This window comes from Gopherus evgoodei, chromosome 11 (assembly GCF_007399415.2).
Source record: "Gopherus evgoodei ecotype Sinaloan lineage chromosome 11, rGopEvg1_v1.p, whole genome shotgun sequence".
Taxonomy (NCBI): domain Eukaryota; kingdom Metazoa; phylum Chordata; order Testudines; family Testudinidae; genus Gopherus; species Gopherus evgoodei.
In genome coordinates, this window is record NC_044332.1 from 7,773,496 (window position 1) to 7,915,764 (window position 142,269).

Consider the following 142,269-nt stretch of genomic DNA (forward strand, 5'->3'; position numbering starts at 1 on the left):
ATGTATGTCACCGATCTGCTAGAGAGCTGGGCTTGGAAGGAGGATGGATTCTGTCCTCTTAGGTCTTGATTCAGCAAAGCACTTGAGTGGGTGCTTCAGACCCGCTGATGTCAATGGAACTGAGGTGCATCCTTCAGAGCCTGGCTGAATGCTGTCCTTGCCTGGGAGAAAGAGCATTCTGCAGGCCAGCTGCAGTCTCCTGCCCCCTGGAGGATGTCTTGCCCAGAAAGGCAGGAGGGATGTGGTGAGGTGATGAAAGAGAGATTGCTCAGCTTTGGCTCACAACATATGTGCCTATTCTCCGTGGGGAAGCCATCAAAACAGGGCTTTAAACAGGGCATACGCCTCATGCTGGCTCTGTGCAGAGCCAAACTTCATCCTGTGACACCCAATCCTGAGCCTTCCCCTCACTTCCTACGCCATGAAACCGCCATCAAAGCCAGCTGGAGTCCTGGCAGAGCTGTATTATTATTTTATTTTATTGGTGTGTGTTCTGAAGTAGTGCCTGGGAGCCCTAGCCCTGGACCAGGGCCCCACGGTGTACAAACAGAAAACCGCAGACCTGATGTTCTAAGTACAAGACAAAAGACATGATGCAAAGGACCAATAAGACATTATTGGTCAGCCTGATGGGCAGTGCTCCCACCCTCGTTGAGTTCTTCACAGGCACTGCAACAAAGGGGGAAGTGAGGTGACTTTGTGGCGGGAGCTGGGCGGACTTTTTCCACCAAAACATCGGGTTTCACCAAATTGTTCATATTAAAACACACACTGGAAAAGTCAAAACAGTTTCCACATTTCCCAAACGAAATGTTTTGACTTTTCCGTTCAAAATTTCCTTCAATTTTGTTTAATTTATTTTAATGTTAAAAGAACTGGTCAAAATCTAAACTTTTTTTTTTATTTTGGGTCAAACAAAATGTTTCATTGGGCCCAAAATGAACGGTTTGAGTCAGCGGAAATTTCAAAAGGTTGAGTTCTGGGTTCACCTGAAATGAATGGGGGTTTTCCAAGTGTTGTGAAGTGGAAAACTGCACAGCTGTATTTGTGGCTATTCGGGGAACACCTCCCAAGTATGAGGGGCAGCAAGGGGAAAGCACGAAGCTGCTTGTATGAAAACGTAGCCACTGGGCAATGGAGACTCAGGTCCCAGGCTGCTGGGAGGCAGGAGCCTGGAAAATGAAGACCAGCAGCTTATGTTTGACAGGACTGAGAAGCCGAGTTGGTGGGGGGAAAGGGGAGCAAAGGGCACTGAGTTAGGACTGCAGAGTTAGGATGCTGCCCTGGCTCCTTTCACTTCCACACAGACTGGAGATAAACTATTCAACTTTTTAAAAAAACGTTGCTTAAAATATTTGGCCTGTTTCTGTGCACAGTCTTGTGACTTCTGCAGAAGCCTTGGAAAACGGGGCCTCGAATTTCCAGCCAAAATTGACAACACTTGGCAGATCTGATTTCTGTTGAATCCTTCGAGCGGGAGATACCCCCGCATTCCGTTCCCGTGAACTCAGTCCTGGGGGTGGATAAAGCCATCCCTGAACAGATGAATGCCTTAACAAATGCCACACTATAGCAGACCTTAAGGTGGCCATCCTGCAGCAAAAAAACTTCAGGACCAGACTTCAAAGAGAAACTGCTGAGCTTCAGTTCATCTGCAAATTTGACACCATCAGCTCAGGATTGAACAAAGACTGTGAATGGTTTGCCAACTACAAAACCAGTTTCTCCTCCCTTGGTTTTCACACCTCAACTGCTAGAACAAGGCCTCATCCTCCCTGATTGAACTAACCTTGTTATCTCTAGCTTGCATGCATATATATACCTGCCCCTGGAAATTTCCACTACATGCATCTGAGGAAGTGGGTATTCACCCACGAAAGCTCATGCTCCAAAACGTCTGTTAGTCTATAAGGTGCCACAGGATTCTTTGCTGCTTTAACAAATGCTGTAGCTGCTAATGAAATGGTGTGTGCTTTGCTGTGGGCCTCTGGTGCTCCCTAAAGGAAGGGAGCTCCAAGAAGAATCTGTTGTTACATTGCATCCTTCACCCTCCTGTCTCAGGTCACTGGGAGAGGACCCAAGTGCAGAGACCAGTTCTGAGGAATAGGAAGCACACTAAGTCTGATCCGATTCCCACTGAAGTCAATGGGCGTCTTTCCATTAGCTTCAGGGGGCACTGGATCAGGCCAGCCAGCACTGGGTCAGCTATGCGCCTCTAATGGCAGTCAGCAGTAAATTCCTTAGCGGAGGCACATCACTACAAAACACCTTCAATACCCCTGACTTGCCTGTTTGCGCAGGGCACACCAACCTCGGCAGCCAACTGACTAAGGCTAAGCTGGAAATAGGGACAAATTGCCCCCCTCCCATGCAGAGGTCAGCAGCGGCCAAAGCAGCAAGAAGCAGCCTCCCCCCCGCCACCCCCAAGTCAGGCCTAGCAGGGGGCTGCATGTTAAATCAGTCACATGATGATTATAGCAGGACCTCACTAATTCACAACCCTGCTGGCAGAGCCCTTGTCCCTAAGCTTCTGTTTGCTAGAAGCTGGGAATGAGTGACGGGGGGCAGGGGGCGTCACTTGATGATCACCTGTTCTGTTCATTTCCTGTGGCATACCTGGCACTGGCCACTGTCGGCAGAAAGGATACTGGGCTGGATGGACCCTTGGTCTGAGCCAGTCTGGCCGTCCTTATGACCTAGCACGTTTTGGTAAACGAATGACAACACAGAAAGGTGAGGCTAATACCTCTCCAGATGTGCTTTTCCCTTTCCTGGCAATTATGGCTCTGCTCTGCTTAGCTGTGATACTGCATGATACCCAGTGCTTTCCCTCCTCTATCTCCCACTGCCTCCTCCTACCCATGTGGCCCCAAAAGCCGAACCCTGAACCAGGGGCAGGTTTGCCATTTGCTTAAAACATAAACCACGACTGAGGTGTTCTCAGAACCAAACACCGCCTCCTCCTGCCCCAAGGCGTCTCCTCTCGCCAGGCACTTCTCCCTGAGAGAGAATGATATTCCAGCACCACCAACGCCGTGGGCTGGCAGTGTCACTCGGACGCTTATGGCGCAAGGCTTGAGTAATTTAACCACACGTGGTCGGGACTTTTCCATTGGCTGCTCTCACAGTCTTCGTGAGCGAGATCCCCTAACAGGAACGTGCACCTCCCCCTTCCCTGCAACTTCTTACCAACTCCTCCTTTCCCACTCCCCGTTGCAGCCTTGTTTTCTCGCCTGCCTGCTGCCTCCCACTCCCCAGCTTGCTCTTCCTCCTGGCTCCCGGTCAAATGCCACAGCACCACACTCCCCCTCACTGTCGGTTTAGGATTTGGATTACAGTGGTGCCCAGCCCCCTCCAGCAAGCTCAGGGCCCCGTTGTGTGAGGTGCTGAGACAGAGATTCAGTGATTCACCCAAGGTCACACAGGGCAAAGACACAAATGGAACCTGGGTCCCCCTGAGCCCCACTCCAGTCTTACCCCAAGTGCATCCTTCCTCCTGGGGAGTCAGGGACTCTGACCTGTCCTCTGAGCTTTACAGAGCGCAGCACCCGGGCGCCTGGCCACAACGAGCTGGACACCCACACAGTCGCGTGCTGCCCTGCTCGCTGAGGCAGAGTTGTGAGCCGGTGATTGACATAAGTCTTTGTGGGGGCACCACTATGGGCTCACACCAGAACTGGCCCCTCTTGCCCGGGAAAGCCACCTTGCTTGGTCCTCATGGGAGGGTGTAGGCTGCGGTGGACACGCCGTGCCCCAGACCAGAAGCTGTCTGCAGGCAGGGCTGTAGCTGTGTGGCTGACATATCCCAAAGGAGAAGTGTATCCCTGGTATCGCAGGTATTCTGTAGCCATAGTGTAGCCCAGCCACGCCTCAACCCACCCCACCACCCTACAGGGGCTGGGAGTAGGATGCTAGTTCTCTGCTGGGCAAGGCAGCATTCTCCGGAGGCACATCCCCACCCACTTCCAGGCCCCTCTCGCCTGCCAGAGCCGTAAGAAGGCGCCATAGTGTAACTGAGAGTTGGGCCTGTTGTGTCTCAGCCAATTCGTTTGTAATGAAACAATGTAAATAGGTTTCTTTGTTCATTTCTCGTGTGTGTTCTTTCTTGCATGGCAGCAGCTGCTGCTGAGCTGCAGCGGGAGAGGGCGAGAGGGGTGCTGGAGGTGCGAGACCATTTGTTCATCCATGGGTGAATGATCATTCAACTTTTCACCTTCGAAGACCCTGTTGTCTGTTCATCATGTGCTAAAGACGAAAACCCAACAGCCACTGGTCTGCTGACGGCATCCTGCATTTCCATGAGTCAGGAGAAAATCTAACCTGTCGTTCTGTACCACCTACCCAGGGAAGCATTATGCAGTGTTAATAGCAATGGCTAGATTCCTGCCAAGAAGGTGCTGGAGATGGACTGGCCATGAGCTTCAGATGGAAATTGATTCCATCACCAGAGAAGCAACAAGATGGACACCTGAAGGCAAGTGAAAATGAGGCCACTCAAAAACAACATGGCTAATGGCTGTGGAGGCTGATCTGAAAAACCTGGGGAATTCTTGAAAGACTTGCCAGAAATGGACAGCAGTGGAGTAGCTGCCATTAATGCCAGAGACATAATGCATACTAACTAACTAAATAAAGGTGGGGCTTTCCAGGGACCCTCCAATACAGCTACAGGCAATGCACCTCCAGCATAGCTCTCAATGGGTCTTGTCTGCCTGGCGCTGCTGGGGCTTTGCGGCTTGAAGAGCAAGGGCTGTGTTCCGCTGAGGTGGAGTGCAGTCATCAGGCATAGCAGAGTCCTTTCTCACCCCAAGACCCAGAAAAGGCAGTTATGTGCTGGAGGTGAAGCCAACGTTTGCCCACACTGCAGTCCTCTCCCTAGCCCCAGAGGACAAGGCGGAGATATCTCTGTTATTTTTATTATTTAATGTTTTGCTGGCAGGATCAGAGCCCCTTTGTGCTACATGCTGTGCACGGACAGACAGAAGCAGCTTCTGCCTCCAAGAGCCCAGAGCTCACCTCTCAACAGGCATTGTCTCAGGAGAGCTTTCTCCTCTGAGCCGCCCAGCCTGACGTGCCATTGTGCCCGGCAGTGTCTTAGATCCTTTTCTCTGGGCCCAGGCTGGGCTCCGTTCCCAGCTGCCGGCCCTTTATCCTTCAGGATTCGGTGTCTGATCTGGTGTCTCTCACAAAGGTATTTGCACAGAGGTCCCAGCCTCGTATCGCATCTGACAAACCCCGCCAACATGGAGTGCCCACCTGCGTTCAGGATTGTAGTCTGTTCCTATTGGACAGCTCCACTTTCACACCCCGCAGCTGGAGACTGCCAGTCCCTGTTCTAAGTGTGTGTGTGTCGGGGGGGGGGAACATATACCTTTTGCTAATTAACTCCCTTGCTAATGCTGAGGGGCTCTGATAACAGGCATAACCTTGATCTCCACTGCCTATCTATCTTTGAGAGCTTGACCCACAGCTCAGTGATGTCAATGGAAAGACTCCCGCTGGCTTCACCAGACTTGGGATCAGCTCCTTCCCGTTGTATGATTCCCTTTTTCCAGTGCCATGTGAAATGTGCGTTCCACACACAACATGAATTAGTGCCCCAAGCATCCCGGTCACTCAGGAGCCGGCATGGGGAGAACGTTCCTTTAAGAAGCAGAACAGCAGGGCAGTGCACGGACTCTGACACAACCCTGGGATTAAAGTCAAGAAATGCGACTCAAATGGAAATTTCAGTCACTCATCCCTAGCACTTCCTTGCCAGCCCAGTGACCTCCCCGGGGAATGGACACAGGAAAGCCACACTCACTCCAGCTGGGAATGATTTATTCCCAGTTCAGAGCTCATAAGATCACTTGGTCACATCTACAAAGCAAGAGGAAAGTGTTGTTTTCTGCCTGACTCCTTTAAGCTGCAGCCCCCTCCTTTCCCAGACTGCTGAGTCTCTTTTGATGGCTAAAGCAACAATTAAAACCTTTCCTCTCTATTTATAAGCACTTAGTCACTGCGGCAGAGTGACTTTCTGGTTTGAGTTAACCAGTGTGTCCTGGGGGGATATTATTCATTCAATCAGCTACAGGCTAACAGCGGAGAGACTGTACGGGATCTGTAACCTTAGCCTGAGGCATTACTTCATGGGGCGTTGCTGCCTTCTGGTTCAGACAGTTAAAGGCAAATGTTTCACTAGAAATGAGGTAGAAAAAGGGAATTCAGATCTATTTTCTTAGGCGTGTGTATGCAGTGGGGGCGCTGGAGAGGGAGGGAATACAGAAATGTACGTGGGCTGGACCATAACTGAGACTGGCAGGGAGAAGGGAGTGGGCTTTTCTCCATAAAAAATACATATGTGAGTTGTTAAGATTGCATGGAAAGATCAGGATTTCCCCCCTCGTTCCTCTGGTGACAAGAAAACAAAACACAAGCAGCTGGGTCACTCGGCTCTAACTGTATTTCACCATGAGACGGCAAAGGCAGAGGAAAAAGTGATCCTGTGCACCCCACCGTCGAAACTGACGGTGCTAACCCTTGCACTGCCCTGGCCGAGGAAAGAGGAACTTCTCTGCGCTGTCCTATGGGAACTGCATTGCACTACCAACCCCGCGTGGAAGCCCAGGGTTAGTGGGACTCGAGTCAGCTGATCCGTGTGAGGGAACCCTGGGCTTGAGTGGTCACTTAGAAATTTTCTGACCTATGCTCAAACGTAGGACTCTGAGGTCCATACTGTAATGTTGCTGGGAATGGGATGATGCCCACACTGCTATTGGTACTCGACTTAGACCAAAGCTAGCTTGGAAGTGTCTACACTCGCTGCAGTCCCACCCTTGCCCTGCAGTGCAGTCACACTCAGGGTATGTCTACACAGCATCTAGACATCCGGGGCTGCCAGCCCCCTCGGGCTCGCGGGGCTCAGGCTGGCAGCTGTTTATCTGCTGTGCAGATGTCTGGGCTCGGGCTGGAGCCTGGGCTGTAGGACCCTGCAAGGTGGGAGGGTCCCCGAGCCCAGAAGTCTGTGCAGCAATGAACCAGCCCTGCAGCTGGAGTGGGCTGGCCCAGGCTGACGGCAGGTTTTCTTTGTTAGGTGGACAGACCCAGAGAAATCTGCCCCAGCCCAGCCAGCAGTGATGGGTGGGATGCAGGAATCGCGTGCCAAGGGTCTCTGGCCTGTGCAATGCAGGAGGTCAGTCTAGACAGTCACAGTGCTTCCTTCTGGCCTTGACATCAATGACTCCGTGAAGCCTGTAGTTACTGCAGAGGAAATTACATTGCTGGCCATGGGAAGAGAGTAACACGAGGCAGTGAGACCTTCCCACCGCTCGGCTGCGCTGAAGGGGAAGGAGTCTGCAGGGGACCCTGCACGCAGCCAGCCAAGGGCTCTTCAACCCCCAGGTGCAGGGCAAAGCCGGGGAGCTGTGCAGAACTTTGCGTTCCAACAGGAAATGGGCTGAACAGTGCCGCTGCGTGCGGCCGTGCACAGCTCGGAATTTGGGTTGAGCTCACTGAATAGCTTCAGCCACGTAAAAATTAGGAGAAAATTTTCAGAAAAGTTGAACTGGTTCATTCAGCCAGAAGGCAGCTTCAGTTCAACCCACAGGGCCAGCACTATTTGGGGCGGCACAATTTCAGGGGCGGCATTCCAGACATTTTTTTTTTGCTTCGACAGTTGCGCTCCCAGAGGTTATTTTTGTATTTTTGCTTAGGGCAGCAAAAACCTAGAGCCGGCCCTGTTAACCCAGCCCAGCCACTTTCTGAGCTTTGAGAGGCTGTGAGAACCTGCGGGCGGGGGGCTGGGCTAGCTTGGGAACTGGATGTGAGCAGGAGCTGGCAGCATGAGGGAAGGCTGAGCAGACAGCTCCCTAGGAGGAGCTGGCAGCAGAGAGCTGGGTAGGGCTGCAGCAGCAGGAGGAAGACAGGGCAGCCTGCAAGTGAGGCACATGGGAGCTGCAGCAGGACACAGGTGCCCATGTACCCCCTTCATGGCTGGGAGCTGCTGGCAGGCTCGGTGCTGTCACAGTTAGCGTGCCAGTGCCCAGGGGATCACGTCTTTCATTTCTGGTGTCCTAGTGAAAGAACGTTCTGTTCCTGGCTGGGCATGAGCAGTGAGGCTACCCTCTAAGCAGCCCCCATATCCCATTGCCCCCCTTGCTTTCCCTCCTGCACCCAATCATCTCTGCCCAGATCCAGGCCCCAGCTCCCCCCCCACACACACACACCCTTGCCCAGCCTGGTGCCCAGACCCACCCCACGCTCTGTCCTCCAGGCCACATGGTCAGAGCATAGAATATTAGGGTTGGAAGGGACCTCAGAAGCTCATCTAGTCCAAACTCCTGCTCAAAGCAGGACCAATCCTCAGACAGATTTTTACCCCAGTTCCCTAAATGGCCCCCTCACAACCCCAGGTTTAGCAGGTCAATGCTCAAACCACTGAGGTCTCCATCTGGCCCCAGGAACCTGTGGAGCGACTCCCAGGGTGCTGTAGGCTTTGCAGAAGCATGCAGGGTGCAGCACCAGCCAGCGGATATATGATCTCTCTCTGCCCATTTCCATGACAGCTCCATAACTTCATCCAATGCAGACCTGGTGCAGAAGGGAAGCTGGGCTATTATCCACAAACAGCCTGTGTCTGGGGTAAAAGAGCCTGAGTTCACAGACCAGGTCTGGGCAGCCCAGATAGCATGGTGGGTTGAAAAACCCTAAAGCCATGTTTAAATACAGTTCTAGCCATTTCCAAACAGTATGCTTTCATGTTAATAAATATTTTTATCTGTAAATACACTCAGGTGCTGAATACACGAAACACAACTGTAGGAGCGCATGGGATTTTCATGTTAAAGCCAAAGGAGCATACAAAGCCTCCGACTGCACTTGGAGGTTTGTGTTAACTTTCTAAACATCCTGGAGCTTTTGGCCGAGTGGCTGAACTCCCAGGGAACAGAGCCAAAGCGGGAGCTGGCATTGCGTGTTTGCGTGGCTGTTACAGAGACTGTCGGTGCTGTCACCGCCTACCAAAGATACAGGCATAATGGGGTCTCTGGCTCATCGATTCACAGCTTGCATTGCTGCTGTGAGCATATCACTGCTATTCCCAAAGAGGAAAGGAAAGTGTCTGGAAATGCCAATTTCAGGGGCGGCATTCCACTTCCCTAGTGGTGTAAATAGGCACAACAGACCTATGCCAGCCTCCATCAGAGGCCCAGGGCATAGATGAGAAAGGGAGGGGGGAGGTATGGCCACAGCATACTGCACTCCAGCTGTTCTGGGCTGCTTGTCAGCGACATAGGAAGCTGTGCAGGTGGCAGAGGTTAGAGTAGCCCTGGGGCTGCTCTAGCTTACAGTGAGAACTGTCTGGTTGCCTCCTGAATTTGAGAGGCTCAAGGTGGGGAACCAGAATCCAGGCCTATGTTTAAAGCTGCCATTTCTGAATGAGCTCCTCTGCTAGGTGACATTGTGGAGAATATCTTGTGTTACTAAAGGTGCTTTCTTTGCAGATAAGGAGTAACTGGGAATAGAGGTGAGCTACTGAGGGAGAAGGATGGGGAAGGAGTGATAGAAAGTTTTTGTTGAAATTATGCGACTACTCCCTGGCAAAGGCCCTGGGCCAGGCGCTGCTGACAGCTGCTCCTCATGACTGGATTAACTGATCTGTGCACTGGGTCAGCTCTGCTTTCCCCACAGTCCCCAATTTCACAGCCACACAGTGAAGGTGGGAACGCCAACCCTGTATCCCCATAATCCCCCCAACCAGGCAGGTGACTCCATGCGCTTCCCTGGCAGATGTGCCCTGAATCATTCTGCCAGAGAGGGGGAAATTTGTGCTCCCCCAAACTGGCAGGAGGCCTCGCCTTCATCTAGGGTCAGGAGCATCCAGGCAACCCCCCAGTGACTCTGCTCTGTTCCTGTGACCCTGGCCCAGGACCATTCCTCTGGGGCACACCCAGTAGGAACTTCCATACACGCTTGGCTGAGCTCTGTCTCCTCCCCAGTCCGTGCCCACAGAGCCCCCCCATCTGAAAGGGCTTCCACAGTGTCTAGTGGCTGGGGGAACCCACAGCAGGAACAGTGTATCTGGGGCCTTTCGCGGTTCCCTGATCCTGCGCAGCAGAATGTGGCCCTTGGGAGGTGGCATGGTCCGATGTGTAGGACACTAGACTGGACAACTGAAGACATCTGTTTTTAGTCTACCTGAGCTACTGGTTGACCATGAGCAATTCACTTCTCTTTGCCGTGTGCCTCATATACCTCTGCATCTGAGGAAGTGGGTATTCACCCACGAAAGCTCATGCTCCAAAACGTCTGTTAGTCTATAAGGTGCCACAGGATTCTTTGCTGCTTTTACAGATCCAGACTAATACGGCTACCCCTCTGATACTCATATACCTTGTGCGCACAATGCTATTCACCCTTGTGATGTGGTGTCCTCCCCAACCTGGGCTTGAAAGGCTTAAGGTGTCCATCAAGGCTAGTTAACTCCCCAGGCTGCACCTGGAAGAGGAGCCAAGGAGCAGAGGTTTGCAGCTCAGCTGGGCAGAGGAGAGCTGTGTAAAGCCCAGGGGCTGAGAGTAGAGGAGGCTGCAGGGAAGCAAGCTGCACTCACGCCTTGGGAGGAGGGAATTGGGAGGAAGCCAGGAAGGCAGGAAAGGGCTTAGGAGGGAAGCAGCAAGGTAGAGCAGTGTAGGTGTAAGCAGCGGATTGGTCCTGCTATTGTGGGAAACTTTCCCTGCTTCTGCACTACCCCGGTGAAATGGGCTAGTGAAAGGATTCGAGTCCTCGCTCCCGCTCCCTTTACCCGGAGGGCTCCCTGCCCTCGAGGGCTCCCCTTCCACTCTCCTGGGGGGCAGAGTCCTCATAACCCCAACAAGGCTGGGCCCGAGAGTCCTGGGGGGCTCAACCCCACAGTTTTGTCATGGTCTCTTATGCCAGGGTCCAGGGTGTCCCCACTTCGGGTGCTCTCTCTACACCCGATGCCTCCTAGGCCCACTGCAAAACCCCTTGTCTAGAGACATCTCCCTTTGCTAGGCCCTCTGCCCAGCGGCTCCCTCACTCTCTCAGCCACTCACCACGGCTGCAGTGTCACTTTTGGCACAGCAGGTTCTGCTCCCCCTCTCTGGGCCCACAGCTCCAGGCTGCAGCTTGGCCCTGGTTCCTAGTCTGTGCAGCTAGTCAGCAGTGCCCCAGCTCCAGCTCCCTGTCCTGGTTCCAGCTCCGCTCTGCTTCCTCTGACACTGCACTGCTGCTCTGCCCCCAGCCCAGCTCTGCCCCAGGCCAGCCCTGGCTCCTCCGGCCCTGCCCCCAGCCCAGCTCTGCCCTAGGCCAGCCCTGGCTTCTCCGGCCCTGCCCCCAGCCCAGCTCTGCCCTAGGCCAGCCCTGGCTTCTCCAGCCCTGCCCCCAGCCCAGCTCTGCCCCAGGCCAGCCCTGGCTCCTCCGGCCCAGCTTTGCCTTCTGGTCTGCTTCTCTGGCTCTGGTGGCTTCTGCTCTTCCCAAGTCCAGCTCTGGCCCATCTAGCACAGGCTGCTGCTTTCCCCTTAACTCTGCCCTGCTGCAGCTCAGCAGCTCCAGCTCACACAGAGGATGGGACCTCACACTCCTGATTCCCTCATTGGCCTGCCCACCCTGTCAATCAGGCTGATTGGGTTATTGGGCTCTCATAGACTCTAGGACTGGAAGGAACCTAGAGAGGTCATCGAGTCCAGTTCCCTGCCCTCATGGCAGGACCAAATACTCTCCCCATTGGTCCTGGCAACTGGCAGTCTCAGGAGACTGATTTCTCATTGGCCATTCCCCTTTCTTTTGGTACTGGGAGAGGGCTGACTAAAACACCCCAATCAGTGTCAGTGAGGGGCTAAGAGCCCCCCGACACAGGCAGTGGCTGGAGCCTGGGGGGCTCCTGAGCTGGAACCTGGAGGAGAGGGCAGGCCCATGTCCCCCTGCCAGCCCCTGGAGGATGGCATGCTCGGAGCTGTAACTGGAGGACTGCCATTGCATATGGAGAGATTTTGATACCCTCTGTGAAGGGGAAACACCTGTGGTGGCCGGTCTGGAGGACTACTTCTCAAAGAGGGAGCCCCTGGAGCAGCAAACAGCGAGAGGGTGATGGAAGAGACACTGCTGGAGGAATGCACACCCCCAGCCACAGCTGCTCACCCCCAGGACAAGCAGGAAGAGGCACCACGAGCAGCAAGTGGACCCTGTGACAGAGGAGCACCTGGGACCCTGCAGCTGAAAAGCGCTGTCAGGCCAAGGTTTGTTATTACTGTTTGTCACGTAGTTACCATGCGATGCTCTGGAACTGCTCCCCACCAAGCCAGTTAGGACTTTGGGGAGCCTTCTCTTCCTTGGAGCAGACTTGTTTAGGGCAAGAAGCTCACACGTTTTCACCTCCTGGGTCTCTTCTTGGAGCATTCAGCATCCTCTGCCCCTCCGTGCGCTTCCCACAGCGAGTCCACCCCAGCGGGGTCCTGGGGGGGGCCACAGGGTCCTGCACCCCCACTTTGCAGTCAGACGTGACTCTCAGCCAGCCAGTAAAACAGAGGTTTATTCGATGACAGGAACAGGGTCTAAAACAGAGCTTGTAGATACAGCGAACCGGACCCCTCGGCGGGGTCCATTCTGGGGGGCAGTGAGCCAGACTCCCAGGTCTGCCCTCCACCCTTGACCCCAGCCAGCTCCAGACTAACAACCCTCCCAGCCCCTCCTCTCTCCTCAGCCCCTTTCCCGGGCCAGGAGGTCACCTGATCCCTTTGTCTCCAACACCTTCAGCTGGCACCTTTGCAGAGGAGGGGCCCAGGCCATCAGTTGCTAGGAGACAGAGTGTCAGGCATTTAGGTGCACTGGCCCTTTGCTCTGCCACATACTTAAGAACTGCCATGGGGACACTGAGGCACCAACACAGTATTCAGAGAAAACATTAAGAACATTTCCAGTTCGTCACACTGTTGTAACAGTCGCTGTCAGTGTATGTGGACACTGATCCCTTCCTGCATGGTCTCAGGGGCAAACTAAATCTTGGGCAAGCCTGGAGCAAATGAAACCACCTGAATCCCTCAGCCTGAAGGGGAACCTGTCTCGGATACACAGGAGCTCTGCTACACCCCAGCTTTTAAACAGTCTCTTGGAGGAACCCCACTAGTGTGCCAGAGCCTCAAGGGGTCCCACTCTTCTTTCAGGGTAGGCCATGCAGTCTCACCGCTTCCTAGACCGAGCTTCTGGGCTCCAGCACGCCTGCTTCACACCATGAGCTGTGCCCGACGAGTCTCGCTGAGCTAGGCTCTGATAGAGACTTGTACGCTTGTCAGGCCCAATGCACCTCAGCCAGCATTTGCCTTGACACCAGTAGTTGCAGTCGCAGTGTTTTTAAAACCGAGCAGCATTTATTAGTCAGCCCTGGCAGTCCGTAGGTTAGCACAGAGGAAATAAAAGTTGACGCATAGTCCATTCTGGCCAATCCAGCACTATTCAGCAGCCAGGCTGTCATGACTCCATTTCATGCTCTGTCTCTCTCTGATCCCTCCCAGTCAGTCCCAGGTGAAAGCAGTCAACTTCCACACTGGACATGTCTCAATCCTTTGCTCTAGAGCTGGGGTCTCTGCTCAGCTTCCCTTCTAAGAGGTCGGGGGAACCTCCTTCCTCTTCATCCTTAGAATCCTAAAATCATAAAAGATCAGGGTTGGAAGACACCTCAGGAGGTCATCTAGCCCAACTCCCTAGGGTCCTTGCACTCTAGGTGTCAATGTTTTGTTTCATTTGGGCTTTTCCAGTGTCTCTTTGGGCTTCTGTGTTGATACGGGGTCATTTTCAGCAAGTTCTAGCCAGTTCCTTAATGACCTTTTCTACTGTGCCCAGACAGCAAGGCAATACCCATGCCGCATGTCTTGCACTGCCCCAAGACAATGCAGAGAGAAACTGAGGCATGCATAGAATTTATAAATATATTAGAGAAAATTCCCCAGAACGCATGAGGGGAGTTAGGAGAGGTGGTTGCAGTGTTTCCAGGTTGACCTGGAAACAACAGGGATTTCAGACAACTGCAAAAAAATATGAAAGCAAACTCCATTCTTAGGCATATAGGGTGGGGAGAATGATCTGATAATGTGAAGACTACATCTTTTGTTGGGTCTCTTAATATACATTTATCAAGCAAGGCTCTGCAACTGATCAGTGCATGCTATTGAAAATGCACCAATGCATGTTGAATTTCCCAGGAGATGGCTACTGAAGTAAGGTGCAGAGTAACCACAGTATGTGCAGTGGAACCACAGAAACCACGAGGTGCCTGGTCACCATCCCTGGGACAGACCTATATGAATTAAACAGGAAAGATGAATTTGTATTGCGGGGCTGCTGCTCAATTTTAAGAAAAAACTGAGCACTAACCCAACCTATTGAGTAACAACATAATAATGCTTCTTAAATCACATGTTACTTATCATGGGAATGCAGATGAACTACTAACAGCTCACAGCTGTGACTCCTTTGTGTCACGCTCATCCTATGCAGAGTCAAAGGTGTTAGCAGAAGAGTCAGCCCAATCAAATACCAAAGAGCAAGGAACTTGATTTAAAAAAAGTAAAAGCTGATTCAAAAGCTACATTAGATCATTATAGCGCCCCTCACAAAGCATTATTAACGTCTCCAGTTCAGGGACAGAGGGAGAAAGGGAGAAACCATGGAGCCAGCCTCTAACAGTCATGTTAGATTAACTGTTAGATTAATAATTAACAGTCACTTGAAGCAGCTCCTGTATCAGATGGCTAGCGTAATGCCGATTTTAAAAAAAGGCTCCAGAGACAATCCCAGCATTACAGGCCGGTAAGCCTAACTTCATTTCCAGGCAAATTGATTGAAAGTATAGTAAAAAAATCAGAATTATCAGACACATAGATGAAAACGATTTGCTGGGGAAGAGTCAGCAGAGCTTTTGTAAAGGGAAATCATGCCTCACCAACCTATGAGAATTCTCTGAGAGCTTCAATAAGCATGTGGACAAGGGGGATCCTGTGGATATAGTGTACTTAGATTTTCAAAAAGCCTTTGTCATGGTATAATTCCCCACTCTGAACCTTAGCGTCCAATGATGGGGTGCCAGCATGAATTCCTCTAAGCTCAATTACCAGCTTAGAACCTGTAGCGCTGCCACCAACCAGGAATTCCAGTGCCTGGTACACTCTGGTCCCCCACAAAACCTTGCCCGGGGACCCCCAAGACCCAGTCCCTCTGGATCTTAACACAAGGAAAGTAAACCCTTTCCCTCACCGTTGCCTCTCCCAGGCTTCCCCTCCCTGGGTTACCCTGGAAGATCACTGTGTGATTCAAACTCCTTGAATCTTTAAAGAGAGAGGAAAATTCACTTTCCCCCCTCCTTCTCTCTCCCGCTCCCAGACTCTCCCTGAGAGAGACACTAATCCTAACACAGAGAGAAATTAGCCTCTCTCTCCCCCTTCCCTCCTTTCTCCCCACCAATTCCCTGGTGGATCCAGACCCAGTCCCCTGGGGTCTCACCAGAATAAAAAAACAATCGGGTTCTTAAACAAGAAAAGCTTTTAATTAAAGAAAGAAAAAACAGTAAAAATTATCTTTGTAAATTTAAGATGGAATAGGTACAGGGTCTTTCAGTTATAGGCTCTGGGAATACCCTCCCAGCCTAAGTATACAAGTACAAAGTAAAATCCTTTCAGCAAAATACAGATGTGAACTCCTCCCAGCCAAATACACATTTGCAAATAAAGAAAACAAACATAAGCCTAACTCACCTTATCACCTAGTACTTACTATTTTGAATCTATAAGAACCTGTATCAGGGAGATTGGAGAGAAACCTGGTTGCATGTCTGGGCACTCTCAGAACCCAGAGAGAACAACAACCAAGCACTAACAGCACACACACAAACTTCCCTCCCTCAAGATTTGAAAGTATCCTTTCCTCTGATTGGTCCTCTGGTCAGGTGACAGCCAGGCTCACTGATCTTGTTAACCCTTTACAGGCAAAAGAGATATGAAGTACTTCTGTTCCATTAACTCTTAACTATCCGTTTATGACAGCCTTTGACAAGGTCCCTCACCAAGGCTCTTAAACAAAGTAAGCTGTCGTGGGATAACACAGAAGGTCCTCTTGTGGACTGGTACCTGCTTAAAAGATAGGAACCAAAGGGTAGGAATAAATGGTCAGTTTTCAGAATGGAGAGAGGTAAGTAGTGATGTCCCTCAGGGTCTGTACTGAGACCAGTGCTATTCAACATATTCATAAATGATCTGGAAAAAGGAAAACAGTCAGCTGGCAAGGTTTGCAGATGATACTAAACTATTCAAGATAGTTAAGTACAAAGCAGACTGCGAAGAGTTACAAAGAGATCTCACAAAATTGTTTGACTGGGCAACAAAATGGCAGAGGAAATTCAATGTTGATAAATGCAAATAATGCACATTGGAAAACATAATCCCAACTAAACATACAAAATGACGGAGTCTAAATTAGTTGTTACCACTCAAAGGAGAGATCTGGGAGTCATTGTGGGTAGTTCTCTGAAAACATCCAGTCAATGCGCAGAGGCAGCCAAAAACACTAACAGAATGTTGGGAATCATTAAGAAAGAGATAGATAAAATAGTAAATATTATAATGCTGCTATATAAATCCATGGTATGCCCTCTTCTTGAATATTGCGTGCAGATGTGGTCACCACATCTCAAGAAAAATATATTAGAAATGGAAAAGGTACAGGGAAGGGCAACAAAAATGATAAAGGGTTGGAACAACTTCCATAGGAGCAGAGATTGAAAAGGAGGGGACTGTTCAGCTTGGAAAAGAGGAGATTAAGGGGGGACATGATAGAGGTCTATAAAATCATGACTGGCATGGAGAAAGTAAATCAGGAAGTGTTATTTACTCCTTCACATAACACAAGAACCAGGGGTCACCCAATGAAATTAATAGCCAGCAGGTTTAAAAGAAACAAAAGGAAGTTCTTCTTCACACAATGCACAGTCAACCTGTGGAACTAGTTGCCAGGGGATGTTGTGAAGGCCAGAACTATAACTGGATTCAAAAAGAATGAGATAAATTCATGGAGGATAGGTCTGCCAATGGCTATTAGCCAAGATCGTCAGGGACGAGACCCCATGGTCTTGGTGTCCCTAAACATCTGTTTGCCAGAAGCTGGGAATTTGTGACAGGGGATGGATCGCTGGACAATTGCCCTGTTCTATTCATTCCCTTTGAAGCCCCTGGCATTGGTCAGTGTCAGTAGAGTACTGGGCTAAATGGACCATTGATCTGACCCAGTATGGATGTTGTATATTGTATTGTACGTATACATAAGAACGGGCATAGGTTCAGGAGCAGCCCAATGACCTTATGTATGTATGTGTGAGCCGCTCCTGCAATTATGTGTATGTATTGTATGTGTACTGTGACAGACCCAGACCAGTGGGGTACAGGAGTCTGGCAGAGGGCAAATATATTGGTCACTGGATGAGTAGTTTTCTGTTCCCTGAGTGACCAGAGCAGGGGCTGCACTAGAGTAATCAGGAACCTGCTAGAACCAATTAAGGCAGACAGGCTGATTAGAACACCTGCAGCCAATCAAGGCAGGCTAATCAGGGCATCTGGGTTTAAAAAGGAGCTCACTCCAGTCAGGTGAGGAGGAGCCAGAGGAGAGGAAGTGGGTGTGAGGAGCTGGGAGCAAGAGGCTGTGCTGCTGGAGGACTAAGGAGTACAAGCATTATCAGACACCAGGAGGAAGGTCCTGTGGTGAGGATAAAGAAGGTGTTTGGAGGAGGCCATGAGGAAGTAGCCCAGGGAGGTTTAGCTGTCATGCAGCTGTTACAAGAGGCACTATAGACAGCTGCAGTCCACAGGGCCCTGGGCTGGAACCCAGAGTAGAGGGCGGGCCTGGGTTCCCCCCAAACCTCCCAACTCCTGATCAGACACAGGAGGAGTTGATCCAGACTGTGGGGAAGATCACTGAGGTGAGCAAATCTGCCAATAAGTGCAGGACCCACCAAGGTAGAGGAGGAACTTTGTCACAACACCTACAATGCTGAGTACACACACAACCCCAGCTCCAAGTGTAGATGTAACCTAGATCTGTACAGCACTCAGCACAATAGGACCCTGATTTCAGATGGGGCCTCAGGTGCTTCTCTAGTGCTTAGTGTCAGAAGAGCTGGTTTCTTCTAGGCCCTGAAATTCCACAGGGTTTGGGTGGAAAGAATTCTGTTTGCCCATGGTGAGATCTCATTGTGAGCCAGGGGGCGAGGCTCAGGTTTAACGGAGTTGCTTGTAGCTGCCCAGGGTTTGTTGATTGGCTGGAACCATAAGCAGGGCCAGAGGCTACTTTTCATTGTGTCTGTACAGTGCCTGGTACAATGGGACTATGAGCTCTGTTGGGACCTGTACTGGAATAGAAAGAATAAAAAAGTAATACCATGTGAGTAGCCCCAGGGGACATCTTCCAGGGGAACATGGTCCAAACTCAAAATCTGATATACAAAGGGACCTCAGAAAGTCCAGAGAGATCTGGACAGAGCACACACTAAAATGCACAACAGTGGGGCACTGGAGAGCTGTAGTGAGCCACAGCTCGCTTGGAGGTGACCGCGCTGGCTGCGAGCTGCATCTCCCTGGCCCAGCACAGGGCACCCGTGGAAGGAATGCTGAGCACAGGGGACTGCCCAGGGATGCAGGAGAGAGGAGAGGGGAAGCACTTGCAGACTCATGCCTAGGTAAATGCAGAAGCTGTGTGTTTTGACTGTGTCTCTTTCCCCCTTCCTTTCTCTCGCCCGCCCTCCCGTGCCTTGGTTTGGTGTGACTAACTTTGGATGGCAAGGCCTTTGGGGCAGGGGAGGCTGGAATCCAAGAGACTGGTGACACAGGCAGGTGAGACCCCAGGATGATCCTGAGGCAGACTCCACCCTCACACCCCAGTGTGATGACATCATCATAAGCTGACATGGGTGTGTGCTGATGATGTGATACCTGGGGTCTGGCAACATCCCCAAGGGAGATGCAGCACATTATCATAAAGAGCAGGGGGCCTCCATGACATCACTTCTGGGCAAGGAGCGATGGGTGATACCACAGGCTCAGGGGTTCTGGCACTAGCCTGCGACTTGAGAGAATTCTGCCACAGACAGCTTGGGTGACCTTGGGCCAGCCCCTGGGTGCCTCAACTCCCGTTTTTGAAATGGGGAAATAGCCTTGCCCTCCTGCCTGGGGTTGTGTCAGGCCCAGTGCTTTAGACACTAGGAGGGGCTCAGATCTGGTGGCAATGGGGGCCATGTTGGAGGCCAGGTTTGGATATCAGTCCAAGGGGATGAATTTCTTACTGGTGTAGTCATTTGCAGTCACTCTCCATAAAGGGTGTAATATATCATGGTACTGTCTCTTTAAAATTAGCCATGCATAATCCCCAGGGGGTCTCACACCCTTAGGCTCTCACCTATGAGGTGGGCACATTCAAGGTCTGCATGCTCAGGGACTGCCAGGGCCTCTTGTCACGTGACTAGTGGAGTTCTGGTTTAGACTTTACAGCCCTGCCCTGACTCCAGAAGCAGATTGGCTGCAGCATCCTTCCAAAGATGACACTGCCAGCTGTCTGCTTGTGTCAGAAAGCAAGATGGGGGGCATGCCAATGCAAGTGTAGGCAGGGTATGAATGAGCTCTCCCCTGGCAGCTATCTGGGAGGGGGAGAGACTTCAGGAGCAAACTGTATTCACATGAACACACCTACTCTGCCTAGAAATCTAGCAGATTCATAGACTCTAGAACTGGAAGGGACCTCGAGAGGTCATTGAGTCCAGTCCCCTGCCATCATGGCAGGACCAAATACTGTCTAGACCATCCCTGATAGACATTTATCTAACCTACTCTTAAATAGCTCCAGAGATGGAGATTCCACAACCTCCCTAGGCAGTTTATTCTAGTGTTTAACCACCCTGACAGTTAGGAACTTTTTCCTAATGTCCAATCTAAACCTCCCTTGCTGCAATTTAGGCCCATTGCTTCTTATTCTATCCTTAGAGGCTAAGGTGAACAAGTTTTCTCCCTCCTCCTTATGACAACCTTTTAGATACCTGAAAACTGCTATCATGTCCCCTCTCAGTCTTCTCTTTTCCAAAACTAAACAAACCCAATTGTTTCAGCCTTCCTTCATAGGTCATGTTCTCATGACCTTTAATCATTCTTGTTGCTCTTCTCTGGACCCTCTCCAATTTCTCCACATCTTTCTTGAAATGCGGTGCCCAGAACTGGGCACAATACTCCAGTTGAGGCCTAACCAGCGCAGAACATAAGAACAGCCGTACCGGGTCAGACAAAAGATCCATCTAGCCTAGTATCTGTCTACCGACAGTGGCCAATGCCAGATGCCCCAGAGGGAGTGAAGCTAACAGGCAATGATGAAGTGATCTCTCTCCTGCCATCCATCTCCATCCTCTGATGAACTGAGGCTAGGGACACCATTCTTTACCTGTCCTGGCTAATAGCCATTTATGGATTTAGCCACCATGAATTTATCCAGTTCCCTTTTAAACATTGTTATAGTCCCAGCCTTCACAACCTCCTCAGGTAAGGAGTTCCACAAGTTGACTGTGCACTGTGTGAAGAAATTCCTTTTATTTGTTTTAAACCTGCTGCCTATTAATTTCATTTGGTGACCTTTAGTTCTTGTATTATGGGAATAAGTAAATAACTTTTCCTTATCCACTTTCTCTACATCACTCATGATTTTATATACCTCTATCATATCCCCCCTTAGTCTCCTCTTTTCCAAGCTGAAGAGGCGTAGCCTCTTTACTCTTTCCTCGTATGGGACCCTCTCCAAACCCCTAATCATTTTAATTGCCCTTTTCTGAACCTTTTCTAGTGCTAGAATGTCTTTTTTGAGGTGAAGAGACCACATTTGTACACAGTATTCAAGATGTGGATGTACCATGGATTTATATGAGGGCAATAAGATATTCTCTGTCTTATTCTCTATCCCCTTTTTAATGATTCCTAACATCCTGTTCTCTTTTTTGACCGCCTCTGCGCACTGCGTGGACATCTTCAGAGAACTATCCACGATGACGTCAAGATCTTTTTCCTGACTCGTTGTAGCTAAATTAGCCCCCATCATATTGTATGTATAGTTGGGGTTATTTTTTCCAATGTGCATTACTTTACATTTATCCACATTAAATTTCATTTGCCATTTTGTTGCCCAATCACTTAGTTTTGTGAGATCTTTTTGAAGTTCTTCACAATCTGCTTTGGTCTTAACTATCTTGAGTAGTTTAGTAACATCTGCAGACTTTGCCACCTCACTATTTACCCCTTTCTCCAGATCCTTTATGAATAAATTGAATAGGATTGGTCCTAGGACTAACCCTTGGGGAACACCGCTAGTTACCCCTCTCTATTCTGAGAATTTACCATTAATTCCTACCCTTTGTTCCCTGTCTTTTAACCAGTTCTCAATCCATGAAAGGACCTTCCCTTTTATCCCATGACAGCTTAATTTACATAAGAGCTTTTGGTGAGGGACCTTGTCAAAGGCTTTCTGTCCACTGGATCCCCCTTGTCCACATGTTTGTTGACCGCTTCAAAGAACTCTAATAGATTGGTAAGACACGATTTCCCTTTACAGAAACCATCTTGACTATTGCTCAACAGTTTATGTTTTTCTATGTGTCTGACAATTTTATTCTTAACTATTGTTTCGACTAATTTGCCTGGTACCAACGTTAGACTTACGGGTCTGTAATTGCCGGGATCACCTCTAGAGCCCTTTTAAAATATTGGTGTTACATTAGCTAACTTCCAGTCATTGGGTACTATCATAACCTAGTCCCAGATTTTGACCTTAGCGTCCAAAATATGGGGGTTAGCATGAAAACCTCCAAGCTTAGTTACCAGCTTGGACCTAGTAAAGCTGCCACCACCCAAAAAATTAGAGTGTTTTGGGGCACTCTGGTCCCCACAAAAACCTTCCCTGGGGACCCCAAGACCCAAATCCCTTGAGTCTCACAACAAAGGGAAATAAACCTTTTCCCTCCCCCCCTCCAGGTGTTCCTGGAGAGATACACAGAAGCAACCTCCGTGAATCTAAGCAGAGGGATTCCACCCTCCCCCGTTTCCAGCCGGGAAACACAAGCACTTCCCTCTTCACTCAGAGGGAATGCAAAGTCAGGCTAGTAAATCTAACACACACAGATTTCCCCCTGACTTCTTCCTCCCACCAATTCCCTGGTGAGCTGCAGACTCAATTCCCTAGAGTTCCCCACTAAAGAAAAACTCCAACAGGTCTTAAAAGAAAGCTTTATATAAAAAGAAAGAAAAATACATAAAAATGGTCTCTCTGTATTAAGGTGACAAATACAGGGTCAATTGCTTAAAAGAATATTGAATAAACAGCCTTATTCAAAAAGAATACAATTCAAAGCACTCCAGCAACTATAGACATGTAAATACAAAAAAAACCATATAAATCACTAGCTGATCCTTTGTTCTTACAACTGGGAAACAGAAGATTAGAAAGCAAGAAATAGAAATCCCCTCGTAGCCAAGAGAGCATATAGGCAGAAAAACAAGAACAAAGGACTCACACACAAACTTCCCTCCACCCAGAGTTGAAAAAATCCTGTTTCCTGATTGGTCCTCTGGTCAGGTGCTTCAGGTTACTTTTTTTTTTTCAGGTGAAAGAGACATTAACCCTTAGCTATCTGTTTATGACAGGTACCGAAGCCGATTTAAAGGACAGGTTACAAACCATAATTAATAGTTCTGCAGCTTCACATTTGACTTCTTTCAGAACTCTTGGGTGAATGCCACCTGGTCCCAGTGACTTGTTAACGTTGAGTTTATCAATTAATTCCCAAACCTCCTCTAGTGACACTTCAATCTGTGATAGTTCCTCAGATTTGTCACCTACAAAAGTCGGCTCAGGTTTGGGAATCTCCTTAACATCCTCAGCCGTGAAGACTGAAGCAAAGAATCCATTTAGTTTCTCCGCAATGACTTTATCGTCTTTAAGCGCTCCTTTTGTATTTTGATCGTCAAGGGGCCCCTCTGGTTGTTTAGCAGGCTTCCTGCTTCTGATGTAATTAAAAAACATTTTGTTATTACCTTTGGCATTTTTGGCTAGCCGTTCTTCAAACTCCTCTTTGGCTTTTCTTATTACACTCTTGCACTTTGGCAGTGTTTGTGCTCCTTTCTATTTGCCACACTAGGATTTGACTTCCACTTTTTAAAGGAAGTCTTTTTATCTCTCACTGCTTCTTTTACATAGTGGTTAAGCCACGGTGGCTCTTTTTTAGTCCTTTTACTGTATTTCTTAATTTGGGGTATACATTGAAGTTGGGCCTCTATTATGGTGTCTTCAAAAAGAGTAGAGCGGAAGAATGACTTCTCGTGTCTTGCTCACAACACACCTGTTAATAAATCCCAGAATCACGTTTGCTTTTTTTGCAACAGCATCACACTGTTGACTCATACTTAGCTGTTGCTCAAAGTAACCAACTTTGGTGGGTGTTGGGTTAAAAATCACTTTAGTACTGAATGCAGGGGTAGTGAAATGCTGTTATCAATGCTGTCTTTATTGTATGAATAAACGGGAGCACAATTGTGCTTAACCTGTCCCAAATGATGGGGTTACCCTCAGCTGAAAGGACCTAATTAAGCGAGGGGCTTGAATGCCAGACCCCTGTGAAAGTAAGAGGGGTGGGGACAGGCGTGCTAATCAAGAGATATGGATTCTCCCTAACAGCCCTTGGTCTGGTTTAGCTTATTTCTCTCCACTATTCAAAGATAGAGCTAAATAGATCTCCCCAGCCTAGACCTCCCCCACTGTAACTTGAGACCACTGCTTCCTGTTCTGTCATCTGCCACCACTGAGACCAGCTGAGCTCCATTCTCTTTGGAACCTCTGTTCAGGTAGTTGAAGGCTGCTATCAAATCTCCCCTCACTCTTCTCTTCTGCAGACTAAATAACCCCAGTTTCCTCAGCCTCTCCACGTAAGAAGAGGGTAGGTTTAGAAGATAAAATAAAAAAAGAGCAAGTAAAAAAGCACTTAGAAAAGTTAGATGCCTGCAAGTCACCAGGGCCTGATGAAATGCATCCTAGAATACTCAAGGAGTTAATAGAAGAGGTATCTGAGCCTCTAGCTATTATCTTTGGGAAATCATGGGAGACGGGGGAGATTCCAGAAGACTGGAAAGGGGCAAATATAGTGCCCATGTATAAAAAGGGAAATAAAAACAACCCAGGAAACTACAGACCAGTTAGTTTAACTTCTGTGCCAGGGAAGATAATGGAGCAGGTAATTAAAGAAATCATCGGCAAACACTTGGAAGGTGGTAAGGTGATAGGGAATAGCCAGCATGGATTTGTAAAGAACAAATCGTGTCAAACTAATCTGATAGCATTCTTCGATAGGATAACGAGCCTTGTGGATAAGGGAGAAGCGGTGGATGTGATATACCTAGACTTTAGTAAGGCATTTGATACGGTCTCGCATGATATTCTTATAGATAAACTAGTTAAGTACAATTTAGATGGGGCTACTATAAGGTGGCTGCATAACTGGCTGGATAACCGTACTCAGAGAGTAGTTGTTAATGGCTCCCAATCCTGCTGGAAAGGTATAACAAGTGGGGTTCCACAGGGGTCTGTTTTGGGACCGGTTCTGTTCAATATCTTCATCAACGATTTAGATGTTGGCATAGAAAGTACGCTTATTAAGTTTGCAGATGATACCAAATTGGGAGGGATTGCAACTGCTTTGGAGGACAGGGTCAAAATTCAAAATGATCTGGACAAATTGGATAAATGGTCTGAGGTAAACAGGATGAAGTTCAATAAAGATAAATGCAAAGTGCTCCACTTAGGAAGGAACAATCAGTTTCACACATACAGAATGGGAAGAGACTGTCTAGGAAGGAGTATGGCAGAGAGATCTAGGGGTCATAGTAGACCACAAGCTTAATATGAGTCAACAGTGTGATACTGTTGCAAAAAAAGCAAATGTGATTCTGGGATGCATTAACAGGTGTGTTGTAAACAAGACACGAGAAGTCATTCTTCCGCTTTACTCTGTGCTGGTCAGGCCTCAGCTGGAGTATTGTGTCCAGTTCTGGGCACCACATTTCAAGAAAGATGTGGAGAAATTGGAGAGGGTCCAGAGAAGAGCAACAAGAATGATTAAAGGTCTTGAGAACATGACCTATGAAGGAAGGCTGAAGGAATTGGGTTTGTGTAGTTTGGAAAAGAGAAGACTGAGAGGGGACATGATAGCAGTTTTCAGGTATCTAAAAGGGTGTCATCAGGAGGAGGAAGAAAACTTGTTCACCTTAGCCTCCAATGATAGAACAAGAAGCAATGGGCTTAAACTGCAGCAAGGGAGATTTAGGTTGGACATTAGGAAAAAGTTCCTAACTGTCAGGGTAGTTAAACACTGGAATAGATTGCCTAGGGAAGTTGTGGAATCTCCATCTCTGGAGATATTTAAGAGTAGGTTACATAAATGTCTATTAGGGATGGTCTAGACAATATTTGGTCCTGCCATGAGGGCAGGGGACTGGACTCGATGACCTCTCGAGGTCCCTTCCAGTCCTGGAGTCTATGAGTCTATGAGTAAGACATGTGCCCCAGCCCCCTAATCATTTTACTTGCCCTCTGCCGGACTCTCTCCAATTTGTCCACATCCTTTCTGTAGTGGGGACCAAAATTGGATGCAATACTCATGGTGTGGCTTCACCAGTGTCAAATAGAGGGGAATAATCACATCCCTCAATCTGCTGGCAATGCCCCTACTAATACAGCCCAATATACCATTGGCAACGAGGGCACACTGTTGACTCTTATCCAGTTTCTCATCCAATATAATCTCCAGGTCCTTTTCTGCAGAACTGCTCCTTAGCCAGTCAGTCCCCAGCCTGTAGTGGTGAATGGGATTCTTTTTTCGTAAGTGCAGGACTCTGCCCTTGTCCTTGCTGAACCTCATCAGATTTCTTTTGGCCCAATCCTCCAATTTGTCTAGGTCCCTCTGGACCCTATCCCAACCCTCCAGCATGTCTACCTCTTCCACCAGATTAGTGTCATCTGTGAACTTGGTGAGGGTGCAATCCATCCCATCGTCCAGATCATTAATAAAGTTATTGAACAAAACCGGCCCCAGGACCCACCCTTGGGGCACTCCACTTGATACCAGCTGCCAGTTAGACATTGAGCTGTTGATTGCTACCCGTTGAGCCTGACAATCTAACCAGCTTTCTATCCACCTTATAGTGCATTCATCTAATCCATATTTTTTTAACTTGCTGGGAAGAATACTGTGAGAGACCATATCAAAAACTTTGCTAAAGTCAAGATATATCACGTCCACTGCTTTCCCCATATCCACAGATCCAGTTATCTCATCATAGAAGGCAATCAGGTTGGTCAGGCATGACTTGCCCTTGGTGAATCCATGTTGACTGCTCCTGATCACCTTCCTCTTCAAGTGCTTCATAATGGATTCCTTGAGTACCTGCTCCATGATTTTGCAGGGAACTGAAGTGAGTCTGACCTGTCTGTAGTTCCCCGGGTTCTCTTTCTTCCCTTTTTTGTATGTGGGCACTATATTTGCCTTTTTCCAGTCATCCAGGACCTCCCCATATCACCACAAATTTTCAAATTTTCTGCACTGAGCAGAGTATTGCAACAAATGACACACTGGATTTATGATGAGGAGACAGCTGGCATCATTTTTGTCTTTATCTGGAATTTGTGTTTAGAAAATGGACCATGACTAATTCTAGCTATTTGGCTGATGGATTTTTAAGCAATTGTTTTCAATGGCCAATAGCTCTGCAATCACATCAGCCAACTCCCTCAGCACCCTTGGATGCATTAGATATGGACCTATGGACTTGTGCACGTCCAGCTTTTCTAAATAGTCCTTAACATGTTCTTTCACCACTGAGGGCTGCTCATCTCCTCCCCATACTGAGCTGCCCAGTGCAGCAGTCTGGGAGCTGACCTTGTTTGTGAAGACCGAGGCAAAAAAAGCATTGAGTACTTCAGCTTTTTCCACATCCTCTGTCACTAGGTTGCTTCTCCCATTCAGTAATGGGCCCACAGTTTCCCTGACCTCCTTCTTGTTGCTAACATACCTGTAGAAACCCTTCTTGTTACCCTTCACATCCCTTGCTAGCTATAACTCCAATTGTTCCTTGGCCTTTCTGATTACACCCCTGCATGCTGTAGCAATATTTTTATACTCCTCCCTAGTCATTTGTCCAAATTTCCACTTCTTGTAAGCTTCCTTTTTGTGTTTAAGCTCACCGAAGATTTCACTGTTAAGCCAAGCTGGCCACCTGCCATATTTGCTATTTTTTCTGCACTTTGGGATGGTTTGTTCCTGCGTCCTCAATAAGGTTTCTTTAAAATACTTGTGGTGGAACATCATTTCTGCCCAGCTTGCATCACTAAGAAACTGACCTGCAGAGGTCACAGCAGAGAGTACCTGATGGGAGCGGCGAGAACAACCATCCAAAGCAAGTGCTTAGATGGTGGAGCAAGCCAGGTGCCTTCTTTCCTGGGTTGGCACTGAACTCACACAGATGCACCTTTGAATCCTGGGTCCTCACTGATCAAGGACAGCCACTGTGAGTGGGGTCTGGTGAGGGAGCAGAGGGGGGCATGGTAAAGGAAGTTTTGGTTGTAGAACTTAAGACCTTGAGGTGGAAGGCACTGCCCCACGCACTCTGGGGTGAGTGTCCTGCTCAAAGTTTTAGATTTATGAATCCTGCTTGCGGTATTTTTCCTAATTAATGTCAGGTGATTTCCCTACTTTTATTAAAAGTTTCTTTGCTCCACTCAGACTCTGTGCCTGTGAGTGGGGAAGGACTGCCTCTCAGGCACTTGGGGTAGTGTGTAATTTTCCTAGGTTACTGGGTGAGGGTTGAAGCTCGTTCTGTGTTGTTTCAATGGAAAGGAACCCCTAGATAATGAACCCAAATCTGGTTGCTGTCGTCTCCACCTGGCAGAAAGGTTACACAAGGAGCCAGGCCCCACATGTCTGGATGCTCCATCTGAACCTTTCGGAACTCTACCAGCTGGATCACCCCTGACTCCTATCTCAGCACTGAACGTGGGTGAGGGAGGTGCAGTGGTCACTGTGCTCCACCGCTCTTGTAGAGGCTTCAGGGAGGCAGCTGCAGTTGGGCCCAGCGCAGCCCTTTGGCAGGTATTTCTCAGACTGTGAGCTCTTTGGGGCAGGAAGCATCTGTTTGAGCCATGCCTGGCACAACAGGGGCCTGGTCCCATATGGGGGTCTGGAAGCACCACCACAATAATGAGATTTCAGAACCTCAGAAGCAGTCTGTTTGGCTCAGGAGTTTATGTCCCTTCCATACGCAGTGCAGAGATAACAAAAAGGTTTTCTCTGCAACCTTTTTTTCATCCCTCTCTATCTTCCTGGTCCCAATTAATTTGCTTTTAAGATAATATTTAGAGAAAACAATCTATGTAAACTGAAAACTGCTCTGCTGCAGTCCAGACTGTACAAGTTTTGTTTGTGCTGCACAGCTGGAGTTTATACTGCAATGTTAATCTATCAGGGATATATTTTATGACCCAGGGAATTGGCACAAAGCAGGGTATTGCAACAAATGACACACTGGATTTACGATGATAAGACAGCTGGTATCATTTTTGTCTTTATCTGGAATTTCAATGTTTAGAAAATGGACCGTGACGAATTCTAGTTATTTGGCTGATGGATTTTTAAGCAATCAATTTGCAAACATCTAGAAGATAATAAGGTGATAAGTAATAGTCAGCATGGATTTGTCAAGAACAAATCATGTCAAACTAATCAGATAGCTTTCTTTGACAAGGTAACAAGCCTTGTGGATAGGGGGAATCGGTAGATGTGGTACATCTTGACGTTAGTAAAGCTTTTGATACTGTCTCACATGACATGCATCTGACGAAGTGGGTATTCACCCACGAAAGCTCATGCTCCAAAACGTCTGTTAGTCTATAAGGTGCCACAGGATTCTTTGCTGTCTCACATGACTCTCTCATAAACAAACTAGGGAAATGCAACCTAGACGGAGCTACTATAAGATGGGCGCAAAACTGGTTGGAAAACCATTCCTAGAGAGTAGTTATCAGTGGTTCACACTCATGCTGCAAAGGCATATCGAGTGGGGTCCCTCAGGGATCCGTTCTGGGTCCAGTTCTGTTTAATATCTTCAGTATCTTAGATAATGGCATAGAAAGCACACTTATAAAGTTTGTGGATGATACCAAGCTAGGAGGGGTTGCAAGTGCTTTGGAGGATAGGAATATAATTCAAAATGATCTGGACAAACTGGAGAAATGGTCTGAAGTAAATAGGATGAAATTCAATAAGACAAAAGGGAAAGTACTTCATTCAGTTCCACACACACTTTGCTGACTAGGCCTCACCTGGAGCATTGTGTCCAGTTCTGGGCATCACATTTCAGGAAAAATGTGGACAAATTGGAGAAAGGCCAGAGAAGAGCAACAAAAATAATTAAAGGTCTAGAAAACATGACCTATAAGGAAAGATTGAAAAAACTGGGTTTGTCTAGTTTGAAAAAGAGACAACTGAGAGGGGACGTGATAACAGTTTTCAAGTACATAAAAGGTTGTTACAAGAAGGAGGGAGAAAAATTGTTCTTCTTAACCTCTGAGGACAGGACAAGAAGCAATGGGCTTAAATTGCAGCAAGGGCAGTTTAGGTTGGACATTAGGAAAAAATTCCTAACTGTCAGGGTGGTTAGCCACTGGAATAAAATTGCCTAAGGAGTTTGATCCTGCTCTGACCCTTGGCCCTGACTGGTCTTGTGGGGATCCTGGCAGTTTGCCTGGACCACCCTGGCCCTGGTGAAGACATTACCCTGGGGGAACATGGAGGCAGTGGTCCATTTCCTACCCAGGATGCCCCAGGCAGTATTGGAGGTCCCTGAATGGGTTGACCGCTCCCAGGAGGAGCACCCCAGGCTCCAAGCCCAAGTATCGCAGCTCACAACAGAGAACCAAGTTCTGAATAGACAGTCCACCAAGCTCTGTGATGAAAATGTGGCACTGTGGGTCCAACTGGAAAAGCACGCCGCAGGTAACCAGCTGTTACAAGAGCAGGTAGCCCGGCTGCAGAATGCAAACACTGCACTACAGGCATGACCCAGTTCCCCTTCCAGAATGTTTTAATGTGGACTGCCACAAACTCAAGGTGTTTATTAACCAGTGCCGTCTCTGGTCCTACCCCCTGAGCAAGCAAAAGCAGGACTCATTATTAGCCTCCTGATGGTACGTGCATTGGACTGGACCTCACCCTATTTGAATGAGTGAGCCTCATGCTATTATAGACTTTAAGGTCAGAAGGGACCATTATGATCATCTAGTCTGACCTCCTGCACAATGCAGGCCACACAATCTCACCTATCCACTTCTATAACAAACCCCTAACCTATGTCTGAGTTATTGAAGTCCTTAGATTGTGGTTTGAAGACCTCAAGCTGCAGAGAATCCTCCAACAAGTCACTCATGCCCCATGCTGCAGAGGAAGGTGAAAAACCTCCAGGGCCTCTGCCAATCTGCCCTGGAGGAAGATTCCTTCCCGACCCCAAATATAGCGATCAGTTAAACCCTGAGCATGTGGACAAGACTCACCAGCCAGCACCCAGGAAAGAATTCTCTGTAGCAACTCAGATCCCATCCCATCTAACTTCCCATCACAGACTACTGGGTCTATTTACTGATGATCAAAGATCAATTGCCAAATTAATTGCCAAAATTAGGCTATCCCGTCATACCATCCCCTCCATAAATTTATCAAGCTTAGTCTTAAAGCCAGATATGTCTTTTGCCCCTACTACTCCTCTTGGAAGGCTGTTCCAGAACTTCACTCCTCTAATGGTTAGAAACCTATAGAACTGGCTTACCTTTCTGCAGGTGTTTTCCACCATATCTGAGGATCCTCACCATGCCTACTCAGCAGAGGTGGCCCTGTGCAAACTCTCACAGGGGCAGGGATTATGTAAAGAGATTATGGATGAGCTAGTTTATTTGGAGTCCCAGCCTAAATGCCTTTGTCAACCTTGTCATACACAATGACAGTGGCTCAGCAAATGGCATGAGGAAAGGAAGGGGTCCATATTAACATCAAGCCAGTTCCCCTTGGTACCGGTCTCCAACTGGTGCCCACTGCCATGTGACCTCTGAGGGAAAAAAAACCCATTGTTGATGCCACTGACTATGATTTCACTGTGGAGAATCTGGCTATACTCTTGTCAACTGCCCATCCTGAGCTCTAGCATGATGCAGTTTGGGAAATGACCACACCCAGACACGGTAGAGGTAGCTGGCCTGGGGGAGTCCTGAGATAATGTCCCCCTAATCCACACCAAGGCATGCCCCAGCATGCTCCCTGCATCTTAAAGTCCAGGTCTGCCTCTGTGTTCCAGGGGAGCCTTATCAAATTCCACCACAGTGGGCACTGGTGGATTACAGGACAGTGGACAACTTCATTGATGTCAATAAGGCCCAACCTCTGAATATTCCGGTTCAACTAAAAATGGGTCCCAATTTAGTGGAAACTATAGATTTCATTGGTGCCAGGAACACACAAGATACCACCTCTGGAAGTTGCCATGTGGGAGCATCAGGATGACTTTCAGTTGTGAGCAGATCATTCCTCTCACTTCCACATAATCTTTGTAATTTCATCACTGGTGGTTCACGATCTGCACATCCTTTGGCATGAGCACCAAGTTAGCTCTTTCTCCAAGTTCTGCCAGCAAATCTGTCTACATGCACCATCTGATGAGCCCCAGAAACAAGATGTGCACCACCAGGACCTGGCTGTGGGTCAGGTGGGAACACCATCTGTCATAAACAGATAGCTAAGGGTTAATGTCTCTTTCACTTGAAGCACCTGACCAGAGGACCAATCAGGAAACAGGATTTTTTTTCAACTCTGGGTGGAGGGAAGTTTGTGTCGGAGTCTTTGTCTGTCTGCCTGCTTTTCTCTCAGCTTTGAGAAGTGATTTCTGTTTTCTAATCTTCCGTTTCCAAGCTGTAAGGACAAAGAGATCAAATAGTGAGTTATATGATTTCTTTTCTTTGGTATTTACATGTCTATAGTTGCTGGAGTGCTGTGAATTGTATTCTTTTTGAATAAGGCTGTTTATTCATATTTCTTTTAAGCAATTGACCCTGTATTTGTCACCTTAATACAGAGAGACCATTTGTATGTATTTTCTTTCTTTTTATATAAAGCTTTCTTTTAAGACCTGTTGGAGTTTTCTTTAGTGGGGAACTTCAGGGAATTGGGTCTGCAGCTCACCAGGGAATTGGTGGGAGGAAGAAGTCAGGGGGAAGTCTGATTTTGCATTCCCTCTGGGTGAAGAGGAAAGTGCTTTTGTTTCCAGGATTGGAATTACAGAGGGTGGACTCCTTCTGCTTAGATTCACGGAGGTTGCTTCTGTGTATCTCTCCAGGAGCACCTGGAGGGGGGAAGGGAAAAAGGATTATTTCCCTTTGTTGTGAGACTCAAGGGATTTGGGTCTTGGGGTCCCCAGGGAAGGTTTTTCAGGGGGACCAGAGTGCCCCAAAACACTCTAATTTTTTGGGTGGTGGCAGCAAGTACCAGATCCAAGCTGGTAACTAAGCTTGGAGGTTTTCATGCTAACCCCCATATTTTGGACGCTAAGGTCCAAATCTGGGACTAAGGTTTGACACCATCAGAGTTGACTACAGCACTGCCCCACAAGTACAGTGACTATGGTGATGTCTTCAAGAAAAAGGATGCTGATACCTTACCTCCACACCAGGATTATGATTTCCCAGTCGAGTGCAATCAGATGCCAAGGTGCCATTTGGCTGTATCTGCACAATGTCAGAACCTGAGCTGGCTGCTCTGCATTCCTGTCTCCAGGATAATCTGGCCAAGGGCTTCATAGGGCCACCTACCTCTCCCGCCAGGGCCCCAGTTCTGCTGTTAAAAAGAAAGATGGAAGCCCTCAATCAGGTTACCATCAGGAATACATACCAACTTCCACTCATCCTGGAACTAGTGGACCATGTACAATTGGCTCATGTATTCACAAAACTTGACCTGTGCGGGGCCTACAACCTGGTTTGAATCTGAAGCAGGGATGAATGGAAGACAGCTTTTCAAATGTGTTATGGCAATTATGAATACCTGGTAATGCCATTTAGCCTCACAAATGCCACTGCAACATTCCAATACTTCATAAACAAGGCCTTCCATGACATCCAAAACCGATACATGGTAGTCTACCTAGCTGGTATCCTCATGTTTTCTGAGGGTTTCATGCTACACACTCAACACATCCAGTCTGGATGCATAGCTGGAAAAGTGCAGCATTGACCAGCACTCCATGGAGTTCCTGAGCTAAATCCTGTCTCCCGACGGTCTCCGAATGATCAAAGAAGATGGAGGCAGTATAGATCTGGGCATTCCCCTCCCCCCCAACATCAAGGAACAACAATACTTCCTGGAGTTCACTAACTGTTATAGGCACTTCATCTCTTGGTTTTCAAGCCAAATCACCTCATTGACAGCACATCTGCGCAAAAGCATCACTTTCACTTGGTATCCAGAGGCCCAACAAGCTTTCAATCAGCTCAAGATGCCCTTTACAAGAGCCCTGATCCTGGTCCACCCTGCCCTAGCATGACTCTTAATCACTGAGACAGATGCCTCCAGTGTGGCAGCTGGGACCATACTTGCTCAAAGACACAGCACCTTCACCCTTGCGCCTACTGTTCTTGGAAGCTCATTCTAGGTGAACAGAATTATGAAATTCTAGATAAGGAGCTTCGAGCCATCAAAGTGCCCTTCAGAGAGTGGCGCCGCTATCTGGAGGGTGCTTGGTACCCAGTATAGGTATACATGGATCCTCACATGTGGCCCCAATTCATATCTCAAAGTTTGTATTTTTCAGCAGCTTTTAACTCAATAGATTATTATAATATCATATATTTGTATTAAGGTAATATACAGATGTCCCAACTGACAGTCACTTCGAACGGGTGAATTAAGAGTTAGAACAGTACTTGTGCTACTTCACAAAGGCAATTGCTCAACTCTTCTACCCCAAACAGAGTTTGCTTAGAACAACACCGACTATGTCTCCACCAGGCAGAGTCTGTTCTGTGCCAGTTGTGGCTCCCACCCTCATCTCCATCTGGCCACACCTGTCTGCTCCACCAATCACGCAGTCGCCTACTGGTTGCAACAGATCCAGGAGATCCAAGAAGAACTCAAGACCCATGTGGACAAGGCCAAGGAAGACTACAAGTGGTATATGACCAACAGCACTGGGAAGGCCAGGCTTGCAGCATCGGGCAAAAAGGGTGGTTTTCAGCCCAAAACCTCCACACCAAATAGCCATGTTGTAAAATGGACCTTCCATACCTCAGCACGTGTTCTATCAGCCAAGTAATCAGCTGAGTGACCATGAAACTTGAGTTACCCAGATCCCTCAAAATACACCCAATGTTTCATGTATCCTTGCTAAGCCTATATTGACAACAGCTTTTCTCACTTGGCTCACCCACCCCCCTCTTTGGTACAGGTCCAAGGACATGATGAGTATGAGGTCCAGGAGAGACTGGAATAAAAAATCAATCACAGTTTCCTATGGTACCTCAGAGACTGGGAGAACAATGTCCTAGAAAGGGGATCCTAGGAGCCCATGTCCTAACTTCATGGTAGGCTTCTGTGTAGGTAGGGTAATGTAAGGGCCAGCAGGCCTAGAACCTGGGCCTGCAGAGCTGTCAGGTAGTAGACATGTCCATGCTGCCAACCTGCAGTAGCTGTAAACCACTTGCGCTCCACTGCCTATGACCTGCTGTGGACACAGACCATAGGAAGTCCTACCTCAAGGGGTCTGACAGGAAGCAGCCTCATGTCTCCTGATTGGCTCCTGCCCTATATAAACCCAAGGAGTGTTCCAGGTAGTGTTCAAACATCAGTACAGCTCTCCTATAGCTGCCTTGACCTTTCCTGCTCCTTGGCGCCAGGCTTCGACTTTGGCTTGATTTGGACTTTGCCTCCTAAGCTGGAGCCTGAAACCTGACTTGACCTCTGATAAGAATGGCCATACTGGGTCAGACTGAAGGTCCATCTAACCCAGTATCCTGTCTTCCCACAGTGGCCAATGCCAGGTGCTTCAGAGGGGATGAACAGAACAAGTAATCATCAAGTGATCCATCCCCTGTCACCCTTTCTCAGCTTCGGCAAACAGAGGCTAGGGACACCATCCCTGCCCAACCTGGTTAATAGCCATTGATCGACCTATCCTCCATGAACTTATCTAGTTCTTTTTTTACCCCTGTTATACTTTTGGCAGTCACAACATCCTCTGGCAAAGAGTTTCACAGGTTGACTGTGCGTTGGTATTGATCCTTGGTATTGACCCTGGCCTGGAACCTGACTATGAACTTCTCTGCCATTCCCAGCCTCAGGTTTGACCCTGTTCTAATCCTTAGTCCTAACTATCATTGCTAGGATCCTGATGACATGCCCCAAGAATAGAATTTGGCCTACATTGTACATGCGTGGACTGAGTATATTTTTCATGATATGTAACGAGTCAGTTACCAGATGGGAAGGGAGTCATCAAAATCTATCTTAGAGTTGGTTGAAAGATTCATTCATTTGAAATGTTTTGTCTTAAACTTTCAATTTTTGCTGGAAAAATTTGAAACAGTTTTTACTTTGATGCAATTTTCAAAAACTGAAAACTTTGAAAATTTTGGATGTTTATGTTTTCTTCTTTCTGTTTTCCACCACTGAACGCCATAGAATGAATTATATCTTGGGGTTTGCTTGTTTTCTCTTCTTCTTTCCCCCCTTTTTCTATTCTGTAATTTCTCAAGATTTCTACAGTTTTGGAAAAGCTAGAGTAGCACCTTTATATTCTACATTCACATTCCTTGTTGTTTGTTGTTTGCTTGTTTTGTTTATTTTATTATTATTTCAAGCATACTTAGTTTCATACCATATATGTTTCACAAAAGGAAACTGCCCATTTATGACTGTACCCTAAGTCCTGCCTCCAGGGTTCTCCAAGTTTTCCACTCTGCAGAGCATTCTGGGAAAGAAAGACCTTCTCATGAGCCAGCAGTCCACCTCACTGCTTGGTTCTCAAATATTCCATTCCATGGACCACACGAAGGGCTCTGTGACCTTTGGTAGTCCCTATATCTCAGTTTGAAAACCACATAAGTATATGGAAAATAATTGGAAAATTACATGCAGGGGCTTTTTTTCCATGTGGGGCTTTTCCATGTACAGTACTGCAGAGTAAATGACTCATCAGTAAATCAGGACTGCTAGACTGTTGAACTGAAATGCATGGGGCACACAGGGCCGGTGCAAGGAGGTTTCACACCCTAGGCGAAACTTCCACCTTGCACCCTACTCCCCTCACTCCCCCACCCTGAGGCATCCCCCCTTGGCAGCTCCTCCCCCCGCCCTGAGGCAGCCCCCTTGTGGCAGCTTCCCACCCCCCACCCTCCGCCCTGAGGCACCCCTCCCCCTGCCCCAGCTCACCCCTGCTCTGCACACGAGCACCCCGAGCACGCCTCGCTGCTTCACTTCTCCCGCCTCCCAGGCTTGCGGCGCCAATCAGCTCGGGGAGGAGGTAGGGCAGGGGTGCCCTGGGGTGGGCAGTTCCCCTGCATTCCCCCCTCCCTTACTTGCTGCTGGCGGCCCTCCCCGCTCTCCTCTGCCCCAGCTCCCTCCGCCTAAATGCCAGCGGCGACCAGAGCGGCTGAAGATCTGGCTGCCGCAGTCGCTGCCAAAGAAAATGGCGCCTCTCAAATGCTAGTGCCCTAGGCGACTGCCTAGGTCGCCTAAATGGTTACACTGGCCCTGGGGGCACACTGGGCATGGAGCAGTTATAATAGCAGGGAAGCAGCAAAAATCAGATTAGGAAAACAAATAGTAACATGGGTATTCATTAAAATGATGGGTCTGGCTTGTACTTGGAACCCAACAGGGCTCACAGCCTGTGAGAGCTATGCACATGCTACAAACCCAGCACCACGACTGGCAGGTCCCTCCGAGAGGCCAAGGGCTGAATGGGTTTGGAGAGTGACCTGCTCCCCCACCCCTAGATTGAGAGGTCAGTTCATGGCAGTGTCCAAGGGCAGGGAAGACATAGGATGATGTGGGGACACTGGTGCTGCCATTCACCCTATTGTGTTTGTCTTCGCATTAGTGACATTAATGGGGGTTGGATCGGGATATTTTCCTGGCCAGGAGGTTGCCAGGGTCCCTGAGTAAGAGGTGAATATTTGTGAAGGCTGTGGGAAGCTGAAGTCTGAGACCTTCTTGTTTTGAAATGTGCCAGTCCATGTTATGCATTCTCCTCAAGATAGGTTACAAATGGGGGGAAGAGGAGTAACATGAGTGAGTGGTGAAAATCCATGTGGCAGGCACAGGGAGAGCTCCTGTGCTTGGAAAAACATGATTTCCTCTTCCGTTTTGTTTAAAATAATCTCCTAACAGCAACATTACAGCATCCCCTCACCCCACTCCAGACACCCCCAGGGAAAGGAGTGATTGGAGGGTGATTCCCACTCCCCAGCCTAGCCTAGTGGGGCTTCGATGGATCCGCACTGACACCCTGTGGATACTTGGAGTAAGGACATCTTTGGTCTCTGTCACAGACAGAGCTGAAGGAGGAGAATTATAAAGTAGGCAGTTTCTTTTTTGCCAGAGAACAGAGGCTCTCAGCTGGAGAAGCCTCTGCCACTCCCAACTGATCCCTTCTCTTCATCAAAAATAGACACCAAAAACTTCAAGAAAAGAAATCCAACCCTTCCAACCAAAGATGCAGAAGCCCTATTGACAAAAAGATTCCAAGACTTTTCTCTTCTTTTCCTGATTTGACTTTCTGGAGGAAACTTCGATCTTGTTTTCAGGTAGGCAAAGACTCTTTCTTCACCATTTGATATCTCCATAAACCTTCCTGCTTCTTTTGAAGCTGCTGCAGATGTGAACAGCGAAACTAACTTTTTTATCTTCAGGCTGTGTTTGTGCTGCTGTTTGTGAACTCTTGATCAAGTTGATACAGTAGAATTTCTAGGCATGTTGCTTTTAGAGACTAGACACAGTAAACGCTTACATCTCTGAGCTGCTCCATAGTTCAGAGATTTACATGTGTGGATATTCTGGGCAACAAACTCTTGGGATTAGATAAATTTGTTAATGAGGCCACTTTCTGAAGGAAACCTTTTTGGGAGAGATTCTGCAGCTTCTGCTCTTCACAAGACCCAAGGAAAGTTCATATACAAGGGACTGAACTCAAGTTTCAGGCATTATGGCCAAGGGGCTAGTCAGTCACTATACAACTTGTTGGGCCAAATTAATCCCTAGTGTAACTCTATTGAAGCCAGTGGCTTTACCTGAGGGACAGACTTGGCCCGCTGAAGCAGTACCAGAATGTTGATGCTGCTACAAAGCCTGAATTATTAGACCCAAGGGCGTCTCTTTGACTTTCAGTGACACAGGAATACAAAATGCTCTTTGCTCCTCACAGAAATCGGGTGTTTTGGTCTGTTGAATTTCACAAGCAAGTCGATTTTCTGCGAAGAGGTGACTGGCAGGATTAGAACAGGGCTCGGTGTTATTGCTAGGGTACACGTAACTTGCTTTGTTCGGGCTGGTGGGTTTACGGCGTATACTCTGATTTCATGCACACTGCTTTAGCTGTGCACAGTGAAATGTGCATGTGGCTGGTTCACTAGTACTGCAATTCCAGCGGTTCGCTGATGGGTGTGGTTAACATGGCAGTATAAGCCATCCCCTGGAAGAGGTGCTGTTTCTGCACAAGTGAAAAGGGCACCCAGACTGAGATTGTTCCTCCCTCACAAAAGGACATTCCCAGGCCTCTGGCTGCCTCCTTCCCATGCTGTCTGTGCTGTTTGAAGTCCTGTGGTGTTTGATAGACGAGGTAGAGCTGGGTGCCAGGCAATGGAGGGGAGTGCTTTACAGTGGGTGATCTGCCTGGGAACCAACAACTGAGCACTAAGGGAAAGATCTAAGCAGATTGTTTGACACACACTGAAATTACTGGCACCTGCACTCAGTGAGCCCAGCCTGCGTGTGCGCGAGGGCAGGAGGAAGGCATTTGCCTGGGCATTTGTTGCAGACGAGGGCACAGATTTCTCCTACTTTTATCTTACTTGATTTTCAGAAGAAACCCTAGTGCCTTGGACAGAGCTAGAACAGAGGGTGCCTATGTAACTGCAGACCACAGGTTGTGCCCCGAGATCACATATTCCAGTGCACATATCCTGCTTCTCCACAGCCTCAACACAACCCATAGCCACTGCCATGAAAACCATGGGCCTGGATGGTTCTTCAAGCAGGAATACGGCATGTGAAATGTTATTGTAGATTCGCCATCAGTGAGATGATGCACGTGGGAATAGTTATCTTCCTGTGAGCAAAACCCATTTGGTGGCATTAACTCAGCTGCTTCCATACAATGTTAGCCCAGACACTGGGGCTGGGACTGGTTTGCTAGGGGCACCTCTGGCAAGTGAGATGCTCAGGCCTCTCTCAGGGATGTCAAGTAGATCTTCAGTGTAGGAGGCACACAAGATAGGGATTCTCACCTGCTGATGCTCTCAGCTCTCACAGTTGGGTGAGTGGAGCAGAGTGGTATGGGGGACCCTGGCTATGCAGGGAGGTTCTGTGGCACTGAGCTGGCCCTTCTGGCATGCTAGGGGATCTGCCAGCTGTCTCCACTCTCAAGGATGGGACAGAAGGTCTGTCATGCCTGCTAGCTGGTGTCCTGCTGATCTGTGAGCAGAGGGAATCTGTATCCCTCATTGTGAAATTACTGCCACATTTCACAGGACTCCACACTCCACCAGCCAACGTCTCCCCACTGTTATAGGGAAGGGCAGTGGGGACAAATGGTTGAATGATGTGATTGTGTGCAACAAGACTTGTTGGGGATCATCTCAAATGGTGGGTGGAGCTGCTCTCTTGCTATGAGGAGTTCAGGGGAGGGAGAGATGTCTTTCCATTCTGCCTACAAGTGCAGACCCGGCAGTCTCCTGCACGGCCACTGTCCTTGCCAGGCCACTGCTTGGCCATTAGGGCATGCTGCAAACAAACAGGGCAACCTAGGACAGGTGTGGATGGGTGAGCTCCTGGGCTTGCATGCAGCACTGCACAGTGCCTTGCGTCTGCACGTGCCCCCTCAAGTCTCCATCGATTCCTTGAGGTGAGGCCTGAACCACACGCAGGGAGAGGATCACTGCACAGTCTGGGGCCTTCTGCATCCACTCCATGGGCATGAAGCCAGGGCTGGTGAGTCCCAGGGCTGCTCCTCCTGTCTCTATTACCGGCAGGGATGTCTCACCTCTGACTCCCAGACTTTGGAGGAGGAGAGGTTGGGGGAAGCTTTGAGAGGGTCCCCTCATGGACTCTGCCAAATCACTCCCTCAGTGCCTGCAGGCCCGTGTGATCAGTGGGGGCCACTCCTCATCAGGCCAGACTGTCTGGGCGCCCTATGTGAGCCAGAGTAGGTAATACAGCCCAGGTGATATGACCTTCCCTGGGCACCTCTCTGCGGGGCTGCCTGGGGAAGGTCAGTGTGTGTCCCTCACCCCGCTCACCCACGCCTCCCCAACCTGCTCACTGCCACCACGTGGGTCCTGGACTCAGCAGAGAACCCTCCATGGTATCCAGGGGGACGGCAGGGGACAGCACCCAGCCAGTGACCTGTGGTCCTGTTGGCATGTGGGCCTGGTGAACATGCTGCCCCCAGGGAAGGCTGGGGGAAGCAGATGTAATGGTACCACCTGAGGTGGGGCAGGAGTGCACTGAGGTGAGCTGGAGAGGTGGGGGGTGGGGCTGAGATGGAGTGAGGACCCCGGCTGCTTTAACTGCTGCTCAGGCAGCGACTCTGATGGGAGCATGACTGTCCCAGGGGAAATCTCTGGTTACAAATGGCAGGGGAGTTGTCCTGGGGCTCTTGTGGGGCACTGCTGTGCCGTATGTGTCACAGGAGTGTGTGTGCACAGAGGAGAGAAGGCTCTGGGTACACGCCTGCAGCTCCAAGTCAGCACTACTCTTCTAGTAGCATCATTCATCCTGGTGCAGAAGAGGCCATGGCTGGTGGAGCTTCTCCACCCCACGCTGCTAGTGCACCCCAGTCCTCTGCTGGAAGGCTGAGAGGCAATCTCTTGCCGTGCCCATCCACTCCTTGGCTTCTCCAGTAGGGGCAGCAAATTGCCACGTGGGATGATGCCTGTCTTTGCTGTTGTGAGCCCCTGTCTACTGTGAGCTGGACTCAGGATCCTTCTCACTGCACACAGGTCACATGGAGGTGGTCCCTGGCCAGCTGGCAGGGCCAGGGATAATCAGCTAATTCCTGAGCCAGCCTATGCTCCAATGACTGGCCCCAGACTGCACAGCAACATCGCTCTCCATGGCGCTTCCCTGCAAACGAAACAAATGGGTGCTGATTTCGCTTTGCGAGCACATCTGAAGTATTTCTTTAATAGGCAGATGCCCTTTGAATGCTGGCTACAGTCCTGGGGCTCAGGATGGGGCCCAAAGGGCTGAGGGGTAATACTGGAGGATTTGGGGGTCCCAGAATGCTTGGCACTGCTCTCATCCGAGCCCCTCAAGCACTCTGCAGACATGGCCATGTTTTCTCAGCACCCTGCTGACAGGTAGGGTGCTATGGGCATGGTATCCCGATTTCCGGGGGAGGAAACAAAGGCAGAGCGGTTAAGTGACTGGCACGAGGCCAGACAATGGCTGTGGTGCTGATCTCACATCCCTGTAAGTCAGAAATGGCCTTGTTGGACCCAGTGGCATGACACTGGTGGAACCAGCATGACCCTAGTGAGTCAGTGCAGTCAGGACAGCCTGAATCTCGCGTTGCTGCGCTGGCCACTAGACCCCTTCCCTTGGAGCAACATGGGCTGGGGAAGCAACCACCCATCTGGCATGAGGTAAAAGCTGCTTAAAGACAACTTCCAGCTGCACTCCAAGAAGAGGGGTATTTAAAATAACTTAGCTGGATTAGTTAGACCTGAAACCTGACTGCAAGTCCCAAGGTACAGCCACTCTGTACTGAATGAGGGTGGAGCCACACTCCCGACTGCACAGCGAGCACTTTGCTTGGTGGGTCGCAACTAGCATTGCCCTGGATGCTGTGTGCTGTGAATTGCAGGTTCCAGGCCCCAAAGGGAGCACTGTGATCATCCAGTCTGCCCTCTTGCATAACGCGGGCCAGGTGACGAGGGCACTATTAGAGAAGCATCTGCTCCTGATTTTTAAAATGTCCAGTCAGAAGACTCCAGCCCGACTCTTGGTAAGTTGTTCCAGTGGCTAATTCCCCTGACTGACCCCTGGGTTTGGTTTGTTCTCCTGCAGGAAGCTGAATGTGAAGTGAGGTGGCTAAGATGTCCCAACCAGCCTTTTTTGCTGTTCTTCTTTGCATGACGCTGGTTCCCCTCCAGGCTCAGTATGATGAGATCGAGTTCACAGCCTTCAGTCCTCGTTCAGCTGCCTGCCCAGGTACCAACAGGTTAACTCGTCTCTCTGCCTCTGTCCTCTGTATTCAGCATTAACACTGAAAACTCCCCTGGGTTCAGTTCTAAAGGCTGCTCAGAGGGGCCCCTCCATGGCATGCCAGAGCTCACTGCTCCTTTGCATTGGCTGCACAGTACCAAGCCCCGAGGAGCTTCCTTGCCCAGTGGGTGGGGCAGGGCACACATGCAGCTCCCATTCCTGAGGGATGAGCTGGGGTGCGGATGTCTGGGCATGAGGATCTCAGTCTAGGGGAGGCAGGATATCACTGTAGATAGCACAGTGGACCCAGTTTGTGTGTACATTGTGTGTTACCATTCCTTATCCTCCCTGCACCTCCCTCCCAAACCCATTCTAAGAAGTCAGTGTAGACAAAGCCCAGTGTAGACAAAGCTGGGTGATTGGGCAACAAAATGGCAGATGAAATTCAATGTTAAGTTCAAAGTAATGCACATTGGAAAACATAATCCCAACTATACGTATAAAAATGGGTCTAAATTAGCTGTTAAGGGCATAAGAACAGCCATATTGGGACAGACCAAAGGTCCATCTAGCCCAGTATCCTGTCTTCTGACAGTGGCCAATGCCAGGTGGCCCAGAGGGAATGAACAGAACAGGGAATCATCAAGTGATCCATCCCCTGCCGCCCATTCCCAGCTTCTGGCAAACAGAGACTAGGGACACCGTCCCTGCCCATCCTGTGTTACGAGAAGGAGTAAATAACATTTCCTTATTTACTTTCTCCACATTAGGCGTGATTGTATGGACCTCTGTCATATCCCCCTTTAGTCATGTCTTTTACAAGCTGAAAAGTCCTGGTCTTATTAATCTCTCCTCATACAGAAGCCGTTCCATATCTCTAATCATTTTTGTTGCCCTTTTTTAAACCTTTTCCAAGTCCAATATATCTTTTTTGAGAAGGGGTTACCACATCTGCATGCAGTATTCAAGATGTGGGCATATCATGGATGTATCTAGAGGCAATATGAGATTTTCTGTCTGATTATCTACCCCTTTCTTCATGATTCCCAACATTCTGTTCACTTTTCTGACTGCCACTGCACATTGAGAGGATGTTTTCAGAGAACTGTCCACAATCATAGGCGCCGACTCCATGGGAGCACCCGCGGGGAAAAATTGGTGTGTGTTCTGCACCCACCAGCAGGTCCTCACTCCGCCCCACCTCACCTCCTCCTCCACCTCCTCCCCTGAACACACCATCCCCGCTTCTCCTCCCAGCGCTTGCCGCCGCGAAACAGCGAGGAGGAGTGGGAATGTGGCACGCTCAGGGGAGCAGGTGGGGAAGAAGCAGGGCCAGGGCAGGGGTTTGGGAAGGAGTTGGAATGGAGGTGGGAGGGAGCAAGGCAGGGTTGGAATCGGGGCAGGACTGGGAGCAGGGGGGCACGAGCACCCACCAGGGCCAGGAAAAGTGGTGCCTATGTCCACAATGACGCCAAAATCTTTCTTGAACGGTAACAGCTAATTTAAACCCCATCATTTTATAGATATGTTTTTCAATGTGCATCACTTTGCATTTATCAGCACTGAATTTTGTCTGCAATTTTGTTGCCCAGCCATCCAGCTTTGTGAGATCCTTTTGTAGCTCTTTGCAGTCTGCTTTGATCCTCCTTTGTCTGTTTGCTTTGCAGTCTGCTTTGATCGCCTTGTCCACATGCTTGTTGACCCCCTCAAAGAATTCTAGTAGATTGGGGAGGCATGATTTCCATTTACAAAAACCACCAGTTTGCCCTGTACTGAAGTCAGCCTGTATTTGCTGGGATCACCTCTGGAGCCTTTTTTTAAAAAATGGGGTCACATTAGCTGTCCTCCAGTCATCTGGTATAGAAGCTGATTTAAATGTTGGGATACAGGCTACAAGTAGTAGTTCTGCAATTTCATATTTGAGTTCCTTCAGAACTCTTGGGTGAATCCCATCTGGTTCCTGTGGCTTATTACTGTTTAGATTATCATTTTTCCCCAAAACCTCCTGTAATGACACCTCAATCTGGGACAGTTCCTCAGATTTGTCACCTAAAAAGAACGGCTCAGGTGTGGGAATGTCCCTCATATCCTCAGCCATGAAGACCGATGCAAAGAATTCATTTAGTTTCTCCGCAATGGCCTTATCGTCCTTGAGTGCTCCTTTAGCATCTCGATTGTCCACTGGCCCCACTGGTTGTTTAGCAGGCTTCCTGCTTCTCATGTGCTTGAAAAAAAATTTGCTCCTACTTTTTGAGTCTTTGGCTAGCTGTTCTTCAAATTCTTTTTTGGCCTTCCTAATTATATTTGTACACTTCATTTGCCAGAGTTTATGCTCCTTTCTAGTTTCCTCACTAGGTTCTAACTTCCACGTTTTAAAGGATGCCATTTTGCCTCTCACTGCTGCTTTTACTTTGTTTAGCCTTTTTTGGTTCTCTTACTATGCTGAATTTGGGGTGTACGTTTAAGTTGTGCCTCTGTTATGGTGTCTTTTAAAAGTTTCCATGCAGTTTGCAGGGATTTCATTTTATGTGCTGTACCTTTTAATTTCTGTTTCACAAACTTCCTCATTTTTGTGTAGTTTCCCTTTCTGAAATTAAGGGCTACAGTGTTGGGCCGCTGTGATGTTTTCCCCACCACAGAGATGTTACATTTAATTATATCATGGTCACTATTACCAAGCGGTCCAGCTATATTCACCTCTTGGACCAGAACCTGTGCTCCACTTAGGACTAAATAAAAAATTGCCTCTCCTCTTGTGGGTTCTAAGACTAGCTGCTCCAAGAAGCAGTCGTTTAAGGTGTCAAGAAACTTTCTCTCTGCATCCCTGAGGTGACTTGTACCCAGTCAATATGCGGATAGTTGAAATCCCCCATTATTATTGAATTTTTTATTGTAATAGCTTCTCTAATCTCCCTGAGCATTTCACAGTCACTATCACCATCCTGGTTGGGTGGTCTGTAATATATTCCTACCGCTATATTCTTATTTTTCGAGCATGGAATTACTATCCAGAGAGATTCTGTGGTACGGTTTGGTTCATTTAAGATTTTCATTTCATTTGATTCTATGATTTCTTTCACATACAGTGCCACTCCCCCACCAGCATGACCTGTTCTGTCCTTCCGATATATTTTTGTACCCTGGTATTACTGTATCCCATTGATTAGCCTCATTCCACCAAGTTTCTGTGATGCCTATTATATCAATATCCTCATTTAATATGAGGCATTCTAGTTCACCCATCTTATTATTTAGACTTCTAGCATTTATAGAGAAGCACTTTAAAAACTTGTCACTTTTTAGCTGTCTGTCATTACATGATGTAATTGAATAGGACCTTTTTTCATTTGACTGTTTCTCATTGGATCCTACCTGTATTTTATTATCTTCCATCCTCTCCTCCTTACTAGAGAATCTCCATTAATAGGTCCTCCCCAAGGGGTGTCTCTGTCCAAACCACGTGCTCCTCTGCATCTGTCGACTTTTACCACTCAAGAAAGAGATCTTGGAGTCATTGTGGATAGTTCTCTGAAAACATCCACTCACTGTGCAGCAGCAGTAAAAAAAAGTGAACAGAATGTTGGGAATCCTTAAGAAAGGGATAGATAATCAGACAGAAAATATCATAGTGCCTCTATATAAATCCATGGTACACCCACATCTTGAACACTGAATGCAGATGTGGTTGCCACATCTCAGAAAAGATATATTAGAATTAGAAAAGTTTCAGAAAAGGGCAACAAAAATTATTAGGAGTATGGAACAGCTGCCATATGAGGCGAGATTAATAAGACTGGGACTTTTCAGCTTAGAAAAGAGATGACTAAGAGGGGATATGATAGAGGTGTGAAGAAAGTTAATAAGGAAGTGTTGTTTACTCCTTCTCATAACACAAGAACTAGGGGTCAGGAAATGAAATTAATAGGCAGCAGGTTTAAAATAAACAAAAGGAAGTATTTCTTCACACAACACACAGTCAACCTGTGAACACTTGACCTTCAGAAGATTCTCTGGTAAAGACTATAACAGGGTTAAAAAAAGAACTGGATAAATTCATGGATGATAGGTCCATCAATGGCTGTTAGCCAGGATGGTGTCCATAGCCTGTTTGCTAGAACCTAGGAACTGGCGACAGGGAGTGGATCACTTGATGATTACCTGTTCTGTTCATTCCCTCTGGGGCACCCGGCATTTGCCACTGCTTGAAGACAGGATACTGGGCTAGATGGGCCTTTGTTCTGACCCAGTATGGCCATTCTTATGTTCCTGTGACGCGGTTTCTACCCAATAGCCATTTTCATGAGCCATCACCATAAAGCACCTCCAGGGGTGTTCCATGTGCAGAAGCGGTAGGTCTGTGTCGTGTGCTCCTGCACACTGTGTGCTCATTGCTCTGTGGGGTTTGCTCCTGCACAGTCTCAGTCCCATCCTGATGCTATCTGCCCCATTATCTCCACACAGAGAAAATAGACTGCCCCATCAACGTGTACTTTGTCATTGACACCTCGGAGAGCATTGCCCTGCAGACTGTGCCCATCCAGAGCCTGGTGGAACACATGAAGCAGTTCATCCCAGCCTTCATCAATAAACTGGAGACCGAGGTCTATCAGAACCAAGTTTCCATTACATGGAATTTCGGGGGACTTCACTTCTCAGATGTGGTGAAGATTTACAGCGCCTTGACCAACAGCAAGGACGTGTACATCACCAGGCTGTATGGCATTGAGTATATTGGCCGAGGCACGTTCACAGACTGCGCGATCTCCAACATGACCAGTGAGATCCTGACCCACGCAGTCCCTGCCGTAAACTTTGCTGTGGTCATCACAGACGGCCATGTGACGGGCAGCCCTTGTGGCGGGATGAAGATGCAGGCTGAGAAGGCCCGGGATGCAGGTATCAAGCTCTTTGCAGTGGCCCCCAGCCAGAACATCTTCGAGCAGGGTCTCCGGGAGATCGCCAACCTCCCCCATGAGCTGTACCGCAACAACTATGCCACCACCAAGAGAGGTGCAATTGAGGTGGATGAGAACACCATTGACCGGATTATCCAAGTCATGGTAAGGGACATTGGTGCACACCACTCCAGCCTAACGCTGCAGCCAGAGGGTGCAGGGTCAGGCCGTTGTGACACAGGTAGGGATGCAACAGCAATTTTGTCGGACTGGGCTGCTGGGACAGAGGCACTGGGGACTAAGAACAGGCGATCCAGGGGCTTGTCTATACACAAAAGTTGTACTGCTCTGACTGCACTGGTTCAGATAAGCCAGCTAGTGGATGCAGTTATACCAGGATTAAAGTGCTTAGGCCAGTACTGCTTAGTCTATGTGTACATTATGGAGCCCATACCAGCATAGCCTCCTCGTGTAGACACAACCTACACCAGCAGAAGGAGCTTTTCTGTCAGTGCAGGAACGCCACCTCCCCAAACAACATTGGCCACGTCGAGAGAAGCACTATTCTGTCAACATAGTTGTGTCTGCACTGTCGGCATAGCTACGGCTGTCAGGGTGTGTTTTTCACACCTGTAGCTATGCTGACATTGCTTTTAATTGCAGACCAAGCCTTAATCCACAGAGAATGAGGAGAATAAGCTATTGTGGTATAAGCACCTTTATACCAGTAGAAGTGTGTCCACACTAGGCAATTGTACCGCTCAAACCCTCCCACCTGTTAGCAGAATGGGTAGATCAGTACAAAAGGTATGTGCAGCCCACACCTGGCCTGGAAGTTGGGCACTGTTGAGGCAGCTGGTGCACACAGTTTAATAAAATGGTAAGTAAATATTTAAGGGGAAAATTTGTGTCAGAGCCCCCTCCCCCCGACAGTTCATCCCAAGGAGAGAAATTATGATGGGCCAAGTCATTGCCTGTTATCATCACCGTGTCTGTGTTCCCTCCATATATCCTAGAATCCCCGTAAGCCAGCCTTGAGCCTCCAGTTTTATGGCGAATTACTTTACTTCCTAATGTTAGAATTGGTGCCAATATCTCTTTGTGGGAGGAGGGGATGTAAACGGTCAATCTGCAGTTCACCAGTAGCTCTTCTGGATGAGGAAGGTTAGCTCCTGAAACCTGCATTTTGTCACTCTGGGGAGTCACTCGGAGTCTTCACTGCTCTCAGTTTCCCTCTATTCGGAATAGGAGTCAGGGTGAAAAGAAGCTCCACCTCCAATCCTAAATCCCTCCCACAACCTCTGGGAGCAGGATGTCGCTGCTGGAGTGAAATGAAGTAGTTAGCCAGGCTGACACTTCGCTGAGTTCTTGCCCCCTTGGGGTGAGAAGGTCAGTTCACACCGAGCTGAGGAGGAGAGATGCTGTCGGTCTCTCTGAGTGCTCAGAATGACCTGGGCACCTTGTGCAAGGCAAACTCTCAATATCAAGATAGACAGAGCACTGTCACCTTTTCAGTTAGGTTTTCTCCAAAGCCATAAAGGGCTAAAAACTTTCAGCTGCTGAGCTCCCTCCAGATCTGACTTCAGTGACAACAGCAGATACTCAGCATCTTTGACAACCAGGGCATGTTTTTACAATGAAAGCTTTGCTATGGCAGCATCTGATGGACCCACGAGAAGTGTTCAGTGGGCCCCCTACTCAGATGCCTGCAGTTAAGAATGTGCATACGTGTCTGCAGGCTCCGTGTCTGACTAAAAAATATTGATAAATTTCCTTAGGATTCTTACTGGTTTCACTTAGTTAATTCTTCCTTTGTTCGAAGTGTCCAATTTGCCAACTCAGCAAACGCGCTTGTACTTTACTAGGAAGGCTACAGACTTGAAAGGTTCTGGGCTCAAATTTGCACAAAATCAGTGTTCCCCCAAATGTTAAGCTCTTCTTCCCTCCTTGCACCATACTGCCAGGGGCGGCTCTGGGCAATAGTGCACCAAGTGCATACCTGTGGCTGGAAGCCGCAGGGGGTGGTGTGCCGGTCGCCAGGAGGGCAGCAGTCAGGCAGCTTTCAGCGGCATGCCTACGGGAGGTCTGCCGGTCCCGCAGTTTCGGCGGCAATTCGGCGGTGGGTATGCTGAAGGCGCGGGACCAGCAGATCACCCACAGAAACGTCACCGAGGCTGCCTGACTGCGGTGCTTGGGGTGGCAAAATACTGCACTAGGTGTGATTGATCAGTGTGTGTAGTCTAGCATTTAAAACTAGTCTTACAGTCCACTTCAGCTCATAACTAACAAAACCAACAGCCCTTATTTTCAGTGGAAACTCCTGGGTACTTGACACTGATAAGAATCAGGTAACCCATTCAAATACCCACATAATGAATTAGGAGCCAAAGTTTAGGACCATTTAAAAAAAAATCCTGGCAAACAAAGTCTCTGAGAGGGAGAAGGTGGGTGAGGTAATATCGTGCTCAGAAGCTTGTCTCTCGCCACCAGAAGTTGGTCCAATAAAAGCTATTCCCTCCCCCACCTTGTCTCTCTAATATCCTGGGACCAGCATGGCTGCCACAACATGACATAATTAAGTTCACGGATGTTCTGTTCTATCCAAGTATTGTCTGACGTAAGTCCATCCTTTAAAGCCTTATTGGCGTAATAGCACTTGAGGGCCTGTCCTGCAAATGCTCATGTACGTGCTGAATGCTCAGCATGGGGGTTGCTCCATCAAAATCACACACTGCAACAGAGGGGAAGGATGGCCCTGTGGTGAGGGAACTAGCCCAGGACATAGGAGAGCTGTGAGGGTCAATTCCTGGCTCTGGTATAGATTTGCTGTGTGATCCTGAGGAAGTAACTTCACCTCTCTGTTCCTCAGATCCGATCTGTACAATAAGGGAAATAGCCCTGCCCTGCTCATGGGGGGGGACTCCAGTACCGATTGTAAGGTGCCCAGACACTGGGGTGACAGGGGGCTAGAGCATCTCAAAGGACAAAGCTGCTGTGACAAACAGTCTCTGTTCCTAACCACCAATGACTGGAAAAACGGGCCAAGACCTTGCCTTTCACTGTCACTCACTGAAAACACAGGGGCAAAACTTGACTAGTTTTCCATACAATCCAGTTCCTGGCCCTGCCTCCGCAAAGCTCACACACATGCTCAGTTTTGGGCAGCTTGTGCCATTCCTTTGCTAGTAGGCAGTGCTACGCACAGTGTGTAACATTACGCCCAAGTGCGCGTCTCTGCAGGACTGGCCCTACGGCCCCAGCTGGGGAAGGCGAATGGATTGCGCTCTTGCATTCTCTGTGATTTAAAATGTGTACCAGTGATCAGTGCTACCCTGCATGTAAACTGAAAGGAGACAGAGCGGGTTAGTTCTGCAGTCTCTGGCCCCAGTCTGCAGGCTATTCCATCCAACAGGCCTGTGCTCCCAGCCAGAGCCCTGGGCTCATACAGAACAATACACAGAATCGGGGCCTTTGTCCTTGGACAACAGGATACCCCACCTATGTGTCAGAAATCGGAGCGGTCTCATCTCCATATCTCACACCTGGGACTGAAAGTCACCACTGCTTGGGTTATTGTATGTTGCTTTTAAACCATATAACTACTGTCTCCCGCTTTCCCTGCTCCCAGTGGGGAGTGCCAGGACTGCCCAGCTCCGGGAGGGGGAGGCACGCCAGGTCTCCTCATGCTTTTTTATCTAAATGATCTGATTTCTCTCTCTCTCTCTCTCTCTCTCTCTCTCACAGAAACATGAAGCCTATGGAGAGGTGAGTGAACAACACCTTCACACAGCTTGCTCACTCCAGTGAAATTGGATTGTACCACAGATGAGTAACCCTGGTCCTGCACTGAACTGCAGGCAGCTGGACCCCTGCACCCATGTGGAACTCAGTGTGGGGTCAGGGACAAGGTCATGTTGCCTTTTAGTTAAAATGAAACAGCAGGATCCTGAGTTCCTGCCCTAAATCCCAGGTTAGTTTTGCTGAGTATAAATAAACAGCTGCTGTGTCCCCAGAGGTGGCTGCATTACAGTGCTAGACATAGTGATTTCTGCCTGTATAAAGTTTTGTGAAGTGTTTCTGGCTCCTTTGGGCTGGAAGGAAATATACACAGAGATGAAATTCTGGGTTAGAAAACAGCAGCAGGACCTAGCATTACCATCAGATGGAAGAGGCAGACATTGCTCGCATTATGCCATTTATTCCACTGTAATGGTTTGTTTTATTGAACTGCTTTGGGGAGCGAAAGAACTTAAGATTCAATGCCCAGGCCAACTCAGACCAAGATCTTTCTCACTTCTTTAGTTGTTCAACTTGTTTAATATCAAACTCTCGAGGGGCTCAGCTCTGTGGGTGTGGATAGATTTAAGTACCTGAGCTGGCTTTTATGCCTCTTATAAAGACCCCTTCGGCCTACTGGAGCAAATCGGTGGCTGCATTTATGCTGTAGAGACAGCCCAGCTCTCAGCCGGAACTGCGCACATGGAGATCTTTGTTCCAATAACACAAGCTGTGCAGCCCCTCCATTAATTCACTTTGTGTCACCTTGGACCTCTAGGGGAGAACATGGCATTTTCCTGCCCACCTTCCTCAGGCAAAATCCCCAGGCACTTTGTGGCAATTTTTCATGAGAAGAGCTGGCTGAGACCATAACCCCAAATATCCTGCCCAGAGCGGAGGGCAGCAGCAGATCCAGACCATACACACCAGCAACGGCCATTACAGCGTTGGTTGATTAGTCCCCAGTCCTGCTGAGGAGAAAGGAGCAAAAATGTGCAAAGGAGTCTTGGCAGCATCCTGTACTTTGGAGGGAAGCGAATGTTTCAGTTGGTGTCTAGCCTCACCTACACGCCTATTGTCCATTTATCTGCCCACACAGGCGGACAGGAGAGCTTCAGGTGCACTAGACCCCAAACGGCATAAGAACTGCACAGAGATGCTCTTTAAACCCAACCAGGCCAGAGCGCCATTAAGGCTAAGCGGTAACAGTCCCTGCTCCCCAGGGCTGCCCCCAGCCAGGCCAGGATTTGGGGGCTTCTGGCTGGTTCCCCTTCTGAAATCTAGGGTGCGATTTTCCACCATGCTGCCTGGTGGCCCCACTCTGATCTCATCAGAGCAAATGGGGTATTTCCTGGAGGCCTATGGGAGCGGAGCTAGACTGACACTGGGCAGTGTCTGCATCCCAGCCTCAATGTTCCCTCAGTGTGTGCCCATCCCAGCCCCTTGTTACCAAGAAGGCTAACAGCATTATGGGCTGTATAAGTAGGGCATTGCCAGCAGATTGAGGGACGTGATCTGCTCGACATTGGTGAGGCCTCATCTGGAGTACTGTGTCTAGTTTTGGGCCCCACACTACAAGAAGAATGTGGAAAAATTGGAAAGAGTCCCAGCGGAGGGCAACAAAAATGATTAGGGGGCTGGAGCACGTGACTTATGAGGAGAGGCTGAGGAAACTGGGATTGTTTAGTCTGCAGAAGAATAAGTGGGAATTTGATAGCTGCTTTCAATTACCTGAAAGGGGGTTCCAAAGAGGATGGATCTAGACTGTTCTCAGTGGTAGCAGATGACAGAACAAGGAGCAATGGTCTCAAGTTGCAGTGGGGAGGTTTAGGTTAGATATTAGGAAAAACTTTTTCACTAGAAGGGTGGTGAAGCACTGGAATGGGTTACCTAGGGAGGTGGTGGAATTCCTTCCTTAGAGGTTTTTAAGGTCAGGCTTGCCAAAGCCCTGGCTGGGATGATTTAGTTGGGGTTGGTCCTGCTTTTAGCAGGGGGTTGGACTAGATACCTCCTGAGATCCCTTCCAACCCCAATATTCTATGATTCAAGCCTGAAACTCCAGGCTGGCTGCAGAGGGCAGGGTCCATATACAGAGAAGCAGCAGTCTCAGCCTTCTCACTAGGGAGCCAGTGGGCACAGCGAGATCAGCTCCTGGGGACTGAGAATGAGGCTTCTGAAGATCTCTAAAGGCCTCCGGTTGTTTCCATTACCTCTGTCGTCCTGGCCTGGTTCTCCACCTGGCTTTCCCCATGCGTCGTGCCACGTGCCTCATGTTTAATCTGGTTTATTTCAGTGCTACAAGATGAGCTGTCTGGAGATCACAGGCCCGCCTGGGCCCAAGGGCTACCGGGGTCAGAAGGTGAGTGACACATGCCTGGTGGGCAGGAGGGGCTGTACTGGTTGAGTCCTTAGCCTGGGCTGGGATTGGGAACTGGGCGATGACACCGACCAGCCAAACCCAGACTGTCCTTGCCTTTGCTGACTTGCAGGCTGCAAACCCCACAGCTTCGGCCAGGCTTTCCTCACCTCACACTGATGCACAGCCTGTAGCAGAGAGAGGTGCAGGAGAACCCGTCCCCTGGGGCCTCACAAACCCAGCACCACCCCACTCTGGCTGGGCTGGAAACCAAAGGAACTGGGGACCCCTCCCCACTCCCAGTAACCACCTGCCACCCGGGCTCTAGGCTCACTCCTAACCACACCCACAGGCTGCCCCAGGCCAGGCTCCCATGATGACCCTAATTCTCTCTCTCTCCCCAGATGCCCAGGGCCAACCAGAGACTTCAGGGGGCCTGGGGCAAAGCAATTTCAGGGGCCCCTTCCATAAAAAAATGTTGCAATACTATAGAATACTATATTCTCGTGGGAGCCCCTGTGGGACCTGGGGCCTGGGCAAATTTCCCTACTTGCCCCCTCCCCCGGGCAGCGCTGCAGATGCCCCTTTCATCTTCCCCTCCCCCCACTCCTGGGGTGCCTGCGCAGTACCCCTCCCCCTGCACACTGTTCTCCCCAGGGCAGGGCAGGGCAGGGCAGCCTCAGCCAATGTTGTTCTTTGCCCTAGGCTAGTACACTCAGTGACGGGCAGCTGTCACACGGCCAGCTGGGCTGCATAGTCCCCTCCCCACAAAGCAGAGCTCTGAGTCCATATTGTGTGTCAGTCCCTCTGGTTGTCCATCTCCTGCACTCAGCGCTGAGCACAGCCCACTCTACTCTGGGCCTGCTTGCTGAGGCTGCACTCCATGGTGCCCTCTGCTGACCACGAATGAAAAGGCCTGGTGCTTTGTGTGTGCTTTGTTTGCAGGGTGCAAAGGGGAACATGGGTGAACCAGGAGGTCCTGGGCTCAAAGGGCGACAGGTGAGTGGTGTCATATCCCCCTGCTGCCTGCTGGCGAGCAGCCCCGGGCTAGGTCAGCTGGAGACTGACTGACTTTGGACTAACTCCCAAATCTTCTTTCTTGAAGGGTGACCCAGGCATTGAAGGTCCCATCGGATACCCTGGTCCCAAGGTAATGAATCCTGCGCCGGTGGCTGAGCTGTCTGCCTGCATTCTGGTTCCGATTCAGCAGTGGTGTGCGTGCGCGCTGCACAGCTGCCAGCCTGGTGCGCAACTTCCAGCACCGCTGCGAGGCCATGGGGCTGGGGGAGGGCACACGGCCTGCCCCACAGCCTGCTGGAGTCACTGACTTGTCTCCCCGGGACTCTGGATCCGTCCACGAGAGAGGAGGTTTTTGCTGAAGGGAATGTATTCAGCTGAATTTTGGCCTGCAGCATCGTGACAGCTGGGTGTTATAACAAGGCCTCCTGTCGGCTGTCTGCCATGGGCAGGACAGACGGCCCCTGCCCTTGCGCTGCCGCAGCCCACCTCAGACATGCAGGGAGGCTGCAGCCTCAAGTAGCTGCTTAGCCAAACAGGTGTCCCTTGCACTGCTTCCTGCAGGTCAGCAAGCAGGCAGGCTCCCAGCCAGAGAGCGTTCCTCCGCCAGGGCCCTTTGCCAGATAGGCCAGGCTCTAGCCACTGCACATCAGCGCCGTGCCGCATGAGGGTGCTCGAGCCGGTGGGCGGTCCCTAAGGTAGGTCCCTAAGACCCCGGAAGAGCCTGGGGGACAATCACCTGGCATGGAACCTGGAAGCAGATAGGGAGCCAGGGCAGCTCCTGGAGCACATCAGAAGTGTTACGTGCTCCTGGACCCCATTCCACTCAGCAGTCAGGTCCGTCCCGCCCACCACTGCGCCAGGGGATGCTTGAGTGGTGCCACAGGTTAGCCCCGAGGAGGGGCATGGCAGGGACCAGCCTGGAGAGTGATACTGCCTGTCAGCACAGATCGTTACAAAACAGGCAGAGTCTCCATGTTCCTGGAGGGCACTGCATGTTCATTGGGTTGGAATGAACATGTGTCCAAAGGGGCCGGGTCTGATGGCTACTGGCCCTCAACACCCACGGGCTGAAAGCTCTGTGAGGACCCAGACCCTGCTGTTCTGTGTCTGCACCAAGCAGTGTGGACTGCTGGGGATCTCGGCCTGTCTCTCTCTCACTCTAGCTGGCCCTCTCCTACTTTCTGCATCTCTGAGTCCCCTTGCCTGCCCCTACCCACAGACACTAACAAAGGGTTTTGTGTTTTTTCTTGCCCTAGGGTATTTCTGGTCTGAAAGGAGAGAAGGTAAGAAAGAGCCTCTGCTCCTGGTCTGGGCACTATGCAATGGGCCAGCGGGGCATTTCCACGGGAGCATGTTTCTAGTGCGTGTTTAGAGGCAGGTCTGGGAACAATGGTAGCAGTAGCTGGGAAAATGAGGAGGAATATTCTACAAGGATTTTGTTCATAGTGGAGCTTGACTGTGGGCATCTCTCCATGTTTGTGGCCTCTCCCCCACACGGCTGTGCTTTAACTTTGCTACCTTTACTACATGGAAGGTGCATTTCAGACTCCCAGGACTGAATACTCATCCACAGTGCACTCAGAATTGTATATTCAAAGGTCGTATTTGAAACTGAAGTATGCTGGTAAATTACAGAAATCATCCTATGTGGGAGCAGAAACAGTAGCATGTGATTTATGCAGCTAAGCATCGGGTGGCCAGACCAGGACTGGTGTAGACCAGGGTCGTTCCCACGAAGTCAATGCAGATATGCCATATTTTGCCAGCTGAGGATCTGGCCCAGCGTGTGGCACATTGACAACAAAGTGCCCCATGTCTGTGCCTGTGGGAGCGAGGAGGGGGTGCTGCGAGGATGTAATGGAATCATTGCCCGTAATGAACAGATCTGAGAACTTGGTGATCTGCTTGCAAACACTTCATGAGCAGAAAGGTGCGGGGAGGGGGCAGCTAGGACACAGTGGTCGTCATTAGGAGGGGTGAGCAGTGCAGTGTACCCAGAGCTGACTATGCATTGTCCCCTTTCTCTGCAGGGCGAGTTTGGAGGCGACGGCCGGAAGGTAAGAAAGCACCTTTCATGTGGCACCTATCCCAGCTTAGAGCCTCAGAGAGTCTCTAGCAAGATAATTACTTATTTTCCTTTGGTCCCAGGGGGCAGCTGGTTTGGCAGGAAGGAACGGCACCGATGGACAGAAGGTAACGCCACGCAAGGGACAAGCCGTGCCCAGTCCAGCTCCGGTGCTCTTGTTGGTTCCCAATGCCTGAGGCTGGAGAGAAGCTGTTGCCATGGATGAAAGTGAAATACAGGATAATATCAGAGAATTCTTTCCTGGGGGTGGGCAGGAGCCGTCCCTCTCCCGTACCTGCCAAAAGACCTTCATTGCTTCCACAGACCAGCCTTCAGCCCTCCCTTCTACACTTCCTCTGGGCACTGCGGGGGCCTCAGCACCCACAGAGCCCAGCATGGAAAAGGGCCTTGATATATAGGCAGGCCATTGTTCCCGTGCCCCCTCCAGGGTGCTGAAGCTGCCTCCGTGCACCACCTGCAGGGCATCACTGCTGCCTGCCAGGCTTTTCACCAAACACACTCCAGGCTGTGCTCTATTTTTTGTTTAAGGTGGATATTTGCAGTCCCTCTCTATCTGGCCTCCTTGTGCCAGACCCTTGTGATTAGCTTTGGGGTTCAATTCTTTACTGTGCTAGACCAGAAACTCCTAATTCTTTCCCCCTGACTCTCAGGTTTTCTCTCCCCTCTTTCTGTTGTAACCTCTGCAGGGCAGGCTGGGACGGATTGGAGCCCCTGGCTGCAAGGGAGACCCTGGGGACAAGGTAGGATTTTTTTTGTGCTTAATCAGCCAAGGTGTGGTTCGCCATAGCAGGGCAGGCTTAGCCTGGCCTTACCAGTAGCCGTGGAGCTGCATTGGGAGCAGTGAGTTTCCCAGCCCCGCTGCACGCTGCCCAGTGCTGCCCATGCCCGAGAGCGCAGTGTGAATCGCACGCCACAGTCTCCTGCCAGCGCACAAGGGAAGCAGCAAGGTGATGAGAGCTGGCCTCTGTTTTGTTCCCACTAGCAGCAAGTTGAGGCCATTTTTGTATCTGAAGCTGCTCTCACTGCAAAGTGATTTTCTAGGGGAGGTGTTTTACCTGGCAGAGAGCGACGCACTGTTATGACTGCAGGCAGACAGTTCTTTGTCCTTTCCCTCCCCAGGGCCCTGATGGGTACCCAGGAGATGCAGGAGATCAAGGAGAACCAGGAGACGAAGGCGTAAAGGTACGTGAAGTCCAAAGCAAAGAGCAGAGCGGCAGAGTCTGGACCGAGCACCACGCGAGAGAGCTAAACCCCCCAGGTCCCGGCTGTATCCATCAGCAGAGCAGTGCCCAGTTCTGCCGCGGTGAACGCAGGCCAGTGGGGAATGGAGCAATGCAGAGAAAGTGGGAAACTTCCTCTGAGAATGTGCTGCTCAGTTTCACTGCTTCCTGTATCCTGTGTGCACTGGGGTGACTCGTGAAAGGCACCTGTGCTCCCTCAGCCCTTGTTTGTCCCCTCTGAGTAAGCTTGTGTGTGTGTGAGTGCAGAGTTCACAGCAGCACAACTGTGGCAATCCATGCCGAGTTTCCGAAGGCTGTTGGAGAGTGCAGCGTTGCTGCAGCAGTTGTGTGACACAGCCACTAGATGGCGCATGGGAGAGACTCCAGCTGAGCTGGAGAGGACAGGAGGGGGTGGCTTGTTTGGAGTCCTGCCTGTGTCCCTGTGAGGCACAAGAAATGCCCCCCCTCCCGCCACACACACACACACACTCTGTTCTGAGCTGGCTAGCTCAGATCTGCAGCCTGATTTGGGGTGTGTTAATGATGTTGATTTAATTTATCAACTTAATTTATTTGTATTTAATTTTTTAAATAATATTAATAATGATTAATTACAAATATTAGTAGTAGGGGTTTGTGGCTTGCCAATCTGTTTGATCAGAAGATAAATTTCTTGTCCCGAATCAGGCTTCACAGAGTTTATAAAGGGGTATGACAGGAAGCTCATACTCAGACATATATAGTCATAAAGACTTTTTATTAAAATTAATGAAATGATAAAACAGAATTACTAAATTCTAATTGTATCACAGTTAGGTATTTAAGACCTACATATGGTAATACAATATTATGTGCTGCAACCTTTGGTTATTACTCACATTCTGTTTTGATAACCCGGTGTTCGAAGACACAGGACCTCACCTCTGGCAGCTCCAATTTCCCACCGCTTGCAGGGGTGTGCAGAGGAAACGAATGCGAAGAGCTGTTACAGCTGTTTACTCTCTAACTTAACTAAATAAAAACTAAATGGAAAATAAAGCGTTAGGGAAACAAAGCTTAGTCTAGTCCCCTTAAAACTTAAAAGTTTTAAAAGAAACTAAGTGCGGCCTATTAATAGTTAATAGCCATCATAGATGGGTCGCATTAGTACGTAGTTGAAGATGGAGACAATGAAGAGTAGATAGAATGATCCCAGCAGCGAGATGAATTGCCTTTTTATAGGCATAAATGCCAGAAATCCTTCCTCTTATGCCCAAATTTCATTCCTCCCCCCAGAAATGTTAGGGTACACTTACCGCATAGGCTAGTATGTGTGTGCGTATAGATGACAGGTACGTGTGCACTTGTGGTGTCCTTGTTAAGTCTGTGGGTACAACTTTGAAAATCCCCCTCTGCCATCCTTCAGGTAAAGGTCTTAGCCATAGGCGTGGGTGGTTTGTCTGGTTGGGTAATAAACGTAGCCCAACTTTACTTTTCTGGGTAAAAGGGCACAGGATATAGATATGCTAAATTTGCCTTAGCTTAACATGCAGGTTTTTGGCCTGTGGGTCTCTTGCATTACAGCCAAACTTATTTTTACTATAAATCTATAAACCTATTACTATACATCAAATATTAAACTTATAAGAAAGATATATCTCTGCAAACAAGCAGGTTAATCCTTAGGGCTACACACCTCCCTTTGATGGGTGGTTTGCACCAATGAACCCTGTCACATAGATAGGATTTAGTATTTGTGGGGACAGTTTCAATGCCCGTTTCATACCTGCGCAGGTTTCGGTATGTACCTAGAATGGGCGCCATGTATACATAGTCATGTTCCTCACCACATGGTGCCTGTCTAGGTTTTGGCTTGGATGTGTTGCATTTATACTGCAGGCCACCTAAAATAAGGGCAAAAGCGGGCACAACTCCGAACAAGTGGACTGTTCCTTTTCCAGCTTTTGAAAACACTTGGGACAGTACCAACTTAACAATTGCTCATCTTTAATTGGGTCAGAAACTTTTCCTAACCTTAAGGATTGCAATGCATCAGTAATTGTACTTACAACACATTCTCCACCTGGAGAGCATATAATCTCTTTCCCCAAATGTTGATCCCTATGCTGACCATTGTTTAAAGTGATTAACTGGTCAGAACAGATGCCCTGACTGAGGCTCTCGTGTGAGCACACTTAGGCCTGGTCCACACTACACAGTTAAATCGATTTAAACAGCGTTAAATCGATTTAACTCTGTACCCGTCCACACTACAAGGCACTTTAAATCGATTTTAAGGGCTCTTAAAATCGATTTCTGTACTCCTCCCCAACGAGAGGAGTAACCCTAAAATCGATATTACTATATCGATTTAGCGTTAGTGTGGACGGAAATCGAAGTTATTGGTCTCATTCTTTTACTGAGCTACCCAGAGTGCACCGCTCCAGAAATTGATGGTAGCCTAGGACCATGGACGCACACCACCGAATTAATGTGCCCTAGTGTGGACACGTAAAATCGATTTTATAAAACCAGTTTTATAAAACTGGTTTTAATAATTTCGATTTTATGCTGTAGTGTAGACGTGGCCTAAGTTATTGCCCACGGGGAGGCTGCACTTCTCCCAGAGCTGGGAGTGTGATGGCCCCACAGTCCAGGGTAAGTGCAGGTGGACAGCGCTCCCCACTTCACTCTCAGGGAGGGTGGAGTTCAGGTTACTCACTCCTCCACTGGCACAGATCAGCCACGAGCAGCAGCTGGGACCCCTGGGGAACAGGGCAGTGATGTTGCTCGTGACTATTGTTCTCTTGCTGTTTCAGGGAGATCCTGGCCGCCCCGGCCGCAATGGACCCCCAGGACCTCCAGGAGAAAAGGGAAACAGGGTAGGTTCCCCGCCAAGCTGGGAGCAGGCCCCTCCCTCTGGAACTCATCTGAGATACTCTGGGACCACAGATAAAAATACTCACAGACTCAGTGGTCATGGGGCAACTGCAGCATACAGCACTGCTGCCATGTCTGCAGCTCAAACACACGAGCCATGGCCCAGGCACTCCGGGAGCTGATATCTGCCCGATGGCAGGGGGGAGCTGTACCATTGCTGTACCAAGCAGGGGACGTGCACATGCCTGCCAGTGCCCCAGGTGACACTGAAGGAGACACCTCCTGCAGCTCACCGGGTGGCTTGGAGCAGGAGCAGTGACAGTGGTTAATCAAATCACTGGGAGATATGGTAGCAGTGCTGCTGTAGTGAAAAGGGAAATCTGTACTGTGCTGCACAACCACTAGACAAAAGAATTGAAAGGTACAGCTGGGAGTGGTGGGGATTTCAAAGAGTGCCTGGGGCCTGGTGCATGGCACGGCTGGGGGAGCCTGGGGCTGTGCCCCTGTGGCCAGGCATGGGTCGGGGGGCTGGAATCTCTGCTTCCTGGCACAGGGGACCACGCAGGATCTGTCTCTCCAGAAAATCCCTTGCTTTGCATCCATCCTCCTCATTCCCAGCCCCCAATGCAGCCTTCCCAGCAGTAACCCCACTGCTCCCCATTGGTTGGCACTGGCAGCTGTGATCGTAGGGACTAACAGCTCACAGCAGTAGCAGAGGTCCTGCCCCCCCACTTAGGTCAGTGCCTCAGTGTTCCTCCAGGAAATGACTCGGATTGCACAGGGCACAGCTGCTCCAAGGGTGCCTGGGCTGGGGGGCAAAGGGCCAGGAGCTCCTCCCCAGTGGCCAGTCACAGTCCCTGGGCTCCCTGGTCAGGGGCAGGGACAGGAGGGTCTGGCAGGAGGGGGAGCCAAGCCCCTAGGAGCCCAAGCCCCCAGCACCGCGCTGTGCTGAGACTGGAGCCAGGGGGACTGGGCAGCGTGTGGGTGGCTGAGTGGGGAGGGGTGTGGCTGGGGGATGTGTGGGCGGAGCGGGGAGGCAGGGTGACCCCTGCTGGCCGGCCTGCCTGCTATCCTCAGACACACTCTGACTATTTCCTTTCTTTGCAAAGGGACCTAAAGGAAACAACGGAGCCCCCGGGAGCCCTGGTGCCAAGGGAGGCAAAGGCAGCCCAGGACCTGCTGGACCTAAGGGAGAGCCGGTGAGATCCTGAGGGGATCCCCTATCCCTGCACGCTGCATACACCTCGCAGTGGGTGATCCCAGCACCGGGCAAGCACACTGACTGTCCCCACAGGAAAGGCAGCTAAACCACATTCCTGCAGTGAGCTGGCAAGGCCTGGCATCCCCTGCTGGCCCTGCTCGCAGCACCCCCAGGGGACCCCCACAGAAAACCGCAGGGATTCGAGCTCCTTGTCTGTCACAGTCAGAACTGGGATGTAAGACACTTTCCGTAGCCATCTTGCTTGCAAAGGAAACCTTGAAAACCTGAAGAGAGAGATCTGTCTGAGTCTGCAGCCAGCCTGAAACAATAGGTCAGAGGGATGTGGGACTGGCCCCATTCACCTGCATTGATTCTGCAAACCCAAAGATCGCCAGTTAAAGTCCATATTGTTAACTAATTCCTTATGATCATTTTATCAGAAACACCCAGCTAGTGTGCTACGCCCAGGCCCAAATCACTGCTCTCCGCAGCTGCCCTCTCCCCAGCTCCCCCGGAGCACTGCTTGCAGGCGACACGGTACTAAGAGCAGAAATGGACAGTGCAAGGGCCGTGGAGAATCAACTGATCTTCAGATCAAAAGAAAGTCCCGGCCCCTAGAGCTTCTGGACTGAGCGTAACATCCCTTCTCAGATTTTCTCCATTCAAACCCTCCGCGCTTCACTCACACGAAGCTGCCACAGAATCCTCAGTGCTGTTCTCGGGCATGGCAGAATCCAGGGGGCTAGCTACAGACTGTGGGCTGGCTCTCTGGCAGGGGGTAAATCGGCACAGCTCCCTTTGGAGCCACCCGGTTCAGCCCTTGCTTAACAACACACCCAACCGCTTCAGCCCATGGGGCAGCGCAGCACAACGGGGCCTCGGGTGCTCTCTGCTCCTGTCCCGGGGCCACGCGCTGTGGAGGGAGAGGAAGGAGGAGTGAATCGCAGGTGGGGAAGGGGGACAATACCGCAGCAGGTTATCTGAGTCCCGTCTCTCTGATTGGTGTCTGTGTGCGCAGGGTCGTCGCGGAGACCCAGGGACAAAAGGCAGCCCAGGATCCAATGGGACCAAGGGAGAGAAGGTAAGTGCAGGGGCACCAGAGTACAGCAGGGGATGAAGTGCACAGCAGCCGGGCTGAGCGAGATGCTGCCTCCCCACAATGCTACCAAGCTACCTATGGCCCCAGTCTCCCCTCCTGCAGCTCCGGCAGGCAGCCAAGGCAGGCTGGGCTTGGCTGCAACATGCTTGCTCCTGCCAATCGGACAGTCGGGAGGTAAGCGGGCTGAGTGCAGGGGCTGAGCTGGGCTCTCCAAGCTCAGCTCAGAGAAAGGGGCAGCTCAGGAGGGAGGCATGGACGTGGGCTGCTTTCGGATCCATACTCTGAGAGACAGAGCCGTCCGTCCACCCCCACACAGGCCCTGGCCCCTCCAGTCATGGAGGGGGTCTCTGGTGGGCTCTGGTAGAGGAATGCCCATACCATTCTAGCGACCCCGCTAGCAAACGCAGGAGGAGCTGGGGGAGGTGGGTCCTGCTCCACCTGGAGTCTGGGGGCCTGACCAGGGGTTGAGGGGACGGAGAGAGGGCAGTGATGGACGCTTCACGCTGTGAGGGCGGCTGAGGACACCTTGCCCTTGCAGCACCCACCCCAAAGAAAGGAACTGGGCGTGGGCCTCTCCTGAGGTGGTGCCTGAGGCTGGGGGCCCTCGGCAGCTGAGACACGGCCCAAGGGCAGCACTGGACGGTGAGTGTGTCTTACGACCTTTTTCTGCCAACAGGGAGACCCCGGCCCCGAAGGCCCCCGGGGCCTGGCTGGAGAAGTCGGCAGCAAAGGAGCAAGGGTAAGCATGAAGAACCGGCGTGGGGCAGGCAGCAGAGGGAATGGCCATTGACGCTCTCCCCTGCCTGTGCAGGATCGCCCCCTGAGCTGTCTCCATGAAGCGTGAGGAATATCCACCCCCCAGTTCCGACTGCAGCACGTGTGCCCTTCCTCCGAGCCCCCAGCAGGCCCCTCTCTCCAACCCCATGGCTGTGTGAGAGCTGAGCTTGCTTGTTATGTGTCCCCTCGTGCCAACCTTCTTCACACAGGAGGGCTGCCCACAGGGCAGGAATCTGTCCAGATGCTGTGCACAGTCATGCAGGCAAGTCTCCCAGCCCTGAGGAGATCAGAGCCTGGTGTGGGACGCCACATTTCCCTCTCCCCAATACCCACAGCAACGTTCCTGTAATCTGGGTGCGGGAGAGAGGTTTCTTTAACCCTTCTGTCCCTTTCCACAATGCCACAAACATGAGAACACCTGGCCACCTGCTGCCCCTCTTGTGCTTGGCCCCAGGATGGAGAGGCAGCTGCTTGAGGCTGCCCGGGGGATGTCAGCTGGGAAGGAGCCCCCAGAGAGCCAGCCAGGGGGTGGCCCAAAGCAAAGGAAGCGGGGAAGAGGCCCACTGGCACCGCACCAGGCAGGAACGCTGAGCTAGGCCTTCCCCAGTAGCATAGCCCTGCCCGGGGAGCAGAGTTCAAATGCTGAGCACTTTGTTCCGCTCCTGCAGTGTTGGCCGGGGAAGGGAACATTGCACTGTGTGCTCAGGCAGACGGCTCTGCCGTGAGATAGTCCAGTGCCAGGAGAGCGTCCCTCGGGCAATCTGCACCCCCGGAGCAGCAGCAAGAGGCTTCCCCTGGGAGAGGGGCCGCTAATGGCAAAGGGTTCCCCACTCAGAGGTGCCCAGATGGGAGTCTAGGAGTGCCCAGGTGCCCTGGTTGACCCCACCCCATCCAATGCCCTGCTGCCAGTGGCACCTGCCCTGCCGGTGCTGCGTACGCTCTGCACTGCCCGTTAAATGCTGAGAGCTGGTGTGTGCCTATCCGCTCACAGTGTGGTGACCTGTCTTCTTGCTTTGTTCCTCAAGGGCGACCGAGGACTGCCGGGGCCCCGAGGCCCTCAGGGTGTCGTGGGAGAGCCAGGCAGGCCTGTAAGTTTCCCAGTGATTGCGGAATAGTGAGTGACTTTGATGATAGCCCCCAGGATTTACAGAGAATGATATGAATGTCCATTCACCCTTCCCACCTCCCAGCAGTGGGGCCAGCATGTTTTACAGATGGGCACAGGGACTTGCCCCACAAATTGGTGTCAGAGCCAGGGTCAGAATCCAGGGCCCGTTCAGTGGCTCCTGCTGCTCTGCTCGGTCCACTAGGCTGCACTGCCTCTCTCAGGCCTGACTTTCTGGTCACTTGGCCAGAGCTTCCCCTTTGCACCCTGGTTTAGTTTGTGGTTAATTCCAGCATCATTTGGTGGCAGGGGTGGTTTCCCCCTGGAACCCACTAATGCCAGAAGAGTTCAGTGCATGGGCCCTGCGGGGACGCGCCAGCAGTTGAAATGTGGAATTGTTCTGTGTTACTTTAACCCCCCGTATCTCCCTAGCCATCCACAGCACCATCCCCTGGCCCAGTGTGCGATCGGTGTCCTCTGCTTATCCTGCTCTCTCCCACACTGTCTTGCAGGGATCTCGTGGGGACCCAGGTGACATGGGCCCAAGGGGAAACTCAGGGCCCCCAGGACCAAAGGTAAAGTCTAGACGTACGTCCAGTGCAATAGAAAGGGGGGAATCAGCGGCTTCACCTGTGTACTCCATGGGGGCAGTGAGCACCCCCACCTCAGTCTGCACCTCTGAGACCCACTCTGAGTTCTCACCTGCCCCCTCCAGCCATGGCAGCTTAGTCCTTCCCCTGGATAAAGACTCGCTGGTGACACCCAGGTGAAGTGTCCAGGTCCACGCCGCCTCCCTGTCCGAACTCTCCTCCCGTCAGGCAGCCCTGCTGTTTCTGGAAGGCTGGTGCTGTTGGTGCAGAGTCCTGTGCTGAAGTCATTGCTGTCCTTGGCTTCCCTTAGCCCCATTCCTCTGTGTCATGGTACAATTCCCCACTCTGAACCTTAGCGTCCAAAAGATGGGGTACCAGCATGAATTCCTCTAAGCTCAATTACCAGCTTAGTACTTGTAGCGCTGCCACCAACCAGGAATTCCAGTGCCTGGTACACGCTGGTCCCCCCAAAACCTTGCCCAGGGACCCCCAAGACCCAGACCCTCTGGATCTTAACACAAGGAAAGTAAACCCTTTCCCTCACCGTTGCCTCTCCCAGACTTCCCCTCCCTGGGTTACCCTGGAAGATCACTGTGATTCAAACTCCTTGAATCTTAAAACAGAGAGGAAAATGCACCTTCCCCCCTCCTTCTCTCTCCCCCTCCCAGACTCTCCCTGAGAGAGAGTAATCCTAACACAGAGAGAAAATAACCTCTCTCTCCCCCTTCCCTCCTTTCTCCCCACCAATTCCCTGGTGGATCCAGACCCAGTCCCCTGGGGTCTCACCAGAATAAAAAAACAATCAGGTTCTTAAACAAGAAAAGCTTTTAATTAAAGAGGGGAAAACACTAAAAATTATCTTTTTTAAATTTAAGATGGAATATGTTACAGGGTCTTTCAGCTATAGACACTGGGAATACCCTCCCAGCCTAAGTATACAAGTACAAAGTAAAATCCTTTCAGCAAAATACAAATTTGAACTCCTTCCAGCCAAATACACATTTGCAAATTAAAAAAACAAACATAAGCCTAACTTGCTTTATCTACCTAGTACTCACTATCCTGAACTTATAAGAGCCTGTATCAGAGAGATTGGAGAGAAACTTGGTTGCACATCTGGTCCCTCTGAGCCCCCAGAGTGAACAACAACCAAAAACTAACAGCACACACACAAACTTCCCTCCCTCAAGATTTGAAAGTATCCTGTCCCCTAATTGGTCCTCTGGTCAGGTGACAGCCAGGCTCACTGATCTTGTTAACCCTTTCCAGGCAAAAGAGATATAAAGTACTTCTGTTCTATTAACTCCTACTATCTGTTTATGACACTCTGCCTTACAAACCAGGATGCTCCTTCTAGAGCGCTCCAGCGCCCAGCAGCTAGCTAAGTCAGTGACCCAAATGCAGAGATTGCAGGTGTGTCTTCTAGAGAAGAGAAACTCCCCGACTCACTGACGTCGCTAGCTCAGCACACGCTGCATTTTAACGTTCTGGCTTCACTGAACCATTCTCTCTTTCCCCTCAAAGGGAGACCGAGGCAGACCTGGCTTCAGCTACCCTGGCCCCAGAGGACTTGGGGTACGTATGGCTCAGGCAGAGGCAAATTAAGCTTTTGTGGGGCCCTGGTTCAGAGCAAGTGGGGGGCCCCTCCCTATCCCTTCTGCTTGCAGTCCCTCCCAGCCTCCACCCCCGCACTCCTGCCGGGGAAAGAGGGTTGGGTCGCAGGGGCTTCCCCTGCTGTCTGGCAGGCACGCCGGGCAGGCGGAGCGGGTTGGGGCACAGGAGCGCCCATTTTTCTAGGGGCCCCCAATTGGCCAGAGCCCCTGGCTACAGGCCCTATTGGCCCACTGGCTGATCACATTCATGTGGCTAAGCACATTCATGCCCGGCACACTAGCTGCTATGGCTGCAGCCGGCTGTGCAGGGGAAATCCCAGCTCTCCCGGCTGAGCCCTTTGAGAGAAGCAGAGGAGGGAGGTTTTGGGAGGAAGCCTTGTTGGAGCCAGATCCGGAGAAAGGGAAAAGCTGCTGTCCCAGCGACAGCACAGATGAAACCAGTGGGGAATCGTTCCCACGCAGCAGAGGGGCAGGCACGGAAGGAGTGGTGAGAGGCTGGCAGGAGGTTTCCATTGTCAAGATGAAGCATTATTGCTCCTTGGAATAAGTAGGAACATAATAGTCCTGTTGGAGGGTCAGGTTCCCTCACACCCCTTTGAATTCAGTGTAATAAACCAGGGTTTGCATGTTATTTATCCACTTCTCCCTGATGGATAAAGGTGGTGTGAGGAATGCAGGTCTGGTACCAGAGCCGCCTGTTCTAAACACCCACACTGCATTGAATAGGAGACTGACTGGTCTCTGTGTTAAATAGCTGCCTGCGGATTATCCCAGCCTGAGCCAGCTGTGCGGGGTGTGGAGCAATGCAGTGTTATGTGTTCCCACCACAATTCGGCCAGGGAATCTTACCCTTTGCTTACAGCAGTCAGCCACTCACTTGTCTGGCTTCAGGGCCAGAGCCAGAGCCCCTTCGACTGTGGAAAGCCTCCCACTGACTCCAGTGGGCTCTTCTGGCTGGGCTGTCAGAGGTGCTAGGGACCTGCAGTCCCCACAGAAGTCCAGGGGAGTTGCAGGGGCTCAACCCCCTCCTAAAACCAGGCCACAAGTATGTTGGTGTATTATATCGAAATGTGTCCATCACCGTTGTCTGTAGGCACATGTGCAGCAAATTTCAATCTAGCACAAAACTGAAGCTAACTAACTCCTGTCTGTTCCCAGGGCGACAAAGGCCAGATGGGGCCACCTGGTCCAGAGGTACGGAGTGTGTGTATGGGGGGGTGTATTTATGAGGTTATCGGTTTAACCACTGAGCTAAGCTTGTCAATGAGTGACAGAGGAACCCTGCACTGATGGGCATGGCTGACCTGTGACCTGCCAGCAGCTCTGATGATCCCAGGGGGCACTAACCTGGGGACCTGTGTCCTACAAGCAGCCCCATTGGTCCCAGGGATCACTCACCTGGGGAAGGGTGTGCAGGACCCTGATTCATTTGGTTGGATTTAGTGGTGTGTGTACACATGGACACAGGGGTTAGTGTCGCTGTGTGTGCTGCCCTCTCTCAGCATATGCAGTCCAGGGAGGATGCTGAGAAATAACTGTCTTCCAACCCTAGAATTGCCCTGGCACTAACAGACCTGTGTCCTCAGGGTGGCGTCCAGCCTGGGGAGGGCCCTAGCAAGGTCCGCTGGCACAGTGGCCATGCAGGGAGCCATGGCATGCCCTGCCCCTGAGCTGGGGACTCTGTGTTGGAACCAAAGGGGTCGTCCCTCAGGGAGTGCTGGGGCTGTGCCAGCAGAGGGGCCGCTGGACCTGTGCACAGATGGCCAGGAACTCCCACTGAGAACCCTACAGTGGGACAGTGGCCACAGCCGCCTCCTTAGGGCCTGGTCCAGCCCATTGAATCACTAGGCGTCTGTCCTTGGCCTCCAGGGAGCCTTGGCCTGGCCCCTAGTGCCACATGTAGGCCTCAGCTTGGGCTTGTTGTGAGCCGAGAGGGCTCCACCCACAGCAGTGGGCTACCAGGGGCATTTCTCCTATCACAGAGCCCAGGCGCTGTATGCTGGTGGTGGGCCGAGGGGCACAGGCAGGGTGGTGCCAGGTGAACGATCCAGAGAAGCTAAGGGCACACAGATATACAGTCAGTTATCTTCCTGGTCCTCACACTTCGTATGTTGGTCATTCCGGGTCTGTACAGCACCTAGCACAAGGAGGCACCAGTCAATTGTCAAAGTTAGAATCAGGACTCACAATTTGTCAGACCACTCTGTTTATTAGCGCAGCACTCCGCCAATAACATTCAGAATATGTGAGTGGCCATGCAAGGCCCAAACAGTCTTATTTATACAGATAAAAGAGCGGGAATTAGACAAAGAAATCAAAACAGTAAAATTCACCTGGGGCACAGCATGCATATCCTATTTCCTTACTAACTGTTATCCATCTAAGGCTAATGCTTCACCAATTGCCCTTAAACGGTGCAATTGTTCTATGTTAATGTCTGTATTCCTGACACCTGGTTGCAACATTCCAACAACTTTGCTTAAAGGTACAGACAACATTTCTTTAATCCTTTCTATTCTTACTATATAATTCATTCTACTTTCACACAAGGGTGGGGACTCTGGATGCTACCCTGGTAAACGCTGCAATCTAATGGTGACACTCAGAGGCAGATAGTTACATGCTAGCAGCAATTACCGAGCCTCAGCTTGCCAAAAACCCTACGTACTTCACAGTAATTACCCCTACATGGTGCGATTGACATGTGCCAGGCATATCTCCGTTCGGTGCAGCATTCAGCACTCGGGCTATACATTAGCTGTCTAACTTCCAGTAGTAGTTAGTCCCATGTGCAGGATCACCAAGCTCTCCCGTTGACACACCTGGCCCTGGAGCTCTTCCAGGCATGTGTTTTCAGAATAGTAACCTGATGTTTCATAAAGCGTCCCCTTCTGAAATGAATGGCTGAGAAAGCCAGACGTCTGCAGAAATCCCACTTCCTCTTCCCCACACCCAGGGCTCCTTGACGACAGGCGACCTGTGCGCAGACTGTGTTTCTGGGACAGGAGATCAGCCTGGCTAACAGCAGTGCAGGTTTCCCGGCACCCGCTCTGGACTGCCATAACACTTCTCTCCCTCCTTTGCACAGGGTGGAAGGGGTGACCCGGGACCGAAAGGCGATCCTGGGAAGAAAGGAGAAAAAGGGGAAGCTGTAAGTATGCTGTCAGTGCCACTCCCATATCCAGGCCCTGCTTTTCTGCCGTGGGCAGGACACCCGCACTGCCAGAGGTTGAGGGGACAACATACGGACCCTGCTGTTCTGCACGTCTAGTCTCTGGGGCGCCTGGGTGTGAGAGAGCCAGGTTAAAGGTCCATAGAGCTCCCGCCTGGCATTGCTACTGCTCCCCAGCCTGGGCAGTGCCAGTCTCTTTACACTGGGAGTGTAGCTGGGATCACAGTCTGGTTCAGATTTCTGGCTGGGGGATAAACTAGAAGCTTATGGGCCATGCCACTTGCAAGACCAGAGCACATCCTGCATGTGGCTGGATGCTGGACGGGTTGCGTACCTGGCCCCTTAGCGCACCTGGCCCCCGTACCGGGAACACGGTATTTGCAGTGAGATCTGCCTGAGTACAGCACAGCTGCTCCCGTGGCTAGGAGCTTGTGTCCAGCAGGAGAGGCAAGGCCCTTGGGGTACTCAGCTGGGGTGTTGCTGGCCAGGGCAAGTGGGGAGGGCTCTTCAGCAGTATCACCCATGTCATGCCTGTCAAATTCATTCCTTTTCTCTTCCTGCCAGGGTGACCTCCCCCCACCCGGCCAACCTGGCCCCAGAGGTGAACCAGGCAAAAAGGGCGACGAGGTACCGTACCGTGGCACTGTTAGATCGGTTGCGCCCAGCTGCTCCCTTTCTCCCTCCATCTTACATGTGCTTGAAGCCGCTAGGCTGAGAAAGCCCTGGTAGGGCCTCCCCCTGCCGGACTGGCAGGGGGCTGCTCCCTTGTGGGCCAGTCATTAACGATTCCAGCTAGGTGCTCTGGGGCTGTTACCGTTCCCCTGCCTGCCAGCGCCTGTGTGAATCCAGCGCCAGCAGGCAGCTGTGACTAGATCCCAAAGGTGAGTCCAGGAAAGGGCATGACACAGCTGTGTTCTTCTTACAGGGTGACCCGGGCCCACCCGGAGATCCTGGCCTAACCGTAAGTAGAGGCAGGTTCCTAATTACCTCCCATGGATACAGCTGGGAGGCGGGGGGATGACACCCACCCAGGGACGGTTCCCCTGCAGCATGCCGAGTGGGACTGAGACTCTGAGGCAGATCCTGCTCTTGGTGCCAGGGATGCAGCTCTGGCTGGACTCACCCCGTAGCACAGAGCAGCAGGAGAGCGGTGTGGGACTGAGGAAGGGAATGCAGAAGGGAAGCTGTGTTGCAGGCCAGGAATGGAGGGGACACTCCCACCCTACAGGCAGGGTGGCACTCACCAGCCTTCTTGTGTTTTGCTGGCAGGAATGCGATGTGATGACCTACGTGAGAGAAACCTGCGGCTGCTGCGGTCAGTCCAATGCTCTTCTCTTTGGGGGCTTGGTCAGCGCTGAGCAGCTTGGCTCTGAACCCGGAGCATGCTGCATGTCCCTTAGGGGTCCCTCCTCAGTCATCCTCCTCTGCACCTGTGGTGTTAGCAGGAAGGTCATACGTGGCAGCCCTCGCCCCAGGAGAGGGCCAGCTCTCCCCCATGTGCCACGGACGGCCTCGGAGTTGGGGCAGAGCAGGACTCTCATGGGTTTTCTCAGACAGTATCGTCCGCATGCACAGCTGCTGCCCCTTGGCACTGTCTGTGCTGAGCATGCCCTGCCTGTTGGGGTGATGGAATTGCCAGCAGAACACAGACCCACTGCTCAGACTCAGGGAAATAACGAAACCCCTGCTGGGCCTGACCGTCTGCTGCTCGCTGCCCTGCATGCTCCGCCATCGCGGTAGTGAAGCTGCCCAGGCGGTGTGAGACAGCCCGGCCGGTCTCTCTGCTCTCCCAGCAGAGATGCCACAGACAGACATCAGGGAATGGTGGGTCGCAGCCAGTCACAGCCTTCCCCTGCCAGGGACAGGGACTGAGTCCCTGCTGAGCTGGGTGGGTAAAGGGCTGGATAAATCTCTCAGCTCTGCAAACTCAGATAAGGCTAATGAGCATCCAGCCACGTGCCACAGAGCATCAGCTTAGTTTCCTCCCAAGGTGTCCAGCTGCCTGTGGATGGCTTCACTTTCCTTCAGGTAGGATGGCAGGGACCTGATGTGGGATCTTCCCATGGATGCCCTCCCTTGTGGTGCAGGCCCTCTCTGCGATCTGGGCAGGCCCTGCTGGCCTTGTCCTCCTGTGATCCGCTTCTCTCTCCCATCCACAGACTGTGAGAAGCGCTGTGGTGCCCTGGACATCGTGTTTGTCATAGACAGCTCCGAAAGCATCGGCTACACCAACTTCTCCCTGGAAAAGAACTTTGTCATCAACGTGGTCAGCCGCCTGGGCTCCATCGCCAAGGACCCCAAGTCAGAGACAGGTGAGGGGTGCGGGTGAGCAGTGGGGGGGGGGGCTGAGGGAGAGACAGATGGGGCCCTTGGACCCCCACCTCTTAAGCACCCACCCTAAGCAGGGCCGGCTCTAGGCACCAGCGTTCCAAGCATGTGTTTGGGGCAGCATTTTTCAAGGGGCAGCACTCCATTCTGTGTCCCTGGCTCCCATGTAAATGAGCAGGAGTCACTCCACCATTACATGTAGGTTAAAGGTCACAGTAAAATCGGTGGGAAAACCAAATGAGGGGAAAGGTCAGCAGCTCATAACTGAGGTAATGGAAATTGGTGGGACGGCTAGGACTGTTGGCATGCGTTCAGCATGCCTGGAACGTGGGCATGTGCAGGAGGGAGATTGGCAAAGGTGCCTAGACAGTTCTGACAGGACAGTAGAAAAGTCAGCGTGGCAGCGGGCAGCCAAAGGCGTCGGGAGGCTGGGCGCTGACAGGAGAGAAGAAAGAAGCTTGCTGGGTGGTCCATTGACATCAGCCGCAGAGGGAAGCAGAGAGAGAGAGAACTCAGGAGAACAAGTCAGCAAGTGGAGTAAATCTGTCAGACAACACTAGCACGTCGCGTAGGGCAGTGGGAGTGTGTGTGTGTGTGTGTGTGTGTGTGTGTGTGTGTGTGTGTGTGTGTGTGTGTGTGTGTGTGTGTGTGTGTGTGTGTGTGTGCGGGCAGGTTAATAAAGACGGATGTGTGTGTGTTGATTGTAAAGGGAATGTTTAGATTTAAAGAAGTGTTACCACTTGCGATTAGCAACCTGGGAAAGATGGGTCAGCTGTCATAGAGCGCAGCTACTTGGGAGCATTTCAGACTGTAAGGCAGTGTGATGTGGGGTGCTCTTTAGCTTTGTATTACAGATTTGTGTTTTAGAACAGCAATAAGGGATGGGGGGTTAGATTATTATTGTATTAGGGATTGTTCTATACAAAAATCCGGGTTGTTTTCTATTGTTCAGAGCCCGAGAGAACTGGAATTGTGTGTTGTTTTGTAACACCGTGACAGCACTTTGACCATGTGAAACCATTCGGTCTTTCAGTGCTTGTCACTGGTGCAAGTCATTGGCATGCATGATGCAGCGTGGCAATGTCATGATGACACGTGATGCTGCCATGCAGGAGTCCGGAGCGATGGTGCCCTCTCCAGACAATTTGGCATGTATAGTGTGCTGCCAGTGTGTGCCCTGCATAGGGACACACCCCAGTGAGCTGGGGGAGGGCGCCACAGGAGTGAGGATGGCGGGGTGTGACCATCTGTCTCCCTGCAGGTGCCCGGGTCGGGGTGGTGCAGTACAGCCACGAGGGGACGTTCGAGGCCATCCAGCTCAACGACGAGCGCATCAACTCGCTGTCCAACTTCAAGGAGGCGGTGAAGCGTCTGGAGTGGATTGCCGGGGGCACCTGGACACCCTCCGCCCTGCAGTTTGCCTACAACAAGCTCATCAAGGAGAGTAAGCGAGAGAAAGCCCGTGTGTTTGCCGTGGTGGTGACAGACGGGCGCCACGATCCGCGGGACGATGACAACAACCTCCGGGCCTTCTGCCAGGGAGACGTGATTGTCAATGCCATCGGCATCGGAGACATGTTCAACCAGCCAGACCAGGATGAGACCCTGCACTCCATTGCATGCAACGACCAGCAGCATGTCCAGAAAATGAAGCTCTTCTCGGAGCTGGTGGCTGAGGAATTCATTGACAAGATGGAGGACGTCCTCTGCCCAGGTCTGCACCTGCCACCCTGGCTCAGTCACAGTGCAAGGCTGGGGCTGGGGTGCGAGTTGGTCGGTTGTATGCAGCACACAGTGCAGTACCACTGGATGACAATGCATGTAGTTGGGTCAGTTACACTGGAGATCGCATCTCCCTAATGCAGATCAGCATAGCTGTCTCTTCCCCAACCGGAAAGCAGATCCCCGTGGGCAGCATCCACCCCTGTGTGTGTCCTCGCCCACCATGGAGCGAGAGGCCTGGCCTGCTGCTGAGATGGGGCGGCACCATCTCACTAACTGTTCCTTTGTTCTCATTTCAGATCCACAGATCGTCTGCCCGGAACTGCCCTGCCAAACAGGTAAAAATAACACCAAACAGCTCCGTCCCTTACGTGCTGCGCGGTAGTGGGTGAGTGAGGAACAGCAACCTCTCCATCCACGCAATACCCCAGCGGGGGTAGAGAAAGGGGCTGTCACTTTATCTCAAGAGAGTCCCCAGTTTCCATCCCCCCCGCACTTTGCCTGTCTGGCTGAGGGCTCTCCACAGGCAGGTACGTGTGTGCAGTACAGCCATGCTCAGCCCCTCTCCCTTCTCCTCATCCCAGTGGAGATGGCACCGAACCTAAACCCCAGATCCTAAACCCCCATGGGACCTGGCAGGGCTTGGAATCCAAATCCAGGAATGAAGTGCTCACGAGCCAACCCCCCAGAGCCAAACTCCCCACCCTTTGGAAATCCTGCCCTGTGGCACTGGGCATTCCCTGGGACTGGGCGGGCAGTACAGCGGAACTCTACGGCTTCCCGTGGAGACTTGGCTCGCACTGGCTGTACTGAAATGAACCAGTAACACCGAGTTGGGTGCAAAGGGGCCGTGTGATGAGGCGGGACAGCCCTGTGGGGTGAGAGAGGCAGATGCTGCTTGGTGCAGATCCCAGTACGTGGACCATGTTCTGCTTGTGAAGTGTTCAAACTCCAGCCTCACTACTCTTGCTAGCACAGAAAGTGCAACGTGTCTGTCTGCAGACCTGCCGGTGAGCTCTGTGCAGCTTGGAAGCTTCTCTTTCCCCAACAGAAGTTGGCCCAATGACAGATATTACCTCACACTCCCTCTCTATCGAATTAATCATAGACCCAGTGTTTGGCGATAGGCGAGTCGTGCAGGTTACCGTGGGTCACACAGTGTTGCCAATACTTGCGATTTAGTCGTGAGTCTCACCATGTTGTTTTCCGAAAGCCCCAACTCCACGAGTCAGGTGACTGTGGGATCTCAACTTACATGGACTAAAAAGTGACTTGTTTAAAGATCAGTCTGTAGAGCAAGGTTGGAAAGCAGTCCCCCTGCAGGCCGAGGAAGCAGGAGAAAAGCAAAGGAATCCCAGTGTTTTATCTCTTTAAAATCTCATGATTTTTCAGCCAGTCTCATGACACTGGGGGCCCTGACTTGTGAATCTGGAGGCAAGACTGAGGAGGGATTGCAGGGAGCTCCGTGCTGTGCCCTATGACAAGGGTTGTCCTGGAAAGCCATGTGTAGGGAGCTCTCCTTCCCTACTGCCTTGGGGGAAATACTCTGCAAGCTTCTTTAAAGAGAACCCTCTTCCAGTCTGCCCAGCCTCCCTCTCTGGGGCAGACTGACCAAGGACTGCCAGGAGGAGGGGGAGATGGCAGCTGGCAAAGCCTTGAGCAGGGAAGAGAGTGGAATTTTTCACCTTGTGATGAAAGTGCCAACCTGCTGTCCCGGGCCAGAGAAGGGGCTAGCTGGGCACCCTCCCCTCCTGCTGATCTGCTGCTGTGCGTCAGCGCTGACCGCTCCGGCTGCTGCAGCCTCGCCTGTCTTGAGCAGCACCTGACAGTCGTGTCAATCGGTGTGTTGTGCACAAATATTCCGTCAGGATTGTGCAAACCCCACTGACTCCTTTCACTGACTCAGGTTTAACCCTGCACTGCGGAGCTGAACTTCTAGCCCTGAATGCGGCACCTTCCCACTGAATTAGGGGCTCTGGACAGTGCACTCCAGCCCCAAGTCTGAGGCAGTCATACTCAGCTGCTTTGAATTTGGATCTGGACAGATCTCAAAGGATGCAGCAGCCTGCTCTTCCAGCCACTGCTTTATCATAGGCTGCGCCAGGCGTCCGTGCTTCAGAGCCCTGCTTGTGCTTAGCTGCGAGGTCAGACTGGCAGTGGGGTGGGCGCAGTGCCATGAGGTCAGGATTGATTTGTAAAGAGAAACCATGCAGGGCAGTGTCACTGGCACTTGGAACAGCAGCATGTTCGGGTTCTGCTCAGTCTCTGCCAAGCGTCCATCAGGAGATCCCAGGCCTGGGCGACGTGGCCTTTGTCACATAGCAGCTCTCGGCCATTCTCATTGCGCATGCCAGGTACGGCACCGCTTAGAACCACTTCTCTTTTCCTACACTGCATAGGGCTGGATCAGAAACCCCCGGGGGGGGACTGTGGGGAGACAGGCCACTCTAAAAGCAGAATTCCCTCACCCAGGCCTTAGCCCGGGCAGGGCTCAGCCTGCATCCACCGAACACAGCGGTTGTAGATCGACTGCCCCCGGGAGTGGTGGCAGAGAAAGCATAGCCCTGGCGGTGACGGGTGGTGTTGCTTTGCTCTGGGTGGGTGGAATTCCCACTGGGCTGGGGAGTGAGTGGGATTTAGGGGGCGCCCAGGTACCCCCCATCTCTGTGCTGGCTCACTGCCAGGCTGCGTATGACATCTGGCAATGTCCGGCCGGGTTTGGCCTGGGAAGCCGGGCTGTGGCCAAAGCTGGGAGGAGCCCGGCTGTGCTAGAGGAGCCCAGCAACAGGCAGCGTAGGCGAGCTGAGGACTTGGTAGTACGTGGCTGCAATGATGCGGTGGGCTCTGCTCCCTTCTGACCTCTCTGCCATGTGGCTGAAAGCTGTGTCCGTGCTGAGCTGTGAGAAGCCGCATGTTACCTGGGGTATGAGAGATGTGTATGTGCCACCCACCCCTTGGACGAGTCAGTGGCCAGCCAGGGCCTGGAGCCAAATGCAGACAGGCCTGGCTCGGGGCCTCACTAATACCAACCCCTGGGTCTTACAGAGCACATGTCAGCAGCAGGCCTCAACACACTCACACTCTCTAATGGCTTTCCCCCCGCCCCAGGGCAAGGCAGGGCAGGGCTGGCAGACCCTGGGCAGGTGGGGGCTGGCACTGAGAGGCTGCGTGTCTTGCCCAGGGTCACACAGGCAGGTCTGTGGCAGGGTGGGAATTGGCCTCAGTGTAACAATCTTGGGGTTCATTAAACATCCAGCCAGGGAATGAGAAAGGAATAAAACTTGTAATAAAACAAACGGAAGAGCGTCTGAGGTGATGTACTGTGCACAGCTACACTGGATTCTCCACCCCAGCCTCCCGGGCACCTCTCTAAATTCCTGTGTTTATCATACTGTCCCTTATGATGGAGCATCTCTACATTATAATCTTCCACAAACATGTCTCTGTATCGTCCCTCTTAACGAAAAACAAAAATTAACTCTTTATATACATATCTATTAACAGCTAACAACTATCTAATAACACATACATTAAATTCTCAACCCATCTAGTAGGTTTCCATAAAGCCAATGTGTCCTCTCCCTAGAGAGGAGAGGTTACCAGCACACCACTCTGGAATAGCAGCAAAGAGTCCTGTGGCACCTTATAGACTAACAGAAGAGCGTCTGAGGTGATGTACTGTGCACAGCTACACTGGATTCTCCACCCCAGCCTCCCAGGCACCTTCTGATAGTCTATAATGTGCCACGGGACTCTTTGCTGCTTTTACAGATCCAGACTAACATGGCTACACCTCTGATACTTGACACTCTGGAATGAGTCTTCACAACTCACTTTTCTCAACTACCCCTTCTCCAGGCAGGTTAGCATATCTGAGTCTTTCAGGACTCCCTCTCCAATCTTCTCAATATCAGTCTTTTCTTTCCTTAGAGACTGAGTCGTTCTCTTGTTCCTTGACAGTTTCTCCTTTCTCTGATGATAATAAAGGATCGGTCAGATGGGAAATGCCAGAGTCCACCTCAGCTGTCAGTGTGGTGGAACTTTCTGGGATTACTCGTAGATCCCTTCAGTTATGCCAAAATGTGTCCCCCTGGCTATCCGGACTACATAAAACCTTGGATTCAGTTGTTCTTTAATGGAACCCCTTTGGCTCCAAGTATCAGAGGTGTGATTCCTCAGGCACAGGCTATCACCTGGGTTAAGAGATGGGAGCTCACTGGCCCTTTTGTCAAAATTGGATTTCTGCTTTTCTTTCATTTCCATATGGTTTCATTGATATGAGATTTTAGCAAGTTAGCAGTGGTTGGTACATTAGATCTTAGCCTTCGTCCCATTAATAGCTCAGCTGGAGAAGAGTCTTCTCCAGAGGTGCACTTTGGTAAACCAATAACACTTTACACCAATCGCCCCCACTGGCAAAAATCTTTTTCATAAGGTTCTTCACAGTTTGTAGAGACTTTTCCACAAGTCCATTTGATTGAGCGTAATTTGGACTTGATGTTTTGAGATGAAAATCCCAATCTAGGGCAAATTGCCTAAAATCTGCAGCTCATTACCACTAAAAACTTCACCTGGAATTCCATGTCTGGAGAAGATTCCCTTCCGTGACGAAGTGGGACTGTTCTTAATGTTTCCCCTGAATACTGTGTGGGTGCCTCAGTTTCCCCTATGCATTTCTTAAGTCTCCAGTGTGCATAAATGGCCAACCCTCTGTATCCTGGCAACAAACGGCTGGGGCCCTTCCCCCCTGCAAGGGAATAGCTAAAGAGGAACAAAGAGGTCAGGTGACCTCCTGGCCCGGGAAAGAGACAAAGGCCAGAAAGGAGGGATTGGAGGGGGTTTCAGTTGAGAGCTGGCTGGGGACGAGGAGTGAGGGCGGACGGGATTGTCTGCCTCGCTGGGCCCCAAAATGGACCTGACTGAGGGGTCCTGTTCGCTGTACCTACAAGCTCTGTTTTAGATCGTGTTCCTGTCATCTAATAAACCTCTGTTTTACTGGCTGGCTGAGAGTCACGTCTGACTGCGAAGTGGGGGTGCAGGACCCTCTGGCTTCCCCAGGACCCCGCCTTGGTGGACTCACTATAGGAAGTGCACGGAAGTTGCAGAGGATGCTGAATGCTCCAAGGAGAGACCCAGGAAGGTGAAACCGTGTGAGCTTCTTGCCCTGAAGACAGTCTGCTCCAAGGGAGAGGAGGCTCCCCAAAGTCCTGACTGGCTTCGTGGGGAACAGTTCCAGAGCATCGCCCAGGGACTCCATGACACCTTCATGCTGGCTATCACTGATTTACTATTAGTACTGTGCAGCATGCACATTTCTGGCAATAGAGACTAATCTGTGACTATTAAATAATCCTTTGATTGCCAGGTAAATAAGTCAGGGCGAACCTTCTCATGAGGCCTTTGTGGAACTGGGTGAGGTCTCAGTGTTTCTGCCTGTTGCCTTGGCTTCTTCAAGCATGAAAAGCAGCTTCCTACCACATTAGTAATGTCATGGTTGATCTGCAGCCAATACAGCACTCCTCGTGCTCACTGTTTGCACTTCCTCAATTCCTAAATGACCCTCATGGATCTTCTCCAGCATTTCTTTTCAGAAACTCACTGGAATTACAGCCTTACTGCCCTTGAAAACCACCTCATCTTTCACAGAAAGTTCATGTCTGCACTTCCAATAGTCTCTTATACTTGGACAGCAGCTGCTTAATTTCTTCAGGCCATGCTTTAATTATCACATCTTTAAGGATCCTCGATTATTCATCTTTCTCCATTTCCCCTCTTGTTTGTTTCAGTTTCCTGATAGCCATTGGAACTGACTTTATAATCAAATCTACATCAAATCTGCAGTGAACATGAATTTACTGGGTATGTAGGTCACAACCAAATCATAATTTTGCAGCTTTATCATCATGCTTTGAATCATTAAGGTGCAGTCATTTAACAGTTTGCTAAATAACACTATCCAGGGCTTGTGGTCATTTCAACTTCCGCTGCCTGGCCATAAATCTACTAATTCAATCTCTCACTGGCAAACAATATTCCTAAAAGCCCCTTCTGGATCTGTGTGTATCTGGTTTCTACCTCAGTCAGTGATTTGGCTGGATATGCCACTGGTTGCCAACAACATTCCTCATGCTTCTGTAGAATCACTGCACCCAACCCAGACTATGAAGCATTTGCTCAAATTTTAATAGGTCATCCTGGTGCATAGAAGTGACTGTTGTATCATTTGTTTTTGTTTTTAAACCTTCCCATGATTCCTCCTGTTCTGCACTCTGATTTTTATTCTCTAGAAGTTTTCTCAAAGCTGCTACTTTGGGAGATAGATTAGGTATGAACTTTCCAAGACAATTAACCATTCCCAGGAACCATTGGACATCTTTCTTTGTGTGGGGACGTGGCATCATTTCAATGGCTGAAATCTTCCTCTGATCAGTTTTTACACCTTCGTTGGAAATAATGTCCCCAAAAAAGTCAGTTCTGTAACCCCTAGAACACATTTCTCCTTATTTAATTTGAGGTTTGCAGCTCTAGTTGCATCTAGGACATCCTGAAGTCTATAATCATGTTCCTTCCTAGTTGAGTCCCAGATGAGGATGTCGCCCACTGAGGTGTCAACGATATTATTTCCATAGATCATCTGTATGGTCTTGTGGTACATTCTGGCACTGAAGCCAAGCCAAAGGGTAAGCGTAAGAATCTGTATCTTCCAACTGAGGTATTTAATGTGCGTAGTTTTGAGCTTTCTTGGTTAATTTTAGCTGCCAAAATCCTGAGGATGCATCCAATATACTGAAATATTGAGCATTTGCAAATTGAGCCATAATCTCTTCTCTGGTTGGTAGTTTGACATGTTCTCCTTTTATAGTCTTGTTGAGGTCTCTGGGATCTAAGCTATGCAGAGCAGGCTGTTCCTTTTTCTCCACAATGACTAGGGAACTCACCCATTGTGCTGGCTCCTCGATTTTTTGTATTACTTTTATTGCTTCCATCTTTGCAAGCTCAGCCTTGAGTTTATCACAGAGTATGAACAGCGCCTTTCTGCATGGATGGACAACTGGAGGGATCTGCTTGTTTGTCTGGGATTCTGTGTTCACCCTGCAAGCAATCCAATCCTTGAAACAGATCATAATATTCCCGAACGAATGCCTCATCATCAAATTCAGTGTGATCTTGTAGAGAGAGAACAACTGATCTTGTACTTTTAGAGATTGAGTTTCTCACATGCAGCCAGGCCTAAAGTTGGTGTCTCCTCCTTTGGCACTACAATGAAAGGGAGACTGTACATGTTGTTTTTATGGTTGATGCTACCAGTTCACATCTCTTTCACTGGTATATTTGTTCCAGAATAACCAGTGACTTTTATTTTTGTTGGTCCCAGTTCTGGTCTTATTTTTAGTCTCTCATAATCTTGTCCAGACAGAGTCCTGTTTCAGTGGAATAATTGCTCCATTCACTGTCATAGTCAGTATCCAGTCCCTCTCATCAGTCTTGCTAGATCCCAGCATGCCTGTGGAAAAACTCCTCAGCCAGATTGTCTTTAACTGAATGCATTTGACTTTTGTGCAGTTGAGATCTGCAGCATTTTTCAAAATGATTATTTTCCCCACATTTATGACAGTTTCCCAACTGTTTAGGGCCATGCTGGGATCCACAACTTCCACGTGACCATCTGTACCCAGCCTTCAAATAGACGTAGTTTTCATAGCAAGTGGTTCCACTCTGATTTGACCTATTCTGGCTAGCTGCCTTTGTACTTAGTACATGGGGAACCCCTTCTGGTAAATTCAGCTCTCTGACTCGTGCTTTCAGAGTTTCTGCTGCCCTGTATATCTGGAGAGGTTTTTCTAAAGTTAAGTCTCCTTCACAGAGAAGTTTATCTCTTAGAATCATTGGGGGCATTAAAGACAATGTGGTGAGCAGACAGAGTCTCTGGTCAGAGATAATGTTTCCTTAATTCTGTGACATATGGCTATTAGTATCCTCAAGGGCTTTTTTGTTGGTTTGGTTTGGCTTCGTTTGGGGTTTTTTGCATGCATGTAAAAACGGTGTCTCTCTCAGAGGTCTCATTCCTTTTTGGCTTGCAATGTTCCTCAAATATAGTCAGTATTTTACTTGACGTCATACTTCCACCGTCTCCAAACTTTAAGTAGTTATAACTATCCAGTGCTTCCTCCCCAACAACACATAGAAAGATTGATGATTTCACTTTATCACTTTTCTCAACTGCCTGAATCTCTGTCTGAATTTTTTCCAGTTCTCTGCAACTTTGCTGGACTATGACAGACTGGATGGAGGTTGCAACATATCCATTTTTGGCTTCTTATCCCCTTCTTAAGCTAGTCGACCTATTGTTGTGCTTAAAAAATACATTCACAAGCCTTGGTTCTTCTCCGTTTGCTATTCCACCTGCTTCCCTTGCCTCTGCTTTCAGTTTCAAACACATGAGTTTGCCCTCACTGTGAGGTCATCTCCTCATTCGGCACTTCTCACGCCCTGTAATGATCCTGGGATTCATTAAACAACCAGCCAGGGAATGAGAGAGGAATAAAACTTACAATAAAAAAACTGGAGAGGTCTGGGCACACCTACACTTACTTAGGTTCTCCACTCCCACTTCCAGGGCACCTCTCTAAATTCCTGTATTCATCATACTATCCCCTATGAGAGAATGTCTCTAAATTATAATCTTCCACAAACATGTCTCTACACTCAGGTCTCCAAAGTGGTAGGCCAGCCTGCGCACAGCCGCTCGGCATTGCAGAGCCGGCCCTGTAAGGAGCCTAGCCGCATACTGCCCCCAGGGTACATCGCTCAGAGGATACAGCCCATGGAGCCAGCCAGGGCCGCCCAGAGGATTCAGGGGGCCTGGGGCAGGGCCGAATTGCCGCCAAAGAATGAAGTGGCAGCAGTAGAGCTGTGGCACTTGTACTCACTGGGCAGCACCTGCTGCCAAAGTGCCGCTGAAAACCCGGAGTGGCTCGCGGGGCCCCTGCGGGGTCCGGGGCCTGGGGCCAATTGCCCCACTTTTTCCCTCCCCCCGGGTGGCCCTGCAGCCAGCGGTACCGCACATACTCCCCACAGGCATAGGAGGCCCGCAAAGGTTTCCGCCCCCCAGCACTGCCAGCTCCCCAGGGCAGCTGGGCCTAGCAGGAGCACCAGAGCCCCAGGCCCTTCCCATGCACAGGGCTGCGCTTGCTGGAGAACAATGTATTTATTGCTTTGGGGCCCACGCTCAGCATGTGGGGCTGAGCACAGAGCCCACCTGAGCTGAGGTAAAGGCTGAGGTGGAAACCATGTTAAACTCTGTGGGTCTGGGGGGGCCCTTCTAACCCAGGCAACCAGCCACTTCAGACGAGCGCTGCTTGGAGTCCAGGGAGCAGGCTTGGTGCAGTGCAGGACTGTAGCCTATGTTCGTGGGTGGAAGCATCGTTAGCTGCCCGTGGCTGTGCCCTGATGCACTCTGTTGAGTTCTGCATGGATTGGCCCTGGAAATGCACTAACAGCTGCCCAGAAACAACCTGGCAAACCCTGTCTGCTGCCAGCTGACCCCTTGCTCAGAGGGAGGTCGGACAGTTTCCTGCTTCAGCAGCTCTCCCCATAGTGGGAGGTGCAGGAGGAAGGAGGGGACATGCATCAATAGCTGTGTAGAAGCTTCATACATTTACTGCAAATCCTCTTCCAAGTACTGTTTAAGGGCCCAATCCAAACCCCATGGGAGGCAACGAGCAGATCTCCCTTCACTTTGTGAGATAGGGCTGCAGCGGAGCTTCCAGGCTTTGGTCTTTGCTTCTCCCTCCCGTGCTGGCTGTCGTTCCTACAGTGCAGGGTGCATAAGAGAACTGAGCAGCGGTGCTAGCAAGCCCTGAAAATATTCTTTTGACGCTCACTTGCAGATGGCAGGAACCCTGGGAATGCAAACCCACTTATTTTCCGCCCCATGGAAGAGGAGGTCAAGATACATTTCCCCTACACCAAAGAGTCAATCGCCCAGTTCCTAAACTCTACGCGGGAAATCCAGGACCCCAACATGTACAGCCAGCTGGTGGCCACTTTGGCCTATACCGCCGAGAACGCCAAGTTTGCCACTGGACATGAGCGGCAGGAGTGGATTGACCTGTTCATTGACACTTTTAAAATAGTGCACAGTGAAATTGTGGGGGATCCAGAAACCGTACTGGCGCTCTGCTGAGCTTTGCAGTAGGGACAATGTACAAGGAGTGGCCGCTGAGCTGGAGCTGGCGCTCTTGGGAAAAGCAATGTTCGCTGTAAACAGTGCCTCTAGAGAATTCCCCTGAGGGCTGGGTACCATGATGGACGCATTGAGCTTAGGAGGAGCCCAGAGAATCTCAGTTGCTCCCAGCCAGTGGCAGGGGTGATTCTCTGCAGCGTGGCTGCCAGAGCAGCATGGTGCATCTTCCCAGAAACTAGGAGAGATGCTCCTGCTTCACCCACTATCTCTGCAGCACTTTTTAAGGGAACATTGGGTGCTTGCAGAGGAGCTGTCCTGTCCTGAAGAGACGCTCTTATTCTGGCCTTCTAAACATGCCAAGCCTAGAATGACAGACTAGCTTGTCAAATAGCCCTGGTGGATCCCGCCTGGGCTCTGTGGCAGAAGCAAGGAGATTGCTTGCTGACGTGTACCTGAGGGCCAGAGCGAGCCCTTTCTCAGCGATGGGTGTAGGGATGTGTGCTAACATGTGTCTCTTTTCCTACTTAGCTTTTGTTCTGATTGTCCTCGAATTTTCTCCTGTGTTCTCTTTTTGTGTTAACTAACCGGGCTTTCCTGGGGTTATGCCAGCCCCGAGAGAGGCCAGGCTCCCAAGTGAGAAGCCCCAGCACGCTACTCCCTTTGCTATAATCACAATGTTTAATCACTCAACTTGCGCTGTAACCTGTGCTATTAAAGCAAAGACAGCAGTATGAGCGGTTTGGGGTGGGCCCCCTTTGTGTCTCCCTTGGCCTTTGCTGGAAAACGGCCTAGTCTCAACACGTGCCATGTATCTTCGTCTGATTGTCATTGTGCCTGCATGTCGTGTCATACTTGACTTGCTCTTCTCACTGTCCTACAAGCCACATGCATAGTCCTAGGCAGGAAAATACAGCACATGTCAGAACGAGGAGCTAAAAGCTCTTACCCAGTGCCCGCGCTGTTCTGAAGTATAATAATGTACCATACACGTGTAAGGCAATAGGTTTAAATATGCTGTAGTTCTGTGCCTGGGAAGTTTCTAACCAGCTGTGTACGCAATTCAGAGATATTATAGTCCCATCGTGTGAGCCTGGTCATTATAACCTGCTCCAAGGGACCACATGGGGAGAGTTTCAAAGGCACCTAACTCCCATTGACTTTGAAAGAGAGTTGGGCACCATGCTGCTACATGTGCTTTCAAAACTCTCCCCCATAGCTACAGAAGAACAGACCAAAGAGTGCAGGGTACAAATATTAGGTTCCAGTGGGTGAATTCTGCTAGTCCGCTGACATTGAGTTTGCTTCATTGCGATGACTTCGGCTATCTTGTGCATTTCATTAGTTACTATGCAGATGAAAATACACAGAACTGGACTGAACCTCCCATCGTGCAATGATGTTTGGGCTATAATGCTGTCTGCTTTCGAGGGCCTGAAGCGGGTACATTTGCCAGAGCACTAGACCGGGCCAGGAGCTGGAACTGGGAGTCTGCAAACCTCAGGAATGTTTTGTGACTCTGCACCCCAAATTCTGGCTAGAATGAGCCAGAGCTCTGGGGCCAGTGAAACCAGGCTGAGCACTGCATGGCAATAGGCATCCTCAGCTAGTATCTGCCATTTTCTGCTTTTGCTGCCAGCCTACCCAGTGGGAGGGAGCTCAGAGAACCCCAGCGCTGGCAAACATTGAGCAAAGGGCTGACGACGCTCGGCCAGGCTTTCAAATGGCTTGGCTTGAGCTTTGGGCAAGGGCTGGGAGCAGGGTGAGGTCCTATCAGTGGCTGACTCCATTTGTTCGTCTCTAGGTGTAATCACCGTAGGTATGGTGGGTGAAGTGAACAACCCCTCACACATGCCACCACCATTTTGGTGTGTGACAACAAAGATAGATAGCCTGTGGCTTTCGCTTGCTGGGGTGCAGCTGAGAACCACTAAACTCAGAGCATTGTTGCTGCTTTGGCCTGAGCCAAGGACACATAACTGTTGGCACAGGAGGAATTTCGTCTGGCTTCTGTAGGGCTGCCTGAGGCCTGATGTGTTTTTTCTGAACCGGCTCCTAAGTCAATACAGTTTAGTTTGTTTTAGCCAGGTGAGTTTATCCTCCTCCCCCTCAGGCTGCAGCTAGTTGTTTGGTTTCCCTGGTGGAGCTTGCCCGGAAAAAGATTAAAACAAATCAGCAGAAATCTAAGTCCCCAGAACAAGAGAACAGTATCTCCGAGGACAGTCTCAGTATCCCTGCACAGTTCTGAGCCAGTGAGTGGGGATGGCGCCTGGAGAACCTGCTCTTGGCAAGCACCTCGCAGCCCCCAGGCAGGCTCTGATGAGGAATCCACGTCTTTCCCTCTGTCTGGTGGTGCAGCATGGTGCAGCGGACAGGTGGGGGGATTGAGGGGACGGATGATCTCGGGGGGAGGGGGTTGAGAGCGGGGGAAGGGTAAGAGATTGCCGTGAGATTGCCTACCCTGAAATGGCTGCGGGGGCTCTTCATTGAAGGGAAACAATAAAAAGACATGGATGGAATTGCAAACAGGGCAGTGGGTGGTTCTGTCAGAGCTCAGAATTCCCCGTATGTAAAATCAGGTGTTAGGGGTGTGTCAGTGTGTGTGGCACAGGCTGGGTTATCTGCAGCAAAGCACTGGTGGTGCTTGTTCAGTTGATCTGCTTCATCCACTGTCTCCTTTCGACCTGCATTGCATGCTGCCCAGCGCCTCGCTCCTGGAGCAGCCATAGCCTCCTCGCTCTGTACGCTGCAGGGGACGGACCCGTACTGCAGTTGCAGCAGGCTGTGAAGAGCACAGGCTGCCGGCCTGGGGCTGGCTATTGCAGGCCTCAGGGTTGCTCCTTTCCCGGTGTAGGGGTGGCAGATTTGCAGAGCTTATTTACAGCCCTCCTGTCAATCCCAGCGATAGTGGATGGTAGCAGCCTCCATCCTTCACGGGGGAGGAGGAACATCGGACCGACCTCTGGCTGCACCCTCAGCCTGGCTGGCAGCTGGGAAGACAAATGATGAGTGGCAGCGTGACGCCAGGGACCACTAACGCTGAGGGGGGCTTGCCTAGATCTGCTTCTCCTGCCCCATCTTGGGGGAGCCTCCTGCCTAGGGGGGGCCCTTCCCTCCCGCACCCGAAATCAGGCCATGCCAAGCAGGGATCTCGGAGGCAGCTGATCCCCACAGAGGCAGGTGCATGATCCCCCTGACTCAAAGGGCAACCGCACCCATGGCTGCCCTGAGAGTGGAGCAACGTCCTGCCAGTGTGGGGGTGTGATGTGAATGGGCCTGAAGCCCGCAGATGTGCCCCTCCATGCCAGGTACAGAGCACGCCCATGTTCCAACCATTGAATGGGGTGGCAGGAGGCCCAGGCTGACCTCTCTGCTGCGGGCTACAGTACAGGGCTGAGGTGAGTGATGGGTGAGCCCCTTTCTGATGCTACCCCTAGCCCCACCCCTGGGACCGAGCTCTCTGCACCCTGCTCAGCCAGCAGCTGGGCTCAGGAGCCTGGCCTAGCACAATGGAAAACCCACTTGTTGAGGACAGGCCAGCCAGAGTCTAAACAGTCTTTTCCCCCATGGCTTCATCCCTTGTGCCTACAATCCATAGGCGCCTGCAGCTCTCCTGGTCTCACTGCTCTGGGGCAGGATCCCTGCTGGAACTGGTTGATGGCAGGTCTCAGCCCTGGGACAGAGGGGCTTGTCAGGGGGGAGTGGTCAGGGAAACATTCAAACCCTACAAGGCTTTGTTATACTCTCCCCCTTCCAACAGCCCCGGCCTGAGGGTGCTGGGGCTTTATGAGAGCGAAGACACACCCGGCAGAACAGCCTGTGCCCCCAGCTAGCGCAGTGCTCCAGTGGATGACCAGACCACTGGGTTCACAAGATAGCTGCTGGGGAGCAGCGGGCTGGGCAAGGGCAGAGAGTCAGCCCCCTCTTTGCCAGTTCTGACACTGATTGGGGCTTCTCCTTCCACTGGACCGTGGCAAGGAGAGGGCTTCCTGGCCTTTGTCTGCCAGCCTTTGTGCTGGCCTGTCCCCCACGCCAGGGGCTGCCACCAGAGAGGCTGGGGTGAGTGCAGAGCGAGTGGCCTCCCACTGCAACTTTGCATTGGAGTCCCAGAGGAGACAGTTGGGGCTCCAGGGAAGCAGCGGGGGTTGCCCCCACAAACACGCTACTCTCATCCAACCCAGGCAGTGTGAGGAAATGGTGGAGCCCTCCTCTGGCTCCTTTTCCCCAGGCTCGATGTGACTGTTTTCCCTCTGCCCACAGAGCTGGCGGTGGCTCAGTGCACACAGCGCCCTGTCGACATCGTCTTCCTGCTGGATGGCTCGGAACGAACTGGAGAGGTGAACTTCCGCAGGGCCCACAACTTTGTGGAGGAGGTGTCCCACCGCCTCACGCTGGCCAGGGGTGACAATGACAACATGAATGCACGGATCGCCCTCTTGCAGTATGGCAGCGAAAGAGAGCAGGAGGTGATCTTCCCCCTGACATACAACCTGACCTACATCTCAGAGGCCCTGTCCAATATCAGGTATCTGGACTCCTCCTCCAACATCGGCTCGGCCATCATCCATGCCATCAACAACATCGTCATCAATCCGCAGAACCAGCAGAGGGCTGCCCGGCGCAACGCCGAGCTCTCCTTCGTCTTCATCACCGACGGCATCACGGGCAGCAAGAATCTCAATGAGGCCATCAACTCCATGAAGAAGCAGGACATCATGCCCACAGTGGTGGCCGTGGGGAGTGATGTGAACATGGATGTCCTGCTGAAGATTGGCCTAGGGGACCGAGCTGCCATCTTCCGGGAGAAGGACTATGCCAGCCTCTCCCAACCCGGCTTCTTCGACAGGTTCATTAGGTGGATATGTTAGTTCAGGAGAATGCGCACGTTCTCCATCGCCAATACACACACCCATGATATTCCTTGGTTTGTTTTGTTCTCTTGCCACTCTATGGTTGTAAGCAGGCCCAGAGCGGTTGGTACAAACTGCCCTCTGGACTGTCTCTTTTTTAACCAAAGTTTGAAGCTGATTTTTTTTTTATTTTCATGATGAACAACAAAATGTCACTCACATTAATGGTGCTAATTATAACCAAGATCAAAGAAGTATTCAGAGCCATACCATGTCATTTGTCATGCCCTAAGCAAACTAAACGCTCCGTTAGGGTGTGTGCTGTGATCCTATGGGTGCTAAACAGCGGGGCAGCAAAACTTTTCAATTCAGCAGGAAGAAGAATCATCTGACATCCAAGAATGTGTCCAGCCACCTGCCCCACAGCCCCTCTCCCCCCACCTTTCCAAGCATTCCTAGGTGGAGCTTACATCGTGCTGGGGGCAGTACATCCCCACTGCTGTTGCTGAGGGCTCTTGGTCCGAGGATCAAGCTCAATGGCTTCTAAGTGGGCCTTTGCACTGAGCTTGGACCTCAGATTTATTCATAGTTAAAAAGAGTAGAAGAAAAATAATTGGATCCTTCATTTTCCTAGTGGCATCCCCAGGCTTTGACGTGTTCCACAGGTGAGCACCTTCTCTTCCCGCTCACCTCTGCCCCTGCCCTTGCTGAGGGGCTTCGGGGGTACATTGCCTCTGGTACATCATGGTATGTCTTGATGTGACCAGCAAAGGGCACTTCCATTGCATTGTTACCTCTCCATACCAGGGGGTTACCTGTCCTCCTCCCTAGCAATGATGGGTTGGTCTATTAGCCCAATTCTGAACCATTCCTTATGCTCCCATATGACCCATTCAGCGCTACATCTGCTTGCATTTCACTGGCCTCCTCCTGCATCCAGACTGTTGTGCAACTCTCCTTGTCGTGCTTCTTTCTGCTACCATCACCCATCTCTCCTGAGTGCCTGTGCATTTATCACCTCATGGGGAGGACCAGCACCCAGCCAGGCTCCTGATGGGGTGGTCTGAGCTGGAGCGCACCCAAGGGTGTGTATGTGAAACCAGGAAATTGCAGCTTAGAGCACACGTGCGACTGGGGTCGCCTGAATGACATCCAGCCCTGGACTCAGCTTGTGCTCTGCAAAATAAATCAATAAATAAACTACCCCACCCTAAAACTAATGTGTAGTTTGTGTGTCAATTGGGGCATCTCAAGTGGAGTCAAAGAGCCTGATCCCCCGTGCTGAAGCAAATCACCGTCACGCAACTGAAGTCCCACACCCTATAACTCCTGAGTGAGTCCCTGCATCACTAGGTGGCTAGGGTTGTTTCTAAGAAGCCTCTGTTCCATAGGAGCTTTGTGCTGTGGGGAGACAAATAAGGAAGATCATGTCACTGACCCGTCCCCAGCCGTTACAGCATGTTAGTCCTGGCTGGACAGAGCCAAAAGGGGCAGGGATTTCACTGGGGACACTCTCCACCAGCCTAGGAGATTATTGTACTTGCAGAGAGTTGAAGGGACTGACTATGTCATTCCATGACACTGCCCACCCAGCACATCAAGGGGATTGGCTACCTCATTCCATAGTGACCCTGAATTCCCAGACACCTACCTAGAGACTGGGGGAGCTGAGGAGCAGACTACATTTCCATAGACACACCTGTTTTGCCAGTGCGCTCAGCAGACAGCCCTGCTTTGTCAATGTGATCAAGTTTGGCTGTTTTGGGTTAAATTTCACGTAATTCTTGGAGGTGGGGTAATGAAATGTGGTTCTCCTTATTGTATGAGTCACGTGCAGGAGAACGTAGCATATCCTGATGACTTCTATGGGAATTCTGCGTCACTGCTCAGTGCAGAATTTTGCAGAAATCAATGTTGGGTGAGCAGAATTTCCTTTTTTCCCCACAGAAATGGGCTGCAGAGATGTTGGCTGCCACTAGGGGCCTTTGGACCCTCAGAGCCCATCTCACAAATACAGGACAAAACCGGGGGGATGGGGAGGGAACTGGAGGGTCCCCAGGAGCTGCAGTTCCCAGCATGCCCAAGGACGGAGAGGGCAGTGAACAGGAAATCCAGCTTCAGGCTGTTTCTCCCTGTGGATCCCTGGGCTCTGGTGTGTGTGTCTAGGCCAGCGGGCTATGGGGGCCGTGGCTGGGCTAGGGGGAAGGGGGTTGTGAGTGTCTGGGCTGTGGGGGCCGTGGCTGGGCTAGGGGGAAGGGGGTTGTGAGTGTCTGGGCTGTGGGGGCCGTGGCTGGGCTAGGGGGAAGGGGGTTGTGAGTGTCTGGGCTGTGGGGGCCGTGGCTGGGCTAGGGGGAAGGGGGTTGTGAGTGTCTGGGCTGTGGGGGCCGTGGCTGAGCTCTGGGGACTCACTGGGCTGGAGGAAGGAGCACTTTCAAGCTAAGTCTCCTTATCTGCCCCTGGGCTCCATGGACTGGGTCAAGCAGCACTTTCAAGCTGTTACCCTTATGTGTGCCAGATTCAGCACGTCCCTGTCCCCTCTCTCACAGCACAATCGTACTGGCAGTAATCTGCTTGATGAGCAAACCCCACAGTATTCTGGGTGCTGCAGGGATCTGTAGCTTAGGTAAAAGAAGCGTTGCTGCAGAGCGAATGGGGGAAACTAAAAACAAAAAAGAGTAAAGTTCAGCAAGAAGGAGAGAAGCAACCAGCTTAACGATAAAAGTTATTTATTGAATCATAGAATAACTACACAAGAAGGACTAAACCAACATAACCTACATTATTAAAGGTTAATACCTAAGGTAGAAAGGAAAACAGAGAGTGAGAGAGAAAGAGAAGGGGGATCTCACCGCTCCCTGAAGCTTGAACTGGTCGGGGTTCCCATGTGATGGTGGTAGCTCAGGGTCCTGAGTGCTGGAGACAGGCAGAGCCCCCAGCACGATCAGTCAGGAGAAGATGGAGTCCCAGTGGAACTGATGCCTAGTTTGGATCTAAGCATCAAAATCCTGACTGGAGGGTGAGTAGGGATTTTTGCAGAGAAAATACAATGGTTCAAGAGAGAACACTAGATTTGTTTATAGGTAAGGCTGATGACTCAAGAGGTTTCTTTAGACTAGACAATAGGAGCTGATCACTCTTGGCTATGGGTGGTGGTTTCTTCCAGGGAGCTCACAATACAACTAGGCTGCGTCACTATTTTGGATATCAATCAAGGATTCATTACTAGAATTGGTCTGATAACAGCTAAGCTGGGTGTGGGCAGGCATAGGTTCATTAACATCTGGAGCAGAGATTCCCATGATGCAGTGCATCCCTGCTTTTCTGGTCCCAGAGTTCAGTGCAGTTCTCTGTTCTCAGGGGCAGCTCCGGGGACCAGCACGCCAAACACGTGCCTGGGGTGGCAAGCCACGGGGGGCACTCTGCCGTTCGCAGCGAGGGTGGCAGGCAGGCTGCCTTCAGTGGCTTGCCTGTGGAGGGTCCGCTGGTCCCACAGCTTCGGCGGACCTCCCACAGGCTGCCGCTGAATTCTTGGAACCGGGGACCTCCTGCAGGCAAGCCGCCGAAGGCAGCCTGCCTGCCATGCTTGGGGCGGCAAAATACCTAGAGCCGCCCCTGTCTGTTCTCCATTCTGTATGCAAATTGAGATGTCTCCCTCTCCCGTCTTTCATGCAGATGAGGCTAGAGGAGTTGTCTCTGCTCTCCATTTTGTATGCTAATGGAGATGTCTTAATCTTGTCACCCTTGTCAGGAGGGGTCTAGGTGTGTCTCCCAACACCCTTCACTGCTCTCTGCAAGTTTTTTCCTCCCATGGGTTTTGGTTTAAGCAGAGGCTGGGGGTGGGAGGGGTATCTTTCATGAGTCAGGCTGGATACTGCATCCTGGTTTCCCAAGAACACAGAGCTGACTGGGATGGGGGGAGAGTGTCTGGGCTTGGGGGTGGGGGGCTGTGGCTGGGCTCTGGGAAGGAGGGAGAGTGAATGAGAAACAGGAACTGGGCTGTTGAGGTTTCTTTAACTCTCTACGCCTGGGGGAATATTTGTGTGTGTCTGCATTGTTACAGACATACTTGCTGACAGGTATTTTGAAATAAATTACCAAAATAATTGAAACTGGCGTGATTATGTAAAGTTATTTTGACAAATAAAATTTGCAGAATGTTAAGATATCGTGCAGAAATTTTAATTTTTTGGTGCAGAATCCCCCCAGGATTGACAGGCCACTCTCCTCGCTAAGTGAGGGGTAGTGAAGTAACTCCCAAGTCCTGGGCAGATGGGGTGGGGTCAGGTGTTTCTGGGGCGAGGGGAGGAAGGACCTTGTTTAAGGGTCCCAGATTTCATTCGACCCTCCCCCTCCAGCGATTAAAGATGAAGCTGCATAGACCCAACAGAGAGTCCTTGTCCCTTCTCAGTGACCACTAGACTGGAAATCACTGAGCCTTAGACCTTGGGAGGAGCTGGAGCACTGGGGAGCAGACACAGCAGCAGTGAGGCCCCCACCCCCCTTAAATCACTGTTTGTTGTGCCAGACTCAGGGCTTGCGCATGGGGGAGAATTGCCTCGTACAGGCGACCTGGGCGCTGTGCAGTTTCCCGAATGTCTGGCTCAGGGCTCACACCGGTTCTGACGAGCATTGCGAAGAGGAACTCCCAAGTATCGACCATGGCCCTGCTGGCTGCTATCACCACCTGGCAGAGGCGCTACATAAGAGGGGGGAATCTATTCAGTGACAGAGGGGAAACGAGCCAGGTCATGAGCTTAAAATGCTTCCAGACAGAAATTGAACAAACCAAACAGAAGAGAATCACTAGCCACACGGTTACATGAGGTTCATTTAGAAGAGGAAGCAAAGGGCAGCAGAAGAGTGAACTGGAGAGAACTAACAGATGTTCTTAAATAGTATTTGGCTTCTGCTGCTGCTGTGCCACAGATGTGAGCCAGGCCAGTGGGAGGCACTTTCTTAATCCGAGTCAGAACTGCTGCTCGATCCACTTCCATGCTGAAAGGGACAAGGATTGACGTGTATTAGATATCATGAGAATAGCCCTCTCCATGGCTGTCTGCATTCACAGCAGTTACCGTCCCACAGCCTGTCTCAAAAGACGGAGCTGGCCCTGCTGCCGGGCCAGTTACACTCTGGCTGCTCACATGTCACCTGTATGTGGTGCCCTCCACTTCCTGACCCAGACTTTGGCATCATTTTCCGGTGGCTCCTCAGAGGGACGGCCGGGGCTAGTAACTGGTTTCTCTGCTCGCCCGTAGCAGACAGCGCTAGGGATGATGATGCCAGCTCTCCTAGCCAGGCCTGCAGCAGGCATGGGGGGAGCCAGGACTGCTCAGACATTGAGGAATGGGCAGGGGTGTGAAGGTGGGAGGTCCGACCTTTGAGGGAAGCACAAGCCCACGATCTCCTCTTCAGGAACAGCCCTGGCAGGCTTTGGGACACTCCCGGCCAGGCCTAGCCAGCAGGAAGGAGGCAGGAGGGCTGCAGCCCTGGCCCCCGAGCATGCCCAGTGTGATGAGAAGGCCCTGGGCACAGAGAAAGAAGTGGCCAGGCCCAGCAGGCAAACGGGCACCTCACAACGCTAAACAACGAGCCCACTGCACAATATTTCTTGCCAGCCAGGAGGCTGCTTCACCTTGGAAAGGAATCGCTCTGGCAGAGACAGGTTCTGCAGGGAGACACTGAAACAGCCCGACCTGCAACCCCTGACACTGCCGGAGGGAGGCTGGGCTTTGAGTCCGGTTCTCTACACTCGCCAGGTGATTCCAGGGGCCAGTCCCTGCTCCTGAGCCCAGCCAAGTAGAATAGCCACTAACTGCACCACAGGACCCCTGGGGCAGCGGCAGCACGTGAGGGACCACGTCCCCAGCAGAACACCAAGGCCCCGCTCTGTGAAGACATGTGCACATGCCTGACGGTCCCTGGGCCTTAGCAGTGCTGATTTCCAGGTGCTGCTTACAAGCCGAGGCTGAGATTGTGCACGTGTCTGTGCAGACTCAGGGCCTCAAGCAGGGAGTCAGGCCCTGCAAGGGCTCCCAGTGCAGGGCTCCGTGGCACAGGGATATTCCGGCTGGATGACGGGTTTTTGCGAAGGTATCACCCCCAGCAAGCTGGGTCGCTTTGTTGCAGCCCCGTGTCTCGGTACATGAGTGAAGCTGGCACAGACTGCAGGCTGGGCGTGGCGCTGGGCAACATGCTGGAGAGGTCCCTGGGAACCCAGGCTGCCTTGTGAGGTGTGTCAAGGTGCCACGTCGCAGCTCTGACATTCTGTGCTGAGTAGGATTGCCAGCTGTCTAATCGCACAAATCCAAGTACTCTTAGCCTGCCCCCTGACCCACAGCCACACCTGTGCCCTGCCCCTTCTCTGGGGCCCTGCCCCCCACTCACTCCATCCCCCGTCCCTCTTTTGCTCACTCTCCCCTGACACTCACTTTCACTAGGCTGGGGCAGGGGGTTGAGGTGTGAGAGGAGGTGTGGGGTCAGGGAAGGAGTTTGGGTGCAAGAGAGGGCTCAGGGCTAGAGCTGGGATGGAGGAGGAGGTGCAGGGTGAAGGCTCTGGGAGGGAGTGTGGGTGTGGGAGGGGGCTCCAGGCTGGGGTTGGGGTGCAGGAGGAGGTGCAGGGTGAAGGCTCTGGGAGGGAGTTTGGGTGCAGGAGGGGGCTCAGGGCTGGGGTGGAGGAGGGGGTGGAGGGTGAAGGCTCTGGGAGGGAGTGTGGGTGTGGGAGGGGGCTCCAGGCTGGGGTTGGGGTGGAGGAGGGGGTGGAGGGTGAAGGCTCTGGGAGGGAGTGTGGGTGTGGGAGGGGGCTCAGGGCTAGGGCTGGGGTGCATTAGGAGGTGCAGGGTGAAGGCTCTGGGAGGGAGTTTGGAAGTGGGAGGGGGCTCTGGGCTGGGGCTGGGGGTTGGGGTGCATGAGAGAGTGAGGGGTGTGGGCTCTGGGCAGTTCTTACCTCCAGTGGCTCCTAAAAGCGGCGCCTTGCCTTTGCAGCTGCCTTTGGCCATGGATCCTGGCCAGTGGAAGCTACAGAGTCAGTGCTCAGGTCAGAGGCAGCACACAGAGACCCCCTGGCCACTCCTGCCTGAACCTAGGAGTCGCGGGGACATGCTCCCACTTCTGGGAGCCACACGAAGCCAGGGCAGGTAGCGAGCCTGCCTTAGCCCTACTGCTCCATGAACTGGACTTTTGACCTGGTAAAATCTCCCCGGTTCCTTTCGACAGCATCTGGGAGATGGAGGCAGATTCTGGGAGACTCCCAGCCAGTCCAGGAGGGTTGGCAACAGTAGTGCTGAGCTAAGTTCTCCGTCCCATCCGAGTGCCCTGAGCTGTGGCTCGTGCTAGTCCTGCTCCCTCTGATGCTGACTGTAGGAACACCTGGGTTCCCAGCAGAGCTGGGCCAGTCCTGCACTGCTTTGGCTGCACAAGGTGCGATGCAGTAGCCTGTAGCTGCAGGTGGGTTTGGTTTGGGGTTTGAATACAGGAACCAGTGATGACCTGGCCAATACAAACCCTAATCCGGAATCCAGGGACCTGGTGAAAACAGCGGACTTAACGGAAAGGACTGGTGTCATGTCCCCTAGCTGCAGGGAGCGGAGAGGTTGGGTTCTCATGTCCCCACAGCCGCACGTATGGGTTGGGAACAGAGCAGTCCCTAGCCCAGCTAGGCCTTGGGTTGTGGGCCCTGCGCGGCATCCCAGCACAGAGCTGATGCTAATGGTGCATCTTCTGCAATGTGGCCCCCACACCCCAGTGACCAGGGCTCCGTACCTTGTGTCCATGGTGACCATGGCCATGCTTCTTATGCTTGTGCTTTTTATGATGCCCATGAGGGCCACCAGGGGGACAACACCCAGGAGGAGGAGGGCATCCAGGAGGGCATCCAGGTCCACCGGGCATTGGGGGTCCATGTGGGTGGTGTCCATGCGGGTGATGTCCATGCGGGTGGTGTCCATGCGGGTGGGGCCCACCAGGCCCAGGGCATACAGGATGGGGAGGAGGGCAGACTACGGGAGGGCATGGATTCATGCCAGGCCCAGGGCATGGTCCAGAGGGAGGGGGACAATATGGTGCATTTGGTGGGGGTATCCCACCAGGCGCTCCTGCCAGAGCAAAGGAAAGAAGAGGAGATGCGTTAGAGAAGGGTCAGGGCCCTTCACCCCTCCTGACAATGACCCAATCCATGATGCAGTCGCTTCGGCCAGATGGCTCACGCTGAGTAGAGCATTGCCTGATTTCAGTGGCCTGCCAGCTCCAGAGTAAGAGGCCTGGGGGAGGCAGAATGGGGCCAGCAACCAGGCCATGAACACTACACACTTACATGTACACACGTCACGGTACGGAAGGGCTGGGGGCTGCAGTCCTTACACGGGCAAATCTCCCAGAGACAGCCCTGCTGTGTGGCCCCCAGCCACTCCCCGCTTTAGCCATGACCCCACACAGAGAGCCCCGAAACCCGTCGGGTCCCCGTAGAACAGAGGAACTGGCCTTAGCCTGAGGCCCAGGAAACAGCCCTCGAGTTCCCCAGCTTTAAGCAAAACAGCTGGAAACAGCCCGTCCCGGCTCCCTCCAGCAGGCCGGCCTGTGCAGAGCCGGGGTCTCACCTGCATTTGGACACCACATGCCGGAGGGGTTCATCAGCACCTGCAAGGGAAGGAGAATCCTGGTCAGACGGTTTCTCCCCCCGCCCTCCATTCACCTGCCTCACACCCCTGCATCCGCTTTCTGCACCAGCGCAGGAAACCACAGAAAAGCGCCATCAGCTGGGAGGCAGAACGGTCCCGACCTGCAGCCTGCACCCCCTGTACTGCCCCATCCCTGAGAAGGTTGGAGGGGGCGGTTAAGCCCTGCTCCCTGGGGAGCAGCGAGTGAGCGGGCCCTGCACCCCCAGCACAGGGGAGGGGCTCAGGTTCTGCTGGCCCTTTTCCACACCCTCCCAGAGAGCCAAGCCGTGGCCAGAGGAGGCAGGTGCAGGGCACAGAGCTCAGCACAGAGCCAGCAGCAGCAGCAGGGCCCTACCCAGGCTATTGCCTGTCACCTCTTGGCCAGTGGGCGCCCAGCCAAGGGTTAGAGCAGCTCCTCGGGGCTCTGCCCAGCTCCACTGTCCCTCCCGCATGGGGCTGGGGCAGGCGGCAGTGCACTCCAGCTCCTCACACCTGCACGAGGAGGGGAGGTGCGGCCACTGTGCGATGGCACCGCACACACACGCCCAGCACCCGCAGGCAGCAGGCCTGGGCTCCCGTCCTGTCTCTGCCACAAGCTTCTGGGTGACCTTGGGCACTTCCCCTGCCACCTTGGTCTGCCTTGGCAGCCGCTCTTAGACCAGGGCCTGTCCCTGTGCGTGTGCAGCACCCAGCACCAGGGACTCCTCAGCTCAGCTGGGGCCTCGAGGGGCTGCTGGACTACACAGTGCAAGGAACAGGGGCAGCAAACCCACAGGGCAAGCTGTCCCTTTCCCCAGCAAAACCGCCCTTGGCTCCAAAGGGGCAGGGGCAGCTTGGACAGCACATGTCTGTCTGCAATGGGGTGGAGCCCCATGCTGCCGTGTCCTGTGCCCACTCACACTGCGGCAGCGGGAACACACAGGAGCAGGGCCGTGTACTTCACTGCCTTTTGGAATGGGGGATTGGCTCTGAGCTACCAGCCTGGAGCCACCTGAGAGCACCGTGTGTCCCGCTCTCTTGGTGTCATGCAATTAATGCCCCTGCTGCCACTCCCGTGCAGCCTGGCACTGCTGGCACGCAATGCCCACTGCACTCTGCCAGCCTGGCATTCCTGCCGCCCGTTGCAGTGTGTGTCCCAGGCTCCTTACAGCACAGCAGCTAGCAGCCCTGCTGGCTCCAGCCCAGCGTCTCCACAGCCAGCAGCTCTGGGCTAGATTGTGGTTTTATGAACTGCCCTGGGCGCTGGCTGGTGCATACGTGTCACCGCCCAAGGGCCACTGTCACGCCAACGCCCCTCTGAGTCACACTCCCTCCCTGCTCCCCAAGTTAGTAACTGGCTGCTGGCGCACACCAGGGTAAAGTGCGAACCTCCTCTGCATGGATTCACTACTCCAGGCTCAGGAATGAGCGAGCAGCATCTAAAGGCTGGTTTTTGGGCTACAGAGTGTGCCCTGAGAACGTGAAATAAACTCCTCATTTCAAACCAGAGCCTCCCTCCAGCTCTGTGGTTGCAGCTACTCAGCTCCAGGTCACAGAGCAGCATTTATGACAGCTTTAAAGGCCAGTGCTCTTCTCCTGTCACCTTAGCCCAACTTAGGGTGACCAGATGTCCCAATTTTATAGGGACAGTCCAGATTTTTGGGTCTTTTTCTTATATAGGCGCCTATTACCCCCACCTCCCTACCCCCATCCAGATTTTTCACACTTGCCCTCTGGTCACCTTCGCCTAACTGGGCTTTAGTCAGCCCAGAGGTAGCACCGCTGGCTCTGTTTATATATAAGCTCCAATTTTGCCCTCTGCATAATGTGACTGCAGAGGCAACATGGCTACAACTTACTGCAAAGATACTAGCACCCCTGGGATAACTGTAGCCCACAGCAGGTAACCCCTTGGCTTCTCCTTAAGCCAAGGACATTCAAAATCCCAGAGCACCAGCGCTAATCTCAGAAATCTTACTAAATAGCTGGTACTGACAGAAATGGCTCTGCTGCTGTAGACATGGAGTAGGTGAGATAAGATTGGCATTTGGCATTGCAGCAGTGCCCAGGGACCAACAAAGAGTGCCCCCATCCCTCCCTGGGCCAGGCACTGCACCTGTCTAAGAGACAGTGTTTGCCCTAAAGAGTTTAGGATCTAAACAGACTAGACAGCCAAAGGCTGGGAGAAAGGGATCGAACATATGAGCGGAGGGAAGAAAGGGAAGGTGGCAAACATCATGCAAGTTCCTTCATTTTTCATTTCTTTTAAGCCCCTCTGTGCATGCAGCTGCCTTTGATTTCAGTAGCTGTGGCACGTATGGCTCTCGCCTAGAGCTCAGCAAAGTGTTTCAGCAAAACTGCTTTTCCATTGAAAAATGCAGATTCCAGTTGATGGAAACATTCGTGAATTTGTCAATTCCGACTAATTGTTCCCAATTAAAATAGTATTTTGCAAATGTCGAGACAGTTCATTGAGCCATGCGCAAAACAAAAGCTCCATTGATCTGCATTGACAAGGGGAACGAGGTGCTGGTCAGCACCATGAGTTGGGTGGTGTCCCCTTATGCCTGGGTTAGTGCCCCACCTGGGAGGGGAGAGACCTGATACAAACCCACAATAAATGCAGGTCTCCCAGGTGGGTACCCTGTCCACTGGGCTAGGGACACAAAGGGGGCAGTGCCAACTCCTCAGCTGCATGAATGGCATCTAGGTGCCCCCCCATTTCCCAATTTCCTTTGCTTTTATTAAAAACACCCCAAAATCAAACACAACTATTTTATTTGCCCCAAAATCAAAATAATTCCCCACTCCCGCCCTTTGCTAAAAACAGCAACTTCCAAATTCCAAACTCCCAGTACAATTAGCACTTTACTGCCTTCTTTGTCTGAATCTTTAAATTATATAATTGTATCAGGTGCCTGCACCCGCACACATACCTCCACATACCCTCCACACCCACTCACAGACTTCCACACAGAAACACACACCCCCCAGACACACACAGTCACACCACGGTTGGGGAAAGTGCTGCAAGGAGCAATACTATTTCAAGCCTAGCAAGCAGCCTATAGCTACTAACCAAAACTGTCTACGATACCAGCAGGAGATGGTGACACAGACGCCGCTCCCTGTGGTCGCTCTCTCCGGTTCGGCTAAAATGTGCTTACAGAACAGACCAGAAGTCCCTTAAATACACTCCTCCCCAGCACCCATCGTCGGCTGAGCCAGTGAGCAGGCAGGGGGCAGAGCATCGGAGATGCTGTGGGCAGGGCTGAGTACAATAAAGCTGCGTAACTGGCTTCTCACCTCTTGCCTCCCTTGTTGCCAGGCCCTGGTGCTGTGTACAAACATGAACTGCACACCCAGGTGAAGTACAAAGGTCACATTGGGCTTGGCGCATAGGCTAGGGGTGGGGTGGTTCCTTTCTCTCTCAGTTCAGCTGTAATTAACGATCAGCTGAGTGACATGAGTCATACTTATTGTGATTGCTCTTGGTCATGGGCCTTTCCCGTGCCCCCACTGTCATCAGTGCCAACCCTCGTGATTGCCATGGGCATAGGCCTGGACCTTGGGGGCAGTCTCTCCTTTCTGCTCTAGCCCCCTCAACTGGCATAAAGGACTGGTAAATCCGGCAGGCCCATGCCCCATTGAGCACCCCAGCACAGGGGTTTTCTCAGGAGGCTGAGCACAGGCAGGATGGCCCTAGACTGGCCCCTTCCCAGCCCACTATCTCAGGAGAGGATGGGTGTGGCCAGAGCTTGCTGTGCTCTTGCTGTTCCTAGTTGCTGACACGCCCCTGAGGTGAGCATAGGTTACAGCAGCCCTGAGGCTGCTCTAATCATGCCAGCAGCCAGTGCAATCACAGTCACATGAAGGCATGTGCAAGCCACCTTGGGCCAGCTGCCAGCCCTGCACTGAGCACAGCTTGGGCAGAACGGACACTCAGGCTCGTGTCTCCTCTCCCTGCCACGCCTGCTGTTGTCAGATGTTGGCTGCGCAGATGCTCTCTCTGCGACTGCACTGGCTCTGGCCAGATAACCTGGAGCGCAGGCCTTGATCAAACTGCCCAAGAGCCACAGTCCCATTAGGAGCAAAGGCAGCCGTCCAGGTTCATTGCCACTGAAACGCGGGCCTCACGCTCCAGATCAATGTGCAGTTACACTCGCACACGTATGCCATGACAATGGACCACCTCAGCCTGTTGTGGGACTGTCCACTGCCCCGTCAGCTGGCCAAAGACATTCCCCCAAGACCCCTCTTCATAGAAACAAGTGAAGTATTGCCCCCCACTGTAGCTACTTACCAGCCTCTGACACAGTTAGCTACCAGCCTCTAGCTTGTACATGTTGGTTTGATCAAAACATCTGTACCCATCCCCCTGTCATCCTGCCCGTCTCTTCAGGGCAGGTTACCGTGTCCCTGTTACCTCTGGAGAATGTGTTGGTAGTAGGGTTACCTACTTTCCAGTCACACAAAATCAAACACCCTAGCGCTGCCCGCTCCCTGAGGCCCCGCCGCTTCCTGAGACCCTACCCCCCACTCACTACATTGCCCTTCCCTCAGTGGCTCGGTCCCCCCCACCCTCACTCACTTTCACTGGGCTGCGGCAGAGGCTTGGGGGTGCAGGAGGGGGCTCCAGGTTTGGGGCAGCTCAGGGCTGGACCAGGAAGTTGGATCTAGGGGTGGGGGCAGGGGCTTACCTCGGGCTGCTCCCGGTCAGTGGCATAGAAGGGCTAAGCAAGGCTGCCTACACGCCCTGGCAACCTGCTGTGTCCTGGAAGCAGCCAGCTGGTCCGCGCACGGCTCTCGCCCGCAGTCACTGCCCTCCCAGCTCCCATTGGCTGGTTCCCGTCCAATGGGAGGGGGGAGCCAGTGCTCGGGGTGGGGGCAGCATGCGGAGTTCTAAGCCCCCCCACACACACACACACACCTAGGAGCCGGACCTGCTGGTCACTTCCAGGGTGTAGCACGGTTCCAGGACAGGTAGGGGCTAGTCTATCTTAACCCCACAGCAGCGCCAGCCAGACTTTTAACCCTTTTAAAGGTCCCTTTCAATGGGGCGTTCTTTTAGAAACCAGACTCCTGGCTACCCTAGTTGGTAGCAGGGTGTTCTGGTCCCACACTTCTGTAATGTGTTTGCGTGAGTGCCCTGTGCCTAGCACTTCTCAGGAACGTGTATTTTTGCAGTACCAGCCCTGTTCTTGTCAGGTTCTGTGAGCTTGCATGCGGGCAGTACGACTATGCCCTTTGCCCACCAGCAGAGTTGGGAGTGGGGGAGCAGAGAGAGCCCAGCTCCTCAGGGCAGCTCTGCGCCTTCTGTGACACCATACGGAATATGTGGGACACTTTGTGCTATTACTGATACCAATGTTATAAAATTGCAATGAGTCTGACCAGACATGCCATGTGGGGTATCTGCAAAAATGTTATAATTTGCCAAGTATGAGAATCTTGTTTATATGTTCATATCACCTTTGTATTATGAGTTATAGGGATGTGGGGTGTATCTGTATTTCCAAGTTGTGCTGTTCCTGGGTGACACCCCCAGACAGATTGGCATCAGCACCGCCTAGCCTGTTCGATGGCCCATCAGCTGTCATCAGCTGTACAATGAACCCCTTGAAAGGAACCAGGGAGACACCTTATGAGTCAGCAAGACGTGGTATGCCTGTGGACAGAGAACTCTAAGGCTTTTCCATGCCACATGCTGGGCAGCTTGTGTTTGGGACAAAGGAAATACAAGCCACATAGCAAAGGATATAAAAGGCAGCTGCATAGTCTTCATTTTGTCTTCATTTCTGCTTCTTACCTCTGGAGTAACTCTTCTATAAACCAAAGCTCTGAACAAAGGATTGAATGACCCATCTAAGCTGTGGATGTGTTCCAGAGGGACTTTCAAGCCAGTAAACTCACCAATACTGCTAAGAACCTGATATATGGACTTTGAAGTCCTTGTATGTATGTAACTGCTTTACCATTTCACTTTTCTCTTCCTGTTCTTGCTTCCATGTTTATAATAAACCTTTAGGTTTAGATGCTAATGAACTGTCCGGCAGCATGGTATGTTGGGTAAGTTCTAACCTAATATTGACCTGGTAACATGGCTGATCCTTTGGAGTCAAGAGAATATTTTGTATAGTGAGCAGAGTTTTTAAATAACTTCTCACTATACTGGACCTAGGTGGTGATTGGGAGCCAGAGAACTGGTGATGTGTAGTTTTCACAGATTTCTGTCTTGGGGCTTGTCACGGAGTGTTGTGGAGACAAAGCCCTGCACCCCCAGCTTCCTGCGATTCATCATGACCCTCAGCCAGCCAGTAAAGCAGAAGGTTTATTTAGATGACAGGGACACAGCAAAGACAGATTTTGCAGGTACAGACAACAGGACCCCTCAGCTAGGTCCCTCTTGGGGCGGGGAGGTGCATTGAGAGCAGAGACCCATTGGGAGGCCAGAGCCCTGTTGGGAGGCCAGAGCCCCATCTGGGATTCCCTCCATTTCCTCAGCCAGCTCCAAATTGAAACTCCCTCCAACCATCTCACTCAGCCTCCCCCTAGCTCCTCCCCCACCCTTTGTCCATTTTCCCAGGCGGAGGTGTCACTTGGCCTCCAACCCCCTTCCCAGGTGCTCATGTTATGTGCTCAGGTATCCTCCCTCAAGGAAACTCTCCCATCCCCCAATGCAGACAATCCCAGCAAAACTCCTCTGCAGCCTTCCCAGGTAAATACTCCCCACCCAGTATTCAAAGAACACATCAAGAACATTCCCAGGTCATCACAGGGCTCCCTGTCAGGTCTGGTGAGCATTGTGAAGAGGAACCTCCAGGTTTCCAGCATGGCCATAGTTGCTGCTGTTGATACCACCTGGCAGAGGGGCTACATAAGAGGGGGGAATCTCTTCAGTGACAGGAGGGAAACGAGCCAGGTCATGAGCTTAAAATGCTTCCAGACAGAAACTGAACAAACCAAACAGAAGAGAATCACTAGCCACACGGTGACATGAGGTTCATTTAGAAGAGGAAGCAAAGGGCAGCGGAAGAGTGAGCTGGAGAGAACTAACAGAAGTTCTTAAATTGTATTTGGCTTCTGCTGCTGCTGTGCCACAGATGTGAGCCAGGCCAGTGGGAGGCACTTTCTTAATCTGAGTCAGAACTGCTGCTCAATCCACTTCCATGCTGAAAGGGACAAGGACTGACGTGTATTAGATACCATGAGAATAGCCCTCTCCCACGGCTGTCTGCATTCACAGCAGTTACCGTCCCACAGCCTGTCTCACAAGACAGGAGCTGGCCCTGTTGCCGGGCCAGTTACACTCTGGCTGCTCCCGTGTCACCTGTATGTGGAACCCTCCACTTCCTGACCCAGACTTTGGCATCATTTTCCGGTGGCTCCTTGGAGGGACGGCTGGGGCTAGTAACTGGTTTCTCTGCTCGCCCGTAGCAGACAGCGCTAGGGATGATGATGCCAGCTCTCCTAGCCAGGCCTGCAGCAGGCATGGGGGGAGCCAGGACTGCTCAGACATTGAGGAATGGGCAGGGGTGTGAAGGTGGAAGGTCCGACCTTTGAGGGAAGCACAAGCCCACGATCTCCCTTTCAGGAACAGCCCTGGCAGGCTTGGGGACTCCCGGCCAGGCCTAGCCAGCAGGAAAGAAGCAGGAGGGCTGCAGCCCTGGCCCCTGAGCATGCCCAGTGTGATGAGAAGGCCCTGGGCACAGAGAAAGCAGTGGCCAGGCCTAGCGGGCAGACGGGCACCTCACAATGCTAAACAATGAGCCTGCTGCACAGTATTTGTTACCAGCCAGGAGGCTGCTTCACCTTGGAAAGGAATCGCCCTGGCAGAGACGAGCTGTGCAGGGAGACCCTGAAACAGCCCGACCTGCAATCCCTGACACTGCGGGGGGGAGGCTGGGCTTTGAGTCCAGTTCTCAGCCCCAAACCTCTGCACACCCCCATGCTGCTGGGCTTCTCTACACTCGCCAGGTGATTCCAGGGGCCAGTCCCTGCTCCTGAGCCAAACCAAGTAGAATAGCCACTAACTGCACCACAGGACTCCCGGGGCTGCGGCAGCACGTGCAGGACCATGTCTCCAGCAGGACGCCAAGGCCCCGCTCTGTGAAGACGTGTGCACCTGCCTGACGGTCCCTGGGCCTTAGCAGTGCTGATTTCCAGGTGCTGCTTACAAGCTAAGGCTGAACATATGTGCACGTGTCTGTGCAGACTCAAGCAGGGAGTCAGCCCCTGCAAGGGCTCCCAGTGCAGGGCTCCGTGGCACAGGGATATTATGGCTGGATGACGGGTTTTTGCGAAGGTATCATGCCCAGCAAGCTGGGTTGGTTTGTTGCAGCCATGTGTCCCGGTACATGAGTGAGGCTCGTGTGACAAAGTTCCTCCTCTACCTTGGTGGGTCCTGCGCTTATTGGCAGATTTGCTCACCGCAGTGATCTTCCCCACAGTCTGGATCAACTCCTCCTGTGTCTGATCAGGAGTTGGGAGGTTTGAAGGGAACCCGGGCCCGCCCTCTACTCTGGGTTCCAGCCCAGGGCACTCTGGATTGCAGCTGTCTATAGTGCCTCTGTAACAGCTGCATGACAGCTACAACTCCCTGGGCTACTTCCCCATGGCCTCCTCCAAACACCTTCTTTATCCTCACCACGAGGGCCTTCCTCTTGGTGTCTGATAACGCTTGTACTCCTTAGTCCTCCAGCAGCACAGCCTCTCACTCTCAGCTCCTTGTGCCTCTTGCTCCCAGCTCCTCACACGCACTTCCTCTCATCTGGCTCCCCCCTCCCTGACTGGAGTGAGCTCCCTTTTAAACCCAGGTGCCCTGATTAGGCTGCAGGTGTTCTAATCAGCCTGTCTGCCTTAATTGGTTCCAACAGGGTCCTGATTACTCTAGTGCAGCCCCTGCTCTGGTCACTCAGGGAACAGAAAACTACTCATCCAGTGACCAGTATATTTGCCCTCTACCAGACTTCTGTTCCCCACTGGCCTGGGTCTGTCAGACTGGCCACAGACTGTAGGCTGGGCGTGGTGCTGGGCAACGTGCTGGAGAGGTCCCTGGGAACCCAGGCTGCCTTGTGAGGTGTGTCGAGGTGCCACGTCGCAGCTCTGACATTCTGTGCTGAGTAGGATTGCCAGCTGTCCAATTGCACAAATCCAAGCACTCTTAGCCTGCCCCCTGAACCACAGCCACACCTGTGCCCTACCCCTTTTCTGGGGCTTTGCCCCCCACTCACTCCATCCCCTGTCACTCTATTGCTCACTCTCCCCTCCCACTCGCTTTCGCTGGGATGAGGCATGGGGTTGGGGCGTGGGGGGGGTGTGGGTTCTGGGCTGGGGGGTTGGACCGATGGATGCAGAGTATGGCAGGGAGCTCCAGTCTCAGGCAGGGGGGTGGGGTGTGAGAGGAGGTGTGGGGTCAGGGAAGGAGTTTGGGTGCAGGAGGGGGCTCAGGGCTAGGGCTGGGGTGGAGGAGGGGGTGCAGGGTGAAGGCTCTGGGAGGGAGTGTGGGTGTGGGAGGGGCCTCCAGGCTGGGATGCAGGAGGGGGTGCAGGGTGAAGGCTCTGGGAGGGAGTTTGGGTGCAGGAGGGGGCTCAGGGCTGGGGTGGAGGAGGAGGTGCAGGGTGAAGGCTCTGGGAGGGAGTTTGGGGGTAGGAGGGGGCTCTGGGCTGGGGCTGGGCATTGGGGTGCATGAGAGAGTGAGGGCTGTGGGCTCTGGGCAGTTCTTACCTCCAGTGGCTCCTAAAAGCGGCGCCTTGCCTTTGCAGCTGCCATAGGCCATGGTTCCTGGCCAGTGGGAGCTACAGAGTCAGTGCTCGGGTCAGAGGGAGCGCACAAAGACCCCCTGGCCACCTCTGCCCGAACCTAGGAGTCGCAGAGACATGCCACCACTTCCAGGAGCCACACGGAGCCAGGGCAGGTAGCAAGCCTGCCTTAGCCCTACTGCTCCACGAACTGGACTTTTGGCCTATTAAAATCCCCCCAGTTCTTTTTCAATGGCGTCTGGGAGATGGAGGCCAATTCCGGAGACTCCCAGCCAGTCCGGGAGGGTTGGCAACAGTAGTGCTGAGCTGAGTTCTCCGTCCCACCCGAGTGCCCTGAGCTGTGGCTCGTGCTAGTCCTGCTCCCTCTGACGCTGACTGTAGGAACACCTGGGTTCCCAGCAGAGCTGGGCCAGTCCTGCACTGCTTTGGCTGCACAAGGTGCGATGTAATAGCCTGTAGCTGCAGGTGGGTTTGGTTTGGGGTTTGAATACAGGAACCAGTGATGCCCTGGCCAATACAAACCCTAATCCGGAATCCAGGTACCTGGTGAAAAGAACTGACTCTTAAGGGGAAAAAAATGTTTCCAGGGACTGGTGTAATGTCCCCTGGCTGCGGGGAGCGGACAGGGTGGGTTCTCATGTCCCCACAGCCGCACGAATGGGTTGGAAGCAGAACAATCAGTAGCCCAGCTAGGCCTTGGGTTGTGGGCCCTGCGCGGCATCCCAGCACAGAGCTGACGCTAATGGTGCATCTTCTGCAACATGGCCCCCACATCCCAGTGACCAGGGCTCCATATCTTGTGTCCATGGCCAGGCTTCTTATGCTTGTGCTTTTAATGCTGCCAATGAGAGCCACCTGGGGGAAAACACCCAGGAGGGGGAGGGCATGCAGGGGGGCATCCAGGTCCACCGGGCATCGGGGGTCCATGCAGGTGGTGTCCATGCGGGTGTCCACGCAGGTGATGTCCATGCGGGTGGGGCCCACCAGGCCCAGGGCATGCAGGATGGGGAGGAGGGCAGACTACAGGAGGGCATGGATTCATGCCAGGCCCAGGGCATGGTCCAGATGGAGGGGGACAATATGGTGCATTTGGTGGGGGTATCCCACCAGGCGCTCCTGCCAGAGCAAAGGAAAGAAGAGGAGATGCGTTAGAGAAGGGTCAGGGCCCTTCACCCCTCCTGACAATGACCCAGTCCATGATGCAGTCGCTTCGGCCAGATGGCTCACGCTGAGTAGGGCATTGCCTGATTTCAGTGGCCTGCCAGCTCCAGAGTAAGAGGCCTGGGGGAGGCAGAATGGGGCCAGCAACCAGGCCATGAACACTACACACTTACATGTACACATGTCACGGTACGGAAGGGCAGGGGGCTGCAGTCCTTAAACAGGCAAATCTCCCAGAGACAGCCCTGCTGTCTGGCCCCCAGCCACTCCCCGCTTTAGCCATGGCCCCACACAGAGAGCCCTGAAACCCGTCGGGTCCCCATAGAACAGAGGAACTGGCCTTAGCCTGAGGCCCAGGAAACAGCCCTCGAGTTCCCCAGCTTTAAGCAAAACAGCTGGAAACAGCCCGTCCCGGCTCCCCCCAGCAGGCCGGCCTGTGCAGAGCCGGGGTCTCACCTGCACTCGGACACCACATGCCGGAGGGGTTCATCAGCACCTGCAAGGGAAGGAGAGTCCTGGTCAGACGGTTTCTCCCCCCGCCCTCCATTCACCTGCCTCACGCCCCTGCAGCCGCTCTCTGCACCAGTGCGGAAAACCACAGAAAAGAGCCATCAACAGGGAGGCAGAACGGTCCCGACCTGCAGCCTGCACCCCCTGTACTGCCCCATCCCTGGGGAGGTTGGGGGGGGGGGTTAAGCACGGCCGTGCCCCGCTCCCTGGGGAGCAGCGAGTGAGCGGGCCCTGCACCCCCAGCACAGGGGAGGGGCTCAGGTTCTGCTGGCCCTTTTCCACACCCTCCCAGAGAGCCAAGCCGTGGCCACAGGAGGCAGGTGCAGGGCACAGAGCTCAGCACAGAGCCAGCAGCAGCAGCAGGGCCCTGCCCAGGCTATTGCCTGTCACCTCTTGGCCAGTGGGTGCCCAGCCAAGGGTTAGAGCAGCTCCTCGGGGCTCTGCCCAGCTCCACTGTCCCTCCCGCATGGGGCTGGGGCAGGCGGCAGTGCACTCCAGCTCCCCACACCTGCACGAGGAGGGGAGGTGCTGCCACTGTGCGATGGCACCGCACACACACGCCCAGCACCCGCAGGCAACCGGCCTGGGCTCCCGTCCTGTCTCTGCCACAAGCTTCTGGGTGACCTTGGGCACTTCCCCTGCCACCTTGGTCTGCCTTGGCAGCCGCTCTTAGACAGGGCCTGTCCCTGTGCGTGTGCAGCGCCCAGCACCAGGGACTCCTCAGCTCAGCTGGGGCCTTGAGGGGCTACTGGACTACACAGCGCAAGGAACAGGAGCAGCAAACCCACAGGGCAATCTGCCCCCTCCCCCGGCAAAACTGTCCTTAGCTCCAAAGGGGCAGGGGCAGCTTGGACAGCACGTGTCTGTCTGCAATGGGGTGGGGCCCCATGCTGCCGTGTCCTGTGCCCACTCACACTGCGGCAGCGGGAACACCCAGGAGCAGGGCCGTGTTCTTCTCTGCCTTTTGGAATGGAGGATTGGCTCTGAGCTTCCAGCCTGGAGCCACCTGAGAGCACCGTGTGTCCCGCTCTCTTGGTGTCATGCAGTTAATGCCCCTGCTGCCACTCCCGTGCAGCCTGGCACTGCTGGCACGCAATGCCCACTGCACTCTGCCAGCCTGGCATTCCTGCCGCCCGTTGCAGTGTGTGTCCCAGGCTCCTTACAGCACAGCAGCTAGCAGCCCTTCTGGCTCCAGCCCAGCGTCTCCACAGCCAGCAGCTCTGGTCTACATTGTGGTTTGCGAACAGGCCTGGGCACAGGCTGATGCATAGGTGGCACCACCCGAGGGCCACTGTCACACCAACGCCCCTCTGAGTCACACACCCTCGCTGCTTCCCAAGTTAGTAACTGGCTGCTGGCGCACACCAGAGTAATGTGCGAACCTCCTCTGCATTGATTCACTACTCCGGTCTCAGGAATGAGCGATCAGGATCTAAAGGTCGGTTTTGGGGCTACAGAGTTTGCCCTGAGAGCGTGAAATAAACTCCTCGTTTCGAACCAGAGCCTCCCTCCAGCTCTGTGGTTGTGGCTTCTCAGCTCCAGGTCACACAGCAGCATTTACGACAGCTTGAAAGTCCAGAGCTCTTCTCCTGTCCTCTTAGCCTAACTTAGGGTGACTAGATGTTCCGATTTTATACGGAAAGTCTCGATTTTGGGGTCTTTTTCTTATATAGGTGCCTATTTCCTCCCCCACCTCCATCCCGATTTTTCACACTTGCCCTCTGGTCACTGTCGCCTAACTGGGCTTTAGCCAGCTCAGGGGTAGCGCTGCTGGCTCTATTTATATATAAGCTCCAGTTGGGCCCGCTGCATAATGTAACTGCAGAGGCAACATGGCTACAACTCCCTGTAAATGGACCAGCACCTTGGGATAACTATAGCCCATAGCAGGTAGCCCCTTGGCTTCTCCTTGGGCCAAGGATATTCAGAATCCCAAAGCACCAGTGCTAATCTCAGAAATCTCCCTGCGAGGCTAGTCCTGGCAGAAATGGCTCTGCTGCTGTAGGCATGGAGGAGGTGAGATATGATTGGCATTTGGCATTGCAGCAGTGCCCAGGGACCAACAAAGAGTGCCCCCCTCCCCGGGCCAGGCACTGCACCTGTCTAAGAGACAGTGTTTGCCCCAAAGAGTTTAGGATCTAAACAGACTAGAGAGCCAAAGGCTGGGAGAAAGGGATCGAACATATGAGCGGAGGGAAGAAAGGGAAGGTGGCAAACATCATGCAAGTTCCTTCATTTTTCATTTCTTTTAAGCCCCTCTGTGCGTACAGCTGCCTTTGATTTCAGTAGCCGTAGCACGTATGGATCTCGCCTAGAGCTCAGCAAAGTGTTTCAGCCAAAATTGTTTTTCCATTGAAAAATGCAGATTCCAGTTGATGGACACATTCGTGAATTTGTTGATTCCGACTAATTGTTCCCAATTAAAATAGTATTTTGGAAATGTCGAGACAGTTCCTTGAGCCATGTGCAAAACAAAAGCTCCATTGATCTGCATTGACAAGGGGAACGAGGTGCTGGTCAGCACGATGAGGTGGGTGGTGTCCCCTTGTGCCCAGCATTGCCTGGATTAGTGCCCCACCTGGGAGGGGAGAGACCTGTTACAAACCCAGGAGAAATGCAGGTCTCCCAGCTGGGTACCCTAACCACTGGGCTAGGGACACAAAGGGGGCAGTGCCAACTCCTCAGCTGCATGAATGGCATCTAGGTGCCCCCCATTTCCCAATTTCCTTTGCTTTTATTAAAAACACCCCAAAATCAAACACAACTATTTTATTTGCCCCAAAATAAAAAAAATTCCCCCACTCCTGCCCTTTGCTAAAAACAGCAACTTCAAAATTCCAAACTCCCAGTACAATTAGCACTTGACTGCCTTCTTTGTCTGAATCTTTAAATTATATAATTGTATCAGGTGCCTGCACCCGCACACAAACCCCCACATACCCCCCACACCCACTCACAGACTTCCACACAAAAACACACCCCCAGACACACACAGTCACACCACGGTTGGGGAAAGTGCTGCAAGGAGCAATACTACTTCAAGCCTAGCAAGCAGCCTATAGCTACTAACCAAAACTGCCTACGATACCAGCATGAGATGGTGACACAGACGCCACTTCCTGTGGCCGCTCTCTCCGGTCCAGCTAAAATGTGCTGACAAAACAGATCACAAGTCCCTTAAATACGATCCCCCCACCCCTACCCCCCTGGCGCCCATCATCGGCTGAGCCAGTGAGCAGGCTGGGGACAGCGCACTGGAGATGCTGTGGTCCGGGCTGAGTACCATAAAGCTGTGTATCTGGCTTCTTGCCTCCCTTGTTGCCAGGCCCTGGCGCTGTGTACAAACATGAACTGCACACCCAGGTGAAGTGCAAAGGTCACATTGGGCTTGGCGCATAGGCTAGGGGTGGGGTGGTTCCTTCCTCTCACAGTTCAGCTGTAATTAACGATCAGCTGAGTGACATGAGTCATACTTATTGTGATTGCTCTTGGTCATGGGCCTTTCCCGTGCCCCCACTGTCATCAGTGCCAACCCTCGTGATTGCCATGGGCATAGGCCTGGACCTTGGGGGCAGGCTCTCCTTTCTGCTCTAGCCCCCTCAACTGGCATAAAGGACTGGTAAATCCGGCAGGCCCATGCCCCATTGAGCACTCCAGCACAGGGGTTTCCTCAGAAGGCTGAGCACAGGCAGGATGGCCCTAGACTGGCCCCTTCCCAGCCCACTATCTCAGGAGAGGATGGATGTGGCCAGAGCTTGCTGTGCTCTTGCTGTTCCTAGTTGCTGACACGTCCCTGATGTGAGTATAGGTTACAGCAACCCTGAGGCTGCTCTAATCATGCCAGCAGCCAGTGCAATCACAGCTGCATGAAGGCATGTGCAAGCCACCTTGGGCCAGCTGCCAGCCCTGCACTGAGCACAGCTTGGGCAGAACAGACACTCAGGCTCGAGTCTCCTCTCCCTGCCACGCCTGCTGTTGTCAGATGTTGGCCGCGCAAATGCTCTCTCTGCGGCTGCACTGGCTCTGGCCAGATAACCCAGAGCACAGGCTCCGATCGAACTGCCCAAGAGCCACAGTCCCATTAGTAGCAAAGGCAGCCGTCCAGGTTCATTGCCACTGAAACACGGGCCTCACGCTCCAGATCAGTGTGTAGTTACGCTCGCACACGTATGCATGACAATGGACCACCTCAACCTGTTGTGGAACTGTCCACTGCCCTGTCAGCTGGCCAAAGACATTCACTCAAGACCCTTCTTCATACAAACTGTCATAAACAGATAAATAAGAGTTAATAGAACAAACGTGCTTCATATCTCTTTTGCCTGGAAAGAGTTAACAAGAACAGTGAGCCTGGATGTCACCTGACCCGAGGACCAATCAGAGGACAGGATACTTTCAAATCTTGAGGGAGGGAAGTTTTTGTGTGTGCTGTTAGTTTTGGTTGTTGTTCCCTCTGGGGGCTCAGAGGAACCAGATGTGCAACCAGGTTTCTCTCCAATCTCTCCAACACAGGCTCTTATAATTTCAGACTAGTGAGTACTAGATAGATAAAGCAAGTTAGGCTTATGGTTGTTTTCTGTATTTGCAAATGTGCATTTGGCTGAAAGGAGTTCAAGTTGGTATTTTGCTGAAAAGATTTTAATTTGTACTTGTATACTTAGGCTGGGGGAGTATTCCCAGTGTCTATAGCTGAAAGACCCTGTACCTATTCCATTTTTTTAAAATTTACAAAGATAATTTTTACTGTTTTTTCTTTCTTTAATTAAAAGCTTTTCTTGTTTAAGAACCTGATTGTTTTTTTATTCTGGTGAGACCCCAGGGGACTGGGTCTGGATTCACCAGGGAATTGGTGGGGAGAAAGGAGGGAAAGGGGAGAGAGAGGCTAAATTCTCTCTGTGCCAGAATTACTTTCTCTCAGGAAGAGTCTGGGAGGGGGAAAGAGAAGGAGGGAGGAAGGTGAATTGTCCTCTCTGTTTTGTGATTCAAGGAGTTTGAATCACAGTGATCCTCCAGGGTAACCCAGGGAGGGGAAGCCTGGGAGAGGCAACGGTGAGGGAAAGGGTTTACTTTCCTTGTGTTAAGAGCCAGAGGGACTGGGTATGGGGGTCCCCGGGCAAGGTTTTGGGAAGACCAGAGTGTACCAGGCACTGGAATTCCTGGTTGGTGGCAGCTCTACAGGTTCTAAGCTGGTAATTGAGCTTAGAGGAATTCATGCTGGTACCCCATCTTTTGGACGCTAAGGTTCAGAGTGGGGAATTATACCATGACACAAACAAGTGACATATTGGCCCCCACTGTAGCCACTTACCAGCCTCTGACACAGTTAGCTACCAGCCTCTAGCTTGTACATGTTGGTTTGATCAAAACATCTATACCCATCCCCCTGTCATCCTGCCCATCTCTTCAGGGCAGGTTACCGTGTCCCTGTTACCTCTGGAGAATGTGATGGTAGTAGGGTTACCTACTTTCCAGTCACACAAAATCAAACACCCTAGCGCTGCCCCCTCCCTGAGGCCCCGCCCCCTGCTCCGCCCCTTCCTGAGACCCTACCCCCCACTCACTACATTCCCCCTCCCTCGGTGGCTCGGTCTCCCCCACCCTTACTCACTTTTCACTGGGCTGCGGCAGAGGCTTGGGGGTGCAGGAGGGGGCTCCAGGTTTGGGGCAGCTCAGGGCTGGGGCAGGGGGTTGGATCTAGGGGTGGGGGCAGGGGCTTACCTCGGGCGGCTCCCGGTCAGTGGCACAGAAGGGCTAAGCAAGGCTGCGTACACGCCCTGGCAACCTGCTGTGTCCTGGAAGCAGCCAGCTGGTCCGCGCATGGCTCTCGCCCGCAGTCACTGCTCTCCCAGATCCCATTGGCATGCAGAGTTCTGTGCTCCCCACACACACACACCTAGGAGCCGGACAAGACGGTTACTCACCTTTGTAACTGTTGTTCTTCGAGATGTGTTGCTCATATCCATTCCAGTTAGGTGTGCACGCGCCGCGTGCACATTCGTCGGAAGACTTTTTACCCTAGCAACACTCGGTGGGTCGGCTGGGCACCCCCTGGAGCGGCGCCGCTATGGCGCCGGATATATACCCCTGCCGACCCAACTGCCCCTCAGTTCCTTCTCGCCCACTACTCCGACAGTGGGGAAGGAGGGCGGGTGTGGAATGGATATGAGGAACACATCTCGAAGAACAACAGTTACAAAGGTGAGTAACCATCTTTTCTTCTTCATGTGATTGCTCATATTCATTCCAGTTAGGTGATTCCCAAGCCTTACCTAGGCGGTGGGATCAGAGTGAGATGTGGCAGTCCAGGATAGTAGGGATCGAGACCTCAGAAGGAATAACATTCTGCGTTGCGCACCAGCAGGAAAAACGTTTCCACTTGGCCAGATACATTGACCGAGTGGAAGGCTTCCTGCTACCCAGGAGTATTTGTTGTACCAGAGCAGAGCAGCGCACCTCTGACTGATTTAGCCACGCAGCAGCCACGCTGTGAGGTGAAGGGCCTGCAGGTTTGGGTGGCGAAGACTTCCGTGGTCCTGAGTTATGAAGTCTGGGTGGAGTGGCAGTGTAATTGGGTTGGTTATTGACAGGTCGAGCAGCGTGATGTACCAGTGTTGCCTGGGCCACGCTGGCGCAATCATAATTAGGTGCGCTCTGTCCCTGTGGAGTTTTAGTAGGACCAGAGGGAACGGTGGGAAGGCATAAAGCAACTGGTGCTTCCACGACATTAGGAATGAGTCCTAGATCGATCCTGGTGAAAGACCCTAGAAGGATCAGAACATCTGGCATTTCCTGTTTGCACAAGAGGCAAACAGGTCTATGTGGGGAAATCCCCACTTCTAGAAAACCGAATGAATAACGTCCGGCCATATTGACCATTCGTGACACAGGAAGGATCTGCTCAGTCGATCTGCCAAAGTGTTCCGAACCCCTGGGAGAAAGGACGTTACCAGGTCTATCGAGTGGGCTATGCAGAAGTCCCAGAGTTGGATGGTCTCCTGACAAAGGGGGGAAGAACGAGTTCCTCCCTGCTTGTTTATGTAATACATGGCTGTTGTGTTGTCTGTGAACACTGAGACACAACGGCCATGTAAATGTTGCTGAAACGCCTGGCACCCCAAGCGGACCACTCTCAGCTCTCGGACATTTATGTGAAGCGCCAGTTCCTGCGATGACCAGAGGCCTTGAGTATGAAGGCGTCTGAGGTGAGCCCCCCAGCCGAGAGATGACACATCTGTTGTCAGGGACAGTGAGGGTTGAGGGGGATGGAACGGTAGCCCTGCACACACCAGGGAGGGAATCAGCCACCAGTCTAGGGAGGCTAGAGTGCTTGGGGGAATGGTGACTATTGTGTTTATTGGGTCTCTGCCCAGACGGTATACCGAGTTGAGCCAAGTTTGGAGAGGACGGAGGCAGTGCCTGGCGTATTCGGTCACTAATGTGCAGGCAGGCATGTGACCCAGGAGACCGAGACAAGTGCGAGCCGAGGTTGTTGGGAAGTTCTGTGGATCTCGGATGATTGTTGTCATTGCCTGGAACTGCGGCTGTGGTAATTAGGCCTTGACTAGACTGGAGTCCAGGGTAGCTCCTATGAAGTCTAACCTCTGTGTGGGAACCAGAGTGGATTTTTCCGTGTTGATCATCAGGCCTAGACATGTGAATAGGTCCCTGACAATGCCCACATGTTGTGTGACTTGTGTCTTGGAGGTTCCTCTGATGAGCCAATTGTCCAGATACGGGAATACGTGTATCTGACGTCGGCGGAAGTATGCGGCGGCTACAGCCATACACTTAGTAAACACCCTTGGAGCCAAGGAAAGGCCAAAGAGGAGGACCGTAAACTGGAAGTACTGATGGTTGGCTACGAAACGAAGATACTTCCTGTGTGGAGGAAAAATGGTGATGTGAAAGTATGCGTCCTTCATATCGAGGGCAGCATACCAGTCTCCAGGATCCAAGGACGGGATAATGGTCCCCAAGGAGACCATGCGGAACTTCAACTTTATCATAAACTTGTTGAGTCCTCGCAGTTCTAGGATAGGCCTGAGGCCTCCCTTTGACTTGGGGATCAGGAAATAACAGGAGTAAAAACCCTTGCCCTTTTCGTCTTTTGACACCTCCTCTATTGCTCCCATGGCGAGGAGCTTCCGCACCTCTTGCAGGAGGAATTGCTCATGAGAGGGGTCCCTGAAGAGGGACTGGGTTGGAGGGTGGGAAGGCGGGGTTGAAACGAATTGGAGGTGATATCCGTGTTTCACCGTGCGTAGGACCCAGAGGTCTGAGGTTATCTGGACCACGCCTGGAGGAAGTAGGAAAGATGGTTGGAGAAGGGGAGGAAGGTATCCTGGCCTGAAACTGGTACGCCATCCTCAGGCGTACCTTCAAAAGGCGGACTTAGGTCCCGCCGGTGGTTTGGAGGGACCTTGGTTTTGGCCCCCTTGGGGTCCTGACTGGCGTCTACGCCCACCCCGCCAGCGCCGTCTGCCAAAGTCTTGTCTATTTCGAGGCATAAAGTATGGGTGGTTAGTCTGGGGACGGAAAGGCCTGCGTTGGGTCAAGGGTGTATGCATGCCTAAAGAACGCATGATGACTCGATTGTCCTTCAGGCTCTGCAGTCTAGGGTTGGTCTTTTCTGAGAAGAGACCTTTACCATCGAAGGGTAAATCTTGGATGGTATACTGCAGCTCCGGTGGGAGGTTGGAAACCTGTAGCGAAGAGATGCGTCTCATGGTGAGACCCGAGGCCAGGGTTCTGGCTGCTGAGTCGGCCGCATCTAGCGAAGCCTGGAGGGAAGTTCTGGCCACCTTTTTTCCTTCCTCCAAGAAGGCAGCAAATTTCTGGTGGGAGTCTTGGGGAAGTAGCTCTGTGAACCTACCCACCTCCACCCAGGTGTTATAATTATAGTGACTCAGCAGGGCTTGCTGATTCGCCACCCAGAGCTGCAGGGCGCCTGCTGAATAAACTTTGCAGCTGAGCAGGTCCATTCGCCTAGCCTCTTTTGACTTCGGGGCTGGCGCCTGTTGGCCATGGCGCTTCCTCTCATTGACAGATTTGAACAACTAGTGAGCAGGGAGGAGGGTGGACATACAAATGCTCGTACCCCCTAGAGGGTACCGTGTATTTACGCTCAACTCCCTTTGCCGCAGGAGGGATGGAGGCTGGGGATTGCCATAAGGTGTCGGAATTGGCTTGGATGGTCCTGATAAAGGATAGGGCCACTCTGGTGGGGGTATCTGCCCACAGAATGCTCACTACAGGGTCCTTGACCTCCGGGACCTCCTCCACCTGGAGGTTCATGTTGAGTGCTACCCTCCTGAGGAGGTCCTGATGGGCTCTGAGGTCAATTGGAGGAGGGCCTGAGGAGGATGTTCCTGCCACTGCCTCATCCGGAGAGGAAGAAGAGGAAATACCGGGGACGAGTGGGTCCTGTGTGGCCTCCTGGTCTTGGGCCGTCTCCTGCTCCAGCGGTACCAGGGAGACCGATGGGTGAACTAGTGCTTCCTCTGTTCCAGCCGGAGGAGGACGGGTAGCTGTAGCCTCAGGTGCTCAGTGCTCTGATGGAGCAGAGCGGGATGGGACTATTGCTGAGCCTTGGACCTGGTGGTACGCCCAAGGCATCCAATGTGGGCCTTGGCCCTGGGTCTGGGCCTCTTGAAAAACTTCGGCGGGCACATCTGAATTGCAGTCTTGAGCATAGTAGCTGTCCGCGTGGGACGACACCGAAGTGTGTCTGGATGGTCATGGAGGAGCGGAGAAGCCCTGGGCAGAGATTCCAGCGGACCTTATTCTACTGTGTATCGGAGACCGATGCCGGGAAGTATATCGGTACCAGGAGCGAGACCGAGACCTGCGACCAGAGTGGTGCCGGGAGGTCAACCGAGATATCGAAGCTCGGCGTTGTGATTGGCTACGAGAGACATGGTGCTTGGAGTGGTGCCGAGAGCTGGAATGGTGCCGAGAGTTGTGCGTCGGTGAATGGGATGCTGACCAGTGCCGCGAGTTCGACCGGTACCAAGGAGGGGAACGGTGCCAGGACTGCGAGCAGGGTCAGGAGTGGGAGTGCCGTCTGGACCTGGAACATCTGCGGGACCACGATCGTGAGCGGTGCCGGTCCGCTGTGCCGACAGAGGATGGTCTTATCAAGGCTGGTTTGCCTATCGATTTTATTACCCGCACCGGTGGTGCCGGGCGTGGAGGCAGTGTCGACTCTGTCAAGGCAATCAGATCTCTCGCCTCTGAGAACATCTCCGGCATGGATGGTATAGTCAGCTCTACCGCGGCCCATGCTGGGGAGCTAACAGGCTCCGGAATCGACGGCCCTTGTGGGACAGGAATCGATGGTGCCAACGTTGTTGGTGCCACGGCAAGTGTTGGTGCTGGGCGATCCAACTTGGACACACTCTCTGGCTGCAGTGCGGGCAGCACAGAGGTAGCAGGAATCTTAGCCTTTCTTGACCTCGGGGAGAGGGAGTGGCATGGAGCCGACTTCGGTGCCGGCGACGCCTGGTGCCGAGAGGGTTTGACAGTACCACCGCGGTCCGGTGCCGAGGAGGCACTTCTGCTAGTCGACGGGCCAGTGCTCGCTGTCGAGGGTGGAGGGGTGAGAGCCGCCTCCATGAGGAGCTGTTTAAGTCTGAAGTTCCGTTCCTTTTTTGTTCGTGGCTTGAAAGCCTTGCAGATGGTGTACTTAGCTGGTAGGTGCGATTCTCCAAGGCACTTCAGACAGAAGTCGTGTGGATCTCCTGTCGGCATTGGCTTGTGACAGGCCGAGCACGGTTTGAAACCCAGTGAGTCGGGCATGGGCCCCGGCACCAGGTGCGGGGAAGGGGCTAATCCCCGAGCCCCTCTAACTATAGTGGACTAACTATGCTATAAACAAATACGCTAAGTATAACTATATAAAAAGGATTATAACTATATACACGCTAAAGAACAAGAAAACTATGAGTAGCTAGGGCAGTGGAGGTCAGGTAAGCCGCCCTCCACTGTTCCAATGACCAAAACGGGCAGTAAGAAGGAACTGAGGAGTGGCTGGGTCGGCAGAGGTATATACCTGGTGCCATAGCGGTGCCACTCCAGGGGGCGCCCAGCCGACCCGCCGAGTGTTGCTAGGGTAAAAAGTCTTCCGACGAACGTGCACATGGCACGCGCACACCTAACTGGAATGGATATGAGCAATCACTCGAAGAAGAACTACTGGTCACTTCCGGGACATAGCACGGTGCCAGGATAGGTAGGGACTAGTCTACCTTAACTCCACAGCACCGCCAACCGGACTTTTAACAGCCCCATCAATGGTGCTGACCGGAGACACCAAGTTCCTTTTCGCCGGGGCATTCTTTTAAAAAACCAGACCCCTGGCTGTCATAAACAGATAGTTAAGGGTTAATGTCTCTTTTACCTGTAAAGGGTTAACAAAAAGGGAACCAAACACCTGACCAGGGGACCAATCAGGAAACAAGATACTTTCAAATCTTGGTGGAGGGAAGCCTTTCTTTGTGTTTTTTGGGTTTTGCTTTGTTCTCTCTGGGCTCTGAGAGTGACCACACGTACCTACAGGCTCTCTAATCTTCTATTCCAATTTTGTAAGTACAAAAGTAGAAAGGCGATATAGTCTTTTTATTTGTTTTTCTTTATTTGCAAATGTGTATTTGGCTGGAAATATTTTAAATTGTATATCTGCTGGAGGAGGCTTTTCTCCAGTTTCTATAAGCTGACAGACCCTGTAATATTCCATCTTGAATTTACAGTGATTTTCTTTATTCTTTTTTTCTTTTATTAAAAGTTTTGCTTTTAAGACCTGTCTGATTTTTCCCCTTGTTGAGGCTGAAGGGAATTGAGTCTGTACTTAACAGGGAAGGAGAAGGGAGGGGGAGACCCACCTAATTTCTCTATGTTGTGATTCAAGGAGTTTGAATCACGGTGATCTCCCAGTATACACAGGGTGGGAAAGATCTGGGAGGAAGAAAGGAGAAGGGGGAATCCCTTTGTTTAGATTCACGGAGCTTGAATCTGTATCTCTCTCCAGGAGCCCAAGGAGGGAACACCTGGACGGGAGGAGGGGGAAGGAAAATGGTTTATTCCCCTTTGTTGTGAGACTCAAGGAACTTGGGTCTTGGGGGTCCCCAGGGAAGGTCTTGAGGGAGACCAGAGTTTATAAGGCACTCTACTCTAAGTCCTGGTTGGTGGCAGCACTACAGGATCTAAGCTGGTAACTAAGCTTAGGGGAATTCATACTAGTACCCATATTTTGGACGCTAAGGTTCAGAATTGGGAATTAGACTATGACACTGGCTAGCCTAGTTGATAACAGGGTGTTCTGGTCCCACACTTCTGAAATGTGTTTGCTTGAGTGCCCTGTGCCTAGCTCTTCTCAGGAACGTGTGTTTTTGCAGTACCAGCCCTGTTCTTGCCAGGTTCTGTCAGCTTGCATGCGGGCAGTACGACGACGGCCTTCACCCGCCAGCAGAGTTGGGAGTGGGGGAGCAGACAGAGTCCAGCTCCTCAGGGCAGCCCTGCCCCTTCTGTGACACCATACGGAATATGTGGGACACTTTGGGCTATTGCTGATACCAATGTTATAAAATTGCAATGAGTCTGACCAGACATGCCATGTGAGGTATCTGCAAAAATGTTATAATTTGCCAAGTATGAGAATCTTGTTTATATGTTTATATTACCTTTGTATTATGAGTTCTAGGGATGTGGGGTATACCTGTATTTCCAACTTGTGCTTTTTCTGGGTGACACGCCCAGACAGATTGGCATCAGCACTGCCTAGCCTGTTCGGTGGCCCATCAGCAGTCATCAGCTGTATGATGAACCCCTTGAAAGGAACCTTATGAGTCAGCAAGACGTGGTATGCCTGTGGACAGAGAACTCTAAGGCTTTCCCATGCCATGTTCTGGGCAGCTTGCATTTGGGACAAAGGAAATACAAGCCACATGGCAAAGGATATAAAAGGCAGCTGCATAGTCTTCATTTTGTTTTCATTTCTGCTTCTTACCTCTGGAGTAACTCTTCTACAAACCAAAGCTTTGAACAAAGGATTGAATGACCCATCTAAGCCGTGGATGTGTTCCACTGGGACATTCAAGCCAGCAAACTCACCAATACTGCTAAGAACCTGATATATGGACTTTGAAGTCTTTGTATGTATGCAACTGCTTTACCATTTCACATCTCTCTTCCTGTTCTTGCTTTTGTCTTTATAATATACCAGGTCTTGCAGGTACAGACAACAGGATCCCTCATTTAGGCCCCTCTTGCGGGGAGGGGGTTGCAGGGAGGCCAGAGCCCTGTTGGGAGGCCTGAGCCCCATCTAGGCTCCCCTCCATTTCCTCAGCCATCTCACTTAACCTCCCCCCAGCTCCTCCCCCACCCTTTGTCCAGTTTCCCAGGCAGAGGTGTCACTTGGCCTCCAACCCCCTTCCTGGGTTCTCATGTTATGTGCTCAGGTATCCTCCCTCAAGGAAACTCTCCCATCCCCCAATGCAGACAATCCCAGCAAAACTCCTCTGCAGCCTTCCCGGGTCAATACTCCCCACCTAGTATTCAAAGAATGCATCCAGAACATTCCCAGGTCGTCACAGGGCTCGCTGTCAGGTCTGGTGAGCATTGTGAAGAGGTTTCCAGCATGGCCATAGTTGCTGCTGCTGATACCACCTGGCAGAGGGGCTACATAAGAGGGGGAAATCTCTTCAGTGATGGGGGGGAAACGAGCCAGGTCATGAGCTTAAAACGCTTCCAGACAGAAACTGAACAAACCAAACAGAAGAGAATCACTAGCCACACGGTTACATGAGGTTCATTTAGAAGAGGGAGCAAAGGGCAGCAGAAGAACGAACTGGAGAGAAATAACAGAAGTTCTTAAATCGTATTTGGCCTCTGCTGCTGTGCCACAGATGTGAGCCAGGCCAGTGGGAGGCACTTTCTTAATCCGAGTCAGAACTGCTGCTCGATCCACTTCCATGCTGAAAGGGACAAGGATTGACATGTATTAGATACCATGAGAAAAGACGGTTACTCACCTTTGTAACTGTTGTTCTTCGAGATGTGTTGCTCATATCCATTCCAGTTAGGTGTGCGCGCACCGCGTGCACGTTCCTTGGAAGATTTTTACCCTAGCAACACTCTGTGGGTCAGCTGGGCCACCCCGGAGCAGCGTCGCTATGGCACCAGATATATACCCCTGCCAACCCAGCCACCCTTCAGTTCCTTCTTGCCAGCTACTCCGATAGAGGGGAAGGAGGGTGGGTTTGGAATGGATATGAGCAATACATCTCGAAGAACAACAGTTACAAAAGTGAGTAACCATCTTTTCTTCTTCGAGTGCTTGCTCATATCCATTCCAGTTAGGTGATTCCCAAGCCTTATGTAGGTGGTGGGGTCGGAGTGAAATGTGGCAGAATGTAAACTGCTGAGCCAGAGGCTGCAGCATCTCTTGACTGTTGAACCAGAGCATAATGCGAAGCAAGGGTATGGACCGAGGACCATGGAGCTGCATGATAGATCTAGTGGGTAGGTACACGAGCCAGCAAGGCAGCAGATGAAGCCTGAGCCCTGGTAGAATGCACGGTGATGTGGCTTGGGGAAATGTGAGCCAAATCATAACAAGTGCGGGTGCATGTCATCACCCAAGATGAGATCCTCTGAGAGGAAACAGGTAGGCCTTTCCTTCGGTCTGCTACTGCGACCGAGAGATGGGGTGTTTTACGAAATGGTTTTGTCCGTTCATTATAAATGTGAGCGCTCTACAGACATCCAGGGAGTGCAATTGTTGCCCCCATTGCGTTGAGTGTGGTTAACATGAAAGGCCGAAACCACCTTAGGGAGGAAAGGCAGGTGTGGTCGTAACTGCACTTTGTCTTTGTGAACATAGTGTACGGCGGAACCACCGTAAGAGCCCTGAGATCGGAGACTCATCTGGCCGATGTAATGGCTACGAGGAAAGCTGTCTTCCAAGACAGGTATAGCTGCGAGCAGGTTGCTAACGGCTCGAATGGGGGAGACATAAGTCTGGTTAAAACCAGGTTGAGGTCCCAGGTTGGGGCTGGGCAGCATACTTGAGGGTGTAAGTGCTCCAAGCCTTTGAGGAACCTCGAAACCATAGAGTGTGAGAACATGGAACGACCACCTTAGCCTGAGTGGAAGGTAGAAATGGCTGCCAAGTGTACCCTCAGCAATGACACCACTAGGCCCTGCTGTTGTAGGCCAGAGGGCAGTCCAAAATAGAGGGGATGGAGACCTCAGTAGGAGTAAGATCAAGCATTTTGCACCTGTAGGAGAAACGCTACCACTTGGCCAGGTACGTTGACCAGGTGGAAGGTTTCCTCCTACCCCGGTTTAGTCAAGCAGCAGCAACACCGTGAGGTGAAGAGACTGCAGGTCTGGGTGGCAAAGCCTGCCATGGTCCTGAGTTATGAGGTGTGGGTGGAGTGGCAGGATAATTGGGTTGGCTATTGACAGGTGGAGCAACATGGTGTATCAGTGCTGCCTGGACCACGCTGGAGTGATCATGAGGATGCGCGCCCTGCCCCTGCAAAGTTTGAGCAGGACCCAATGAGCCAGGGTGAATGGTGGGAAGGCATAAAGGAGTTGGCCCTTCTACGGCATGAGGAAAGTGTCCAAGATTGATCGTGGGAAGTGACCTTGGAAGCAGCAGAACCTCGGACATTTCCTGTTCTTGCGGTAAGTGAACAGGTCTATGTGGGGAAAAATCCCCACTTCTGGCAACAGAATGCATCACATCGGGGCAGAGCGACCACTCGTGAGACGGGAAAGACCTGCTGAGTTGAAGCGCCAAGGCTTTCCGAACACCTGGGAGAAAGGACACTATCAGTTTTATCGAGTGGGCTATGCAAAAGTCCCAGAGATGGATGGCCTCCTGACAAAAGGAGGAGGAGCATGTCCCTCCCTGGTTGTTTATGTAGCACATGGTCGTTGTGTTGACTGTAAACACTGAGACACCATGGCCTCGCAGCTGCTACTGGAACCCCTGGCACGCCAGGCGGACTGCTCTCATCTTTGGACATTGATGTGAACGCCAGCTCCTGAGAAGACCAAAGGCCTTAAGCTCGAAGGTGACCGAGGTGAGCACCGAGCACAGAGATGACACGTCCGTCGTCAGGGACAGTGAGGGCTGGGGCGGATGGAATGGCATCCCTGCCCACACCAGGGAGGGAGTTAGCCACCGTTCTAGGGAGCCTAGGGTGCTCGAGGGAATGGTGACTATCATGACCATTGGGTCCCTGTCTGGTCAGTACGCCGATTTGAGCCAAACTTGGAGAGGACAGAGGCGGAGCTTGGCGTGTTCGGTTACAAATTTGCAGGCAGCCATGGAACCCAGGAGACCGAGACAAGTGCAAGCCAAGGTCGTTGGGAAAGTCTGCAGACCTCAGTTGATAGTTGCCATCGCCTGAAACCGCGGCTGTGGTAAGCAGGCTCCGGCTAGATCGGAGTCCAGGATAGCTTCTAGGAAGTCTAACCTCTGCATGGGAACCAGAATGGATGTTTCTATAGTGATCATCAGACCTAGACATGTGAATAGGTCCCTGATGATGCCCACATGCTGAGTGACTTGTGTCTCGGAGTCTCCTCGGATAAGCCAATCATCCAGATATGGAAAACGCATATCCGATGTCGGCAGAGGTGGGTAGCGACTACGGCCATACACTTGGTTAATACCCGTGGGGCTGCAGAAAGGCCAAACAGCAGGACCGTAAACTGGAAGTACTGACGGTTGGCTAGAAGCGGAGGTATCTCCTGTGCGGAGGGAAGATGGCGATGTGAAAGTAAGTATCCTTCATATTGAGGGTGGCATGCCAGTCTCCAGGATCCAAGGATGGGATAATGGTTCCCAGGGATATCATGCAGAACTTCAACCTATCATAAACTGGTTGAGTCCTCGTAGGTCTAGGATAGGTCTGAGACCTCCGTACGAGTTGGGGATTAGGGAATAACGAGAGTAAAACCCTTTGCCCCTTTCGTCCATCGGCATCTGCACATCTTGTAAGAGGAATTGCTCTTGAGAGGGGTCCCTGAAGAGGGACAGGGCTGGAACAAATTGAAGGTGGTACCCATACTCCACCATGTGTAGGAGCCAGAGATCTGAAGTTAACTGGGACCACACCAAGAGGAAGTAGGAGTGGGATCCCACCTGTAACTGGTACGCTGCTCTCGGGAGCACCTTCAAAAGTTCATCTCTGGACCCGGTGGTGATTGCGAGGGACCTCGATCTTGGCCATCTAGGGGTCCTGACAGTCATCTGCGACCACCTCGACCGCGCCGTCTGCCCAAGTCCTGTCTGTGGCTAGGCACAGAGTACGGTGGTGTGGCTGGGGATGGGAAGGTCTGCGTTAGGTCGTCGGCATATGCACACTGAGAGAGTGCATTAGGACCCTGTTGTTCTTCAGGCTTTGCAGCCTGGGGTTGTCTTCACCGCGAAGAGGCCTTTACCATCAAATGGTAAGTCGTGAATGGTATACTGCCGCTCCGGCCAGAGGTTTGAAACCTGAAGCCATGAGATGCTCCTCATGGTAACACTCGATGTCAGAGCCCTGGCTGCTGAGTCTGCTACATCCAACAAGGCCTGGAGGGAAGCTCTGGCCACCTTTTTTTTTTTCTCTTCCTCCAAGAGGGCAGTGAACTCTTGGCGGGAGTCTTGAGGGAGAAGCTCCATAAACTTATCCACCGTTATCCAGGTGTTATAACAATATAGGCTAAGCAAGGCTTGTTGATTTGCCACGCAGAGCTATAAGGCCCTATCATAACTTTAGTCCCAGATTTGGACCTTAGCGTCCAAAATATGGGGGTTAGCATGAAAACCTCCAAGCTTAGTTACCAGCTTGGACCTGGTACTTGCTGCCACCACCCAAAAAATTAGAGTGTTTTGGGGCACTCTGGTCCCCCTGAAAAACCTTCCCTGGGGACCCCAAGACCCAAATCCCTTGAGTCTCACAACAAAGGGAAATAATCCTTTTTCCCTTCCCCCCTCCAGGTGCTCCTGGAGAGATACACAGACACAAGCTCTGTGAATCCAAACAGAGTGACTCCCCCTCTCCGTTTCCAGTCCTGGAAACAAAAGCACTTTCCTCTTCACCCAGAGGGAATGCAAAATCAGGCTAGCAAATCCAACACACACAGATTTTCCCCTGATTTCTTCCTCCCACCAATTCCCTGGTGAGTACAGATTCAATTTCCCTGAAATTTCCCAGAAAAGAAAACTCCAACAGGTCTCAAAAAGAAAGCTTTATATAAAAAGAAAGAAAATACATACAAATGGTCTCTCTGTATTAAGGTGACAAAATACAGGGTCAATTGCTTAGAAGAAATATTGAATAAACAGCCTTATTCAAAAAGAATACAAATCAAAGCACTCCAGCACTTATATTCATGCAAATACCAAAGAAAAGAAACCATATAACTTACTATCTGATCTCTTTGTCCATACACTTAGAAATAGAAGACTAGAAAGTAGAAACTACTTCTCCAAAGCTCAGAGAAAACAGGCAGACAGAAAACAAAGACTCAGACACAAACTTCCCTCCACCCAGAGTTGAAAAAATCCGGTTTCCTGATTGGTCCTCTGGTCAGGTGCTTCAGGTGAAAGAGACATTAACCCTTAGCTATCTGTTTATGACAGGCCCCTGCAGAGTACACCTTGCAGCTGAGTAGGATCATCCACCTAGCCTCCTTCGATTTCGGGGCTGGTGCCTGTTGGCCATGCCGTTCCCTTTCCTTAATGGACTGAACGACTAGTGAGCAGGGAGGAGGACGGACATACAAGTAGTCGTACCACCCATAGAGTATCGGCATTCCCCTGGATGGTCCGAATAAACGGGTAGGGCCCCTCTAGTGGGGCAACTGCCGATAGAATGTCCACTACCGGGTCTCCTACCTCCAAGACCTCCACCTGGAGGTCCATATAGAGTGCTACCCTCCTTAGGAGGCTGAAAAATCATGGTCAGAGTCTCTGACTCTATCGGACCTTGCCCAACTTGGCACCGGGGACTGGTACCAGGAGGCGTACCGGTACCTGGAACAAGATCTGGACCTGCGACCAGAGAGGTGTAGGGAGGTCGACCGAGATCTCGAGGCTTGATGTCGGGAGCGGCTACGGGAGTCACAGTGCCTGTAGTGGTGCCGGGAGCTGGAACGGTGCCGAGAGTAGCGGGTCAGCGAACGGGACACCGACTGATGCGGCAAGTGCGACCAGTACCGAGGAGGAGAACAGCACCGGGACTGCAAGTGGCGTCAGAAGCGGGAGTGCCAACGGGACCTGGAGCGTCTGCGGGACCGTGATCATGAACGGTGCCGCTCTGCTGTGCTGACAGAGGATGGTCGTATCAAGGGAGGCTTGCCAAGAGACTGTATTACCCACACCGGCGGTGCCAGGGGTTCAGGCAGCATCTACTCTGTCATGGCAATGAGATCCCTCGCCGCTGGGAGTGTCCCTGGCATGGAGGGAACAGGAAGCTCAACCACAGCGCATACTGGGGAGCTGTCAGGCACCGGATTCGATGGCCCTCGTGGGACCGGGATCGACGGTGCTGACGTCGTCAGTGCCTCTGCAGGTGTCGGTGCTGGGCGATCCGACTTAGACAGGCTCTCTGGCTGCAGTGCAGTTGGCACAGAAGCAGCAGGAGCAGGGAGCTCAACCACGGCATGCGCCGGGGAGCCGTCAGGCACTGGATTCGACGGCCCCGTGGGACCGGAATCGACGGTGCCAAAGTCATCAGTGCCTCCGCCGGTGTCGGTGCTGGGTGATCTGACTTAGACGAGCTCTCTGGCTGCGGTGCAGTTGGCACGGAAACAGCAGGAACAGGGAGCTCAACCACGGCACGCGCCGGGGAGCCGTCAGGCACCAGGAGGAGTTGTAGGCTTTCTCGACCTCGGAGGGTGGGAGCGGTGCCGAATGGACTTCGATGCCGGTGACGGCCGGTGCCGAGAGGCCTTGGCAGTACCGGCGGGCTCTGGTGCCGGGGATGCGCTTCTGCCCGCCGATTGACCAGCACTCGGTGCCAAAGGTGGAGGAGTAAGTGAAAGTCCCGCTCCATTTTGTTCTCAGCTTAAAAGCCTTGCAAATGGGGCACTGAGCTGTGAAGTGCGATTCCCCGAGGCACCTCAAACAGGAGTCGTGCGGATCTCCTGTCGGCGTCGGCTTGTGGCAGGACAAGCACAGTTTAAAACCCGGTGAGCCGGGCATGGGCTCCGGCACCGGGTGCGGGTAAGGGGCTACTCCCCGAACCCCGCTAACTATTACTAAACTAACTATGCTAGTAAAGAAAAAACGTATAACTATACAAATATATATATAAGGATTATAACTACATAACTATATACACGAGAACTACAAGTAGCTAGGGAAGTGGAGGTCAGCTAGGCCGCACTCCACTGTTCCAACGACCGACACGGGCGGTAAGAAGGAACTGAAGGGTGGCTGGGTCGACAGGGGTAGATATCCGGCGCCATAGCGGTGCCATTCCAGGGGGCACCCAGCCGACCCACCAAATGTTGCTAGGGTAAAAATCTTCCGACGAACATGCATACGGCGTGCGCACACTTAACTGGCATGGATATGAGCAAGCACTCGAAGAAGAATAGCCCTCTCCCACGGCTGTCTGCATTCACAGCAGTTTCCGTCCCACAGCCTGTCTCACAAGACGGGAGCTGGCCCTGCTGCCGGGCCAGTTACACTCTGGCTGCTCCTGTGTCACTTGTACATGGTGCCTTCCACTTCCTGACCCAGACTTTGGCATCATTTTCCAGTGGCTTCTCAGAGTAAAGGCCAGGGCTAGTAACCAGTTTCTCTGCTCGCCTGTTGCAGACAAAGCTAGGGAGTCTGATGTCAGCCCTCCTAGCCAGGCCTGCAGCAGGCATGGAGGGGGTGAGGGAGGACTGCTCAGGGATTGAGGAATGGGCAGGAGTGTGAAGATGGAAGGTCCGACCTTTGAGGAAAGCACAAGCCCACGATCTCCCTTTCAGGAACAGCCCTGGCAGGCTTGGGGACTCCCGGCCAGGCCTAGCCAGCAGGAAAGAAGCAGGAGGGCTGCAGCCCTGGCCCCCGAGCATGCCCAGCGTGATGAGAAGGCCCTGGGCACAGAGAAAGCAGTGGTCAGGCCTAGCGGGCAGACGGGCGCCTCACAACGCTAAACAATGAGCCTGCTGCACAATATTTGTTACCAGCCAGGAGGCTGCTTCACCTTGGAAAGGAATCGCTCTGGCAGAGACAGGCGGTGCAGGGAGACCCTGAAACAGCCTGACCTGCAATCCCTGACACTGCGGGGGTGAAGCTGGGCTTTGAGTCCAGTTCTCAGCCCCAAACCTCTGCACACCCCCATGCTGCTGGGCTTCTCTATGCTTGCCAGGTGATTCCAGGTGCCAGTCCCTGCTCCTGAGCCCAGCCAAGTAGAATAGCCACTAACTGCACCACAGGACCCCCAGGGCAGCGGCAGCACGTGCCGGACCACGTCCCCAGCAGAACACCAAGGCCCCGCTCTGTGAAGACATGTGCACATGCCTGATGGTCCCTCAGCCTTAGCAGCGCTGATTTCCAGGTGCTGCTTACAAGCTAAGGCTGAACACGTGCACATGTCTGTGCAGACTTGGGGTCTCAAGCAGGGAGTCAGCCCCTGCAAGGGCTCCCAGCACCGGGCTCTGCGGCTTGCTTTAAGCAAAGCAGCCGGAAACAGCCCGTCTTGGCTCCCCCAGCAGGCCAGCCTGTGCTGAGCTGGGGTCTCACCTGCATTCAAAGTCCACATCCCAGGGGTGTCCGTCAACACCTGCAAGGGAAGGAGAGTCCTGGTGAGGTTTCTGCAGCAAAGCTGCTGGGTGACCCTGGGAACTGTGAAAGTAGAATGAATTATATTGTAAAAATAAGAATGGATTAAAGAAATGTTGTATGTACCTTTAAGCACAAATAAGAAATGTTGAAATACAGGTGCCAGGAAAAGAAACATTAGGCGTAAACTATGGTGCTAATGGTGAAATATTAACAGAAGATTGGTAATAGTTAGTAAGGAGATAAGATATGCATGTCTAGCCCAGGTAAACTTATCAGATTCTGCTTCCTTTGTTATCTTGTTGAGTTCTCGCCCTTTTATCTGTATAAATAAGATAGTTTGTGTCTTGCATGGTGCTCACATTATCTGGGTGTTATTAGTAGAGCGCTGTGCTAATAAAACAGAGTGGTCTGACAAACTGTGAGTCCTGAGTCTAACTTTAACAGAACCCAGGCTGCCTTGTGAGGTGTGTCGAGGTGCCACGTCGCAGCTCTGACATTCTGTGCTGAGCTGAGTTCTCCATCCCACCCGAGTGCCCTGAGTTCTGGCTCGTTCTAGTCCTGCTCCCTCTGATGCTGACTGTAGGAACTCCTGGGTTCCCAGCAGAGCTGGGCCGGTCCTGCATGGCTTTGGCTGCATAAGGTGTGATGCAGTAGCCTGTAGGCACAGGCAGGTTTGGTTTGGGGTTTGAATACAGGAACCAGTGATGCCCTGGCCAATACAAACCCTAATCCGGAATCAAGGGATCTGGTGAAAACAGCCAACTCTTAAGGGAAAGGAAAATATTTTGTGGCAAATTGCCACCACTATTATGATGGGTCTTGCACTTTCTCTTCTTTGGGCGGGGGTTCAGGGCACGATTTCTTGCCCCTGAATTGGAATATTAACTGCCCCACTAATGTCCTAGAGGAGGGGAGTGGAGAGGGAGGGAACTGGGCCCGCCCTCTACTCCAGGTCTCAGCCCAGGGGCCCTGAGGATAGTGGTGAATCTCTTGAACTGATGGTTCCTTCCCCTGGGCCACTTCCCTCTCCTACCCTTCAGCTTGTGGGGGGGCTTCCTGCCCTCACTTGCACAAGCCAGGTGCCCCTTTACCTAGAGTCTTGGACTTCTTAGCCCACCACAGCACTTCTCCAAACTGTTCTCTGCTCCAACACCAATCCTCTCTGCTCCAACTCCTCCAAACTGTTCTCTGCTCCAACACCAATCCTCTCTGCTCCAACTCCACCAAACTGTTCTCTGCCCCAACACAATCCTTTCTGCTCTGACTCCTCCAACTGTTCTCTGCTCCAACACCAATCCTCTCTGCTCCAACTCCTCCAAACTGTTCTCTCCTCCAACACCAATCCTCTCTGCTCCAACTCCTCCAAACTGTTCTCTCCTCCAACACAATCCTTTCTGCTCCGACTCCTCCAAACTGTTCTCTCCTCCAACACCAATCCTTTCTGCTCCAACTCCTCCAAACTGTTCTCTCCTCCAACACCAATCCTCTCTGCTCCGACTCCTCCAAACTGTTCTCTCCTCCAACACCAATCCTCTCTGCTCTGACTCCTCCAAACTGTTCTCTCCTCCAACACAATCCTTTCTGCTCCAACTCCTCCAAACTGTTCTCTGCTCCAACACCAATCCTCTCTGCTCCGACTCCTCCAAACTGTTCTCTCCTCCAACACCAATCCTCTCTGCTCCGACTCCTCCAAACTGTTCTCTGCTCCAACACCAATCCTCTCTGCTCCGACTCCTCCAAACTGTTCTCTCCTCCAACACAATCCTTTCTGCTCTGACTCCTCCAAACTGTTCTCTGCTCCAACACCAATCCTTTCTGCTCTGACTCCTCCAAACTGTTCTCTGCTCCAACACCAATCCTCTCTGCTCCGACTCCTCCAAACTGTTCTCTCCTCCAACACCAATCCTTTCTGCTCCGACTCCTCCAAACTGTTCTCTCCTCCAACACGAATCCTTTCTGCTCCAACTCCTCCAAACTGTTCTCTCCTCCAACACCAATCCTCTCTGCTCCGACTCCTCCAAACTGTTCTCTCCTCCAACACTAATCCTCTCTGCTCCAACTCCTCCAAACTGTTCTCTGCCCCAACACCAATCCTCTCTGCTCCAACTCCTCCGAACTGTTCTCTGCTCCAACACCAATCCTCTCTGCTCCGACTCCTCCAAACTGTTCTCTGCTCCAACACCAATCCTCTCTGCTCCAACTCCCACACTGTCTGATTGAAGCAGGGGTTTTTATCAGGCGACTGACTGCAGGTCTAATTGGCTTGCCCAGGCTATTGCCTGTCACCTCTTGGGCAGTGGTCGCCCAGCCAAGGATTAGAGCAGCTCCCTGGGGCTCTGCCCAGCTCCGCTGTCCCTCCCACATGGGGCTGGGGCAGGCGGCAGTGCACTCCAGCTCCCCTCACCTGCAAGACGAGGGGAGGTGCTGCCAGTGTGCGATGGTGTCATAACCTTAGTCCCAGATTTGGACCTTAGCGTCCAAAATATGGGGGTTAGCATGAAAACCTCCAAGCTTAGTTACCAGCTTGGACCTGGTACTTGCTGCCACCACCCAAAAAATTAGAGTGTTTTGGGGCACTCTGGTCCCCCTGAAAAACCTTCCCTGGGGACCCCAAGACCCAAATCCCTTGAGTCTCACAACAAAGGGAAATAATCCTTTTTCCCTTCCCCCCTCCAGGTGCTCCTGGAGAGATACACAGACACAAGCTCTGTGAATCCAAACAGAGTGACTCCCCCTCTCCGTTCCCAGTCCTGGAAACAAAAAGTACTTTCCTCTTCACCCAGAGGGAATGCAAAATCAGGCTAGTAAATCCAACACACACAGATCTTCCCTGATTTCTTCCTCCCACCAATTCCCTGGTGAGTACAGACTCAATTTCCCTGAAGTAAAGAAAAACTCCAACAGGTCTTAAAAGAAAGCTTTATATAAAAAGAAAGAAAAATACATACAAATGGTCTCTCTGTATTAAGGTGACGAAATACAGGGTCAATTGCTTAAAAGAATATTGAATAAACAGCCTTATTCAAAAAGAATACAAATCAAAGCACTCCAGCACTTATATTCATGCAAATACCAAAGAAAAGAAACCATATAACTTACTATCTGATCTCTTTGTCCTTACACTTAGAAACAGAAGACTAGAAAGTAGAAACTACTCCTCCAAAGCTCAGAGACAGCAGGCAGCCAGAAAACAAAGACTTAGACACAAACTTCCCTCCACCCAGAGTTGAAAAAATCCGGTTTCCTGATTGGTCCTCTGGTCAGGTGCTTCAGGTGAAAGAGACATTAACCCTTAGCTATCTGTTTATGACAGATGGCACCACACACACACGCCCAGCTCCCGTCCTGTCTCTGCCACAAGCTGCTGGGTGACCTTGGGCACTTCCCCTGCCACCTTGGTCTGCCTTGGAAGCTGCTCTTAGACCAGGGCCTGTCCCAGTGCGTGTGCAGCGCCCAGCATCAGGGACTCCTCAGCTCAGCTGGGGCCTCGAGGGGCTGGTGGACTACACAGCTCAAGGATCAGGAACCCACAGGACCAGCTGCAAACCCACAGGAAACCCACAGAGTCAGCTGCGCCCACGGCCCCCTCCCCCGGCAAAACTGCCATTGGCTCCAAAGGGTATCGAATATATGAGCTGAGGGAAGAAAGAGAAGGTGGCAAACATCATGTGAGTTCCACCAGTTTTTGTTTAAGCCCCTCTGTATGAGCAGCTGCCTTTGATTTCAGTAGCTGTGGTACGTACGGATCTCGCCCAGAGCTCAGCAAAGTGTTTCAGCCAAAACTGTTTTTCCATTGAAAAATGCAGATTCTAGTTGATGGAAACATTCATGAATTTGTCGATTCCGACTAATTGTTCCCAATTAAAATAGTATTTTGGAAATGTCGAGACGGTCCATTTGGCCATGCGCAAAACAAAAGCTCCATTGATCTGCATTGACAAGGTGAACGAGGTGCTGGTCAGCACCATGAGGTGAGTGGTGTCCCCTTGTGCCCAGTAATGCCTGGGTTAGTGCCCCACCTGGGGGGGGAGAGACCTGTTACAAACCCACGACAAATGCAGGTCTCCCAGCTGGGTACCCTAACCACTGGGCTAGGGACACAAAGGGGGCAGTGCCAACTCCTCAGATACATGAATGGCATCTAGGTGCCCCCCATTTCCCAATTTCCTTTGCTTTTATTAAAAAACACCCCAAAATCAAACACAACTATCTTATTTGCCCCAAAATAAAAAAGTTCCCCACCCTCACCCTTGCTAAAAACAGCAACTTCCAAATTCCACACTCCCAGTACAATTAGCACTTTACTGCTTTCTTTGTCTCGATCTTTAAATTATATAATTGTATCAGGTGCCTGCACCCTCACACATACCCCCACACCCACTGACAGACTCCCACACAAAAACACACCCCCAGACACACAGTCACACCACAGTTGGGGAAAGTGCTGCAAGGAGCAATACTATTTCAAGCCTAGCAAGCAGCCTATAGCTACTAACCAAAACTGTCTACGATACCAGCATGAGATGGTGACACAGACGCCGCTTCCTGTGGCCGCTCTCTCCGGTTCGGCTAAAATGTGCTGACAGAACAGACCAGAAGTCCCTTAAATACACTCCTCCCCAGCGCCCATCGTCGGCTGAGCCAGTGAGCAGGCAGGGGGGCAGAGCGCCAGAGATGCTGTGGGCTGAATACAATAAAGCTGCATAACTGGCTTCTCACCTCATGCCTCCCTTGTTCATGAAGTTGCATGTCATCCTTGCGCAGGGGCCATGCTAATCTTCTCTGTATCATTCCAATTTTAGTATATGTGCTGCCAGCTAAATCTTGGGCTGTGGGCCCTGCGCAGCATCCCAGCACAGAGCTGATGCTAATGGTGCATCTTCTGCAACGTTGCCCCAACACCCCAGTGATCAGGGCTCCGTATCTTGTTTCCATGGCAACCATGGCCATGCTTCTAATGATGCCCATGAGGGCCACCTAGAGGATGATGAGGGCATGCAGGTCATGTCCAGCACAATAAGATCCACCAGGCTCAGGGCATAGAGGAGCAGGAGGAGGACAGACAACAGGAAGAATAAGGACTCTGGTGAGGGTGGCAATATGGCATGTTCAATGGTGGTCTCCCACCAGTAGGGCCCATTATATGGAGATATAGCTATTCCATAGAGCTAGAAGGGTCCTTGAAAGGTCAGCAAGTCCAGTCCCCTGCCTTCACAGCAGGACCAAGTACTGTCCCTGACAGATTTTTCCCCTGGATCTCTAAGTGGCCCCCTCAAGGACTGAGCTCACAATCCTGGGTTTAGCAGGCCAGTGCTCAAACCACTCAGGTATCCCTCCCACTCCTGCCAGACAAAGGGAAAGCAGAGATGATGTGTTAGAGCCCATGGCAAGGCCCCTTCACCCATCCTCCTCCCAGGGGTTCCCTGCAGTGCGGGCAATGCTGACACTTCACTGGCCCCAAGCAGTGCCTGTGCTGGAGGGTCCCAGAATCCCCTCGCATGGCCTCCACCATCCCAGTCTGCACAGGCGCTTGGACACTGCCTGCAGGAGCTGGTCACCCCTGGGTCTGTTTGGCTGTACCAAGAACTTACAGCCCTGTCTGGGATACCCCCTCTGACTGGCTGGTCTTCCCCAGGAGGTGAGGCAGTGGGGATGGCAGCCAGTCAGCGCTGCTGCAGGAGGCAGGCAGCACCCCCTCCACCCAGGATCCAGAGGAATTTGGGAGGAGGGGAGCTCCTCATGGCAGCCCCACTTCTGCCCCCCTTCCTGACAGCCTGCTCCCTCCTGTGTTCAATGGGTCACTCTGACCCCTATCTCCCTCCCCCCGTGAGCACTGGGTCAAGCTGCTCCCTCAGTTCTGCCCCTACTCTCCCCCGTCATGCAGCACCAGCCCTGGGACCTGGAGAGGGGTGAAGAGCCCTGGAGGGTCATGTGTGGGGCTCAGGGGCAGAACTGCTGAAGGGCTGGGAAGGTGCATAGTTCCTGCTGGGTGAGGGAGGGGCAGGTGTGGAGGGCGCAGAGTCAATTGTTGTGTATTTGGTTGTTGTGTATTTGGTTCCTATGGCAACTGAGTTAGATTATTAGGGGATAGCCCAGCCAGCTTCAGCTGATCAGGTGAGCTCCGTGTCTGTAAATAAATGGTAGTTTTGTTAGTTGTCTGCTCTCTGGCCTCAAGTGATTTCCTCCTAAACCGGCTGCCCCCAAGGATATAACAAGTGGCGACGAGGGTGGGATCCCAGTGCTGCCCCAGCAACAGAAGGAAGTAGAAGTCAAAGTGAAGAACAAATAAACAAACAAAAACTGTTTGTTTGCACTGACTGTGAAAGTGAAACTAAAACCATGGCTACACTTACTGGGCCACTGGAACCTTTTGAGGAGACTATAGTGCAGTGGCAGGTGTATACTGAGCTTTTTATTATTGCAAATGACATTACAGAAGAGAAGAAGGTGCCAATATTCTTGTGTTGTAGGGGCTAAAACCTACTCCCTGCTAGGCAGCTTACTACACCCTGTTAGGCCTGAGACTAAATCTTACAGTGACATTGTGGAAATCCTGGGGTCTCATTTTTCCCAAAACCACTGGTAATTGCTGAAAGATACGGATTCCACAAAAGAGACCAAAAAAAAGATGAAACAGTTGTACAATTTGTAGCAATTTTAAAAAAGCTAGCAGAACACTGTGAATTTAAAGAGATGTTAAATGATGCCCTGCGTGACAGGTTAGTGTGTGGCCTGTACAGAGAAGCTATACGGAAGCGCCTACTGACAGAGGCTCAGCTTACCTTACAGAAGGCTGTGGATATTGCTGTCTCCATGGAACTGGCTACAAGGGAGGCACAATACATCGGTGCATCCCCTAGAGTGCAAGAAGTGTCACAAGAACCAACCCACAAAACTGTGCAGAGTCAGGAATATTACCGCTGTGGTAAGCCGGGTCACCAGGCATCAGAATGCTGGTGTAAGGACCTGGTGTGTCAACACTGTGGCAAAAAGGGACACACTGAGTTTGCCTGTAAACAAAAGAAAAAGAAGCCTGTAGTCTGGCCGACAAAAAGGGGAACCCTGCATACCCTAGAGCAGACCCAGGATGATCAAGGTGACACCTCATCGCAAGAGGAAGTGCCACTGCATGTTTTGTCTTTGGCGGTGGGCTCACATGAATACTGGGTAACCCCGTTGTTGGATGGCAAACCTATACGCATGGAACTGGACACCGGTGCAGCCATCTTGCTGGTCTCCGAGACTGTGTACAAAGAAAAGCTACAGCATCTTCCACTTAAGGCAACAAAAACTGTTCTGAAGATATATACAGGAGAAGCTGTGCCCACGTTGGGCACTATTGATGTTAAGGTGGAGCTCAATGGACAGGCTGCTAAATTGCCACTGTTTGTGGTGAGAGGTAATTACCCTGCCTTAATGGGTAGGTCTTGGCTTGGGAAGATTCAGCTGAACTGAGCAGAAGTGCACCGGATGACTAAAAAAGAAACCAGTCTAACCCCTATACTAAGGAAACATGCTGCTGTTTTTGGAGAGGATCTGGGAAGTATGAACGGAATCACTGTGACATTGAACATTAAACCTGACAGTCCACCAAAATATCTGAAAGCCCAAACTGTGCTATATGCCATCAGGCCAAAAGTTGAAGTGGACCTGGAGGGCCTGGTCACCAATGGAGTCCTAATACCAGTTACCCATAGCTCATGGGCCACTCCTATCGTTCCAATAGTGAAGAAAGATGGCTCTCTCCGGATCTGCGGTGATTTTAAAGTCACTGTCAACCCAGTGTTATGTGCAGAGCAATACCCACTTCCCCACGTCGATGACCTCTTCGCAGGCCTGGCTGGGGGACAAAAGTTCAGTAAGATTGATCTGAGTCAAGCATATTTACAGATGCATGTCAATGAAAAGTCCCAAGAGCTATTGACTATTGTGACTCATAAGAGGCTTTATCGATACTGTCGCCTACCCTTCGGAATAACGTCTGCTCCCTCCCTGTTCTGGAGGGCTAAGGACCAGATCTTGTGTAGCTTGTCAGGAGTTCAGTGCTATCTGGATAATATCCTGGTCACTGGAAGAAATGAAGAGGATCACTTAAAGAATTTAGAGGCTACCCTACAAAGACTGGAAGAGTATGGCCTATGAGTTCGCAAAGACAAGTGTGAATTCTTCCAGCCCTCTGATGAATATTTGGAACACATCATTGATGTTGCGGGTCTTCATAAGGCCCCTGCAAAAGTTAAGGCTATTGTGGAGGCTCCCCCACCTCAAAATGTAAGCCAGCTGCGCTCGTTTCTAGGACTACTGAACTATTATGGAAAGTTCATCTCACAGTTAGCCACACTGCTAAAACCACTTCACGAGCTCCTGGGGCAGAACAAGGCCTGGAAGTGGACTGAAGCCTGTGATGTTGCATTTAACAAAGCTAAGGATGCATTGCTAAATTCTGAAGTTCTAACTCACTTTGATCCATCCTCACCCCTACAACTGGCCTGCGATGCCTCCCCTTATGGAGTGGGAGCAGTCGTGTCACACATTATGCCTTTGGGAGAAGAGAGACCTATTGCTTTTGCTTCACGTACTCTAAGCGAAGCAGAAACTAACTACACCCAAATCGAACGTGAGGCATTAGGAATTGTTTTTGGAATTTGGAAGTTTCATCAGTACCTGTCTGAGCAAAAGTTTACTCTTCGCATAGACCATCGACCTCTGATGTCAATTTTTGGACCCTACACAGGCATTCCCCCATTAGCTGCTAGTTGTATGCAACGTTGGACATTGTTACTTTCAGCACACACATATGAAATCAAATATCGGAAATCCACTCTGCACGGCAATGCAGATGGCCTCTCAAGGTTGCCTTTGCTGGTCAAACATCAAGACAGTGCCCAAAAGGAAATCTTCTACTTTGAACAGGTAGAGAATACACCCATCACTGCTACTCAGATAAAGAAGGCAACTCGCATTAATCCAGTATTGTCCCAAGTTATGGACCTGGTGATGTATGGAAAATCTTGACAAACCTCTCCGGTCTCACCCGACCATGTTACCTACATGTCTAGGAGGATGGAGTTATCGGTCCAATCTGGGTTGTTTGTTGTGGGGGAGACGTGTCATTATTCCACCACCACTGAGATCACAGATGTTAGAACAGCTACATTCCAGTCACTGTGGAATAGTGCGCATGAAGGAAATTGCACAAAGCTATTTTTGGTAGTCTGGATTGGACAGTGCTCTTGAAGAGAAGGCAAAAGCTTGTATGTCATGTCAGGGTGTGAGAAATGCACCCCAGTGGGCACCCCTACACCCAGGGGACTGGCCTGAAAACCCGTGGCAATGTATTCACGTTGATTTCACTGGCCCCCTTAAAGGAAGCATGTTCTTCTTGGTGGCAGTAGATGCCCAATCTAAATGGCCAGAAGTCTCTATAATGCAGTCCACTACTGCAGAGAGCACTATCCAAAAACTATGGGGACTCTTTAGTTGTTTCGGTCTGCCAGAACAACTTGTGAGCGACAATGGACCGTAGTTCATCTCTCCAGGAGTTTCAAAATTTTATGAAGGCAAATGGGATACACCACATCACGTCAGCACCATATCATCCATCCACCAATGGATTAGCTGAAAGATTTGTGAAGACAATGAAACACCCTTTGAAATCAGCAAGGGGACAATACTCCATTCAAAAACGTCTGGATACCTTCTTACTTTCCTACAGAAACACACCTCATGCTACGACCAAGGCATTCCCAGCCTTTCTGATGGGACGACAGCTGCGCATTTGTTTTGATCTGCTGAAACCTTCTGAACCCTGACAAACTGTGCAACATCAGCAGCAATATCAAGTCATCAGATGGGCACCCAGAGCAAAAGACCGAACCTTTAGCCCGGGACAGCCAGTTTTGGCTCGGAATTATACTTCCAGAGCTAAATGGGTCCCTGCCACGATCATCACTCAAACAGGGTCTGTTTCCTACACAGTCCGGACTGCAGAGAATCTTGCCTAGCGGTGACATGTAGATCAGCTGTTGCCAGGTCATGCCAGTCCTGAGGACACATCTGCAGTTGAGTGGTCTGACTTCACCTCTTCTGGTGAGACACCAAATCAAGAATCACCTGTTCCTGACTGTTCTCCTCCATTACTGCCAGAGTCTGAGATACCCCTTTGCCCAGCACGAGCTGATACCACCTCCTCACCCATTTGTGCTGTGAACCCTTTGTCAGGCCTGAGCCCATGGTAATTTCGGGTGCAACAACACCAGAAGTTTTCCATATTCCACCTAGAGACAGAAGACCTCTTCAATGGCTGGATCTTTAGCTAGGGTGAACCCACGGTTACGAGGCAAAATAATCCCCAGGGTTTAGCCAGGAATGGAGGCAGTCTACCTTCCTTGTCTAGTCTAGTGTGTGTTTTATTTAGGGGATGTTCTTATTAATGGGGGAGGACTATGTTGTGTATTTGGTTGTCACGGTTTTTGTTCCTATGGCAACTGAGTTAGATTATTAGGGGATAGTCCAGACAGCTTCAGCTGGTCAGGTGAGCTCCATGTCTGTAAATAAATGGTGGTTTTGTTAGTTGTCTGCTCTCTGGCCTCAAGTGATTTCTTCCTAAACCGGCTGCCCCCAAGGATATAACATCAATGACTAAAGATGTGGCACTGGGTGAAGCTGGAAGCTCTGTCCTGTCCAGCAGCCACGAGAGTCCCTGCAGGGGCCACAGTCACCTCCCTGTGCAAACCCAGCAGACTGGCAGCACAGTGACTGTCACACACACACCTCCACCCTTCCCTGGCCAGGTGGGCAGGGGTCAGATGTCAAAGGTCACAGCAAAATAGAGGGTATTTAAATCTCCTGAGTTTAAAGGTGTGAGTCTGATTTTTGAACTTTTGAGGTAGGCAATACTGAGGGGTTGGGGGCATGACAGAGGAGTGCTGGGGGTACGTGGGGCAGGGGCAGTGGTGCTAGTTGTTGCTTGGGGAAAGGGCAGCTGCTCAGGGGGTGCCGCAGCCCTGCCAGC

At 51.7% G+C, this 142,269-nt stretch overlaps 1 protein-coding gene, 1 long non-coding RNA gene and 1 other non-coding gene across 4 annotated transcripts; 1 reads left to right on the forward strand and 2 right to left on the reverse strand.

Moving 5' to 3' along the window:
- Positions 1–37,723: 37,723 nt before the first annotated feature.
- COL6A2 (collagen type VI alpha 2 chain) lies at positions 37,724–90,857 on the forward strand. Of its 2 annotated transcripts, none has more exons than XM_030580368.1 (28): positions 37,724–37,938; positions 42,419–42,562; positions 47,018–47,616; positions 51,196–51,216; positions 53,522–53,587; positions 54,530–54,583; positions 54,690–54,734; positions 55,861–55,887; positions 56,635–56,661; positions 56,753–56,797; positions 57,377–57,430; positions 57,810–57,872; positions 60,709–60,771; positions 61,879–61,968; positions 62,989–63,051; positions 63,746–63,808; positions 64,872–64,934; positions 65,464–65,526; positions 67,066–67,116; positions 68,313–68,348; positions 70,243–70,305; positions 70,891–70,953; positions 71,252–71,287; positions 71,596–71,641; positions 72,486–72,638; positions 73,916–74,368; positions 74,676–74,714; positions 88,820–90,857. In XM_030580368.1, exons 2-28 carry the CDS (start codon positions 42,448–42,450, stop codon positions 89,425–89,427), a joined length of 3,069 nt encoding a protein of 1,022 aa, XP_030436228.1. In that variant the 5' UTR covers positions 37,724–37,938; positions 42,419–42,447; the 3' UTR covers positions 89,428–90,857. The 2 variants fall into 2 exon arrangements, with proteins under 2 accessions (XP_030436228.1, XP_030436230.1); XM_030580370.1 differs by lacking the exon at positions 88,820–90,857 and adding an exon at positions 84,267–85,293.
- Positions 90,858–93,553: 2,696 nt separating this feature from the next.
- Positions 93,554–101,194, reverse strand: LOC115659806. The gene is made up of 4 exons (XR_004002656.1): positions 101,122–101,194; positions 98,004–98,043; positions 97,171–97,502; positions 93,554–94,404 (listed from the first exon to the last, which is right to left on the reverse strand). It is a non-coding gene; the product is annotated as an uncharacterized LOC115659806 (long non-coding RNA).
- A 34,780-nt stretch (positions 101,195–135,974) lies between these two features.
- On the reverse strand, positions 135,975–136,079 carry LOC115660100. The gene has a single exon (XR_004002743.1). It is a non-coding gene; the product is annotated as a U6 spliceosomal RNA (small nuclear RNA).
- Positions 136,080–142,269: the final 6,190 nt, after the last annotated feature.

What these genes read in the sequence shown, in the direction of transcription:
- COL6A2 (XM_030580368.1), top strand. Translation starts at nt 42,448, where the DNA reads ATGTCCCAACCAGCCTTTTTTGCTGTTCTTCTTTGCATGACGCTGGTT. An exon ending in AGGGCTACCGGGGTCAGAAG is followed by an intron (nt 53,588 to 54,529) that starts GTGAGTGACACA and finishes CTTTGTTTGCAG; the next exon opens with GGTGCAAAGGGGAACATGGG. An exon ending in TGGGGCCACCTGGTCCAGAG is followed by an intron (nt 68,349 to 70,242) that starts GTACGGAGTGTG and finishes TCCTTTGCACAG; the next exon opens with GGTGGAAGGGGTGACCCGGG.